The sequence below is a fragment of the Phascolarctos cinereus genome, unplaced genomic scaffold (genome assembly GCF_003287225.1).
Source record: "Phascolarctos cinereus isolate Bilbo 61053 unplaced genomic scaffold, phaCin_HiC Scaffold_7;HRSCAF=346, whole genome shotgun sequence".
NCBI classification, from domain to species: Eukaryota; Metazoa; Chordata; class Mammalia; order Diprotodontia; family Phascolarctidae; genus Phascolarctos; species Phascolarctos cinereus.
The window spans coordinates 89,434,106-89,578,284 of NW_027556180.1; the positions used below are offsets into that span (position 1 = coordinate 89,434,106).

General features: G+C 39.9%; 1 pseudogene; it reads left to right on the forward strand.

Moving 5' to 3' along the window:
* Positions 1–115,828: 115,828 nt before the first annotated feature.
* LOC110195629 (large ribosomal subunit protein eL37-like) lies at positions 115,829–116,118 on the forward strand (annotated as a pseudogene).
* The last annotated feature ends 28,061 nt before the right edge of the window (positions 116,119–144,179 follow it).

A 144,179-nucleotide genomic window follows, 5' to 3' on the forward strand; every position in this document is an offset into this window, starting at 1 on the left:
TGGATCTGTCCTCTGTGCTTTCTTAGTCATGCAACTGAGTAGCTTCTTCTGTAGTATCCTCTTTTACTTGTGTTGATGCTGAGGATTTCAAGGGTCTCGACTTCCTAAGGACTTGATGGAACAGCGAGGCTGCAGGATTAGAATAGCACTGGGATCCATGGGGACTTTGATGCCTTTCTCTTTTACTGTTTTTGAATATGATCCCTGGAGCCATCCCAGCTTTACTCTTGATGTTAGCTAGTCGATTTTTTTTTCTCCTACACAAATGGCTTATTACACTAAAAATAGACTTGCAGGTATTCTGGTACATCTGAAGTTTATTTAGAGCTCCTGCCCAGTGACTTGGATCAGACTTCATGGTTTTGGTTCAGTTCAGTACTGAGATGGATCAATTTCTCTGATCTTTTGAAACATCTTCACCCAAAGCCCTGATAACTTTAAGTTTCTTACTCTTTCTCCTTTACTCAAACAGTCTATAGTTCTCAAACTCTGTCCTTGATTCCTTTTAACTGGTAAATGTACTGAAGAACATTATATGAGCTTCTTGGTCTTTTTGGAAGCTCACATGTCTTATTGCCTAGTGGAAGTGTAACTAAGTTGAGGTGATAGGGGTTCTGCCCCATAGTGCTAAAAATTAGAGGGCACTGAAAGAGCTGTAATCTTTTAGCTTCGTATGGATTATTTGTTCTTGACCTATAGTCAAAGGTCTCAGGTTATTTCTGTTATATGTCTTCCTCCTGATCTTCCCTAGTTTCCATGGTGACATATGAGGGCACATTCCAAGTGTTTACTCTGAGTACAAAAACTACTAGTTACAGTTCTTCCCCATGTTGGTCTGCTCAGCCAGTCAGACATATTATACCTTGACTCCAACATAGTGATGTCATTTTGGTCCTCTTCAAGAGCAAAGGATAATTCCCCAATTGATAAATGGTCAAAGGATATGAACAGGCAGTTCCCAGATGAAGAAATTAAAGCCGTCTATAGTCATATAAATATGCTCTAAATCACTGTTGGTTAGAGAAATGCAAATCAAAACAACTCTGAGGTACCACATCACACCTATCAGATTGGCTAAGATGACAAAACAAGAAAATGATAAATTTTGGAGAAGATGGGGGAAAATTGGAACACTAATGCATTGTTGGTGGAGTTGTGAAATGATCCAACCATTTTGGAGAGCTATTTGGAACTATGCCCAAAGGGCTATAAAAATGTGCATACCCTTTGACCCAGCAATAGCACATCTAGGGCTATATCCAAAGAGATCATACAAAAGGTAAAAGGACCCACATGTAAAAAGATTTATAGCAGTTCTTTTTGTGGTGGCAAATACTGGAAACTGAGAGGATGCCCATCAATTGGGGAATCTGAACAAGTTGTGGTATATGAATGTAATAGAATACTATTGTGCTATAAGAAATGATGAACATGCTGACTTCAGAAAAACCTGGAAAGACTTGTGTGGTCTGATGCTGAGTGAACTGAGCAGAACCAACAGAACGTTGCACACAATAACAGCGATGTTGTGTGATGACTAATATTGATAAACTTAACCCTTCCCAGCAATACAAGGATCTAAGACATCTCCAGAGGCCTTGGGATGGAAAATGCTGTCCACATCCAAAGAAAGAACTACGGAGTTTGAATGAAGATTGAAGCATACTATTTGCTATTCTTTCTCTTCTGTTGAGTTTTGTTTCCTCTTTCTGGTGGTTCCTCCTATTGGTTCTAATTCTTACTTACAACATGACTAATGTGAAAATATGTTTACTAGGAATATATATGTATAGCCTATATCAGATTGTGCGCCGTCTTGGGGAGGATGGGGAGGGAGGGAGAGAAAAATTTTAAACTCGAAAGCATATGGAAATGATTGCTGATAAATCAGAATAAATTAATTAAAAAAAAAGAACAAAGGACAATAACCAACCAACCAACTATTTTCACCAGTAAAAACAAATGAGTTCAACAGTTGCCTTCTGAGAAATAGCACGGTTTGGCAGAAAGAATTGGGGATTTGGAGTCAGAAGAGCTTGATTTGAATTTGGCTTTGCCACTTAGAACCTATGTGGCCACCCAAGTGATCTTTCTTGGACTCAGTTCCTCATCTATAACATGAAGGTGTGGGATTATATCACCTCTAATGTCACTTCGAGCTCTAGATCTATGATTCTGTACAAATAACAAGGCAAAAAAAGAAGCTACCAAATTTCATGTTTTCTCTTCCTCTACTCATGAGTTCTTCCCAGTCCATATTCTATCCTAGGTCTCTGTCTCCTGCCAGGGGGCAATAGCCCTGCTCTGCCATCTGAATTTGTCATAAAATTTTGACTTTTCTACCATTTGTTCTAGGTGTAAGGTACGACTAGTCACAACTCTGTTCTCCAGTAGTCTAGGGTTAACTGGGCAGCTCTTGGCTTACCTCCTCTAGTTTCCTTTCAATTGAAGAAAAATGGCTTACTCTCAAAGTATTCTGAGATTTACCCAGGATTCCTACTTCCCTTAATTTCAGCAGCTTTCATGGCTTATGGGATCTATGGCCCCACCAATCACTTCTTGGACAGGGTGATGTTTATGGTAAGACTTGGATATTATAAGACATCGGTTGGCTGAGCCGCCATATGTGCATTGCTTTTAAGGAGCTAACAATACTGAGGTCATTCATATACGCCATCCTTGACTCTCCTCGCTTCATCCTTTGCATCCTTGCTCTGTTCTAAGACCCTGGCTGGCCATATCTGTCCAGAGCAGTGAGACTGGGGCCAGGAGTTCTGAGAATGGAGGCATGCTATACCTCCCCACAAATATCTGGAGAATGGGTATTGTTCCTTCTTTGTACTTGTCTCCTCAGTGCCTAGCACAGTGCTTAGGATGTAGTAGGTACCTGATAAATGCTGATTAATTGATTCACTCCATCTGCCTGGGCAGTATCAGGGGAGTAATACCTTCCCCCAAGAAGGAAGGAAAGAAACAAGCATTTATTAAGTGCTTACTATACACCAGCATGTTGCTAAGAGCTTTACAAATATCTCATTTGATCTTTACAACAACCCTAGGAGGTCGGTGCTATTACTATCCCCATTTTGTATTTGAGGAAACTGAGGCAGACAAAGGTTAAATGACTTGCTAGTATCTGAGGCTGGATTTGAACTCAAGACTTCCTTACTCTAGGCCCAGAGCTCTATTGACTGGCTCACCAAGTTGACTCCCAGAGCCCATTCACAGAGTAAACTAGGTGTGTCAGACCCTAAGCTCAGCCAGGGACCCTAATTTAAACATTAAATCCAACCTATATAAATACATGACATATTCCACATGCAACAGCATAACTAACCCTTCTTCACCCAGTCCTAGAGAATCCAGAATAAAATATATATTTGTAGTTGCTAAAATAGCTTCATCTGGCTTAAGTTGCTATCTCCTTTTTGGTTTTTTTTGAGTTCCAAGCACTCTCCTCTATCCTTACTTGGAGACTCTTAAGATGTGAGAAGTCCTGATTCTCCACTGATAGATCTGGGCATTCTGTCCATTAGGCTTCTAGTCCCTTGGGTACTTGACTTCAGTGAGTCAAGTCAATGCAGCCTGGTCATATACTACTGGTGAGTGGGAGACAAAACACAGGGGTACTCTGGGATTTTGTCACCCACACTACTGTCTCTGGGGTTTTGTCACAGAGCCAGTGTGAGTAGCGTGCCGTTGGCATGGTGTTAGGCTCCTGCAATCTCTTCTTATAGTCATGATCCTGGTGCTTAATTTAGAAATCTGCTTTTACTTTCTTCTTCTTTGCTGGCATCATTAGGCTGTCTGGCACCAGCAAGGTTTTAAGCTTTTGACCTACAGCAAGAAATTTTTTGGGAAAAGGCCAGCCAGCTTGCTAGTGTGGGGAGGTGGGATCATGTGGCCAGGTGATTTCCATCTGCTTCTGGATACATTTCATCCATCATACCATCCTTCACCAGGAACAGCAAGGAAGAGTGGTCTCAGTATTCTACATCAGACAAGCTAAGTCTCTGAAGAATGGCAGAAGCAAATTGAGCCATGGAATCTGGTTTATGCTGGTCTGCAGACAGAGTGTCTCACCTCAGGAATGCCAATAAATACCAATTCACAGAATGCTTGTGCCTTAGTTTCCCCATCTTTAAAAGGCACGTGATTATGCCTTCCCTCTTTCCCCATGCCTCCCTCCTTCCTTCCTTGGAAGGCGTACAATGAGGAATGAGGCAATACTAAGAAAAATGCTTCAAGCTACTTGGAGAAAGGTACTGACGTAAATAAATAACTAGGTATGGTTATTCATGAGGAACTCTGAGTAAAGTGATTTTTGCAAACACAGAAGCAGCTGCCTGCATGATTAATGTGGCCATGGTGATTCCTCTAGATGGAATTTAATGGGTCCGTGATGAATTTGTTTTCACACTAGCGAAGTGATGTCGATTATTTACCAAAATGCAAGAGACTTCAAAGCTTTGCACCGGAGTATGGGGCATTTGTTGGGCAAGGAATGCAGAGAGTTCCAGCATTTTTGCCCATAATCTAGTATGTCATTTCACCAAGAACCACGGTTGGCATTTAAAAAATTTATTTCATTTATTTGTTTATTTGTCTATCAATCATCTTTCATATATCACCTATTTGTTGCCATTCATTCGTTCCTTCATTTATGTGACTTATCTGAATTATTTTTTCTGGTGAAAAAGTTCTGATAACCTGTACATATGGTCTCCAGGCTGTTCACCTGAGGCAATCTCAGTTTGATCTGACATAGGAGAACTCTATGCTGACAGTTTTTCATGCTTTTGTCTGCTTATTTCTTACAACTAGAAATCTTTTACAGTGTAAAATTAAGACTGGGACATCCTACTTTGTCATGTTGGGCATTATCCCAACCACCCAAAAGCATTTCACAGTTCCAGACTGAACAATTTACCAATAGTCATTGACCTTTCGAAAATTCCAGTCTAAGGCATCCCAAAACATCACTATGGCTAAGCTTATTTTGGGGATACTGTCTATGTCTTAATTTTCATTTGTCTCTATTTTAAGAGTCAAAACTCCAACTAGGCTGGGACACTTAATCTTTGTTCTCGTCACTGACCAATCTTCCCCCCCCTTTTTTTTTTTCTTAAACGGCATTGATTTCTATTTCTCACCCAGTTGTTGTCTTCATATTTCCCATGGAATCTTTCTGAAGTCAAAAGTATTTTGCTTCACTCCTTGAATTAACCTCAAGGTACCAAGGAAAACATCCCCAGTTGGAAAATGCTATTAGAGTCACATGGAGAAAATTATTAGAGTCTTCTTTGCATGAGCCCTCTTGAAATTGATTCGGGAATTTTTATTGGGAGTTATTTCTAGACTTTCTGAGTCAACAGCCTGGACAGCTGCCTCAGTTCTGTGACCATAAGAATGGCTGGGTTTTCTCCATTGGGTCCATTATATGTTACTTTTAGGTTATTCTCTCTGCTTGACAAATACATAGCCAAGCCTACAGACATAGCTAGGAATTCTGGCACCTGGGACCACCTCAGATGAGAAGGGGAAACAATCCTGAAGATGAAATTTCTGATCACAGAACTTGGGGCCCTTTTGAGAGGAGACAAAGGTCCCAAGCTGTCCTGTTGAGAAGAGACCCTAGGACACTGTGGCTGGGGAAGCCACCTGGAAAGGGAACGTTGGGCATGGCAGGGCAGGACCAAGAGAAGCTTGCCTACAGTGTAGAAAGGTCTAAGAATCACACCTCAGCCAGTGAGTAATATGCTTCACCTTAATTGGCTCAGGGATGGCTTTTGAGAAAACATTTGGAGGCTAGGCGGGTCAGAGAAGGGATGGAGTCATGGCCCAGGGCCATGGGGTTCAGGGTGGGGTCTAGCAGAATCTCTCCTCCCTACTCCCCAACAATTTTACATCAGGGCCCTGGATCAAAGTTCCTATGGCCCTATACTGCCTAAACCCCATTAGGGATGCTTTGTAAAAAATAATGTATATGTATATATATATATATATATATATATATATATATATATATATATATATATATATATATATATATATATACACATATATTATATATATATGTATGTATGTATGTATGTATGTATGTATGTATTTAAAATATATTGTTGTTTTATATATATAAAACAGTTGTGTATACATACACATATTCCGAAGACTACAGACTGGGTGGCATTGTGGCTCATTATTCTATTGTGCAATGGACCTGAGACTCCTTGGATTTTGTCACTTTTTCCGACTTTCCTAAATTCTGCCCTGGTTACCTTGAGTCATGCCTTCCACCACTAAGAACAGTAATGTGGGATTGACAAGCATGCCTGGGCCTGGCTGGGAAGGTGGGGTTGGGGCTCCTATGCTCCTTCCTTTGATGAAATCTCCTTGGTCATCATGACATATGATGAGAATAAGCAGCCATCACTCTCACTAGTGTCTTTCCATATTTTGTGGGAAGGCATTAGCTGCACCAGTCATTCATTTGCACATTCATCCAGAGACATGATGTTTGAGGTTCAGACAAACCAGGGGGCAGGAAGGGCCCAGCTTAACACCTGCCTGGGGTAGGGAGGAGCTCTCTTCCAGACTGCCAGATCAGGGCCCACTGAAATGTATTCTGGTGATGGAGCCCAGCCCTGGGGATCAGCATCCTGAAATAACTACAAAGGCATCTCTAAGCATCTGGAGACTAGACACATAGGGTGGTGTGCCCAAATGCTGAGAACAGCTGGATTGTAAATCATAGATTTAGAGCACAAACATAGATTTAGAGGTGGGAGAATTGTGTCAAATGAGATCATATTTGTAAAGCACTTAGCACATGTCTGCCACATAGTAGGCACTTACTAAATGCTTCTTCTCTTCCCTTCCCTTCCCGAGAAAAGACTCTGACCTTTGGCTCAGAACACTTACTGAGGTTCTCATTCCATTTTCATCAAGTGACATTTCCAAAGATCATAGAGTCGGGGCAGCTAGGTGGCATAGTGGATAGAACACCAGCCATGGATTCAGGAGGACCTGAGTTCAAATCTGGCCTCAGACACATAACACTTGCTAGCTGTGTGACCCTGGGCAAGTCATTTAACTCCATTGTATAACCAAAAAAATGAAAACAAAAAACAACAACAAAGATCATAGAGTCTATAGAACTGAACTTCTAACTTCCCTTACTCTGTAGATGATGATATTGAGGCCAGAGTGGTTGTGATTATCCAAGCAATAAATGTATGTGACAGGATTATAATAACAATAACAACAGCAATATTTCCCAAAGTCAGCTTTCTCTGGGCCTCAGTTTCTTCATCTGCTAAAACAACAATAGGAATTAGATTTGATGACCTATAAGATGCCTGCTGGCTCAACATCTATGATTCTATGATGCATCAGTCGGTGATAGAATTGGGACTAAGATCTCAGGAAGTGTTCTGATTCTAAGGCCGGTGAAACACCATTCTGCCCCCAAAAAGGACTTGAGAAAAGTACTGAATCTAATTCTCAAGACTGTGCCTTATGGAGATGGCCAGCGGATAGAAGGAAACATTCGCTGCCCATCTATGTGTTGGCAGTTTGGCACAATATGATATGTTGTTATTGGTTCCTGAGTATCCTTGGGGACACATTGAGCCAAGAAGGTGGGACATAGAGGGTGTGGGAGGTGGTAGAGAGCAGAAAAGGAATACGTGCGTGTATAACTGAGGTGTGTGTTGCTATGGAGATTCTCCTGGTATACTTCCTGAAAGATAATTTCAGAAGAGATAAGTTTAAGACCTACCTTTGATATAAAAGCATGGGATCATATCATCTATAACTCACTTGACCCCTCTGAGACTCACTTTCCTCATCTGCAAAATAGAGTTAATAATACCTACCTCACAGGATTGTTATGAATTACTGTGTCAAGTGTTTGAAAACCTCAAAACTCTACATAAACGTCAGTTATTATTATTCCTGGCTCCTCTCCTCATCCTCATCCTTTATCCCCCATCCCTAAGAGCAGAGAATATACAGAGGATTTCTCTGGTATAGAACCCTTTTCAGAGGCAGAATGTGGTAAGGCATCTCATGTGGGAAATGAATCTAGGATGTAAACGTTGGTAGGTTTTTCCTTTGATGCTCAAGAGGGCATTTGGCTCACTCTTTGATGGATAAGAAAGAGGAGACTGGCTTCAATGTCTTTCAAGAGAATATTAGGCTCAGTCCTAGCTCAGTCACTTACTTCTTTGCTTTGTGACCTGGAAAAATCACTTAACCTCTCTGTGCCTCAGTTTCTTCATCTCTAAAATGAAGGGATTAGACTTCATGGCTTCTAAAGTCCCTTCCAGCTCTAAATCTATGCTTCTTCTAGCCTCTTAAAATGTTTAAACTGTGAGTTTTGTTGTTGTTTTGGTGTTTTTTGGGTATCATATACATGAGGGAACAGATGTGTGGAGGCTGGCTATGGCTAATATACACTCTCGAGTAAAGCAGGCCCCACCTGGCAAGTACTAGCTCCTGGGACATGTGGATAAGATGAAATTTCTGCATTTCTGATGCTTTTCCTTCTCGCTCTTCAGGGAATATCTCTGGTACTAAGCTCCTCAGTTAGAGGCCATCCTTTGGGTGACCTTCAAGCCCCTGGTCACTACAGAGACGAGAGCCAAAGATCTCTAGGGGAAGGCAGGGATTGGGCTCCTGGACTCCCCCGGCAGTCCCCACCCCTTTGTTCCCATGGAGGGTGGCTTCCAAGCGACAACAGATTGGACTTCAAAGCTTCCAGTCACGTGAAAGGAGGCATACGTTCCTAACAAAACATGTGACACACTTCCTTCTCCTTGTGTTCCTTGCTCTCTCATTCTTGACATTTTTAATATGGCAAGTGTACATCAGACTTTGCATCTCTTAGACCGCCTACTTGCCCTGGCTCCTGGTCCCTGCATGGATTAGCATCCCAGCCACGGACATTTTAACAGAAGACACTCTCAATTCTATTTCTTTCTGGACAAGCTTCGGGTCCTCGTTGCTCTGACATTTATGGTCTTGTTGCTTGCTCTAACAAATCAGTGCTGCTCATTATAGTCTACCCAGTAGGTGGTGTTTGGGGGAAGGCAGTTTGGATAAGTGTGTTTTTTTTTTCTCTGCAATTGGTTAAACACACAGACACAAACATTCTTCTCCTTCGCCTTTTTAGGCTTTTTAGCGTAGTATGGTGTTGAGCTTGAAATCTGGATGCCGTTTTTGCCATCTTGTTTGATCTGAGCTGTACAGGACATAGCATGCCTTCTTCCTAAGATCTCATTTTAAACCGGCACCAAGGATGGGCCCTTAGCTGAGTCTCTCATGATTTCTGGCCCAGAGGTCCTGGTTTAATTCATCATTAGGCATCAGGGCATTCAGGCTCAAGTCCTGAATCATTCTCAGACTTGAGAACCCAAGAAGTCAAGAATCAAAAATGGTGGTTCTATGGCTGATTCTGGAGTTGGGTTTATTCTAGGGCAAATGACAGAGCCTAGCCCTAACTTTGCAACGGAGTGATGGCCATATTTATGGTTAGCAAGATTAATGGGTAGGAAAGACAACAGGGGGAAAAGAAGAGAGAGAAAGGAAGTATTAAAGAAAAGTAAAAGGGAAGGGATTAGTTAGTTTTATGAATGAACAAATGAAAAAAGCATTTATTGAGCACTTTTTGCCCCAATATGTGCCAAGCACTGTGCTAAGTGCTGGGGATAGAACTACAAAAGCAAAGACAGTTTTTGCCCCAAAGAAGCTCACATTCTAAAAGGGGAGACAACCCACATAAGGCAGTGTTAGTTTGGAGGGTGCGCTTTGGTCCTGAAAGGTACAGGAATAGTGAATGGTCTATGGATGAGGATATTGACATAATTTTTCCAGGAATAACAGCAGAGTTGATATGATTATGATGTCAGAACAGTTGGTTTGGGGGGGTGGAGTAGGGCAACCTAGGCCTACCCCATAGTAGACCTAAAAAGTGCTGGTATTGAATCAAGCTGCCTCCAAAGTTGACCTGTCTCAAGAATCACTTAAGTATGTGATGCTATGGAAGAATTACTATCCTTTCCTCAAAGCCTTGCTCCCAATTCTTCCCAACTTCCTTCCCCACTTCCTACTTTCAATGCTTTGCCCCAAAAGATAACCAGAAATGTATAGTGCCTGGCACATAATAAAGACTTAATTCCCTTTCGACTTGTTAACTTGACAATGTGCCTAAGAATTAATAATTCCAAATAATACGGCCTAGTTTTAGTCTAGATGTCTAGACCATATCTATCTGTCACTGCTAAATTTCTAGAAATAGTCTATACTCACTGGTACTTCACCACTTCTTAACCATTCACTCTTTCCTTATGTCCCTTCTATCTGAATTTCATCAGGACCTCTCTGCTGAAATTATTCTCTCCAGTGTCACCAGTGCTAGCTTAGTGGCCAAGTCCAATGGTCTTTGTTTTTCCCTCATCCTTTACTGTAACATGTTATCGTGTTGATCACCTCCTCCTTGGTATTCTCTCCTCCTCAAGTATTTCTTAAGTCCCTACTATTTGCAGAACACTGTGTTAGGTGCTCAGAAAGAGATTTAAGAAGTTTATTTAATCTTATTTTAGATGTAGTCCTTGTCCTCTATAAATTTATAATTTCATAGGGGAATGATACCAACACAGAGAGTTGTAATACCATCTGGTAAACAATAGAGAGTTATTTTAGGTGTGAAGAGGAAGGTCATTTCCACATGGGGAGGTTGAGAGACTTCAATGGCTAAGGAGAGGGTGTCTGAGAATGGGATTTGGATTTTTGAACCATGGTTTACAATGTAGGAATCATGGTCTCATGGCTAGAAAGGCAAATCATCTAACTAGGGTCAATAAAACATTTTCCTGGAATCCTGTCACTCTAATTAAAATTTGAACAGAAAAAAGAAGGGAGAAAGGAGAAAAGTGCCTTATATACTTGACAAGATTAGTTGAATTAGAAGGAAGAGTAGGTTGAGGGGAAATAATAATGAACTCAGTTTTAAATATGTTGATTTTTAGAGTGCTGGTGAGACATTCATGTGGAGAAATCTTATAATCAAAGCTGGGAAGCTAGAGCCCAGCAGAGAGGTAATATAGATTAGGGATCATCTTCATGGATAGTAGGAAAAGCCATGGAATTGAACAGAGATGAAGAGAGACTTTTGGAGTAAGGTGAGGCAGCAGGGAACAGAATCAATTGCACATGCCAGAGCTTGACCTTAATGAGTAATAAGGATATCTCTTCTATGACTGGAGAATAAGAGAAACGAAGGACAATTCTGAAAAGCTTTAAAGAACAGTTAAAGGACAAATGAGTATATTCATACAGCATGACTTTGCTTTTCAAAGAAGGAGGAAGTTGGGTCATCTGCTATAAATATGGGTATCAGAGTATCTACAGAATCCCCCCAAAATCAACTAAAAGTAGTAGAAATAATAATTTCAGCAAAGTTTTGCTAAAATAAAAAATAAATCCATACAAGTTGGGGAAAAGAAATTCCATTCAAAATAATTGCAAAATATATAAAGTATTTGGAAACCTATCCTCCAAGACACATACCAGAAATATATAAATATAACTATAAAACGCTTTACAGAAATCAAGATCTAATTAATTGGAGAAATATCAATTGCTTGTGGGTAGACAAGCCAATATAATGTAAATAATAATATTGTCTAAATTAATTAGCTTATTCAATGCTTTACTTATTAAACCATCAAAAAATTACTTTACAGAGCTAGAAAAATAACAACATTCATCCAGAGGGCCAAAAGGTCCAAAATCTCAAGAGAAATATATATTTTTTAAAAAATGGGAAGGAAGGGAGCCTGCCTGTACCAAATCTCAAAATATATTACAAAGCAACAATCAACACAATTATTTGTTTCCAGTTTAAAAATAGAAAGGTTGATCAATGGAATAGATTAGGTATACCACATACAGAAACAAACGTAGTAACATGGTGATAAATCCAAAGACTTTCTGACTCCTGGGGTAAGAACTCATAATTAGGGGGGGGAAATTGTTGGGGGAAACTGGAAAGAAGTCTGTCAGAAATTAGATATGGATTGATATCTCATACCACATACCAAAAATAGCTCCAAATGGATATATGACTTAGGAGAGAAGTGCACTAAAATTCAAGTTTAGAGTGGGAAAGAAAAATATCCTAGATAGGATGGACTGACAAGACACTCTTCCCACATGGAAAAGTGAGACGTGTCACCTCCAGGAACATTGTTTTTGACTTAGCACTGGGTGAAATGGGAAGACATGGGGGTTCTTTCCAAGGAAGTGCCACTGGAAGACAAGCAGAAGAACTCATCAAACAGGTCTTTAGAGCCACATATAGACAGAGGGTACCTTGCTGGGAATTTTATAAATACATCTGTCACAATTGTGTCTGTCATGCTAAGAGATAATTAAAGGCAGATGAAAGGTATTTATGTTCCCCCAAACCTTGTCTCTCACTAGAGTGTTTCCTTGAGAGTGAGATGGTCTTTTAGGCTTTTTAAGCAAGAGACATTTATTTAAATGACAAATAACTATTTAACATCAAACCCAGCTAGTCATCCAACCTGGGCTATTTTCTTGCCATCTACCCTACAGATCTATAGACCACAGGAGCTCTGGAGACTGTGACCTAGTTGATACAATCCTCTCAGCTTTGGAGCTCCTGCCCTTGGGCCCCAACTGCCCTGATTGAACAATATATGAGGCAACTTCACATGGTCCTAACCATGCTTTATATCCCAACCAGTCATCTACCCCAATCATTTCTTGCCATCTGTCCTTCTGCTTCTAGGAAAGTTTCTCAATTGAGAGGGTAAGGAGAAGGGGAACTATGGGTGATTTAAGGAGGGATAAAAAGATTCAGGTGAGTGCAATAATTAAGAAAATGTACAAGGATTGCCATGCAGCAGTGAAGGTCAAGTTGAGATTATGGAAAATTAATTGTAGTGGACTCAGCATGGTTGCATGATTTTCATCACCTTTGTTTAGCAGTACATGCACAGGAGCAAAAGTTGCTATATGGAAATGATCAAAGCTTGGCAGGGCATGATCAGTGATATGATAAGAGGAAAATGGACTAAAGAGGACAATATAAAGTTAAAATGGTTCACTAAGAGATCTAGCTGGGGAAAGGAGAATGTAGCTAGTACAGGGGTGATGGCTTGAGAAAGACCCAAGGGGTCAAGTGATTGGGAAGTCACAATGTACATAAAGAACAGAGTTTCATACTGGAAGGCAGGAAGAGAAAGGGAGGATGCCAAGAGATGGTGATCAGATAAGGAGATTTCAGAGTTCTTGAATATGGAGGTGATACATTTGTAGGTGTTGGCAAGATCAAGGGTATGACCATCTTTTTGTGTAGCTGAAGTGGAGTGGAGGTAGGTCATGGAACATGATAAAGTTGAGGAACTGGGAGGTTAGGATGTTTGAGGGAGTATCACTGTGTATGTTGCAGTCACCTAGTATGAAGGCAGGAGTTGGGGAGGAAAGAAAGATTGTAAGCCAGATGCTAAACTGATTTAGGAGGGAAGAGGTGTATCCTGGAGGTCTATAGACAACAAGTACCAGAATTTAGTTTGGGTAATAGAGATGGATTAAGTGAACCTCAAAAAGGGAGAGGTTTCTAAGTGATTGTGGTAGGGGAGAACCTGGAATTCTCAACTACAAACCCACCTTCTACAGGAAGCCTTCCCTAATCCCTCTTAATACCTGTGCTTTCTCTCTTTTAATTATTTCCTATTTGTCTGGTTTATAGCTTGCTTTGTTTATATTTGTTTGCATGGTGTCAACTCCATTAGATTGTAAGCTTCTTGAAGGCAGGGACTGTCTTTTGCTTCTTTTTGTATCTCCAGTGCTTAGGACAGTGCCTGGTACATAGTAGGCATTTAATTAATGTTTATTGAATTGACTTGAATTGGATGGAGCAATAGAGAGCAAGGAATATTTCAACCTCCCCCCCCCCACCTCAATTCATGAATCAGGGGAATGAATGAAAGTTTGACCAGTGCTAGAAGAGGCAGCCAGGGAAACTGTGTCATGGAGGGTAGGGAGAGAGGTCTCAGTGAGACCCAGAAGATATAAATAGCAGGAGAGGAAAAGGTGGGCACACTTCCTCCCTGGGAGGAGGATATGTTTCAGTCCTTCCTCCCTGCAGTGATCACTGAATCCACATATTGCTTCATGGTCCTCATGTTTCTCTTTCAAAACTCATTGCTATGAAAGCATTTTTTTTCTCTTCCTTGTTGGTTATGGTCCTCAGAAGACCATACTGGGGGCCTGTCTTTCCTCCAAATCCCTGTGGGAGGACAGGACTCAGGACACTCTTGGGTACAGGGCATATCTCTTCTTAGCAGAACTATCCTCTGTTATCCCACTCCAGCACAATTTTAGTTATGGCTCTGATCCCACTATGATGCTAAATAATATCTTTCCACAGACATTCCATTGGTCCTTGAAATAAAGTCAATTTTGCACAAAGGTATAGTAGAGAAATTCCTGGATGGTGTGATTTAAGACCCCCACCTCCCACCCCTGCCAAAATCAGTTTACTTAAAAACATCCCCTTAATAATCAAGCATGATAACTGAAATTGCCACCATTTTAACTGGGTTAAGTCAGTATAGGATTCTGACAATCCTTTGGCATGGATCATTAAATCTAATTACCCATGACCATTGGCTATCACCTCAAAATAGAGAAGGGCCTGACTGAGGAAAGGGTCATAAGGAGTGGGAGGATGGTTGACAAGGTATCACCATGAGAAGTAAGAAAGCCAAAAAGCAGAAAAAGTCCAGTGCAAGAGCCTCCAATCTGAGCAAGATTAGGAGCTAGAATTTCCCAGTGCCACAGAACATTTTGTTTCTCTTTCAAAACTCATTGTTATGAAAACATTCTTTTCTCTTCCTTGTTGGTTAGCACATCTTTACTTGTCTCTACCTTGTAATATCATGTTTAATCTTTCAAAGAGCATACTATTATTGTTAATCACAGCTGCATTACAATTAGTAATGGCAATTTTTTTCTTCATATTTGCGTCATAGGCTGCACAAAAAGCCCTGAGGATTTGCACATGAGTATTTTTACAATGGTATGTTAAAAAAACCCACACACACACACACACACACACACACACACCCTTTAATTATGATCAATCCCAAATATCAGTAACCTAATGACTAATACTGGATTTTCAACAATGCGTTTTCCCCAGAGGTACATTAGGTTTAACACTGATTATTTTGTGAAGGCTAATTAATCAACTTTGTTGTAGAAAATAAGTGTATACAAAGGTCCCTGGATAGATTTTTGACCAAAAAAATCCCATACATGTAGGAAGGATACCTTGACAACAGTTCCTGCATCAAACCCAGGAACTATTTTTTTGTCTCCCAAAAGATCCAACTTCATTGCAGAAAAAGTGAAGAGATTCAGGTCAAAGAGGGAGAAAAATAAACAGAACATGTAGAAAACAAGCATTGAAAAAATGCTTTAAAACAAGAATAAGAGGTTGGTATTGAGAAATTATGGATCAGGTTTACTAACCTCACCCTGCCCCAATTTCCAAGTGAAAAATCAATAGTGTAACACTAACCCTAATGCCAGGGGGAAATGACGCTGTCCAATGTACCATTCTTCTACACAGTTGCTTTTTTATCTCAAGTTTTTTGACTTGAATTATTTATCACTACAATTCCCTTAGTGTATTTCACATAGTAGGGACTTCATCAATGGCTACTGTGGTGGTTAGTCCCCAACTTTGCTTAAGGCCTCTCTACTCCAAAGTGTGCTTGGTGCTAAAGGTCCAGACTAGACCTGAGTCACCTTAAACAAACATGGTCCTTTCCTTGGACCCAAATCCAACCTATCCTAATTATGTTTTAGCTTTGTTCCACCTATGGCACCTTTATCCTGGACAACTCTCCTATGCAGCATAAAATAATTTTTAAAAAATGTTGGACCCAGAATCAGGAGACTTGGGTTTGCTCTCACTCAGGGGTGCTCTGATAAAAGTTTAAAACAGGCTGGGGGGGAGGGGGGAAGGGGGAGATGTATGAATGATATATTTTTAAAATTTAATCTGCATAATTAACATTTTCTCCATAATTTTCTTAAGCCTAGATTGGCAAATAAAGCCTTAATTTGTGTATTTGCCTATTCCTGAGATGTAAATGCTCATGATAAAAGTTTAATAATCAGCTCTTATGATTCAGTAAAAGCAGGCTCCGACATACCACTGGGTCCCAGGTCAGATAGATACAAGTTCTATGAACATCAGAAAGTCACTTAAACTCTTTAGGCCTTGGTTTCTTCATCTGCAAAGTGGGAACAATAATACTTTCAGAGCCTGCTTCACAGAGTGGTGAGGAAAGTGCTTAATAAAATTTAAAAGAAAGCTACAGATGTGAAATGTTAGCAATTAAGCAAAATATTTCCCCCCCGTGTGTTCTGGTGTCCACATCATACCTTAACGGTAGGATGGGGAAAGAAAGGGGTCAGTCATTTAGGGAAATTGTGGGATAACTGATGGACGACCTTTGAGCTCCACCAACTGGGGTAATGTATGCAGAGTACTTTCTCACTGTTCAGTGATATAAACTTGTGAATTATTATTACAACAAACAGATTTATAGTACACTTGGACCAGGGCATAAATCAATACACTCTGCATGGAGTGAATGAATAACCAATCTCTTGCAGGATGGTTGTGAGGAAAATGCTTTGTGTCTTAAAAATCTCTGTGTGAATATGAGTGGGGGTGCTAGAGCTAATGATGCTGATGAGGAATCGCAGAAGAATCTGATGATGAGAATTCATAATAAACCACCAAGCATGTATTAAACATGGATACCCAGATGAACCTGGGTATGACTCTGACCCCTGCCTTCTAGAAGTTTCCTCTCTATGACATAAATGTAGAAAATGGTGTTCAGGGACATAGAGACACACTCACATAACCAAGATGATTGTCATTAAAAGCCAAGTGCTAGACTATGTATAACTTGATGTATGGGTTTTTTAGATTTGAGAATGGGACACCCACACAACAGAACAGATGATTGTCATTAACAGCCAAGTACTTCAATATATGCTACATGTGTATTGAGTTTTTGAGATTTGAGGATAAGTACACTGGAGAGTGATAAAATGTGGACAGCTAGGTCATGCAGTGGATAGAGTACTGGACCTGGAGTCAGGAAGACTCATCTTCCTAAGCTCAAATCTGGCCTGAGACACTTCCTAGCTGGGTGACCCTGGGCAAGTCACTTAACCCTGTTTGCCTCAGTTTTCTCATCTGTAAAATGAACTGAAGAAGGAAATGGTAAAGCACTCCAGTATCTTTGCCAATAAAATCCCAAAAGGGATCATAAAGAGCTGCACATGACTGAAAATGCCTAAACAGTAACAACAAGGCTGGAAAGTGAGAAAATGTGGAAGTTTTCAAAGGGAGGCTAAATATCCTTTATAAGGATGGTAGTAGAGGTCATCAGAGGCTCACAGTCTAGAGCTGGAAGGGGTCTCAGAGACCACCTCCTCAATCTTTCTCATTTTACAGATGAGGAAATGGCAGCCCAAATTCACCCATGGTCACATGGATAGGTGAGGGATTTGAACTCAGGTCCTCAGAATCAAGGGCCAGTGCTCTTTGCACTGTATCAGATTTTTGACCCCATAGAATTAATAAGAACAAATTAATAATAATAACCTGCATTTATATAGTGTCTTAAATATCCTCTGAGGTGCCTTTCAACTCTGAAATTTTGTGATTCTGTGTACTTTTGACAGCCTAGTACAATGGGGAAAGCACTGGTCCTAGAGTCAGAGGGCTTGGGTTCTAATCCCATATTTGCCACTGACTATCTGTGTGACCTTGAGCATGTTACCCTGGGCCTCAGTTTCCTCATCCATCAAATGAGGGGATTGAACTAGATGGCTCACCTCTGAGATCCTTTCAGTTCTAGATGTCTGATCCTAGCATATACTCGTGCAGAGAAGCTGCCATTTTCCCTACCTGGAAGTCCCTCCTTATTTCCCTCCAACTAGCTGAATCCAACCCATCCCTGGAGTCCAGCTCAACTTCCATCTCTTCTTCCCTGAAGCCTTCCTTGGTTGCACCACATGGGCGCAATTTCTCCTTCTCTGAATTCCTAAAGTACTTTCGGTCTAGGCCACATCATGCCATTCATCACGTCCCACTCAATACTGCAAGTCACATTTTCATGTGTATTCAGCCTTATATCACCAACCAGATTAAAAGCTATTTAAGGCCAGCAACAATGTCTTCTTGAGTAGCTAAGATGTACTCCTTGGTACCACAGGGGATACAGAATCTAGCTACCCTGTTCATGCTTGGCTGATAGGGCCTTCTCTCCATCTCAGGCAGTTCCTTGACATATCTTTTCCTCTCAAGGGGTAAACCTATGCCTGAAGACTGAGTTCATTGACTAAGCAAAGGCAGAGAATATCATAATAATAATGTTTCTAATTCCTGTACAAATCATTTAGATGTTATCTCACTGGAGTAGCTCACTGATAAACCCGTAAGGGTAATGCAAAGGGATTCCTTATTCATTGTTTTAAAGATGAGCAAACTGAGACTCAGAGAGGTTAGTGACTTATCCATTGTTGCTGTTGTTGTTTAGTTGTGTCTGACTCTTCATGACCTCATTTTCTTGGCAAAGCTACTGGAGTAGTTTTCCATTTCCTTCTCCAGCTCATTTTACAGATGAGGAAACTGAGGCAAACAGGGTTAAGTGACTTGCCCAAAGTCACACAGCTAGTAAGTGTCTGAGACTGGATTTGAACTCAGGTCTTCCTGACTCTGGGCCCGGGCATAGCAACTAAATGTCAAAGGTAGAGCTGGCAGCTGTATTTTCTGTCCCCAGATCCAATACTGTTTCTAGCACACTGTATCGTGGGTCGGAACATCCTGGGATCCAGACCTGTGAGTGTCCATCAAAAGACAGCCTTTGCCTAAGTTATTTCTATCTTGTCCCATGGAGGGATTGCAGAAATCTAGAATATAAGCTCCTTGAGAGCAGGGACTGTGTCAATTTTTCTCTCTCTAATAATAACAGCTAACACACACACACACACACACACACACACACACACACACACACATATATACACACACACACATATACATATACTTGTATATATATACATATGTGCATATATTCTATATACATACAACATATATGTATGTACACACACATATATATATAAAGGCACACACATGTACTAGATATATATGTATTATACATCACATATATGTGTATGTGTAATGTTATACATATATGTGCATGTGTAATGCTATACACATATGCATATATATGTGTGTTTATGTATATATATATTTATGTAAATTATACACACACGTATTTTAAATTTGTATTTCTATTCCAGCACTTAGCATGGTTTCTTATGCACAGTAGGCACTTAGTAAATGTTTCTTGCATCTAAAATGATTTTTGCTGAGCACGTTGTCCCAGAACCCACCTGTTGGCTCAGCCACCTTTGATCTCAAACCCATAGGGCATCCCTCCTCAGATTGCTGGCAATGTGTTGCTGCTTTTATTCTCTCCAAACAGTGCCTTGAAAGGAGACAAAAGAGTCAGCTTGTGAAGTGAAGCCCAGAGCAGAAATGGTTCCCAGTCCAGGAAGCTGGCTCCTTCTTCTTCAGGGGCCTTCATCACTGGGGTTAGGAGCCAGCCAGCCTGTCCACAAATACTTCTGTGCACCTGCTCCTAGGCCCTGGCCAAGAATGAGTCCAGACTTGGAGACTCAGTAAGAGGCTCCTCTAATCCCTTCAAAGCAACTCTCTGCCAGCTCGTAAAGCATGCTGAGCTGTGTTGTGCAAACCAAGCTCCCTTAAACCGCTCTCCAGCCATGTTGGCACCCAACTACTCAGCAGTGCATAAACAAGCAAGGATAATGCCCCACCCGAAGCAGTTTTCTAGTCCACAAATCTTTGGCAGGAATAGGGAAGCAGCCTCTCCCAAGAGGACACTGCTTACTGTAGAAAAAGTCACATTTCTCTAGACTGGCTTCCAGTCAACAGCCAGGGCTGGGAACCAAGAGATGCGAGCTCTGTCCCATCTCTGCCCTATCACTGTGTAGCCCTGGGCAGGTCAACTTCCATTCATTATGTCAAAATCTATCTACATGCTGAAAGGTGCTATCTATCTCTAGAGAAAGAATTGGTGGAGCCTGAATGCAGATTGAAGATACTTTTTTCTTTACTTTCTTTATTCTGGGGTTGGGTTTTTTTTGGTTTTCTTTCACAGCATGATTTACATGGAAATGTGTTTTATGTGACCACACAAGTATAACTTATGTCAAATTGCTTGCCTTCTCAGTGGGGGCAGGGGAGGGATGGAGGGAAGGAAAGAATTTGGAACTCAAAATTTGAAAAAAAGTTAAAATAGTTTTTACATGTAATTAGGGGGAAAATAAAATATTAAACAAAAAAAGAATTTATCTACACTCTCTATGTAGATAATGCTATGCTAGGTACTCTGGGAGGTACAAAACATACATAAAACACAGTCCTGGGCTCTAGGAGCTTGCAAACCAATGAGGCCAGATGTCAGGGGATAAGTTTCCTCATCTATAAAATGAAGGGGATAGGTCTAGATTTATAAGGCTCCTTCCACCTTTAAATATTACAAGCTCATTATCCAAAGTATGATGATGATGTTTTCACAGGGGCTGGAAAGTAGGAAAATTCAGGTAAAACCAACAATCAGCAAAGGAAGGTGACGAAAGCAGTTGAATTCTCCCAAACTGCATGTGAGTGAATTTTTATCCCACTTTCGTTTTCATTGTGATTTGATGATATCATCAGCACTGACGACAGCCAGAATAAGGAAATGAATTAGGTAACAGAGTACAGTCAGAGGATAATAGATTTGGAGTTGGGCTTCAGCCTCTTAATTTTACAGATAAAGATGCAAAGTGCCAGGGAAATACACTGATTTTTTTCAGGATCACACAGGTAGTAAAAAACAGAGATGGGAATTGAACTCAGGCTGCAGAAGCAGCCCTCTTTCTATCATGCTTCTGGATAATAACCATGCCAAGCCAGAAGGGTACTGGATAGATGAGGAGAAGGCTAATGTCGAGGATTGGATTGCCATGAAAGGATAGTTGACATTTATAAAGCAAATTAAGACTTGCTAAGCACAATCCTCTGAGATAGGTACTACATGCATTAAAGTTTCCATCTTAACCATAACGAAAATGGGGCTCAGAGAGATTTTTGACTTTATGATAACTGTCACTTATAAAGTACTTTGAGGAAGGTTTTATATGCATTGTTCATTAGGGCTTTACAATAATCGCCTTACTAAAAGTTATTCCCATTTTACAGATAAGGAAATAGAAACTGAGAAAGGGGATATGGGACTGCCCAGGGGTCACACAGTTTCAGAAGCAGAATTCAAAGCCAGGTCTTTCTGGCTTCAAGCCCATACTCTAGCCTTAGCACTAAGACTCAAGTGACGAATACATGGCCATCCCAGGAATTGAATCCAAGCCTTCTGACACTCAGCCAGGAACCATTATAACCACACTATCTCTTTTGTCTGCAAGGCTGTTGACCTAAAGATAATTAAATAAAATAGCTCCTTGCTAAAGTTGGAAATCTGAGCCATTGTTCCTAAGGATGAAATGTTCTCAGGAACAATGAGATGCAGGTTGAAGCCAGAACTGTTGCCTAGAGATAGGAAGGATAAAGAGGGGGGGACTTCTTACAAATAACTCTGAGGCTGCAAGCTCCCTCTGCAGCTTTCTCCTACTGAGAGAATGACTTCCTGGGGACCTGCTAAAACAAGATCACTTATTTGAACTACAGGGGCTTATTGCTACCAGCACTCAGGGGGAAAAAGTCAGGCTAGCAGAGATCAAAATGAAAGCCTCTGTCCACGGTGGTGCAAGCCTTTTGTCAGTCTGCCTTGCCTGGTCTTCTTGCTGATTTCACATGCACTCAGTGGCATAGCTAATAATCCTCGGTTTCCCCGCTGCAAAGGTTGGGGGGCACAATTCCACTGTTCAGCTTTCTCCCTGAATCGATGCATCAACGTTGCCAATTTTCCCAGTGCTATTAGTCAGTCTTACTCCTGAAAAACTCAAGGAAGTTATAGAATTAATATGAGGTTAGGAATGTTAATTGTCCTGTGTTGATATTATTGTAGCTGGTGCTAATGTGAAAATAATTACTACCCTGTGTTTTTATGGCCCTTTTCATTGCCCTCTGGTGGATATGGAGTTATATGGGCTATTGACGTAGTGACATAATGCAGGAGGGCTTTTATTGCCTTAGAAATACAAAGCGGGGATGGAATGGTGGGCAGTGGGAGAGGTTGGGGAGGGGCTGGGTTTGGAAACACTGCTTTCTTTGTGATGTTTTTCAAAGAACGTCTAATCAGCTATAACAATAAAGAGGCTGAAAAATCAATATGCCTTCTCCCTAGATGGATTTTAGGATTCAGGCAGAACTGTAAGTAAGGTGGAGCAACTGGGGCTTTGAACCAGGGAACAAAAATTCAGAGGGCATTAGGAATGCTTGTGTTCCCTCAGAGTACAGAAATCACTGCACATGCCACTTAGTTCATAAGAATACTTACTTAGATTCCAAAGAACTCACGATGAAAAATGCCACTTCTGGAGAAATAACCAATGAATTCTGAGTGCAGATTGAAGCATACTTTTTTCTTTATTTATATTCCGAGTGAGTGTGTGTGTGTGTGTGTGTGTGTGTGTGTGTGTGTGTGTGTTTTTTTGCAACATGGCTAATATGGAAATATGTTTTGCATGACTTCACATGTATAATTGAGGTATTATTTGCCTTCTCAAGGGCTAGGGGAACGGCAGGATAAAAGTAGAGAATTTGGAACTCAAAATTTTTAAAAATGAATTTAAATTTTTTACATATAATTGAGAAATATTTAATGAAATAAATTAAAATGTATTTTGAAAGTAATAATTAGAACAGGAAGGTACCAGACACCAGGAAATCATTAGGAGACTATGCCTCTAAGATGAGCTCTTCCTGCTTCTTCCTCTAGGTACTATCCCCGTAGGAGAGACCTTAGAGAATATAGGTCTCCTCTTTCCCTCTCAGAGGACCTTTTGCACAAAGGTTCAAGTGATTTGCTATCCCTAACCTCAATTCATCTTTGAAAGTTTCTTTGAGGGCAGCTTTCGTGCTGGTTGCTCTTAGTGCCAAGACTGCTGTTTTTGATTTCAAGACTCAAGATCATATTCCTATGCAACTCTTTATTGATGAGAAGTTAGGACAAGGGCAGACCCTATTAGGAGCTCCTGGGCTAAGAGAGCGTCTTATAGCTTACTGAGGTCACCTGGGGTGTCCTATATTATTCTATATACAGTACTCAGACATGTCTACTTCTGTTTAGGAGAGATGTTCCCATTGGGAAGTCGTACATTTTGGAACCTGCTCATGCACACAGTTCCAACTTAACTTATAGAATTGATCCCCTCTGTGGAGCATGCTTTGATTGGATATGTTTTGGCTTCAGAATAATTCAAGCCATATTGAAAATTCTACCAATTCATGGTTAGAGTGTAGGGTGAAGAGGGCCAGGCTAAACTGGTAAAAAATTTGAATTATGAAATTTTTTTTCAGAAAAGTAGTCAAGAAAATATAATTTAAACTAGTGTTGCTAAGTAGAGATCTCATTTGGCTTTCTTTAATTAACAGATGAGACTCCCTGGTAATTAGAAGGATCTGGCCAGACAGTTAACATGTTAATTCCGAACAGATTTTTCAATTAAGTATGTTTTAAGACATTATATTTGTAGCACGGAGTAATCAGGGGAAGTTTTAGTCAATTTGGTGAGTTTTGTTGCCCTACAAACTCATTGAGTTGATTGGGGGACCAACAAAACTGATCAAGGCTTCTCCTGATTGGCCCCTGCTTCATACTGGTTGTATTGAAAACTTTATAAGCCTTATAAAGTGAAATCAACAATAATTACGAAGATCACCTGTATGGGAAAAACAAAGTAGATAAAAAAATGCACATTTCTCAGACTATGCTCAACAAATTAGTCAATCAACGTATATTTTGAACAGTTGCTCTAGATGGACAGTGAAGTAAGCTTAGACCTTACAAGACAGGAGAGGATCAGGCTGAATTATATTTGGAAAATTATATAGTATTTATAATGATCCCAAGTTGCAAAAGACCACCACATTAATGCCAATATTCTCCCAGAGATGCTTTGTAGTTGGAAATCATGAAATGCCTCAATCTAAGATTAAAATTACAAATAGCTTGAAGTGAAACAGAAAGATCCATGAAGGGCGCAATGGGCTACCACATGTTACCAGTTAGAATTTGCATTCAAGGAGTGGCATTAGCAATTATTTGTGAAATATATAACCAGAAAGGAAGTGAGACAGGAATGTAATCAGAAGGAGAGCCTGAGTTCCACACTGTATGGAGGCAGTGTGTTATCAAGGATAGAATGCTGTATTTGGAGTGGGGAAGACCCTGAATTTAATACTACCTCACATACTTACCAAGATCAAGTCACTTAACATTTCTGGACCTCATCCACTGGTGAGATAATTGAGTTGGATTTTATGGGTTCTTAGTTCCCTTCTAGCTCTAATGCTATGGTACCCCAAGATACTAAAAGAACAAGTGATGGAATAGAGGATTAATGTGAAAACGTGGGTGAGAATTACACAGGAAAAGATGGCATCTCAGAATTGCAATCTGCCTTGATGGAAGGAGTATCTACACTGATGAGCTTATAAATCCATCAGAGCATTAAAGCAGTCAGTATTTCTACTAATTCCTGCTTACCAAACTAATGATATGAAGGTAAATTGCCATACAGTTCAGCTCCAAATGCCACCAGTTTCAAATAAATGGAAAAGAGATGTTTGAGGTTTTATTAACTCAGATTATATGAGGAGCCCTCTACCCTTATCAGTCTGTTACTAGCTAGGGGAGCCTCTTTGACTGGGTCATTGAGGTGAAGTATGGCTAAGATCCTTCCCAAAGTGGTGGTCTCATGGAGGGAGTCACCAATGAGGAGGGGAGGGCCCCAGGGCATGTAAATCTACAGGGCAAGACTAGTACCACTGGATGATAATTACATGAGGATTACATTTTCCTCCATTTCAGGAAGAACATTCGAGCAATCCCAAAATGGGATGAACTACTTCCTGCAGCAGTGAGTTCTCTGTTACTGGGAGATGTTAAGGCACAGGCTGGACAATCACTTGTTGGAATGTAGAAGGGATTCATGTATGTGGGAGGGTGCCGGGCTACTTGACCTATAAGGTTCTTTTCCAACCTGTGGTTCTATGATGCTGTGATGACGGATAGAGCTCATCCTTCTGCATCTTAACTAATTTAGACCTCTATAGACCATTAAGTTGAAAAACTAAGGATCAGACCCCTGTGGAAAGATCTAATTCCCTTTATCAGCTGAATTGTTTACCTCAGGCAGAGTTGCAGGTTTCTGGTCTGCTCAAGATCTCAATATTCAAAACCACATATTAGAAAGCCAATGTTCAAACGCCATAAAACTTATTTCTGAAATAAAGGAACACATGCATGCTCTGTGTGTGTGTGTGTGTGTGTTAGATACTCAGCTCACTGCTATTACAGGCTTATAAGGTATTTACTGTACCTCATTAGCTGGACTTATCTTTTAATATTCTTTATTCTCTTTGATATAACTACTTAGAAAATGTTGGCTTTAAACAGACTCCATTAGTCTCCTAATGGGCTAGGCAGATCCTGGACAATGTTCTGTCTCCTTTTGAAAAGTGTGAGCAGAGGATTGAACCAGGTGACCAAGAACCCTGCAGGCTGAGCACTGGTGCATGGAGTTTATCATGGTAATCAAATGAAGCCTACAATAAAGACAACCTGGCATATTTAACGGGATGCATAATCATCCTTGTGCTGTGTGGTAATTAGGAACAAATGATAAACACTTCATGTAAACAACTATAAACAGTGTTGTTCTCACACACTCTAAATGGCCTCAGCTAGAGATACGGAAAGGGAGGATTGGCTCTAATAGGAAGTTCCTCTGAGGCCTCTGGAATAATAACTCAAAATAACCCAAATCAGATCATAAATTTAGAGCTGGACATGACCTTTCAGTTCAGTTGTTTCTGACTCTTCATGACCCTATTTGGGGCATTCTTGGCAAAGATATTAGGGTAGTTTGCCATTTCCTTCTCCAGCTCATTTTACAAATGAGAAAACTGAGGCCAACAAGACTAAGGGACTTGTCCAGGGTCATACAGCTAGTAAGTGCCAGAGGTTAGGATTTAAACTCATGAAGAGGACTCTTCCTAACAGCCTGGTGTGCTACCCATTGTACCACCTTGCTGCCTGAAAGGTACTTTAGAAACCATTTAATCCAAACTCTTCATTATACAAATGAAGAACCTGATGGCAAATTGGCTAAGGTCTCACAGGTAATAAGTAGTAGATCTGTATTTGAACCCAGACTCTCCTCACCAAGATCTAGAGCTCTTTCAGCTGTTTCCCAGGGAGGCCCATGGAGTCATGGGCTTATCATCTTCAGCCATAGAGCATGGATGGGCTAAGTGTGCCACTTTGTCCTAGGGTAAGCATCGGTCTTTCCCCTCCATGAGTACTCAGAAGGGTAAGCCCATAGCCCAGGGTCTGTGGGACCTAAACACACAGGTCCTCAAGTTGGGGGAGCCAGAAAGGGTGGCACCCTTTAGGGAAGAGCCATTCTCCTCTTATTTGAAGGCTACAGATCTAAGAAAAATCAGTAGCTTAAATTTTAGGAAGCTAGTGGGAAAGAAGGAAATGAAGCAGTGACCCCTATCCTCCAACAAGTGTAAGACTGGGGTGAGGGGTGGACTGAGCTTTGGAGCAGAAAGAAGAGTCATTGGCTTGTAAAATAGGGTGGGGAATTCTCCCTGAATTCTCCTTTCATTTCCCAGTTCCCAAGGCAAGTCTTAGACAAGGGAGTAGGTTGAATAGCATGGCTTAAGGCAAGGTCTTCTTCCCCAAATTACCCTCCTCCTTGCCTGAAAATCTATTGGGTATTAGAGATTAATTAGATTAAGAAGAAAACACTCCTGGGAGAATTAAGGAGGATTGCCAGCCAGTCATACCATATAATAAATGTATTTAATTAGCTTGTTTTTCTAACATCTGGCTGAAATTTTCTGAGGGAATGAAAGTTTTGAGGGGATCTAGGGAGAGAGGTAATCTAGGAACATGAGAGTACTTTAGGAGAGTCCAGAAATGGATGGAATCACTATTATGAGGGGGTTCTAGAAAGCCATAGGGTAACATGAAAGCTCTGCATACCCAGGGGTGCTAGGAGGAAAGGGGGAAACCCAGGAGGGAAAATGAAATGGCATCAGATATAATACCATCTAAAACCGGGCCTTCCTTCTCTGCTTCTAGTCAAGTTTGTATCAAGTGTTTTTCAGTCATGTTTGACTCTTTGTGACCCCATTTGGGGTTTTCTCAGAAGAGATACTGGAGTAGTTTGCCATGTCCTTCTCCAGCTCATTTTACAGATGAGGAAACTGAGGTAAATAGGGTTAAGCGACTTGCCTAGGGTCACACATCTAAGAAATGTCTGAGGCTAGATTTGAACACTGGAAGATGAGTCTTCCTGATTTCAAGGCCTGGTACTCTATCTACTGCACCACCTAGCTGCTCATTGTCACTTTTGTTTTGCTACCATCTTTCAGTTCACTCCATTCAGATGGAATAGATTAGAAGGTCTTCTGGCTTGACATCTGTGTTCCTACTCCCTGTTCAGATCATGATTGTTGTCAGCTATGGATGGTCACTCTCCTTCTTCCCTTCTAAGTTCAGGCCTTTGATTGCATCTTCTTCTCCATCCCAGCCCCTCTCCCCTTTCATACAGCCTTCCTCACCAAGTCCCTCTTAAGTTCCCCTCACCACTCTCCAACTCCTCAAGGCCTCTGTCTCTTGTCTATGTCAAGACCATTCTTACTTTAGCACCCCTTCCCCCTTGCAATGACTAAACTGAATTTGCTCCAGGTGCCAGAATTCTTCTCTATAACCCTGGCTGTATATGGCTCATTTCTTTGAGATTAGATTTTTTTTTCCTTTTCTTTTTCTGTCTCAGGTTGTACAAAATCCTTGCCCTTTTCTGCCTTTTTTTACTCAGCATCATATGCCCTTTCCCATCCTTTTATCTCTACCACCACCCACCCCTTTTCCCATCCTGTTCTTTCTTCAGTGATATATATATACACACACACACACATATATATATATAGCACCTGTTGTCCAAAACGCACAAGGCCCTCAATCATCGGGCCTCCTCTTGTGTCTGTGAGGTAACTGGATAACATCATCACCTCCTTGGGAGGTTGTAACAGTGAGGATGGAAAGGTAGATGTTTTCCTGTCCCAGTTAAGATAGGAAGATCTCCAAGTTCCATTCAAGTCCTGTTGTTCTGTGATAGGAGACTATTCTTGGCTACCTACTCTTCATAAACTGGGAAAAGGACTCTGAATGTTGTGTAGAATCCCAGTGCCAATGATCTATCCACTGGTCAACATGCAGAATTGGGCTTTTCCTCCCTTTCACATTGTCTTTTTACCATTATGTGGAAGCTTAATAATAATAAAAAGAAAAAAATAGACAACTCTCAGATGAAAACAATTATTTCAGTCACCAGGAAGAATTCCTGTTACTAAGCAGGGGATCCATGGTAAGCAGCCAGACAGCCTTTTCTTCATCATCCTCACAAATTGTTGACCCAAGGTAAGGAGGGCCTATGCCCTAGGGCACTCATGTTTATACAGCCCAAGAGTACCTCCAAGTCCTGGTGAAGGCTACCCTGTGGGATTCTGGGAATGGCAGGTCATTGAGTCAATGAGAGATGCATCCAGGCTTAATGGGAGATGGACAGGCTCCTTGTGGGGAGATCCTGAGGCTGCAAACCTCTGCAGCATTACTTCCACAATCCACAGCCTCCCCCTCCCTCACCTTCGGAGAGGGCACTTACCCATGCCAACTGTTGGACTTTATCAAATAATAAAACATTCACAGTGGGTATTGAGAGGCATGGAATTATTCTAATGAGTTTGGTGAAATCTCATTAGAGTGAACAGCAGGCTATTACAAAATGTACGATCTGTGTGCAAATGGATTCTTTCCCCCCATCTGACTCTGTGTGGCAACTTGGGCTCTTAGAATCAGAGCTGTCAGGGGGACAATTAGTCATTGCGATATAGCCTCTGCATGGAGCTGTTCATTTGGAAGGGTTTCAAATGTATCATGGTTAAGGATGGCAATGACTTGAGACCTGGGGGATGCCCTCGGGGCAAGGCCTTGGTGATTCTCCCTGAATTCAATCAGCAAGTGGGGGAGGTAGGGATGACTAAGAGAGCAGGGAGGGGGAAAGGGAGGCAGCATCAGGGACCAATTTTCCGACTGAAAACAGACATGGTTTTCAGAAAAGGCAATGGCCAATCACTAAAAGAACTGCAGGGACCCCCTGCCCTGGTAGGATCTGTAACTGAAAGAACTTTACCTATTGCTATCACCCCTGGAACTGAATGCTGGGGAGTTCTTTTCCTATACTTATTAGCTTCATTACCATGATAAAACAGACCCTCCTGCATGCCTAGGGTGACAACGAGAAGCCTGAGGCACTCGGTAATAAACCAGGAAGATACTGTTTAGGAAAATGAGCTGGCAACTCGGTTGGAAGGCTAGGACACCTGCGGTCTAGGATGCACCTGCAGTGAATCTCTCCCTCCTTCCCCCACCCTAATTCCTTTGCATGTCTGCTCTCTTGGATTTCAAACATAAACCCAAAAGAAGATCCATCATGGAGCCATTGAATTTGAGAGCTGGAAGGGACCTTTGTAAAGATACTGTCCAACTCCTTCATTTAACAGATGGCCTAGACAGGTGTGATTTGTCCTAGGTCATGCTGTCTGTTAGAAACAGAGCCAGGACCGTAGTGCACATCTCCTGACTCCCTTGCCATCACAGTGCCCTATTAAGCACCGGCATTCTATGGTACATGAATCAAAGTCAACACAGCTAGGTGGTACAGTGGATAGAGTGCTGGACCTGAAGTTATGAAGACCTGAGTTCAAATCCTGATTCACATATTTACTATCTAGGTGAATCATTTAACTTTTTATAGCTTCAGCTTCCTTATCTGTAAGATGGAGATTGTTGGTTGAGAACAAACCTCAAAGCCTAAAAAAAAATAGGTTTTTAGAAAGAATTTTACTAAGTTAGTTTGTCAAAGGAGAGAGCCAGAAAAATGTGTGACTCTCTCCTTGAGCCTCTGTGAAGTTTAAATTATAGAGTATTCAAATAAGGGTACCAGTACACAAACTGCTCAGCGTAGGCAGTTTGCTTGAGTTGTATATCAACAGGTAAGTATAAACATTCAACAAAACTGGGACAAAGCCAAAACACAAGGTATTGAGGACTGCAAAACACAAACTCTGAGTGGGTCTAAAACTTGGGTGGGTGGACCCCAAAACAAGAATCGAGTGGGATGGAAGCACTCCTTACAGCAGTCTTCGGCTTCCAGGGAGGGTTTCTGAGGCCAGCATAACTGCCATAGTAAGTTTGGGGTTAGATAATTTCTAGTCACATAAAACTAGGTTCAAATAATATTATAGATAATAAATGATAATGATAGATATGATAAATAATAGCTAATAAAGTATAACATAAGAAAGTATTTTCCCCACAAGATAATAATATCATCTATCTCACAGGGTTAGTGTGAGGAGCAAATGAAATAATGTAAAGTAAAACATTTTGCAAACCTTAAAGTGCTATATAAATGCTACCTAGCTAGTAGTAGTAGCAGCAACAGCAGCAGCAGCAGCAGCAATAGTAGTAACATCACAGGACACAGTTTTTAGTCCAAGGGGAAGAGACGAACCCAGGTCTGAGGGCTGTTTCTTAGTGAGGATGTCTAAAAAAACCCAAAGTGAAACTAATTAAGGGGGTGAAGTGACTTTCACTTGAGCATGTGTAAGTTGTATTCTTCAGCCCTTCCTTACCCAAATGTAAACTTCCTCGAGAGCAAAACTTGTTTTTCATTTTGTTTTTGTGTCCCTAAAACATAGCATAGTGCCTTGCACATAGAAGCTACTTAATAAATGCTCATAGGATTACTTTGCATTGGAGAAAATAAAAGATTTGCAAAACGAGTCAGGATAGCCAAAGGCTGAGAGGGCGCTTGATTTGTGTTTATAACCATGCTGAAGGGAATAGGATGGATGTGTGTGCATTGAGCTCCCCATGTCCACCTCACTGCCATCTTAACCCCCTATGTGAGTGTGTGTCTTACTCTCCTTTACTCTGTGGTTTTCTTTCTGTGTGATTACATAAGACTATGACAGAAGGAAGAGAAAGAAGATCTCTAGGGAGGCTCACAGGAGCACACGAAACTAGGGATCAGATTAAAGGCAGAGCAGTTAAGCTGTAAGCTTCCCACTTTTAAAAGCAAAATTGCAGGATGGTCATAGGTAAGAAGTACCGTATAAGGAGTCACTCATACTTAACAGTTCTATGCGAAGGTACATCCTATGACTAGGCTGCAATCCCTTTTTTCTAGACCATATGTAACCAGTGTACAACACTCTGATACATGACCACTGTTCTTTATCAAGGGCAAAAAAAAGTACAGAGTGGTAGCAGAATGAGGGCTCTATTTGGTGTTAGAACACATTGGTTTGAACCATAACTCTGTCTCACCTGGGGGCAAGTCAATTAACCTCTCTTGGCTTCAATTCTTCCTCTGTAAATGAGGGGATTGTGTGATATGGACTTTATGGTCCCTTCAAGACCCAAACCTATGACGTTTTGTTATATCAAGGCTTAAAATCACCCCTCAGTTTCCTCAGCAATTACTATATTCGATAGTGGGACAGTGGAAACATAAAGGTGGTGGTTTGATAGAAGGATTTCAAAGGAGCTTGTTCCTAAAAGACCTACAATTGGCTCCATCTTCAGTTAAAGACCCCTAAGTCAACTCTATTTTGTCCATATGTGATGGATGCTTAGGTAGGGGTCACCTTTTTGGCTTCCCTTAATCCCACTTGGTCTTCTTTCACCAGTAGTCCAGCCAAACTAGACCACTTTCTGCCCCACAAACTTGCCCTGTGTATCTCAGAGTGTGTCTTTACCCCTATTGTCTCCTACTCTAAAAATATCTTCTCTTCTCCTCTGTGCCAGTCTTACTGTTCTTTTGAGGTGGGGTTCCCAGGGGTGTGCTTCCATGTCAACCATTGCTGTGATTTGAAAGACAACTCAAATGCTACTTCCTTCAGGAAACTACATAGAACACTTTGGGTTGTAACTTAAATACACTTATTCAATATTTTGTATTATAGGTATCTAGAGTGGTGTCATGCCTTTTGTTGTTCAATTGTTGCAGCTGTATCTGACATTTTCAAGCTTAATTTGCATTATCAGCATTTTCTCCATTATTTTCTTAAGTCTAGACAAGCAACAAAATACTAGATCAAGCTCTGATCTGCACCACTTGCCAATTTTCAAAGTGTAGCTGCTCACGTTGAAGATTTAGCAACTGGCTCTTGTGAGCCCATGGGAGCTGGCTCCAGCATACTGCTGAGGGGGTTGGGATGGAGAGGAGGGAAGTAACAAGAAAAGAAGCTAGAAAGGTAGATGTGATCCAGACTGTTCGGGCACTTACGTGCCAAATGAAGGCATTTATATTTTATCCTAGAAGCAAAAAGTAGTCATTTATTAAAAATAGATATTATTATTATTATATATTATTTAAAATTAATAATAAATGTTTATTGGATTGGATTGCAATCATTGAAGTTTTTGAGCAGGAGAATTACATGGTTGGATCTGGTTTTTTGGAAGATTTCTTTAGCAACTCTATGGGTGAGTAGATTGGAGAGAGAAGAGAAAGGAAGCAGGAGACCAATTAGGAGAGATACAGAAGTGAATGTAGAAAGAATTCTGAAGATGCCCATTGTGTGTACTGTTGAGGTTCTCCTTGGTGTCAAATAGGATTTGACATATGGGTAATGCTTTGCAAAACTATAAAAATGGTAGGTATTACTGTTGTTGTTTCTTAATTTTTTAAAATGGACAGTCTTTGGTATTCATAGCCATCATTTATCACTGCCCTCTAATCTTCCTGGGACCAGGGACTGTGTGTTTTCTTGTTTGCTTGGTTTTTTTTTATTCCCAGAACATAACACAATGCTTGGAACCCAGTTGACTTCAAATAAATGCTTTTTGGTTGGTTGCTGTTCAATTATTCGGATCATTAGTGTCCTAGCTATGTCAACATGGCAGCTGGACACTTTCAAAATGAGCTTAGCTATTTCTCTTCGCTCTAAAGATAGCTGTACTTATGCATAAAGCTGATCAGGAATACTTGCAAACAACAAAATAGCCCCACAGAGTGACCAGTTAGAGCAGAATTTGATGCATCAAAACATATTGGAATCTTTATAGCTGAATTCAGACTTTGTTAAAAAGCTAGCTGAGAAGTGGTTAACATGCAAATGCATCTGTGACAGGAACCATTCACCATCCGCTATTTATGGAGCTGGAATTACATGGCCAATCAGGCTTCAGCCTCTCCTTACACCATAATTGGGTGTGCGGAGGGAGGTGTAGATGACAGAAAATGTGTGGGGAGAGCTGGGGAGGCTACCGGTTGTGAGGTCAGCCTGGCAACCACTGTAAGGATGTTGGCTGTGCTGAGACTCCAGCCCTCTTTTCTGACTAATTCCTCTGACAGGAGCATTTAGTTTGTTAGTGGCCGCCTTATCTAGCTTCTTACATAATCGCCCGTAAGAACAAAGCACTTTTTGCAATTCTGCTTCATCAGTTGTGTTAAATTACCCACAACTGAAATGCAACATGATATACCCTCCCTAAAACCCTGAGCATGACGCCAGTGGCTTCAAAAGGCCTTATGATAAATCAGAATTTCTTGATGAAGCTTCAAGAGTGGTTTCAGTCCAGCTAGATCCTCCCTGGATTCAGAAGGCTGTATTTTTTCTGCTGATGTCTCCTAAATGTAGAAGGATAGTAAATAGCATTGTGGAAATGCAGATGAGTTTGGCCTCCTTGTTTCTGAAAATGGATGTGTTATTAAACTAGACAAAGATACCACTCCTCCTCCCTTACCCCCCAACACACAGTCCAACACCAGTTATCTGTTAACAAAGCTTCCTTCTGAACGGGAGTCATTTATGAGTTATCACTTTATTGTAGCAGAGACTAAGGCCTGGTTGTCTCTTATGTTTGCAGAGGTTGCATCAACCTTTGCCTGAGCATACAGGCACAAAAAAACCTGGCCTACAGATTCAAGTATAAATCAGTCATGGAAAGCTACCTATCCTCTCCTATAGATTCCAAATCAGGCATCTCTAAAGCACACACAGATGCACACATACACACAGACAGACACACACACACACACACACACACACACACACATACACACACATCACAAAAAACAAATGCAATTGAGACAAATGATTGATTAATCAGATGGCCCAGAGGATAGAGTCCTGGCCCTGAAGTCAGGAAGACTTACCTCTCTCTGTTCAAATCTGGCCTCAGATACGTATTAGCTGTGTAACCCTGGGCCAGTCACTTAACCCTATTTGCCTCAAAGGGCAAACCACTGCATTATCTTTGCCAAGAAAACTCCAAATGGGGCCATGAAGAGTTGTACGTGGCTGAAATGACTCAAAAATATCAACAACAAAAGGGTCTAAGCATCCAGAGGAGGGTAATCACCATGATGAGGGAACTTAAAAACCTCCTTGAAACTTGAAATGTAGGGGTCAGTTGAAGGAGCTGAGCATTTTTAGCCTAAAGAGAAGGCATGGAGGTGGCAGTGTGGGAAGAGGGAGTGTGAATTCTGTCTTCATGTATTTGAAGGGATGTTATGCAGAAGATGGAATATTCACATTTGACTCGACATGGGGGTTGGGCAGAGAACTTTCAGATAATTTTGGTTGTCCAAATGGGTTTCGTCCATAGATAATGAGTTTGCTATCACTGGAGGCCTCCAGACAAGGCTGGTGGCCACCCCTTGGGGATGTTGAACAGATTTATAGGTCTAACTCTTCTCACTATTGACATGACTCCATGTTGTCATATGCTTTGTTGCCATTTTAGTTCATACTCTCTAGATCCTAGATCAAAGGGACTGTGGCCTCCTGGCTGTTTCAGTTCCTTCTCTGCTCAGAATATTTTCTCTGGCTGTTCCCCATGCCTGAAATGCTCTCCTGCATTAGCTCTACTTACTGACTTCCCTGACTTCCTGTAAGTCCCAACTAAAATCCCATCTTTTATTGCATGTGTGTGTATATGTGTGTGTGTGTGTGTGTTTCCTTAGTGTTTTTATTTTATTCATTTATTTTTTTAAAATTTTATTAATTTATTTTGATTTATCAATAATCACTTCCATATGCTTTTGGGTTTAAAATTTTTCTCCCCCTTCCTCCCCACCATCCTCCCCAAGATGGCTCAAAATCTGACATAGGCTATACATTTATTTACATTCCTATTAAACATACTTTCACATGAGTGGTGTTGTAAGTACAAATTAAAACCAATAAGAGGAACCATCAGAAAGAGGAAACAAACCTCAACAGAAGAGAAAAAAATAGCAATTCAACTTTCATAGTTCTTTCTTTGGATGTGGATAGCATTTTCCATCATGAGGCCTCTGCAGATGTCTTAGATCCTTGTATTGCTGGGAAGGGTTAAGTTTATCAATATTAGTCATCACACAACGTGGCTGTTATTGTGTACAACATTCTCTTGGTTCTGCTCATTTCACTTAGCATCAGACCATAGAAGTCTTTCCAGGTTTTTCTGAAGTCTGCCTGTTCATCATTTCTTATAGCACACTAGTATTCCATTACATTCATATACCACAGCTTGCTCAGCCATTCCCCAATGGATGGGAATCCTCTCAATTTCCAATTCTTTGCCACCACAAAAAGAGAGCTGCTATGAATATTTTTGTACATGTGGGTCCTTTTCCCATTTGTATGATCTCTTGGGGCAAATCCCATCTTTTACTGGAAGCATTCCCTAATGCGTCCTAATTCTATTGAATTGTCTTCTATACACCTTCTATTTTTTACCCTAATTCTGTCTCGCCTCTGCTAATGATTTCCTATTCATCCTGTATATTGCTTACTTTATATACATTTGTTTGCATGTTGGCTCCCCCCATTAGATTGTAAGCTCCTTGAGGGCAGGGACTATTTTTTGCTTCTTTTTTAGCCCCAGTGTTTAGTGCAGTACCTTGCATATAATGCTTAATAAATATTGATTGACTGATAAATAATGGCGCAAACATAGGAAACTGGAGTTTAATCCTGGTTCTGCCAAAAAATTGCTATGTGACTCAGGGAACCTCTCTTCTCTTTAATTTCTTCATATGTAAAATAAACTATATGGTCTTTAAAGTTCATCCCAGCCCTAACATTCTATGACTCTATCTTAATAAAGTAGAGTCATCCAAGTTATTAAGATTACATATATACTATATTTACTACTGTAATAACAATATATAATATATCCCATTTATACTATATATATTACTATAACAGCTACATATACATATATACAATATATACTACACATATACTATATATACTACTATAACCATCTATCAGTTCTAGTTTAGTTTTAGTCTTATTTGGAAGTTGGGGTTTAAATTGAACAACTATCTGCAGCTGTTTTCTGGGCTAGGATTTTATATTATTCCCATCCTCTGGGCACATTCCCATTCTAGAGGAAACAGGACAGAACAAGATCATGCGTATTACTCAAGGCCACACAGAAGGTTAGTGGCTGACATTTGAAAATACAACTCTTGAATTCTCCATCTCCTGTTTAGTTCCCACAGGCCTGAAGCTTGTGATCTAATATTGGGAAGAATTTGCTGAATCTCACTTTTATGCCAATGACAGAATGAGGTGAGAAGAGAACTTTTGCTCATCCACGCTCTCATTCTCTGATTCCTCTTCTCCTTTATCTGGTCCCCATTTACTTACATAGATGCCAAAGTCAGATGCAACCAGGTCCAGCAGTGAGGATCCCAGGTAGATGCGTTGTGTGAGTCTTCCTTTGAAACCCCTAGTGTTTAGTGGTTAGAGTTATGCTGAATGTGTGCCATATGGTCTGAATAATTGATGACAGCTATGAAGGTTATTTGGAGAGAAAAGGGGAGGGGACATCTCCGTAGGACACTGTATGAGATCTCCTTTCCCACTCCTTCTGGATTTGAAGTGGGTATAATAGGAGCCAAAAAATGCAAAATATCATTAGGACTATGTTTAGATCATTTTTAACCATTAGTTTGTTCACTGTTTGTGGTTTTCCAAAGCAAAGTTGGACATAATAATAATAATAGCTAGAATTTATATAGTGTTTTAAGATTTGCAAAGCATTTAACGTATGTTAATGTGGGAAGACAACAGACAAAAGGATGTGAAAAGAGGGTTAGGGAATGAAGGTTGTTGCTGTTCTGTCTCATGACTCCATTTGGGGTTTTCTTGGCAAAGGTACTAGAGTGGTTTGCCTTCTCCAGATCATTTTACAGATGAGGAAATTGAACTCTTCATGACTCCATTTGGGATTTTCTTGGAAAAAATACTGGAGTGGTTTGTCATTTCCTTCTCCAGATTATTTTACAGATGAGGAAACTGAGGCAAACAGGGTGAAATGACTTGCCTAGGGTCACAGAGCTACTAAGTGTCTGAAACTAGATTTAAACTCAGAAAGATAAGTCTTCCTGACTCCTGGCCTAGTCCTCTATTCACTGTACTACCTAGGAATGAGGGTACTTCATGCAGTACGATGGTTTAGAAGGCCAGGAGGAGAATAAAGACAATCTGAACCTTTCCCCAAAATGGTAGTTCAGGAAGAATTCACCAACGAGAGAAGGAAAGTGGGCCTTGGCGGGGAAGGGTTGTTCAGTATTTCAGGATGAGCATTCAGCAGGGGTGGTAGTCTGTGCTTATGGAAGTTCCAGGATGAGAGAAGGGATGGTTTTGAGGAACAAAGTCAGGAACGTGGTTGAAAGGATCCAGACTTAATTGGTCTAGGCCTTAGTACGTAGTCTTCATGCATTATTATAGTGAAAAATTTACCTTTAAGGCAATCTATTAGTAATGAACCTCTCCATATTTAAAGCTAAACTCGTCCTCAGGTAGTAGAACGTGTTGACTTATCATTGGGCCTATGTAGGAACCGTTTTCTCTTGGTAGACACTTTCAGAGTACATGCTGGATTGGTATTATCTTCCAGAGCTCAGGGTCACCTCTGCATCAGGATGAGAAGACTTTTTTTTTTGATCCCCCTCCCAATTACTCCCTAAAACTATATGTAACCCATTCCTCAGAACTTCAGCTCTGGAACCACAAGGACTAAGTTCAATCTTGAAGAAGTCTTTTATAATAAAAAAAAAATCTCTGCAATAACAGTATGACTCATTTTGCTCCCACCAATGGAAACCCTAGAAACATCTGGACCTGGATAGTTTCAACTTCATTGGTCAACTAGGTGGGCAAGTGAGTAGAAGTTCTGTTGTTATTGTTTAATTGAATAATTGTGTCCAACTCTTCATGACCCCATTTAGTGTTTTCTTGGCAAAAATGTTAGAGTTGTTTGCCATTTCCTTTTCCAGCTCATTTTATAAATGAGGTAACTAAGGCAAATAGGGTCAAATGATTTGCCTAACTTCAAATCCTGCCTCCCACGTCCACTTAATTTCTCTCAATCTGTTTCCTCATATGTAGAATGAGGATAACAATAATGTCATGCCACTGGTGTGGGGATCGGACACGATGATATGTAAAGCGCTTTTCAAATCTTGAAGTGCTATATAAATATTAACTCTTATTTTTATTATTCATTTCCCCTGTAAGCATTCATCTGCCTACCCACCTACAGAACAGGTTTATTCAAAGGCACATGAAGAACAGAAAAGGCAATCTCATTTAAATCATATGAATAATGGAGCATTTAAAACCCACTTTTTTGTGTCATGTTCTTCCCCCTCTCCCCTCACCAGGGGTTGTTAAGTCCTTTCAAAACTTATAGCATCAACTACTCAAGTCTCTCTCTCATGCCCTGCTAGTGTGGTTTACAGGGCCAGTGTAGTATTAGCTGCGGGTTCTGGGGTCTCTTGTTCTGAGCCTTTATCCTGACTCATAGCCACCATCACCACTTTTCAATACAATTTCACAGTCTTTCTGGCTTCTAAACAGCTTCTGAGCTGATTGAGGGATTCTTTAGGACTCAACGGACAGCTACTATCTCTGCTGCCTCTGTCTACACTCTTTTTTGTTTCTCATGGCCCTCGGACACAGCACCCCCTTCTTTCAATCCCTATGTGACCTGTCCCTTGGGCCATCATCTCATGAGAAATGAACTCCATTTAGAACTGCTTGCTTCATGAACATGAAAATATTATGCTTACAAGGAACTGAGTTTCAATAGGTCTATTTTCCATGGTGTGATTTACAATGGATAGTTTAGGCTGGTCAAAGAAGATGAATCTCTTAGTTATGTGAGCTCAGCTTTCCTAAATCATAGTGGCTAGTACAATTTGCTCTGTTAAGGGGGATGAGTTGTTGCCTGGAAGGAAGTGTGTGTGTGTGTGTGTGTGTGTGTACGTGCGTGTGCACACACCCGCTTGCAAAGGTTTCACAATGATGAGCCCACCCAGATGCTTGCTAAGCTGGAGCTCAGACTGTCACTCAATCATAAAGAGTTGGAGTGTGTGTGTATGAGAAACAGAGAGAGAGAGAGAGCGAGCAAGAGCGAGAAAGAGACAGAGAGACAGACACAGAGAGAGAAGTATATGTAAGTGAGAAAGAAGCAAAATCAGAGATAAAGTGGCAGAGACATAGGGACAGAGACAGAGAGAAATGGGACTTTACCAAAATAGAAGAAAGTATGTCTCTTTAATACTTCAAAAAAAATATGTCATTTCACCACCATGAATATTCCTTCCAGTCACGCAGATTGGAACCCCTCCATGTTTAATAGATGGGTTCATGAGTTGCCATGGACGCTGAATCACAGGAGTTCCCTCCAGTGATTCGGGTCAGAGCCCATCCTCACCCACCTCTCTTGGATGTGACTTTTCTCTATATCCTTCCATAAATTCTTCACAGGGGGAACCACAAATACGTTGTCTTCTCCTGACATTACAAGGGTGTTTACCAGAGGAGCGCTCTGGCTGTCCCCCACTCTTCCCACATTCTTGCTATCAACCCAGATTCTCTTCCTTTTATACAATTCCTTGACCGTGGCATCTACTCCTGTTCTTCTAAGGTCCTCATTAGTCTTACACTTGTAGCCTGCTCACAACCACCATGCCCCTTTCCATTGCCTTCAGCATGATAAATGTTTTAAATTAGAGGCAGTGTATTCCATGTCTTGCTGCAATAACAATAGAATATTAGAATTATTGAAAAGATACACTTTTGTTTTCATGGGAAACTTGGAGGAAGGGTACTTTAAAACTTAATGGGCAGTTAGGTGTTGAAGTGGATAAAGTGCTGGGCCTGGAGTCAGGAAGACTCATCTTCTTGAGTTCAAATCTGGCCTAGGACACTTACTAGCTGTGTGAACGCTGGGCAAGTCACTTAATCCTGTTTGCCTCAGTTTCCTCATCTGTAAAATGTAAAAAAAGGAAATGGCAAACCACCCCAGTATCTTTGCCAAGAAAATCCCAAATGAAGTCATAAAGAGTCAATTTCCTTATCATAAAATGATCTGGAGAAGGAAATGGCAAACTCACTTCAGTATCTCTACCAAGAAACCCCCAAATGGAGTCATGAAAAGCAGACACAACTAAAAAATGACAACAACAAACTTCAAGACTTCCTTTTTTGGAAGTTTGCTTTTAAGCAACACCACCCACTCTTCTCTGGGTCCAACTCAATGTCCACCTATGCTGTCTGAACAAATGCTATAGGACCTCTCTCTCTCTCTCTATCTGTCCTTTTAATAAGTATTCTGCTGCCTCTGAGAGCAGCCAAAAGGCAACAGTTACTTTAATCATTCCAATATGTATGTCTTGCCTTTCTTCTCTTCCTTCTCCACGTTTTTCACACTCAGCCTAAGCCAAGACCTTACTTACAGCGATACAGATAGTTCAGACCCAAAATCTGCTTTGGCCTAAATGACCTACATAACTGAAGGAAACAGTTTGTAGGCTATTATTTGTTCTTGTTTTAGCTAGGCAATGGGGTTAAGTGACTTGCCCACGGTCACACAGCTAGTAAGCGTTGTGTGTCTGAGGCTGGATTTGAACTCAGGTCCTCCCGACTTCAGGGCTGGTGCTCTATCCACTACACCACCTAGCTGCCCCTTGTTCTTGTTTTTAAGAAGAGGAAAACGTTTGGAGTCACAGGACCTAGATTTTTAATCCTGGCTCTTCCACCATGAACAAAATATTAAATTTATGCAAGTCTCAGTTTCCTCATCTGTAAAAAGAAAGGGTTGGACTAGATTATCTCTAAAGTCTCTTCCACTTTAAATCTATGATGCCATGATTCTGTGATCTGGGAGTCAAGGAGAAGGGGGATTTTCTTCCATCTCTTCTTCATTCCAGATCTTCCTTCAGATCTAGGAAGTGATTCCAGCCCATTCAGGTGCCTGCAGTTCCAAATCCAACAGCTGGCACCCAGTGGGGCACTTAAGTGCCCACCTCATGGCTTTGATCATCCTCTTGTGCCAGACCTTTCCAGATCTGTGCTCTGGTCCAAGTCCCCTTCCCTTGCTCTTGGCAGCCAGGCATCCTCTGGGGCAACTGTTTAGACGATGTAATACTTTGGCCAACTGCCTGGCAAGCGTTACTGTTGTGCAGGGCTAGGGACCACACTGGGCTGAGTGGGTAAGAATGTTCACCGTCACATTTAGCCTCTGCTGACATCCGGGCTCCAATGTAAAGGATGATGTCAGGAAACCCTGAGCCAAAGGAGGCCGTGCAAACCAGGGGGAAAGTTAGTGTTATTGTACATGTCTGACTGTCACTTCCTAGGGAGAGAAGAAAGGATACCACCCACAAAAATATCTTGGCAAAGAGGCCTCCATAATGCATAGAAAATTAAGGTTGGGGACAGGATTACAAAGTTCTGGCTCTGTAAACTAGAAAGAATAAAATACTCTAAGAAATAACAGCTCAGATCTATATCCTATATGACAGCAGTGCTTTCGTCATGACATCCCTGTAAAATTCATAGATTTTCCAGTAGTTTAGGAATTATCTCTCAGGGTTGAGGGTTGAAGGTCTAGGGAGGGGTTGGTGTGAATCTAGAGCACTGGACTCAAGAGATAGGGTCAATAAGGGAAGGGTCTAATGTTACCCCCACTCTGGGGCCATAACAGACAATTCCATACTAAGTAGACCGCCAAACCCCTTACATTGGGGCTAGGCTTGGAAACTCCAAAGTGGGAATTAGAAAGACAGGGAAAGTATAAAACCAGGAAGACCTTCATGCTCAAAACTCTTCAGGCCACAGAAGGGGAAAAAAATCTACTCTGGCTTAGTCAGAGGCTGCTTCAGAATTTGACAGAGGGTATTAATCTGGGCCCATGCTTCAGATAAGCTCACTGGGTCATGGCAACTCGAAAATAATAGCTAATAATAATAATAATATCTAACATTCATATAGCACTTAATATGAACCAGGCACTTTGCTAAGCATTTTATAATTATTTCTCATGTGGTCTTCATAACAACTCTGGGAGATAGGTGCTATTATTACCCCCATTCTAGAGATGAGGAAACTGAGGAAAACAGAGGTTAAGTGATTTACCTGGGGTCACCCTGCTAGTAAGTGTCTAAAGCAGAATTTGAACTCAATAGTAATAACTAACATTTACATAGCACTTGCTATGTGCTAGGCACTATGCTAAGCATTTTACAATTATTACCTCATTTTGGTCTTTACAACAAGCCTGGGAGATAGGTACTATTATTATCTCCATTTTAGAGATAGGGAAGCTGAGGGGCAGCTAGGTGGCTGCAGTGGATAAAGCACTAGAGCTGGAGTCAGGAGGACCTGAGTTCAAATCCAGCCTCAGACACTTGACACTCCTAGCTGTGTGGCCCTGGGAAAGTCACTTAACCCCAATTGCATCACCAAAAAACAAAACAAAACAAAAAAAAAATGATAAAAAAAACTGAGATAAGGAGATTAAGTGACTTGTCCAGGGTCATTCAGCTAGCAAATATCTGAGGCCTGATTTGACTCAGGTCTTCCTGATTCCAGAGCAGGTGCTCTATCTACTGCACCACATAGTTGCCTGCACCTCAAGGCAGCTCAGGTATTTGATAGGGAGAGGTGAGGTGTCATATTAAGGTAGGAATTGATATCTCACCACTGGAGTCACTGGCAGGGAGACATCAGTAAGCTAGGAAACTGGTAGATTCTAGCTGGGTATAGAAGATTCCAGAGGCATAGGGTTCCAGAAAAGGTTCAGAAAAAAAAGGGGTACAAGTATGAGGAAAGCACATGGACAGGGACCGGACAGGATTGTCAGATAGAGAAAGATAATGAGAAAAATAACCAAAGGTCTTCTCAGCATCCTCAGCATCCCTCTTAGCACCTAGCCTGGTTCCCTCACATTGTAGTCATAGCAACCCTGAAATGTTAGAGACTGAAAGGACCTGAGAGATTATCTAATTCAACCGTCTTCATTTTACATGCGTTCACGGAGGCCCAGAAAAGGGGAGTCATTTGCCTAAGCCCATGTTCCAAGGTAGTGCTGGAGTGGAAACCTTTGCCTGGTTCTCCTAACTCCTACTCAACAAAGAATCATTGAATGAATGAATGAAGAAATTAGGAAATGGTTATTGACCAAATAGGTAGGCTGATAATGCTCAGGAAGGTCCTGAAAGAGAAATAATTTAGGATTGACAAATAAGATCACCTAGGTCAGGAATAAAGAGAAAGTTACAAATTCAGTTTTCACTTAGGAGAGAATAGGTAACAAAATCAATGCAATAATGAAGTCCTAACCCAACCCTAACCCTAACCCTAAGGCACTGGGGATGGTCCTTGGAGTCAATATTATAAAAGCAATGGCCAGCAGTTTCTGGCATAAAAGATAGAACATTGGCCCAGGAGTCAATATTCTTAACATCACTGTGACTTTGGGCAAGTCATTCATCTCTGGGGACCTCAGTTGTAGCCCTAATCTGTAAAATGAAGGTACTGGACTAGATTTCAAGGATTGGAAAATCTGACCAAATAAATCTTTATTTAAAAACTTGAAAACTGTTTTTAGCTCATGGACTGTATAAAAACAGGTTGGATTTGGCCCGTGGGCCATCACATGCTGACCTTGAACTAGGTCTCTACAGTGCCTTCCAGGTCTAACATTCTACATTGCTATAAATATACAACAGCCCACCTTACTTTACCCAACTGTCCAGGTGAATTTATAAGTAAAACCATCCATTCCTTTCATGGAAAGCCTCGCTGGGCTCCGATTAAAGAAAAGACACCAAATCGATATAAGATCCTTGTCTGTCAACAATAATGAGGCCTGAGAGTCAAAGTCACCAGTCACCAGTGAGATACTTTGGGCTGCCAATAGAAGTGGACCAGAATCAGCATCTTTGGGAAAAGGCTGACAGGTTCCAGATAGCTTACAGCTATTCAGGGCTCCCACGTTCTGCTGTCCACTCTGTTACGGATCTCTACCCATGGCACTAAAGAAAGCAGAGAATTACAGCCTGGTTTGGCGGACTTATGAGTAGCTTAGCAGAGATGCTCTGTGTCATGGGTAGATAGAAAGTGATAATTAATTCCTGATGTCTGTTGTCTGATTCTGGCAATAAGCTTTTTTTTACCCATTTTTCTAGCAGTGAACAGAAACATAAAAGCATTCTGTGTCAAGGGCCACAAGAGGTTCCAATCACCCCATCCAGGCATGTGGCAAGGATGCAGGCCTCACTGCTATTTCTCTTCATGTTGGCATGATGATTGCCAGACAGACGTGGGGCAATCTATTCTGAAAAGAGTACCAGGAGCACTTTGCAGCCAAAGAACTATGTAAATCCAAGGTATTATTAGTAACTCCTCCCACCTCAAGGCTGTATTTCCACCCACTGCCTCCATTTCGCCATGCTGGGCATCCTTCAACGGGGCACTGTCTGGTACACACAGATGGAGACAGCTCTTGATTCAGCATCCGAGGCCCTCACGTTGTCTCTTCCACTAGAAGACTGACTTACTGGATCACGCATAGCAGCAGGTGATGGGATGCTACATATTTTCCTTTTCTGAAAAATGGAAACAATGCTATTACCACCCAACATACAGGGATTTTTTGGAGGATTAATTGGGGTCATATGCAAAATGCTGGAAACATTGCATTATCTTATCTGAAAGTTACCAACTTCAGAGTAGAGTAGAAACAAGGAGAAATAAGAGGAGAAACAAGAAACAAATAAGTGGTTATTGTTCCAGGTGACACAAAACCATATTCTTCACCCAAAGTTCAGAAGCAGCATGCATTGTTTCTGTAAGTGTATTCCAGGGATGCCTGGGGATCTCTGAGACCCTTTCAGGGGGTCCATGAGGTCAAAAATATTTTAATAATAATACTGAGATTTCTTACTCCTACTTTACTCCTACTCAACCACCGGTGGCTTCTCATTGTCTCTAGGTTAAAATATAACCTCTTCTATTTTATGTTCAGAGCCTTTACAACCTGGCTCCAGCCCATCATTCCAGCCCTATCTGGCATTCTTCAATCTAGCCCAACTGGCTTTCTCACTGGTCTTCTCTCACCACCTTCCATCTCTCAACTCCTTGGCTTTCCATTGTCTATTCCATCCTTCCTTATCTCTGCTCAGCAGATCTCCTCTCTTCCTATAGGATGAAGTTCAAGCACCATCTTCTGCATGAAGCCATTCTTTCCTAGTGGTCTCCCCTCCAAGCTACCTTGCATTTAACTACTTTGTATTCATGCATATTTATTCCCTTTAAGTGTAGGCCATATATGTATTATATATACTGATTATCTCCCCCATTAGAATGGAAGCTCATTGCAAGTAGGGCTTGTTTTATTCTTTGTACTTGCATCCCCAGTGCCTCACACAGTGTCTGGCATATGATAGACTCTTACTAAATGATTGTTGATGGATGGATTGATTGAACCCTTGAACTTCCTATGTATCCTAGTGTGGCTTTGAGGCTTGGGAGAGGAAGGAAGAGATGCTAATGATGACTATTCATTAGACATATTAACCCAGTTGGAAGAAGTCAGAATTACCAGGGCACCAAAATATTTTGTCAATAAACCCTTTCCTGAGTTACATATCCCTTTTTAATGAGCATCATGATTTTAAAATATGGTTTGAACTCACAATGACTTTCCAGAGGTTTGGGAGCAATATGCAAGTTGAAGGGATCAAATTCTTTATTTTCAATTATATTTTAACTGGCAAGTAACTGAGATCACAAAAATTAATCAGGATCCTTTCTGATGATTTGTTTTGTTTTGATAAAGCCTGTGATTTAATTGCTGTAGGGATCTCCCTCTACCTATATAAGTAGCTACCTTCTTTGCTATTTAGATAGTTGTAGACAGTTTCATGAGTATCTTGGTGAGGCTCACACAGATAGTATGTATAAGAGAGGACTTCAGTACAGATCTTCCTGAAGGTTAATGCTTTATATGTTATAAGGTCAGAAGGCCTTATATGCTATAAGGTCAGAAAATCTTACATGCTACAAAGTCAGAAGGCCTTACATGCTACAAATGCAGAAGGCCTTACGTGCTATAAGGTCAGACGGCCTTACATGCTACAAGGTCGAAAGGCCTTATATGCTACAAGGTCAGAAGGCCTTACGTGTTTTAAGGTCAGAAGGCTTCCTATGTTATAAGGCCAGAAGATTGGATATAAACCTCTTACCCCTTCCTCTACAACCTTCATACCCTCAATGTTGCCTGTTGATGACTTTGGCTGGTCCCTATTGGTTGGATAGCACAGCTCTCTTCTCTTGACTCTTACGTCCTTCCTGGCTGTACATATCACCACTAGTTCCCTGCAATCAATAGAAACTGGTTTCATCCTCTTCCCGTTACCAGTACCTTCTCTTTCCACCCCTACCCCACTTTAGTATGTAACCAAAAGGCCGTTCATATGTAGCTGGGGTTGTGCCCTACTCTTGGAGCATGGGTATAGCTGCCTTGCCTGTTATGGGTGATGACTTAGCACTGAGGAGCTGGGGAGCTTTGAGTTGGAAAAAATAACCCCTTATTAGTCCCTTAACTTGTAAACTGCAGTAGAAAGGGGCTGCATCAGTTTAAAAAGGAGAGACAACTTTCAGTTTCCTTTTTTTCCTTCAACTCTCTTGTGTAGCAAATGGCTATTTCACTAGAGTTCTTTTGAGTGAGGGGAAGACATCATAGTATCTGCCAGTGAATAGCATTTGGCAAGATGAGTCTGCGCCTTAGGGACCCCGGCTGAATTTTTCCATTTGTGTCCTTCCAGTCAAGAGAAGAAAACTTAGTCACCTCTGATCAATAGATGACTGTATAACAATCCCAAAATGAGCTTCTCTAGGCTTGGAGTCAGTTTTGTCATTTCTAAAGGTTGGGACATACTGGGTAGCAAAGTTTCTACATTAGATATCATTGACAAGAAGAGTAATAACAGCCTCTGGCTTGACTTGAAAGAAGATGTGGATCTAGAGGGAATTGTTTACATAGTTTACATACATTTGTTTACACAAAATATTTACTTAGAGCTGAGGTAAAATGTTTAACCAAAAGCTTGATGTTTTAAGTGACAACCTCTCAGAAAATTATAGCAACAGTTACTGTTGTTGCTTGTTTTCTATCAATATTTGTTTTGGGGTCTTTTGTGTATGTCAACCATTTCTTTTGCAAGGAGGAAAGAAATAGCTGTCCCATACCCAATTCATATTGCACACTAAGCACCTTTCTACTCCCTCTTTTTTTGGAAAGATCCTAGATAAAAACCAAACCTAAGCTTTAAGTAATTTTTCCTTAGGGTTCTGGAGTGAAAGGGTTATGTAAATATCCAAAGAATGTGAGAAAAACATGCCAACACTTCTTTTAGGTGGTCAGGCGCCCCCAGAACTAAACCTTATTATCTGAGTCTTGAGCGAGCACAGGAGATCATTAGTGGAGAGGAATAGAGTACCATACCCTATCCCCATGATTCCAACAATATTTCTAATGGTTACATATGAAACTACTTAAGAGAGAATTAAAAATTCAGAGCTATGAGACCTCAGAGATTATCTAATGTTACAGTTAAGGAAACTGAGGCCCAGAGGGGTTAAGTGATATACCCAATATCACAGATGTAGTGACAGAGTCAGGCAAAGGCTGGTGCTTCTATTTTACCACCCTCTACTTTCTGCAAGTTTCTAGTATTGCAACTTAGGGATTTAAAAAAAATTTTTAGAAGCACTAATGTGACATGCCCCCACCTCCCACCCCCTCCCTCAATGTCTTTCTCTGGTATCTCACTGTAATGTAAAGGTGATCTTGAATTGGGTTTGGGTTTATTGTTTGGTTTTTTTTTTGGAATTTTTAAATATTCATTTAAAAAATTTTGAGTTTCAAATTCCCTCCCTCCAGCCCCTCTCCCTGCCATTTAGAAGGCCAGCAATATGATGCCCATTATATGTGTGAAGTCATGCAAAACCTATTTCTGATCCTAGGTTCTTAAAGGTCATGCCAACCAAATGTAAACTCTGACAGTTCCTATTAAAGTGGGAAGGCTTCAGTTACTGTCCTAGATGTCCTGAATGTCGGCCATGCAAGGATCTACCTAAGGCCCAGGAAGCTTACCACTGAAGAGCTGACCAAGGCGAGAATGTTTTGCCCACAGTAACTCATTAAACTATCTCCTAAGGTATGGAGGGTTTACAATATCCATCTGTAAAGGGCTGCATGCTAAATGTCACATGCTAAAAATTAAAAGATTTGAAAATTTGAATGATTGAAATATTAACGTAATATTCTGTGATGATGTCTGCTTGTCTATTTGAATGATTGATTGTCTTTAAATTTCACCCTAAAATGTGACCAATATCATCACAGAAAATGTGGAAACTTCAAGTTCAAATGCCACCTTTGGCTCTGACTCATAAGTTTGTCTTATTTGTGTTAAGCAAAACCTTCCTTTGCTTCCGTTTTCCCATCCACAAAATGAGAAGGATTAGTGAGGTAACCTACAGATTCCCTTCTAGCTCTAAATAAGCTCTCTTTCCATTCAGTGCTGGGGTCTTGGCTTTACATATTTCACACCTCACATTCTGCTTGTCTTTTTTACATCGTTAAAATGCCGAAATTCTTATTGACGACTCCCTGTCCTCCGATAGAATGAATCAATGGAATATATTCCATTTTCCAGGTTGGTTAAGCCTCCTGAATACTCATAGGAGCAGCAAGACTGTTTCTGCTTTTCTTCAGGCTGCCTGGTAACCGTATTCTTGCCTCAGTAAGATCATAGGAGACAATCATGTTTGGGATGCACATCTCAAACCCTGATCTTCAACTCTCAGTCCCAAACTACGCAGACCATTTCCCATGAAATTTCTGACAAGTGCCTATCATTCTCCTTTATACACTGAAATGACAATCTCCACTGGTCTCTTTCTCAGTGTGGCTAAATCATGCTTCTATTCCACCCCACATTGTGTAGAAAATAACTTACTTCCTTCTCCTCCCTTCCTGCCTTTTATGGGAAGGCAACAGTAGGCTGAATCAGGAGGGGATCTAACTGAAGAAGAACTGGAAAGTTCTGCTCTCTGTGCTCCATTGATGTAACAGTAGCAAAGTTTATCTAACAAGCATCATAAAGTGCGACCTGGATATAAGTTAAGGGACTCTGGCAAGGACCTGCTTTGCCTGGAAAATTTTGTTGTTCTGAGTTGTTTCAGTCGTGTCTGATTCTTCATGACCACATTTGGAGTTTTCTTGACAAAGATACTGGAGTGGTTTGCCATTTCCTTCTCCAGCACATTTTACAGATAAAGAAACTGAGGCAAACAAAATTAAGTGACTTGCCCAGGGTCACACAGCTAGTACATGTCTGAGGCTGGATTTTGGACTAAAAAAGCTGAGTCTTCCTGATTCCAAGACCAGTGCTCTATCCACTGCATCACCTAGTAGCTGGAAAATGATGCCCCTTATTTATTCACTGGTATCTGATTTTTTTTTTAAACAGGGGAATAAGTTGTTTTATTTTACAATTAGCAATAAGGCACAGAAAAATATTGATAGCCCTGGAAGTGGAAGTAGATTTATTTGATTTCACTCTCCAATATAAATGACTAATATCACTGAGAGTCAATGAGTCAGAAATACCTGAGTTCAAATCCTACCTTTGACATTTATTCAGCTGGGTGACCATGGACAAGTCACAACCTCTTTGAGCTTCTATTTCTCTATAAAATGAGATGGTTACCAGATTACCTACAAGTTCCCTTCTTTCTCTAAACCCTTTTAAGACCTGTCCTCTTTTCCATTCAGTGGTCAGATTTTATTATTTGGGGTCAAATGTCATTACAAAACTTTCATCTGTTGAGCTCAAAGTTTATGCAGAATCATAGAATAAAGGCTTGATGAAACCAAAGATGGTCCATATGAAATTGTTATTGTTCTTTGAATGCTCTGGGATTATTTTTTTGGTTTCACTTCTTCATTTCTCGGGTTTTATGACATGTGGGTACAAAAGGAATTATTCCCCAGAGCCACCACAGGAAAAACTCAGCCGGATATGATGGGAAGTAGACTGTCAGGACCTAGGGTCTAGACAGAACCAAACACCACCCTCTACCCAGGCTAGAGCAAGTGTTTGGGACAGACAACAGTCTAGACATTTGGGCATTAGGGGTGAGCCTCAGTCTAAATACCATGCTCCAGGAGTTGTGTGGAGAGCAAAACAAGTCAAAATCAAGTCAACAACCATTTATTAATCATCTACTATGTGACAGGGACTGTGCTAAGTAATAGAGAGACAAAAACAGGCAAAAACAAAAGCAAAAGCAAAAAGTCTCTTCTCTCAAAAAGCTCACAGTCTAATGGGCAGGCAGAATTCATCTCCCAGGGGAACTCAATCACCAGGCTGGGAACCCATATCATGACTTCTGCAAGCAGAAAAACAAAACAAAAAAACCCCCAACAACCAAGCATACAGATTTTGTTGGGAAATAGGCTGGGTGGTAAGTAGTAAGAGACTCAATAGCAAAGACCCCGAGGTCATTAGATACTATCTCTCTTCTGTACTCTTGATATTTCCAGTCTCTCCAAAGACTCTGGGAATGCAAATCTTGTAATATGCATCACCAGACTAAAAAGGCTGAATGACTCCCAATGAACAGCGCTTAAGGTTAAAAAAATTAATGAAGGCCTTAGACTGACTTTCTTTTGAAATGGTGGAGACAGAGTAAACAAGGAAAGATTTTGTTTTCCTTTCATCCTGGAAAAATAACATTTCTTCCTTTCTAGCTCTGTACAGTTGACTGAATTGGAGAGGAATCTGTTTTCTCTGGAAAGATTTATTTGCCCAACAGTAGTGTTTTTTTGTGTTGGCAAAAGCCAATAGGTTTTGCAGAACAAGGACGATCTTGTTAGCAGGTTTGAAAGGATCAGTAATTGACTGGGGTCATTGGAAGATGGAAAAGGCTTAGGAGCTGCTTTTCATATTATTTTAGATATGCAATATTGAGCTATTCAAAGTCCCAGCAGTGAAGTAGCAGTAAGTGGTGCGTGGGTACTGAAGATGGGGAGAGGGTAGGGATCATGCAGTGAATTTCCCACGATAGGTACAGTCAGTTGGTCATGCCTAGTTTTTAGTTCAAACATTTTCCAAGAGGATTCCCAAACTCTTTACAATGATTGTCAGGAGACAACTATCAGGATTTCCATGTTTCAGATGGAAAGGTTGTTTGGCTAAGTGGTTATACAACTCACCTAAGGTCACCGGGTGAGTCAATGGGAAAGCTAAAAGTAGAACCCCGCAGACTCCTCACAAGTCTGCATTTCCTCACATCAGGCAGACATTTTCCACGATTAAGTTAAGAATAATATGTGAGGAGCCTTCCTCACCAAATTTGAAAGAAACCTCATGAACATCAAACATTATTTCCCATCTCCACCCCAACATGACACCACAGATCTTGGAAATTGGACAGCACATGTTTTCTATTTTCTGAATAACTATTTTCACTATAACAGCAGTTAGGTGGTACTGTGGATAGAGCGCCAGGCTTGGGGTCAGGAAGACTCATCTTCCTGAGTTCAAATCCAGCCTCAGACACTTAGTAGCTGTGTGAACCCTGGGCAAGTCACTCAACTCTGTTTGCCTCAGTTTCCTCAGCTGTAAAATGAGTTGGAGAAGGAAATGGCAGACTATTCCAATATCTTTGCCAAGAAAATCCCAAAATGGGGTTATGGAGAGTTGGACATGACTGAAAATGACTGAACAACAAAATTTTCACTATAAATAATATCTAGAACCTTAATTTTCTTGCATTATGCAATAGGATTCTTTGTAATAGGAGATTCAATTTAATTGTTTTGAATGTTCTTCCAAAGTTGTTTGTTCCATACAGAGAAATAATTTCTTTTTTTCTTTAAGATATTTTTATTTCTTTTATTTTTTCATTACCTTTATCATGAAATATGTTTCCCCACCCCCCAGGCCCTACCCAAAGAGCTATCATCTGTAACAAAGACCAAGAAACAATAGGGGGAAAAAAACCTCAGCCAGCTTACCTAATGCATCAACTGAATTTGATGCAATGTTCTCTGTCCGTAGCCCCATCATCTACAAAGAAGGAAAGAAAACACATTATCTCATCTCTTCTTGGTCATTATAACTACACGGTGTTCAGTTTTGCTCCTTTTTTTCTTTCTATTCACTTAGTTATTGATTTCTTGGATTCTGCTTTCTTTGACTCTGCATCAGCTCATAAAAGTCTTCTTGTTTTTCTGAATTCTTCATCATTCCTGAGGGGGCAGCAGAATTCTATTGCATTTGGGCACAACAATTCCTTTAGCCATTCCCAACTGATGGGCCATCTACTTTGTCTCTAAAAAATTAAAATGCAGCATAGGCATTTTTTCCCCAAACAAAAAGCACAGCAAGTTTTGTGAGTTTCAAGGCCAGGATTTTACCTCCTGCTTTTCCTAAGTACCAGAGCATCACATTCTTTTCCAATTCACCTGTTGCCCAGCTCACAGGTCAAAAAAGTTGGAATCTACACAGGTGACTTTTCAGTCAGCCACTTTTGGCCTTGCCAGGTAGTATCAGCCAAAATAAAGGAAGGGAAAGGTGTTTTTCCCCTCAGCGGAAGCTTTAAATCTTTTACTTTATTTTTCCCACCACCCAATATCTGTTTTTATGGAAGTCCACACTGGCAGAAAGCAGGTCAGACTGGGAGCACGCCTTTGTAGCTGTTGGCTCCCAGTACCTGGGTCCATTTAATTTGGCAAAACACAAATAATTAAATGAAGGGAAAAAAAGAAGTTTTGCTTGATGGACAAAATGATTTCCAGAAGGAGAAACTGTCTGTGAAATTCTAGGCTATGGGGTTATGTGGAGGAGTTCCATAGCCAATCGGGCCTGCTTTCATAGTCTCCACATTCTTGAAGCATTAGGAAGGCTGAATGTTCTTCTAGCTCACAAACCACTCTCATCTTTTTTTTAAATTTTCAATGCAACTTTATTTTTGTAATCCAAAAGGTATAGCAATTATACTTAGAAGTACAAAAATATGCAAGTTATACAAGATGCAAAAGTATACATAAGGTTTACTTATGTGCCTTTTGCACTCCAAATTTCATTTACTCAGTGTGGACCAAAATATTTTATTCTTATTGACAATGATAATTATTACACTGAATACAGTGAGAGGTGTCTGGGAAAAATCTATTTCACTGTTTCTTTGAAGGACACGTCTCTACAATACTTGGAAGGACCAATGAGGATGCTCTGGATATATCCTGAAGGGTTTTCTAGGGCAGGACCATACCTTTGCAAAACGCCTGCCCTTTCAGGATATGGAGATGTTCAGTACATTGGAGATATCAATCATTTAGACAATTAACAATGTCAATAATCTCTTTTTTTTTTCATTTTTAAAGTGTTTTTACAAGTAGCCCAGAAACAGAAATAATCATCCACAAGGTATTTGGGTAGGCAGCATTGGTACATTGGAGAAGTCATTGGAGCGCTAGTTAAAGAGTTTTGACTGGCACTGATTTCCTTGCATAGCCTTGGATACACAAGTTTGTACCTCTGAACCTCAATCTCTTCATCTAAAAGAACACTCATTCATTCAATCATTATTTATTAAGTGCTGACTATGTGGCCGGCACTGTGCTAACTGCTGGGAACATGGAGTCCTAGATCCAAAGCTAGATGGGATATAACAACTCATCTAGCCCAACTCTTTCATTTTACAAATGAGGAAATTGAGACTTAGAGAAATTAGATGACTTGAAAAAGTCCACACAAATAGTAAGCAATGGAGTCAGGATTTGAACTCAGGTCTTATCACTCCAAGTTCCATGCTATTTTTTCCAGTGACTCACATTGTAAAATGAAAAGGTTAAATGATAGGATCTAAGAACTGGAGTGTGGGGACCTCCATAATATCCCCAACATGTGGCCATTCAGTTATTTTTTTTGAGGACCTCTAGCAACAATGAATCACCTCCCTCACAATACTTTGGATGGCTCTAATTATTAGCATGACAGACAGCTAGGTGGTGCAATAGATAGAGCTCCAGACCCAGAGTCAGGAAGACTCATTTTCCTGAGTTCAAATCCGACCTCAGACACTTATTAGCTGTGTGAGCCTGGGTAAATCACTTAACCCTGTTTGCCTCAGCTTCCTCATCTATAAAAACGAGCAGGAGAAGGAAATGACAAACCATTCCAGTATCTTTGCCAAGAAAACCCCAAATGGGGTCATGGATGGTTGGACATGACTGAAAAATGACGCAACAACAGCTAAATTGGGGATAAAGAATTGAACTGGCTCTTTAAAAATTCTTTTCAACTCTTAGATTCCGAGATCTAGGGCTGGGAATTCTGAGGCCATCTAATCTAATCTCCCTTTCATTTTACAGATGAGGAAACTGAGGCCCAGTAAAGTTAAGAGATTTGTCCAAGGCCACACACTTAGTAAACAGTGAGTCAGGATTTAAACATAGATCTTTGGATTCCAAATCTCAGATGTTTTCAACTGCACCACTGGGATAAGAATGGCCCTTGGCTGGCTTTCACAAAAATCTCTTGAATCGTTTTCACATCAAATGGCTCAAAAATGCCAATATCCCAGCATTAATATCTTTCTCCAGGGGCATAAAGGCAAGTGAAACCTAACATTCACCAGGAGGCAGATTCATATGGTGACAGAGAAAAGCGATTGATCACAGGACCTATTGGCTCTCCACCCCATTAGAACTAGATATGTGTATAATCTATCAAATTGCTTTCTCAAGGAGGGAAGAGAGGAGGGAGAGAGAGAATTTGGAACTCAAAATTTTAAAAAATGAATGTTAAAATTTTTTTATATGTAATTGAAAAATAAAAGCAAGAGAAAAAAGGAAGAAGAAAGAAAGAAAAAGAACGGAAGAAGAAAGAGAAAGAAAGAAAGAAAGAAAGAAAGAAAGAAAGAAAGAAAGAAAGAAAGAAAGAAAGAAAGAAAGAAAGAAAGAAAGAAAGAAAGAAGAAAGAAGAAAGAAGAAAGAAAAGAAGAGGAAGGAAGGAAGGAAGGAAGGAAGGAAGGAAGGAAGGAAGGAAGGAAGGAAGGAAGGAAGGAAGGAAGGAAGGAAGGAAGGAAGGAAGAAAGAAAAAGAAAGAAAGAAAGAAAGAAAGAGAAAGAAAGAAACTATATATATGCTGTCAGGTGGAAATGGAAACTCAAACACTTCAAAAGTCAGGAAATTGCCAGGTAGGCACATTAGCTCAGCCACATGACACATATATACATTTTCTGGTTTTCCTTTTAATATGAAAAGTGTGAGTGAAATGTTACCATCAGAGTTAAGCACTGACCATAAAGTACACAGGATATGCAGGTAATGCGGCCAAGCTAATGGTCCTGGAGAAGGCTTGATTTCTCAATTTCCTGGTCTAGAGCCACCTGATTTTTTTAAACCTGAATACTGCATTAAGGTATTTTCTCAACCATCCAATTGAGTCATATTATATGGAAGACAAGATACAAGGCTGTTTTTACTAATAACCTATTATTAAAGGTAAAGAAAATTCAGACTCACAGAATGCAGGAGCTGGAAGGGCCCTTTGGGATCATTTAGGCCTGCTTTTCCATTTTAAAGATGAGTAATCTATGGCTCAGAGAATACACATGTCTTAACATAATAATTTTTTTTTGGACCAATGGTTTCATTGGGTGCAGGGAAATCCATCTAGGTAAGGAATTCCTTCTTCCAATGCAGCCCAGAACCTTCTCTGAAACTTACATTCTTAGTGAGTAGAGCACTGAGTGGTTAAGTGATATGGTCAGGATCCCACAGACAATGTGTGTCAGAGATGGAACTTGAACTCATGTCTTCCTGGCTTTGAGGCCAGTTGGCTATTCCCTGCATCAAGCTACCTCTTAGTTAATAATCACAACAAAGACAGACATTTCCATAGTGCTTTAAAATGTAATGTTTACAAGTGTTTTTACATGTATCATCTCATTTAACACCCGCAAAAACCCTGTGAGGTAGTGCTACTATTCTCCCATATTACAAATGAGAAAACTGAGACCCAGAAAGGGGATTTGCCCATGGTCACATAGCTCGTAAGCAGCAAGTCCAATGGTCATTCCACTACCCAACGCTACCTGATTGAAAACCTTGGGCTTTCAAAAACAGTAGGAGAATGCCCACACTCCTCACGATGCGTTCTGGTTTGCAATTTTCTACATTATTTTCATAACTCACATTTGTTTTTCAGGACTTTAAAGATTACAAAGTAACCCTTCCTCATAATAACCCAGGGACTCAGAATGATTAGGTAGGTAAAAAACGCTGGACTCAATCAAAAGGGAATGGAACAAGCATTTATTAAATGCCTACTGTACGCTCACTGTGTTATGCAAATATGATCTTATTTGATCCCTACTACAATTCTGGGAGGTAGGTGCTGGTATTATCCTCATTTTACAGATGAGGAAACTGAGGCAAACAGGTTAAGTGACTTGCTCAGGGTTAAACAGCTAGTGAGTGTCTGAAGCTGGATTTGAATTCAGGTCCTCTTGACTCTAGACTCAACACTCTACCTTCTGCACCATCTAGCTGCCTCTAGAATCAAAGACCCCAAGTTTGAATACTAGCTCTGTCATTTGTTAGCTGGATAAACTTAGGGAAGTCCCTTAATGTCTCTGAACCTGTTTCCTCATCTGCAAAGATAATGATTCTTTTTTGTTTGCTTCTTTTAAAAAAATATGTATTTAATATTTTATTTTTTCCTCAATTACATAAAAAATAGTTTTTAAAAATTTTGAGTTCCAAATTCTCTCTCTTCCCTCCTCCCTCATTGAGAGAGAATGATTCTTTAATTACTATTGAGCTAATTCAAGCAAAGAATGTTGTGATCATAAAGATCTGTGTATATATTAGCTCTTATTATAGAGCTGGGCTTTGCCCTGAGGCCATCTGAGGATTCCATACTGAAGGCCTCTTTTGTAGATAGGGCCATAGAGAATGAGATCCAAAAATGAAAGCCCTCTGGATGTAATGTAAGCTAAAAGAAAAAAAAACTGCATTACCACTCACAGCTCTAAGTTTAGCAAGTCCTGTTATAGCGAGGCTCTAGTTATGTTCAATTTCTTCTTGTTTATATACACAGTTCATGGTATCTGTGTGATTTTGGGTCAGCTTCGCTTTGGGGAAGAGGTGGCGATAGAAGGCCGGTGAAGTCAAAGGAATTACCAGGCAGACAAAATGGAACATAAAGGCTCCTTAGGCCCCTAGAGTCTGCAATAAGGGGCCTCCAATAAGAGATAAACGAGGGTCGGTTTGCTTCCCCACTGCTAACGTTTCCGTGATCAGATTATTATTCTTTTTCTACCATTGTTTATTTGGCCCTGAATGTAAAACTGTGAGCTATGACCCTGCGTAGGTCTAAATATACAACCAGATTAGGGAAGGCCTGTCTAAACAGGAGTTCTTTAACCTGAGTCCATGTACCCTTTTCTGTGGGATAGATTTCAAGGGCTCTATGAACTTTGATGGGAGGAAAAATGACATCTTTATTTTTGTTAACTTCTAACTAATATTGAGCATTATCTTCAGTTATGAATGGAGACAACAAATATTTTTCTGTGAAGGGATCTGTAGGCTTCACCAGACTGTCAAAAGGGCCCATGACACAACAAAGGTTAATCCAGGGTAAATGCTACAGCAAAATGGCACTGTGGATAGATTTCTGGGCTTAGAGTCATGAAGACTCCTCTTCGTGAGCTCAAATCTGGCCTCAGACACTTATCAGCTGTGTGACCTTGAGCAAGCCATTGAACACTGTGTACCTCAATTCCTTCATCTGTAAATTGAGCTGGAAAAGAAAATGGCAAACTATTCAAGTACCTTTGTCAAGAAGATTTGGACAAAACTGAAAACAACTAAAAGACAAACAATAAACAGTACTAGGTCTGTATCCCAAAGAGATTTTTAAAAAAGGGAAAAAAGATCTCTATGTACAAAAAAATATTTCTAGCAGCTCTCTTTGCGGCAGCAAAGAACTGGAAGTTAAGAGGATGCTCATTAATTGGGGAATGGCTGAACAAGTTGTGATATAGGATTGTGATGAGATACTATTGTGATATAAGAAATGATGGGGATGGTTTCAGAAAACCATGGAAAGACATATTAACTGATGCAAAGTGAAGTGAGCAGAACCAGCAGAACATTGTACAGACACAGTAACAGCAATATTATTAATGATGATCAACTGTGAAAGTCTTAGTTACTCTAATCAATACAATGATCAAAGACAATTCATGATAAAACATGCTATCCACCTCCAGAATGAGAACTGAAGAACTGAGGGCAAATTGAAGTATACTTTTTTCACTTTATTTTTTTTTTTTTTGCAATGGCTAATATGGAAAGGTTTTGTATGACTTCACACTTGTGATGGTATCATACTGTTTGCCTTCTCAATGAGTTGGGGAGGAGTTAGAGGGAGAAAATTTGGAACTCAAAAGAAAAAAAGTTAAAAAAGAAATAATTTATTGCTCCTTTAAAAAAAAGAATCCATGGAAAAAAGACAAAGAAATGGGGTCATTTAAGAGGTGAGAGATTGCTCATTAATTTTTCTCTCTTCTTGTTAATCAAATTCAAGAAGCATTCATTATATACCTGCTATGTGCTGGGCAGAGAGAGGCGATACAGTATAGTGGATTGAGATCTGACCGGGGAGTCAGGAAGATAGGAACTAAAGTCTTTCCTCTGACACCCATTGGCAAATCATTTAACCTCTCAGTTACCCTATGCAACTCTCTAAAACTACAGTGCGAAGGAAAAGTACAATCTGCATTGGCAGAAGGCATTTCATCACTGAAAGTTCCGTGTGTCAATGACATCTTCTATATTCATGGCACTGTGCTGGGTACACCTCTGCTCTCATCTTCACGGACTGTGATTTCTTTTCAATCAGAATACCATCAATTTCATTGGTGTGTGTGTGACATCACTGGGTACTTGCCATCTTCAGGCCCTTCCAACTCTCCTCATGAAGAAGCTGTTCGTGATGTGTTAATAAGAGACTTCTGAGTGGTCTGCAAGCTGGCAGCTTATGATTTTGAAATCTTAATTTGGATTTTCTCCTTCCTTTCCTGTATTGACCATCATATTAAAGTCACTGAGTATCATGGCATGGCATATCAATTAATTTGGAGGGTCGTGTCAAGTTTTTAATAGATTCCCTCCTCACCCCTCCATTATTCCATCCTCTGAGCCATTGCTGACTATACGACCTTGGACAAATCACCTACAATTCAACTTGGGTCTCTGTAAAAAGGTGATAGTAATACTTGAACCGCTACCTACCTCACAGTTATTTTGTCCCTAGTTCTTTGAAAAACACAAACTGCTATGTAAATATTAGCTATTTTTATTACTTTGTTATTACTATTAATAATAATAGCTGACATTTATGTGGTGCTTTGAGGTTTGCAAAGTGCTTTACAGATGCGATCTCGTATTATCCTTAGAACAACGCTGGGTGGTAGGTATTATTATTACCCCCATTTTGTGGACAAGGAAACTGAGGCATGTAGAAGTTAAGTGACTTGTCCAGGGTCACATAGTTAGCATATGAGCTCCCCTTCTAACCCAGGTGTATTCTGTCTGTAGGTCAGGTGATCTCTCCACTGTGCTGCCTTGCATTTTAATAATTTAGTTGGGAGATGATTTTGATGCTGTTCAGTAGTTTCAGTCACAACTGACTCTTCATGATCCCATTTGGGGTTTTCTTGGCAAAGATACTGGAGTGGTTTGCCATTTCCTTCTCCAACTTTTTTTTTTCCTGGGGCCATTGGGGTTAAGTGACTTGCTCAGAGTCACACAGCTAGTGAGTGTTACACATTTGAGGCCAGATTAGAATTCAAGTCCTCCTAGCACCGGCTCGGTACACTGTGCACCTAGCTGCCCCTTTTCCAGCTCATTTGACAGATGACAAACTGAGGCAGCTTGTAAGTGTCTGAGGCTGGATTTGAACTCACAATAATGAGTCTTCGTGACTCCAAGCCCAGGTCTCTATCCGCCGTGCCACCTGAACTAAGGCGATGATTGTATGAGTGGAGATGAGGGGACAGAGAGGAAAATGTTATGAAGGAAGAATGGACAGGATTTAGTAACGTATCATATATAGTGCAAATAAGAGTGAGGAGCTGAGGAAGACGTGAAATAGTGGAGGAGATTGGGAGGATGGTGGCACCCTTGATGGTAATGATTGTGTCCCTTAAATTTATGCTTCCCTTGTTTTTGGATACTCAAAATAAGCAACTTTCTTATGTTTGATAGCCATGGGCTATTATTTTGGTTAGCTGTAACTCTTTAGGTCTTCTGGCTTCACTGAGAACAAGAATATCAGGGGGGCCATCTTGAGTCGTCCCGATCTGTATCTTGCCACTGGACCCAGATGGCTCCAGGGGAGAGATTGAGGCTGGTGATTTTGCACAGCCCTCCATCACTTAAAACTGGTTCACTTGCAAATCATAGAACCACCTTCCTGATGTCACCGTCCTCTTTGAGAATAAAGACAAACAGCAATCAGTGTGGCTAATATTTCCTTCAACAATGTGTCATTAAGTTGGTCAGGGAGCTTATGTTAAGAGCATCAACTATTTTTTTATTAATTTATTTTAAATTTAAATGTTAAAACTTAAATACACAATAAGAAAAGAAAAAACATTATAAACTAAAATGCTAAAATTTAAATTTTTATTGATTTATTTTAAAATTAAATATATAATAAGAAAAGAAAAATAAACATATTATAAACTTGAATAAATACAAAAGAAAAAAGGGGGGAAAAAGCACTGCCATGGGCACAGCAGAATGTTAAGAGAGGATTCAAAATATACAGAAACAAATTTCCATTTCAAGAAAGTCTATATAATAAATACTACACATTGTGGTTAAGAGCTGTCCATCTTTTCTTTGCTTCCTTATGAGTTTTCTTTTGTTCTCTGCTGTGCACTTTTTCTTTGTTTTTTTTCCCCTCTTCCTCCTCCCCTTCCCCAAGAAGGCTATAATTTAAAATGGATATATATGTAAACACATGCATGCATATACATGTGTATATGTCTCTATGTTTAAATGTATATACACATATACGCATGTATATGCATACTTATGCAATACGTACATATGCACACATAAATGTTCATGCTCATATACATAATTAGATATCTATAACCATATTCATATATAGACAGACATTCATATACATCTACGTAAGACTGTACTGTACTTGAATCATGCTCTGTTTCTGAGGGTGGGTAACATCTTCCTTTATAAGTCCAAGTCTTTCCACATTTTTCTAAGACCACCAACTCATTTCCTACACCTCAGCAATATTCCAACCTTACACTGCCTAGTTATTTTAAATAATCTAAAATAATATTGATTAATATGGCTGACATATAGTGTAGTTTTCCTATTTTTCTCTTTTGATTAAATCTATTCTAGCTTTGTCTTTGTCAGAGATCATGATTGCTACCCCAAGAGTACCAACTATTAAATGGTCTCAATACTGTGATTCCTAGAACCACCACCCCCTTTTTAAAATCATTCTGTCACTGTGTGAGTGCAGGCTGTTGGTGTGATTTGTCCATTTTTAAATTTCAAGGCTAGCACTCTATCTACTCTGCCACATTGCCTCTTGTCTAATGTATTGAATGGGCATCCACCTGGTGCAACAGGGGTGTCCTAGATATGTACACAATATAAGAATGGAGGACCTGGCAGCTGTAAGCCCAGCTGAATAATGCTCATAGCAGCTCCACAGTGTGAGTAATAGATCTTTGCCCCTTTATCATGCACACATGTATGGGTAGTAAACCAGCTACTCCCTCGTGCTGATTATCAGGAGTTGGGACGAATGCAACACGGGACGCTTGATCACCTCACCTTGTGCTATTCACACTGAGTATAATAAGCAGGCAGGATCATAGATGTTGAGTTGGAATGGACTTCAGAGGTATTAGCGTCCAGCCCTTACAAATAAGGAAACACAGACTTGGAGAGATAATGCCTCACCTAGGATAACTATCTGAAATGGGATTCAAAACTAGATCTGCCTGATTTCAAGTTCAGCACTCTACCCACTGCACTATCTTGCCCCTTTCAATATAACCATGATGACCATTGCAAACAATAGCAATGAAATAATAATAATATTATAATTTACATAGAATGTGTTTTTCTTTTTTTTAATATTTTTTATTAATTTATTTTGACTTGTCAACAATTACTTCCATATGCTTTTGAGTTGAAAATTTTTCTCCCCTTCTCTCCCCACCCTCCCAAGATGGTACAATCTGATATAGGCTTACATTTACATTCCTATTAAACATATTTTCACATTAGTGAAGTTGTAAGTAAAAATTAAAACCAATATGAGGAACCATCAGAAAGATGACATAAAACTCAACAGAAGGTAAAAATAAGTGATAGCGATTCAACTTCCATAGTTCTTTCTTTGGATGTGGACAGCATTTTCCATCCTGAGGTCTCTGGAAATGTCTTAGATCCTTGTAATGCTGAGAAGGGTTCAGTTTAACATTCTTAGTCATTGCATAACGTGGCTGTTATTGTGTACAAACTCTTCTTGGTTCTGCTCACTTCACTCAGCATCAGACCATACAAGCCTTTCCAGGTTTTTCTGAAGTCAGCCTGTTCATCATTTCTCATAGCACAATAGTATTCCATTACATTCATATACCACAACTTGCTCAGATTCCCCAATTGATGGGCATCCTCTCAATTTCCAATTCTTTGCCACCACAAAAAGAGCTGCTATGAATATTTTTGTACATGTGGGTCCTTTTCCCATTTGTTTGATCTCTTTGGGATATAGCCCTAGAAGTGCTATTGCTGGATCAAAGGGTATGCACATTTTTGTAGCCCTTTGGGCATAGTTCCAAATTGTTCTCCAAAATGGTTGGATCATTTCACAACTCCACCAACAATGTATTAGTGTTCCAATTTTCCCACATCTTCTCCAACATTTATCATTTTCCTGTTTTGTCATGTTGGCCAATCTGATAGGTGTGATGTGGTACCTCAGAGTTGTTTTGATTTGCATTTCTCTAATCAATAACGATTTAGAGCATTTTTTCATATGACTATAGATGGCTTTAATTTCTTCATCTGAGAACTGTCTGTTCATATCCTTTGACCATTTATCAATTGGGGAATGGCTTGTGTTCTTATAAATTTGTCTTAATTCTCTATATTTTAGAAATGAGGCCTTTATCAGAGAGACTGGTTGTAAAAATTCTTTCCCAATTTTCTACCTTCCTTCTAATCTTAGTTGCATTGGCTTTGTTTGTGCAAAAACTTTTCAATTTAATGTAATCAAAATTATCCATTTTGCTTTTCATAATGTTCTCTATCTCCTGTTTGGTCATGAATTCTTCTGTTCTCCATAGATCTGATAGGTAAACTATTCCTTGTTCTCCCAGTTTACTTATGGTATCAGCCTTTATATCTAAGTCATGAACCCATTTTGACTTTATTTTGGTATATGGTGTGAGATTTGGGTCTATGCCTAGTTTCTGCCATACTCTTTTCCAGTTTTCCCAGCAGTTTTTTTCAAAGAGTGGGTTCTTATCCCAGAAGCTGGGGTCTTTGGGTTTATCAAATAATAGATTACTATAGTCATTGACTACTGTGTCTTGCATATTTAACCTATTCCACTGATCCACCTCCCTATTTCTTAGCCAGTACCAAGCAGTTTTGATGATTGCTGCTTTATAATACAATTTAAGATCTGGAATTGCTAGGCCACCTTCCCCTGCATTTCTTTTCATTAGTTCCTTTGATATTCTGGACCTTTTGTTTTTCCAAATGAATCTTGTTATTATTTTTTCTAACTCTATAAAATAATTTTTTGGTAGTTTGATTGGTATGGCACTGAATAAGTAAATTAGCTTAGGTAGGATTGTCATTTTTATTATATTAGCTTGGCCTACCCATGAGCAACTGATGTTTTTCCAATTATTTAGATCTGATTTTATTTGTGTGAAAAGTGTTTTGTAATTGTGTTCATAGAGTTCCTGGGTTTGTTTCGGAGGTAGACTCCTAAATATTTTATAATGTCTACAGTAAGTTTAAATGGGATTTCTCTTTCTATCTCTTGCTGTTGGGCTTTGTTGGTAATATATAGAAATGCTGATGATTTATGTGGGTTTATTTTATAGCCTGCAACTTTGCTAAAGTTGTTTATTATTTCAAGTAGTTTTTTACTTGATTCTCTAGGATTCTCTAAGTATATCATCATGTCATCTGCAAAGAGTGATAGCTTTGTTTCTTCTTTGCCTATTCTAATGCCTTCAATTTCTTTTTCTTCTCTTATTGCTAAAGCTAATTTCCAGTACAATATTGAATAACAGTGGTGATAATGGACATCCTTGTTTCACCCCATCTTATTGGAAATGCTTCTAGCCTGTCCCCATTACATATAATGCTTGCTGAAGGTTTTAGATATGCTATTTATTATTTTAAGGAAGACTCCATTTATACCTATGCTTTCTAGTGTTTTTAATAGGAATGGGTGTTGTATTTTATCAAAAGCTTTTTCTGCATCTATTGAGATGATCATGTGGTTTCTGTTGGTTTTGGTGTTGATATGCTCAATGATGCTGATAGTTTTCCTAATATTGAACCAACCCTGCATTCCTGGTATAAATCCTACCTGGTCATAGTGTATTATTCTTGTGATAAGTTGCTGCAATCTATTTGCTAGTATTTTGTTTAAAATTTTTGCATCTATATTCATTAGAGAAATTGGTCTATAATTTTCTTTCTCTATTTTGACTCTTCCTGGTTTAGGTATCAACACCATATTTGTATCATAAAAAGAATTTGGTAAGACTCCTTCTTCACCTATTTTCCCAAATAGTCTATATAGTATTGGAATTAATTGTTCTTTAAATGTTTGATAGAATTCATGTAAATCCATCTGGCCCTGGAGATTTTTTCCTAGGGAGTTCATCAATGGCTTGTTCAATTTCTTTTTCTGAGATGGGGTTATTTAAGTATTTTACTTCCTCTTCGGTTAATCTGGGCAATTTATATTTTTGTAAATATGTATCCATTTCACTAAGATTGTCAAATTTGTTGGCATATAGTTGGGCAAAATAATTCCTAATTATTGTTTTAATTTCCTCTTCCTTGGTGGTAGCTTCACCCTTTTCATTCTTGATACTAGTAATTTGGTTTTCTTCTTTTTTTTTTTAATTAAATTAACCAAAGGTTTATCTATTTTATTGGTTTTTTCATAAAACCAGCTCTTAGTTTTATTTATTAGTTCAATAGTTTTCTTAATTTCAATTTTATTAATTTTTCCTTTGGTTTTCAATATTTCTAATTTGGTGTTTAGTTGAGGATTTTTAATTGTTCTTTTTCTAGTTTTTTTAGTTGTATGCCCAATTCATTAATCTCCTCTTTTTCTATTTATTTATGTAAGCATTTAGAGATATAAAACTTCCCCTAAGAACTGCTTTCGCTGCATCCCATAGGTTTTGGTATGTTGTCTCATTATTGTCATTCTCTTGAATGAAATTATTGATTGTTTCTATGATTTGTTGTTTGACCCAATCATTTTTTAGGATTAGATTATTTAGTTTCCAATTATTTTTTAGTCTATCTTTCCATGGCCCTTTATTACATATAATTTTTATTGCATCATGATCTGAAAAGGATGCATTTAATATTTCTGCCTTTCTGCATTGGATTGTGAGGTTTTTATGCCCTAGTACATGGTCAATTTTTGTGTATGTGCCATGTACTGCTGAGAAAAAAGTATATTCCTTTCTATCCCCATTCAGTTTTCTCCAGAGGTCTATCATACCTAACTTTTCTAATGTTCTATTCACCTCCTTAACTTCTTTCTTGTTTATTTTGTGGTTAGATTTATCTAGTGCGAGAGGGGGAGGTTCAGGTCCCCCACTAGTATAGTTTTGCTGTCTATTTCTTCCTGTAACTCCCTGAACTTCTCCTCTAAGAATTTGGATGCTATACCATTTGGTGCATATATGTTTAGTAATGATATTACTTCATTGTCTATGGTGCCTTTTAGCAGGATGTAGTTTCCTTCCTTATCTCTTTTGATTAGATCTATTTTTGCTTTTGCTTTGTCTGAGATCAGGATTGCTTCCCCTGTGTTCTTTTTTTACTTCAGCTGAACATAATATATTCTGCTCCAGCCTTTACCTTTGCCCTGTATGTGTCACTCTTTTTCAAATGTGTTTCCTGTAAACAACATATTGTAGGATTATGGTTTTTAATCCATTCTGCAATCCATTTCTGTTTTATGGGAGAGTTCATCCCATTCACATTCACAGTTATGATTACTATCTGTGTCTTTTTCTCCATCCTTTTCCCCCATTTATGCTTTTCTTTCTCCTTTTTCCTTTCCCCCTTCACTAGTGTTTTGCTTTTGACCACGCCTCCTTCAGTCCCTCCTCCCTTTTATTATCCCTTTCCCTTTTCTTCCCTTTCTTACTGCTTCTTCCCTCCCTTCCCCCCCTTTTCTTTCCCCCTCCCTTTTCTTTCCCCTTTTCCCTCCTACTGCCTATAGGGCAAGTTAGATTTCTATACCTAACTGATTATGTTATGCCCTTCTTGAGCCAAATCTGATGAGAGTAAGGTTCAAACAATGCTCCCCCCTCCTTCTTTCCCTCTGCTAATAGGATTTTGTGTCTTTTCCTGTAATGTAATTTACCCTTGTCTGCCTCCTCCTTTCTCAGTACATTTTCTAAGATCAGATTGATCCACTTATTTGGATCCATTTAACCCACTTGATTAGATTTTTTTTTATCATTACATCAAAGTCAACTAATATCCACCCTCTTTATGTATACTCCTTTAACATGGTGTAATAACAATACAGTTCTCAAGGGTTGCAAGTGTCATATTCCCTTGTAGGGGTTAAACAGCCCCCCCCTTATTAACAACATATTGTATCTTTCTGTCCCATTTACCTTTTTATGTCCTTCTTGAGTCCTGTACTTGAAGATCAAATTTTTTGTTGAGCTCTGGTCTTTTTATCAGGAAAGTTTGGAAGTCTCCTATTTCATTGAATATCCATCTCCTCCCTTGAAAAATGATGCTCATTTTTGCTGGGTAATTGATCCTTGGCTGCATTCCAAGCTCCTTTGCCTTAGGAATATCATGTTCCATGCCCTGTGGTCTTTTAATGTAGAAGCTGCAAGGTCCTGTGTAATCCTGACTGTGGTTCCATGATATTTAAATTGTTTCTTTCTGGCTGCTTGCAGCACCTTCTCTTTCATCTGGTAATTTTGGAATTTTGCTATTATATTCCTTGGTGTTGTCAATTTGGGATCTCTTTCAGGTGGTGATCGGTGGATTCTTTCTATGGTTATTTTCCTTCTGGTTCTAGGACTTCGGGCAGTTTTCCTTTATGATTTCCTGAAAGATACTGTCCAGGCTCTTTTTTCATCATGATTTTCAGGTAGTCCAATAATTTTTAAATTGTCTCTCCTGAGTCGATTTTCCAGGTCGGTTGTTTTACTGATGAGGTATTTTACGTTTTCATCTATTTTTTCATTTTTTTGTTTCTGTTTGACTGATTCTTGCTCTCTCATAGAGACATTAGTTTCCATTTGTCCAATTCTAGTTTTTAACAGATTGTTTTCTTCTGTTAGTTTTTGTACTTCCTTCTTCAATTGGCCAATTGTGTTTTTTAGGGACTTGTTTTCTTCAGTGTATTTTTTTTCCAATTGGCCAATTGTATTTTTGAAGGACTCTTCTACCTCTCTCATTTGACTATTAAAATCCTTCTTGAGCTCTTCTAAGAAGGCTTTTTGGGCTTCAGACCAGTTCATATTCCCTTTTGTTGTTGCAGATGTGGGTTTGTTGACAATGTTGTCCTCTTCAGAATTTCTGTCTTGATCTTCACTCTTCTCATAATATGAATCTATGGTATGTTTCTTTTTACTCATGGTGTTTCTTTATTCCCTGGCCTTTAAAGAGATTGAGCTCTCCTGCTGGGGAACAGAGGGCACTGACCCAAGCTTCTTGTGTTGGGTCACTGGCTTTGTGTGCTGGGGCCTCTTATGTTGGCAATTGGAGGCTGTAGGTTTCTGGCAGCTTACCTTGTGTTGGGCTGGAATCAGCAAGGCTGGAACTTTCAGGCAATTCTAGGTTGCCTGCTTTTCCTTTCCTTTAGCTTTCTTCAGCTCCTTTTAGATGGGTGCTGCAGGGTGTTTATCTGCCTGGGGCCCCTTGTAGTGCTCCCTTGTTTCTGCTAATGCACTGGGAGATTCCTTTGTGATAGAGTGCTGAGGCACCTGGTAGTTTTCTGAGCTGGTTTCCCCCAGTTCCCTCGCCCCTCACTGAGGCACTCAGGGGTCCAGGTGTTGGTGTTTGCCTGCTCTACCACCTGGGCTTCAGGATCTCTTCCTGGGGTTCTTACCTGGTGTTGGGGTGGAATCAGCAAGGCTGAGGCTTTATGAAGACTTTAGGTTGCTTTCTTTGGCTCCTTTCAGATGAATGCTGCAGGGTGCTTATGCGCCTGGGGCCCTTGTAGTTGCTCCCTTATTTTTGCTGAGGCGCTGGGAGACCCATTTGCTGGACTGCTGCACTGCTGCTCGCTGTCTTTCGTCTAGTTCAGCTGTTCCAGGGTTTTTTTCTGGTGTGATATTTTCTGAGTTTTCAGAGGTTGATAGGTGAGAGTGAAAATGACTACCTTTTCACTCTGCCATCTTGGCTCCCGGAAGTGGAGACAAATTTCAAAAAATTTGTCTCAAAATAACTCAGTGAGGCAATATTAATTATTAGTAATATTAATTAGTATGCATGAGGATTAATAGTATTAATAAGGATTACTTACATATATTGTCACCAATTTACAGAGTAAGAAACTGAGTCTCAGGTGACTTGTCTAAGCTGGCCTCCCAAAGCAGCTATGGTGGGACCATAGAGAATGAGAGAACAGAGGGCCATTGTGTGAGTCTAGGTGTGTGTAGTACTAGGTATGACTGAATACAGTGTTGATTACCAAGCATGGGTGTAGCAGGAAGTGCTTCTGCATACAGACCCTCAGAGCCAACTCTGCCTTGGGAGTAGAAGTTAGGAAGGTTGGCTTCTGACTGGGGACTTTTGGAGCCTTTTCTGCATTGGTTTGCTGGTCTGAGACTAGAGAGGGTAGAGAGAAAATGAGGAAGTTAGAATTATATATATCTGCAGAGCAGGTGGGAAGATAAAGAAAATCCTTGGGGTATGGAGCCCTTGAGACGCTTCTGTATCTCATGAGCAATTAAAAAACAACTCTTTAATCTTGTAAGAGTGTTTTCCCCACTGTTCTATAATTATAAAATTACTCGGACTGCAGAATCAAGGCTCCTACAGGGCAGGAGCTGTTTCATTTCTGACCCTGTATCTCTAGGGCCTCACACATTGGAGGCATTTTAATAAATTATCCCTGGAGTCGGTTAAATTGGTTGAAGGATCAAGTGGGCAGTTGGGAGTTGGGATGAGATGTGAACCTTTTCTTTTAATATTTTGAAAACTATATTTCAAAAAGGTTTGTCTCCTTTGCAATTCTATGTATTTTATTTTGTGCATTACAAAACGTTTTTCTGAGAAGGGGTCCAAAAGCTTCTCCACAGTACCCAAAGTGTCCATGACACAAAACAATTAAGAGCCCCTTGTCTGAAGGAGATCATCAATTTGTCAGAAGGCAGGACTCAGACAGGTTCAATCAACATTTCCCTTTGCAATAGGGGGCTGGAGAACAGGCAGCAATAAGTGTTCTTGGCTGATGCAATCCCCCATGTGGGAGAGGAGAGGAACCTATTGTAATGGAAGTGCCTTGGAGATAGTTGGAGCATGCTCAGACATTCCAGAACTGGCTCTGTGATTGGCTGCATACCTGCAGCTGGGAGAATTCAAAAGGCACCAGTTGACCAGAACATGTCCCTTCTTTTGCTATGACTTCTTCCTGCCTGGTGGGGAACACATTGAATAGGGGGTTCTAGCCCAGGGGTGTAGAACTTTGATGGCTGCGTCAGGCAATGAGCTGCACTTGAGGACTTAAAGGGCCATATGTGGCCTCAAGGCCATAGGTTCCCCACCCCTGTTCTAGCCAATATAGAGACACCACAATCCCTAGAACCCTGAGGGAGAGATGCAACCAGCTTTGCTCTGAGAGAATAAGGCTAGTATAATCAATACAACCTCTATCCGGCCCCAGCCGCCAGGGCTGCCCACCTTTCCTAAGGTGCTGGTCACTTATCCCCTGGGGCAGTCTCCACTAATAGTGAGAGAAAGGCCACTAATCACACCCTCCTCTGGACATATTCAGCTTTTCCATCCTCAGACAGGAATAGCAGAACTTGTTTTCTCCCATTATATATAAAGGATGAGAAGGTCTAATTACTTCAAAGTTAACCACCATAAAAATCTCATAAGTACTTCATGCCATAGAAACATATCCATCCATGAACTCAAGAATGACTTGTCTTACCTTATGAATAATAATAATAGTTATAGCTGATATTTATTGTACTTTACATATATTATTTCATTTTATCCTCAAAACAGCTTGGGACGTAGATACTGTTATCATTCCTATTTTGGTTCAGTCATGTCCAACTCTTTATAACCCCATTTGTGGTTTTCTTGGCAAGATACTGGAGCGATTTGCCATTTCTTTCTCCAGCTCATTTTACAATAAGGAAACTAAGGCAAGTAGGTTAAGTGACTTGCCCAGGTTGCTAGTATCTGAGGCTAGATTTGAACTCTGGAAGATGAGTTGTCCTGACTCTAGGCTCAGCCTCTATCCACTGAGTTACCTAGCTACCATTTTACAGATGCAGAAACTTAATGGAAGTTAAATGACTTATGAGGGTCACACAGCTGAAGTATCTGAGGTAGGATTTGAACTCATTTCCTCCTGATCCTAAATCCGGCATCCTATCTACTACACTGCTTAGATAGCCTCCTTAGGAACCTACAACCCTTGGGCCAGATTTCCCTGTGAACTCCTTTCTCTTATTCTGACCTAGGCATAGCCATCTTTCTACTTATAAAATTGATTAGGAATTCAAAAATTCCCTTCCTCCTGAGATGTCAAGATGTGGCCTTTCCCTCATGGCCGATTTATTGAGTCACTAGGGACAATCAAGATAATTTATATTTTACCCCCATTTTTTCCCTAAAGGCCAAACACCACTTAATGGCCAATCCAGCTACGTCTACCTGCCTGTTGAGAAGGGCCAGGCAATTAGGGAAGTGGTCACTTCAACATTTTCAAGACTGGTCATTTGGGAAGCAGCCAGAATCACTCTGGCTGATTAACAGTATTAATCTGAATGTCTTTGTAACAGAACAAGACTCTATGTCAGAGGTGGGAAACCTGAGGCCTCAAGTCCACATGTAGCCTCACAAGTTTGGATTCAGTCAAAGGGTCTCACTTGAGGACCTAGAGGGCCACACGTGGCCTTGGGGCCACAGGTTTCCTATCCTGCTCTAAGCTCTCCATCTTTCCATTTTTTCCCATTAATGCTCAAAAAATCTGAAAGCCCACAGACTTACAGAATCATTTCATCATCTTCCAGTGAACTATATGTAACTTATTGAAAAAAGGAGGGGCAAAAAAAGCCCTTTCAGAAGTCTGCCAACATCAGAGTGGATGGGACTGTGGAGGAAAGTGTGTGAGGAGGGGATGGGGGGGTGAGGGAATTCAGCCTTCCTTGAGGAACATGGAATTCTTTCCTTTTTTCCATGGAAAAGAAAGTTAGTCTCTCCCAGTGCTGGAAGAGAAAAAAGGAATGGATGTTTGGGGCAGACTCCCTGTCCCATCCTATTCAGATTCAAATCCTTATGAACCTGAAAGGTATTTCTGTTCTGTTGGGGCTTAGGCAAGGTGGGTAGCAAAGGAGAGATGCCCATTTCTTAAGGGGGATCACTTCAGTTTGAAAGAGGCAAGAAAGCTATGTCTCCACCTTCTGCTCCTTCAGAACCCTTCCTACTTTCATTTCTTCTATTCTGTCTTATTTTCATTTGTTTATTTGTCTTGTCTCCCCTACTAGCCCCAAAACTCCAAAACGTCCTGGTCTGTCACTTCTTCTTCTTATCTCCAAGAGTGCCTAGCAGTTGGATATAGAAAGCACTTAAGAAATATTGGTTGAATGAATACACACCCTCATATATAAAAAAATATATAAATTCCCATTATGGTGTAATTTCCATTTCAATATATGACATAAAATATTAGGGTACTGAATAACCAAATTATTTATGTTTCCTAAGGGATGGCTCATAGTAACAATGCTTTGCTGATATGATTATAGGAGGTGCTGTAGTTCAATTAGCCATGTACAAATCTTTTTACTATAATTCCTATCCATATAATTCCTAACAACTGGAGTTGTCCCAAAGCAGAACGAGTCTTCTCAGGAGGTACCTCCTGACTGTTCCTAGAGATTTTCAAGCAGAGACTAGATGACAAGTGATGAGGGGTGGGGATTAATGGTTGAGTTAGGTGACTTCTGGGGAGAGGAAAGGAGAAGGGAAAAAAGAGAGAAGATGGAAGAGGGGGAGGGAAACCCTTCATGTCATGAGAGTCACTGGTACAAAAGTTACTTTATGCTGACAATTACTATTATGTTTAATTCTATCACTAATAGGACTGTTTGGAGGGAAAGAATAAGAGATCACACTAAAGTTGTACACTTTGGGGTGAATGTCAGAACGTCACTGAAACTCAGGTTTTCTGAACCTTTATCAGTCTCCTCTTTTCAAGGAAATCTCTTTACTTAAGAAACTCCCACACTCTAGGGTTTCTAATATCTCAATAAAATAATAGATTTAAAGTTGGAAGATGCCTTAGAAATGACCTAGTTCAACCCCCTCATTTTATAGATGAGAAAACTGAGGCCCTGACAAGTCAAGTGACTTATCCCCAACCCAAATAACTTGAAAGTGACTTAGGTGGGATTCTGACCTGGGACCTGTGATGCCAAATCCAGTATTCTTTCCATAACTCCAGACAATGCTTCATGGGTACTGAGCAACATTTTGGAATTTGGGATGGGGGTGGGGGTGGGTAGTTTGCATATTTGTTCCCCTGAGAAAGAAAATACTGTCAAAGTTGATGTGGAAGTGGAAATTCTTAGTTTTGTTATAATCTGAACAGACTGAATCCAATTCAGGGTTATGAGGTTTCTCTTTTGTAAGTGAAGAGATTCAGGCTCTTAGAATATTGGGCAAAATAGCTTGGTTTTTAATTTTTTATCTTTATTGTATTTTTTACAGATAGGAAAAGTAAACAAAATGGGAAATGTGTCGTGTCTTTGTGGCCAGTGAACCAACAACTTAGGTTCCAAGGAATTGGGAGAGAGTTCATTGTTTCTTGCCAACTCTCCAACAGGTACCTCTTCTCCCAAAGCAAAATCTGGGGCTTAAAAAACTGAGGGCACTGGTGGAAGTCAGCATTTTCCTCCCCTTCCCCCATTCCCCCCCAGGTCAGAGAATGCAGAGCTCGAGTGAGCTTACGAATCAATAATAATAATACTGATTTTAAACAGCTGCCGTTCTCAAGGCTAACAACTCTGCTCTGTGGACCCAGGCTAATGAAGTGAGTGGCGCTGCTTATTCAAACCTAAGAAAAACAAGCAGATTCCCCTCTGATGAAATTTAATCAGGGTGGAAAGGCTTGAAATAACGTCCTCCTTCTCTGCTGTGCTTAGAGTAAACAAGTCAGTGGTGTCACATAAAATTGCCTGAGCTGAAGCAGCGGGGCTGGAGAAGGTTCCTATTTCACTATTGTGGAGCATCTTACCCTCCTCATAGGCTCAGAGCATGCCCTTTTTGGGGAGATTCCCCAGCACAAGGATGCCCCCTCCCTCAAAAGCCTGCTTACCTTTGCAGGTCACTCAAGGGGAAGCCACCAATAGCTTAAGGCCACTGTGAGGCAGCTAGTTGATGCAATGAACCCTCCCCTGCCTTGGAGTCAGTAAAACCTGAGTTCTAATCAAAGCATTTACTAGCTGTGTGACCCTGGGCAAATCGCTTGAGTTCTATTTGCCTCAGTTTCCTCAACTATAAAATGAGGTTCATCATAGCATCTACCTCCCAGGAGAGTGGTTGTAAGAATCAAATGAGATAATGTTTATAAAGCATTTAGCATAGTACTTGACTCGTAGTAGGTGCCTTATAAATGCTGCCTATTATCATTAAAATGGTGTGTTTCCGTCCTAGAGCGCAGGGTTCTTCGGGCACAGATAAGCGGAAAGCCTTCAGAAGTAATTAGGGAGCTCAGTAAGTAGACACAATAGCACTGCTAAACACTCCCCAGCCACGGGACCTAAGAGGTTAACCATAGCTTCCCCTTTTCCCTCAGGAAATGTCTAGGTTTCTCACAAAAGAGAAGCTTCACATTTTGGAGTGCTTTGGACAATTAAACTCAATATTTACTCCCCTTCCCTTCTATTACTTTGGCTTTGGTTTCCTTTGGCTCATTCCTCCCAGATGACAAAGGGGAAAGACTTGTACATTTGGAGTCAGTGCCTCAAGTTTGGATTCCCTGCTGGTCTCTTCTCTGAAGAGTAGGGAGCTAGGTGGCTCAGTGGCTAGAGGGCCAAGCCTGGAGCCAGGAAGATCTGAGCTCATATCTGGCCTCAGATACTTACTAGCTGTGTGACCCTGGGCAAGTCACTTCACTATGTTTGCCTCAGTTTCCTCATCCGTAAAATAAGCTGGAGAAGGAAATGGCAAACTACTGTAGCTTCTCTGCCGAGGAAACCCCAAATGAGGTCACGAGAAGTCAGACACAAGTCAAACAACTGACTAAGCACGTTCTGTGTGACATCGGGTAAATCACAACCTCTCTGGGTTTCTCTTCTAAAGAGGGTTGGAATCCACATCCACCAAGGTCCCTTCAAGCTCTAAATCATTGCTATATGAGATTTAGATCTCAGAGAGCTCTAAAAGGCCCTCTTTATCATGTGAAAGACTCAAAAATACTTTTAAAAGGTCACACTAGCCCCACCAAAAAGACATTTTTCTTATACAAAGCTGACCAGGGTAGGTAAGCCTTGGTAGGGAAAGCTTATCTACCCTGTTTATTCTTGGTGGGTAAAGACTTGCCAGTTGGATTCTATGTCAGGTAAGGGTGTGTTATCTGCACCTAGGACACCTTCTTCCTTCTTTGTGACTAGGTTATCTATGCCCCAAGATTTTACAGCTGAAGAAACCAAGGGCCAAAGAGTTAAACCAGATTGCTCAAGGTCACACTGGCAGTAAACAGAGATGGAACTTGAACCCAAATCTAATTACAGATTGAGGGCTGTGATCACATGAGTAGTAAGTGATCCAACTAGGATTTGAACTCAGGTCTTCTGATATCAGATTCTCTTTCTGCTGTATCACACTATAAGTAAATTAGTATAACGTGAGCATTCCCCCAGGGTGCCCATGAAAACCAACCAGGGAGAAAAGAAAAAAGCAGACATCTCTAGTGTTCATTTGGTCCTTTCTACAGCACCACCCATAAAGAAGATTTGGTGAGGCAAGGGCTGGAGGTGAATTACTCACACAAAAGTCAGAACCTCTGTATAGATTTTAACAATCTGTGCCAACCTCCCTGACCCACTATCATAGATAACATAGGACTATTTGTCCTCTGGTTCAACATAATTATGCTTATCTCTCTGTCCATAAAGCAGCCAGAAATAACAGCACCAGTCCTTTAAGCCAAATAATTAACAAGTAAAAATAACTTGGCGTTGTGTCAAACCTAACTTTATGGTGTCCTTAGAATCACCCAACCCAGCACATTGTCTGAAGTGCCTGAGTAACCAGCCAGCGGCCCCGCTGCCTAGGACCGGTCACTGGCTAACCTTGGGGATGAACCGTGACTCACCTGTTTACTGCAGAGTAAAGGTAACCTGGGATGCTGTAACTGACAATTGCTTCCCAGGAGGCGACCAGTAGCTGGAAATGAGGAGCGTGAGTTCCTACTGGGCATGTTTCCATGGAACAGGCCCAGCCTGGATGCTCTTGTTCCCAAACACGTCTATGGGACATTTCTTTAGAAGCTCCCCATGGAGGGGCATGTATGATGGCATGTCCTTTAACTGACTGACATAGCCACTGCTAATGAGCATCACTGAAAGCGTGACTCCTTCTCATGAAGCTGGTTGGTGGCGTCTTTAAGGCTATATTTAATCGACTCTCATTGGTGAACTCCTGGGCCGAACATCATGGTGGTTAGTCACCATCAGTTACCAGGCTCCATGGTCTTTCCAATGGCCCCTTCAGGCTCCTGGGCTAAGCTCCCTAGCTTTGGCAGAGGAAGATGAAGGGTCAGCTCTGCTAATAGGCAGTGACTCCCTGCCTCAAGGATCTCTTTGGGGAGAGGCAGCGTGATTCAGTCTTTGGAGTAGATGACACCTGGGTTCAACTCTTGTGTCTAAAAATTACTGCATATGTGGCAAGTCATTTTATCTCCTTGGACCTAGCGTCTTCATCTATAAAATGAGAGCTGACCTCTACCTTTTAGCTCTGAGTCTCTGATCCTATGATTCTCTAATCCAACATCCACATAGCTGACAAATGGACATTTCTAAAGCATATGTCTGATTAACTAGGTGGTGTAGTGGATAGAGTGCCAGGCCTGGAGTCAGGAAGTCCCACTTTCAAATCCTGCCTCAGATACTCACTAGCTGTGTGACCCCAGACAAAGTCATGTAACCTCTCTCTGCCTCAGTTTCTTCATCTGTAAAATGGGGATAATAATTACACCTCCCTCCCAGAGTTGTGAAGATTAAATGAGATAATAATTGTAAGGCACTTAGCACAGTGCCTGGCACATAGTATGTGCTATATAAATATCAGATATTATTATTATTTTTTTTAGTTGTGTGACCCTGGACAAAGTCATTTAACTTCTCTCTGTTTCAGTTTCTTCATCTGTAAAATGGGGATAATACCTCCTTCCCAGAGTTGTGGGGATCAAATGAGGTAATAATTGTAAAGCACTTAGCACTGGTGCAAAGCAAACGCTATATAAATGTTAGCTATTATTATTATTATTAAAATGGGAATATTAATATTATTATGGCCTGGGGCCAAAGGTTGAAAAATGAGATGACAGCATCTTTTTAGGGCTCCTTGGACTGTTGGAAACATCTCTGTCCCCAACCCCTCCACCTGCTCCTTTACCCTCCCCTTCTTGCCAGCTGGACCAAGATAAAAGCTTGGTTCAGCCTGGTGGGGAACAGGAAGGGAGAAGAGCAAGAGTCAGCAACAATTGGTTTTGTTTCACCGATTGCAGTAACTGCTGGACTGCGTCCAGGTCCTCAGGGCGGAGGGGGTGTGGAACCACAGGAACAGGACACAGAGGGCACAGCTGGGCTGGACCCAGGCAGTTCAGCGCTAAGACTGTGCCCTCTGCCCTGGTCTTCATTTCTGGGGAAGCAGGGGATGAGCCAGATCTTCTTCCTCTCTCCCTCCCACTTGCGATCTCTAGGGCTTAGGTCAGTTCAGTACTGAGCCTGAGCTCTCTAGGGTTTCTATAAACAAGAAGGAGTGAACTCCTTTGAACTTTCTTAAAATCCCAGGCGACGGGGAATCTGACAACATGCATTTTCTGTCATGGCTTTGAACAGCTGTGAGAGGTCACTGATTCTCCTCTGCCACCCCATTGCCCTTTGTCCAAAGGATGATAAAGACCACTTTGGAAAGCTGTAGGAAGGGAGGTGCCCTTCTTAGGGAGTAATGAGCTTGGGGAGTTGACTCTGCATCTTGTGGAAGAGTAGGAAAACCACTTAAAGCAGGGGAAAAAACAGGCAGTCTTTTAGTGGGGGGAAGGTGGCACAGAATGTATGGATAATCTTCCCCTTGACTTGGCTTTCAGAGTCTGGATTCCCTTCACCTTTTCCCTGGACAAAATGCAGAGTCAGGGCTGCTTCCCAACCTCCAGGTGAGCCTTTCAAGCAGAGAAGATATATTCAGAAGGCCTGTCTCCCACCCCAAAGATCCACTGCAGAGCTGGCATTGGCTGGGCAGGGCAAGCTATAGACTAGGAAGAAATGGGCTCCCTTGGGTCCAGAAATATGGCTAATAAAGAAACAAAAAATGAGAAGGACACTCAGGATTTTTTTTCCATTCATGCTTTCTAGAATTTAGCTATTTAAATGTCATTACAGCTCTAAAATTATATCTCTTTTCCTCAGGAACTGGTTTTTGAGTCTAAAGTGGTTGTTAATGATGGGGGAAAAATCAAGGTCATTGGTTCATTTTTGCATAGGATTTAGAGCTGGAAGGGACCTTAACAGATACCTAGTCTGCCCTTTTGCCCTTTCCCCACACACATAATTTTATTTTATTTTTGGTTTTTTTGTTTCATTTTTTGTTTTTCACATATTATTTTATTTTATTTTTGTTTTTTGTTTTTCACATATTGTTTTATTTTTGTTTTATTTTTTGTACATTATTTTATTTTTGTCTTTGTTTTATTTTTTGTTTTTCACATGTTATTTTATTTTCTCACATAATTTTATAAGTGAGAAAATTGAGCACATAGAGATTAAGTGACTTTTCCAAGGTCAAACAGGACCAAAGATGGAATTAGAGCCTTCTGACTGTAAAATCAATGGTTTTTTCCTTTCATGTCAAATTGGTTCTTGTGTATGAACATCAAATGTTTATTAAGTACCTACTATGTGCTTAAGATAGCCCATTTTGCCAGATAGAGGGCTGGCCTCAGATTCAGAGAGAGCTGGGATCACATCACTCTCTGAGATACACCAGCTGTGTGACCTTGGGGAGAGGTTGATCTACGTTGGTAGGTACATTTCCTCTCCAGTAGCATCCTGGACTGATTAGTTCTCCTCCCCATCTTCCCCCTCCCCCACTACATCCACCTCCCCCAAATGTGAAAGGTGCTGGAGAGAAAAGCAACTTAAAATGTTTGTTCTCAAGCTTACATTTTATTAGACCTTGGTGGATGGATAGGAGGAAGGGGAGGATGGGACACAGAAGACATCCAGACAAAGTTCTCCAGGAAAATTTGAGGAGAGAAAAAAACCCTTTCATCTGGGAGAGTGAGAAAAAGAATGATAGCACCTGAGCTGAGCCTTGGAAAAGGAGAAGACTTTTATCAGGGAAAGATGAGAAGGGATGGAGGTAAGCCTGAGCAAACATACACAAGCAGGAGCAAGTATGTTGAGTTTGGGGAACCCTCCAGGTTGATGAGAACAGTGCTTGCCAATGTTTTTTGTTCCTCATATCCCTTTCAAAAGCAATAACAACAACAACAAACATGTATTATGAACCCCCAGGGTAATTTGACATACCACTCATAATATTGCTTACAATCATTTACTACTTAAGGCACCATTAAATAATTTTTATGTGAATCCCGCTAAATGGGAACTATTAGGCTAGAATACAGAGGACATGAAGGAAATCAAGTGGGGAAAAATGTTGAAAAATAGATTGGAGCCAAATTTTGGAGGGCTTTAAATGCCAGGATAAGCAATTATTTTATCCTACAGGTCATAGCAAGCCCCCAATGTCATTTAAGCAGAGGAAAGAGGCACTCAAGATTTATATGAGGGAATCTGTAAGTCTGTGAAGGATGGGTTGGAGAAGGTAGAGGCCAGTGGCAGAGAATTCAGGTAAGAGAGCTATTTCATTAGTATAGACCAGAGTGATGAGGGATGAAACTAGGGTGGTGATAGTATAAACGGAGGGTTTGGACAGATGGGAAGATAACATGGAAGCCGAATCTACTGACTGACTATAAAAGGTGTGAGAGAGGGAAGAATTAAAGACAACCCTGATATTTTAACCCTGGATGGCTCCATAAATAGAAAGAGGGAAATTGAGGGAAGGGCAGGCTTAGTGGGAGAGGAAGATGAGTTCATTTTGGATATATCTAGATTAAAGTGTTGGAAGGACATCAAGTCGATATCCAAAAGATAGTTAAAAACATGGCGCCAGAGCTTAGATGAGATACTCAAACTGGGTATACAGCTTTGGGAGCCATCTGCCTAGAGGTAATAATGGAACCCATGGGAGCAGACGAAATCACCAGAAGAGAACATTGAAAGAGGGGTTAGCAAACTTCTGCCTATGGCCCAAGTCCAGCCCTCCTGTATTTAAAAATGTAAAACCCATTCTTAGCTTGAAGGCCCTATGAAAACAGGCTGCAGTCTGGATTTGGCCCTCAGTTATAGACAAAGAAAAGAAAGTCGAGGACAGAAGCTTGGGGGTGGAGGGTACCCACATTTAGCTGTCATTATCATTCCTGACTAGCTCAGAATAAGTTGAATGGTCTGTTACTGGAGGCCTAATTATTGTCCCAGCAGTTTGGGGTACATATATTATGAGGAATCTTAAGAGTTCAACTCAGATGTCAACAAAGAGTGTAATAGAGAACTTTAAAGCTTACATGACCCTCAAAACACCTATTTCAACAATCTCTTACTTGCTGAAGATTAGTTGTATAGGTTTTCAGTGGCTTATGACTAGAGCGTATGGCTCTAGTCTACCTGGGAAAAGGGTAAAATGATAAAGGAGAGGCAACCTGAGTCACAGGGCCAGGGATACTGACATTGATGATTACCTCCCTTCCCCATCCTCATTCATTTGGAAAGGAAATTCTGGATTGCTGGTGTCTGAACATCTCAGGGGTGGTTGAAAGAACGTGAGACTTGAGATCAGTAGACTTGGTTTGAATTCTGCCTCAGTTACTCATTAGCTGTGTAGCAATGGATAAGTTAATTAATTGCTCAGAGTCCTAGTTTCTGCATATGAAAATGAGGCTATTAATTCTCATACTGTCTACCACACAGGGTTGTTGTGGGAAATGGACACATTTCACAAAGCTGAGAATGCTGTGCAAATGTGAGTTATTATTTGCTTCTCTGGCAATTAACACAGGACAAAGGGCCTTTTTAGCTCTGAGGCCACATTTTGTCCCTAACCTCCCTTTCCAGCTTCAGTGTCTGCTTTTCCCCTAAATAAATCATTGCCCTAAGCTAGACTAGAAGTCTATTCACTGTTCCTGAGTGGGTCTTGTAAGAAATCACCTTCACCCATTGGCTATTCAGCTTCCCAATGAAAATGTCCTCTTTACTTTTCTCTCTTATATACTCTGGGTCAAACAAACATTTATTAAGTGCTTAAGATATGCCAAGTACTGCACTAAGTGCTTGGGGATAGTTCCTGCCCCCAAGGAGCTTACATTCTGACCTCCTTCCAAGCCCAGCTCAAATCTCACCTCCTTGGTGAAGCCTTCCTGGATTACTCCAGCTGGAAGACTAGCACCCATGGAAGCTTTCCATACCCCTCCACTTGTAGGATGTAAAATGCTGTTGCATTCAGCTTTCATTTGTCCACATCAAGACGAAGGTATGCAAGGCAGGCTTCAGGAAAAATCCCAAGTCTGGGATTTGTCAAGGAAGGCTTCTTGGAAGAAATGGGGCCTGAACTAGGCCTTGAAGGAAATTCAGGCAGAGAGGAGGGAGCAATGCAGAATAGGAAATATTTCAGCCCCGTGGCTATAAAAGGCAGCAAGTTACGATCTATAGAAAATTGTACTGAGCTCCTTTTAGAAGGCAGTTTTACAGTTAATTGCTGCTCTTTCAATAAGCAAACACTAAGCTGTTCCAAAAAGATCAAAGTTCAGTGATAAGTGGACTTTACTGGGTCAGAGTAAGAACAGAATAAATGCTGAAAAAGAACCCAGGGACATTTGTTGTTTATTTTATTTGTTTGATTATAACTTGGGGCCAAAAGAAGACTATCCCACCAGTCTAGTCGAAATTGGGCAAACAGAAAATTCTGTCTCAGTCCATATGGATGCAGGTAGGTTTCACACTCAGGAATAAAAATCAATGGTCTCAGCTCCCTCCACCACTTACAAAGGGATGCCCATAGGAGCTGATGGGGCACAAAGGTTACCTTCGTCCTTGTGTACAGAATCTCAACCTTGCAAATCTTGGCTTCCCTCCCTTTTATTTTCTCCAGTTCACTGGGAAAGATGCTCATGAATACTGAAGCGCTAGAGAAGAAGGAGGCTATAGAGAAGTAGCAGCTAAGAAAAAAAAAAAGACCAGTAAGTCTCAGGTTAATTGAGAGGGTGTGGAATTCCTGAAGCAGGATAGTATAACAGAGAGCCTGGCTCATGAGTCAGGTCCAAATTCTGCCACATACTGACTGTACAACCCTGGTTGTCTAAATCTCTCAGTGCTCCAAGCTACTCCCTAAGACTATACATGGATAGACCAGGTTGCTGATATGCCATTGCTTTTACTCAAAAAATAATTACAGCTAGCATTTATGTAGCATGATTTGAAGTCTGCAAAGTGCAGTGCAGACACTAACTCACTTGATTTTCACAACTACCTTGTGATGTAGGGGTTATTATTAAAATATCCATTTTTACAGATGAGTAAACCGAGGCTGAGAAAGATTCAACCACTGTCACTCCCATATACTTTAAAGAACAGGATGTCAGATAGGATCTTAGATTTAGGGCTGGAAGAGATCTCAGAGGCATCTTAGTTACTACTTTCATTTTATAGATAAGGAAACTGAGGCTGAGTTTCTGAGAGGTTAAGCGACTTGCCCAGGGTCACATAATCACATTAAGTGTCTGAGGTAGAATTTGAATGCTCCAAGTCCAGCACTCTCACTCAATGCATTTCTTGTTTTCACTCCAAAAGCTATAGGAGAAAGGGCATTCCAGTTGTGAGGAGCCAAATAGGAAATTCTGCAGGAGTCAAGCAATCTAGTACCAGTTATGACTAACAGACAATTATATTTGCTCCCTTTTATAATGCAATTTTAAACTTATATGATCTTTTTTTTAGAAGAAAGCTAATGATGAATAAACTGCAGGTGATGCAATAAAACAGGGCAATAGAAAGAACACAGACTTGGAAGTCAGAGGGGGCAGGTTCAGATCTCACTTCTGTTGCTTGTTACTTGCGTGACCTTAGGCAGGTTACATAATCTCTCTGGCACTCAGTTAACACTCATCTGTTAAATGAAGGAATTAGATTAGATGGTGTCTAATGTCCCTTCCAGCTCTGTATCTATGACCTCGTGACTTAATATTTCATCTATTTCTTTGCCCTTTTTGTGCTAAAATGTACATTGCCACAATTTCAGAAAATTCAATGTACAGGGTGTTGAAAATCCTAGTACACTTTTAATCTTAAGTAGCTTTGGAACAGCCTGTATAACTTGTGGAAATCTGAACTTCAAAAGAAAAAATATCAGGTGATTTTATGTAACTCATAAAAGGACTCTCTACTTTCTAGGAGGGTCCTTACCTGGGTGAGTGTCCTAGTACTCTAAGTTGTTGGTATAGATCTACCAGACAGAGGTTAGATCAGAAAGGTGTGTACCTTTCCCTTACTTCATTCCACTGCCCTTTGTTCATTCACCCTCTATTGACTGAAATCAAACTGGACCATTAGATGTTTTGCCATCTAGACTTGCACCCTATGACCTCTAGATAAGTGTGAAGGTTACACATGCATCCATGAATGAATGAAATGAACAAAAAAAGTAATTATTAAGCATTTTTCACTCTCCAAATGCTGTGCTAATTGATAGGAATACAAACCCAGAAAAAGAGACAGTCTCTGCCCTCAAGGAGCTTACATTCTAATAGAAGGAGACAACATATATAGACCAGAGGTGGCCAATGAAGGGTCAAGCCATGAGGATAGTGAATGAGGTCACAGGGCATCCCCTTTCCAGAATTTGTGACTATCCGTCCCTTATATGTGAAATGGACTTCCTCTTCATCTCCACTTTCCAGGATCATAAGCTCATACATTTAGAGATAGAAAAGCCATTTGAGGAAACTGAGGCCCAGAGAAATTAAGTTCCATGCCCAGGTCACAGAGGTTGTAAGGAACGCAACATGGTATGTACTCCAAACCTAGCATCCATTCCACTATGCCAAACATCTCTTCCTTCAAGGCGCACTTAGGAGAGAAGTCTTTTAGATGGTTTTGTCTGAGTTCTCTCTGCCCTCCAACCTTTGCTAAAGCCATAACTCCATCTTCAAATTTTCTACAAGGACTCTGCAATTCCCCTTTGCCTCTGTCATATTCAGCTCTACAAACCTACTTATTTGTATTCATGCCATACTCCCCCATTAGACTGCAATCTTCCTGAGAGACCGGAGCTGGGTTACAGTTTACCATCTTTCTATCCCTGGTTCCTAACACAAGTAACTTGCTCATGGAAGGCACTTAATAACTAATCACTGAATTTAATTAATAATATTGATTTGAATTGACAGAAAACCTTATAAATTAAATGTTAGTGACTAATATGGAAGCATGCAGGATTTGCATGATTTCACATATAATTGATATCATATTGCTTGGTTTCTGAATGGGTGGGGGAGGGGTAAGAGGGAGAGAAAAATTTGGAATTAAATTTTTTAAATGAGTGTTAATTTTTTTTAAATTGGGAATTAATGCAATAAATAAAATATGTAATTAAAATAAATTAAACATTAGGAACTTCTGCCAGTGGTGTCATCTGAATCATCAGATGTTCACAAGAGGAATGTCTTTTTTTTTTTTTTGGCTAGGCAATGGGGTTAAGTGACTTGCCCAGGGTCACACAGCTAGTAAGTGTCAAGTGTCTGAGGCCAGATTTGAACTTGGGTTCTCCTGACTCCAGGGCTGGTACTCTATCCACTGTGCCACCTAGCTACTCTGAAGCATCTGTTAAATTATAATGTTAGTCAGTAGAAAAATTTCAAATTACAAAAATTCTATTCACAAACAACTTTTCTGGAAGACACCTGTTGCTTCAAGTATACCATAAACTTGTGTTTAAGGGTCACATTCTACTAAATTTCTAAATATTATCCACTTGCTGAAGCCTAAATTATTCAAGTGTTAAGGGTTAATTACTTACAGCTGGCTCTGTCTGGCATTGATTGGTGGGAATTGGGGGAGCTCTATCAGGATATAGCTCAGAAAGCCACTCATTTCCAGGCTTCTGGCTTAATTTAACTGTGACAGGGGGTGTCCTGTGTAGGCAGTGGTTGGCACAGTCTCCCCAGCACCTCCCAGCCTAGATTCTAGTCCCTCTCCCACTGGCAAAGGGTTTGTACCAATGATCTTGCCTGGAGAGCTGCCCAGAGTAGACCTCCAGACTGAAAATACTGATGATGACATTAGCAAGTTCTTCAGGATGCCCCAAACTCACTCACATACTGTATTATTGTCTCTTAGACCTTTGGCTGTTTATTTCTCCAGAAGGACCCAGTCCATTTTGGGGTGAAGAGACAAGAGATAGACTTTGGTGGAGTACCCAAGTGCCCTAAAATGGCTTCAACTTCACCGAAGACCCTAAATGGTCTCTTAGAGAAACCAGCTCTTTCCAAGCTGGGAAGCTCTAGATTCAGTGAGTCACCCCATAGCATCTGTTTCATTTGAAGGATGGCTTCTTTTTGCTTTACTGTTTATTTATCTATTCCTTTTATTTTTATTCATTAATCCATTTATTTGTTTATTTTTACTGGCCGCCTGATGTTTGATTTTTCCTAAACTGGGCTTGGGTTGCAAGGAAGGATGGTATCTTGCAGATTTGAAAGCCTTCGAGAGCTTTTAGGGTTGGGTGGGGCCCCCAAAATCCTTTGCGTGCAGCTATGATTTCTCTCTGCTGGAGCCTGTCTTCACAGGTCTCAGAGCTGATTTTTTTTTCTTTGTGTGTGTGTGTGTGTGTGCATTTTGTGTGTTCCATTTATTTGCTTTACCACCTCTAGTCTGTATTGCAAAAGTGCCCCAGCAAACATTGACTCTAGAGATGTGCCATGGCAGCATATCAAAATATTGACACTTGCCCCATCTGAAGGCTCACAGTGAGCCATGCAAACAAGCAGAAGAGAAAAAGGATGCCTACTGCAGGCCTGGTCTCAGAAGACTGAGTCAAGCCAGAGTGCTAATGTATCCAAGGGGGTAACCAAGGTAGATGCTGGTGTAAGAATAGTCAGGCCTCTTCTTAGAGGGAACGGTTGCCAAGTCTCACATGGGGTTCTCTAGAAAGATGGCTAGATCTGGAATCAAGAAATCTCCGTTCAAATTCCAGCTTTGCCACGGATTACCTGGGAGACCTAGGGCTAATCAGCTCCTTCTAGGCTTCAGGTGTCTTATCCAGAAAATGAGGGGATTGGACTAGATTAATCAATCGACAAGTATTTGTTTAGCAAATGTACGAAGGTGAAGGCTTCAAAGAGCATCAAGGTGATAATGTGTACATACAAAAGAATATGCAAAACCAATAGAAGGTAATTTGGGGGCATAGAGGAGTGGGGATGGGAGTAGAAGGTGGAGCTTGAGCTGATTTTTGAAGGAAACTAGGGATCTGAAGAGGTAGAAATCAAGAAACAGTGCATTTCAGTGATGGGAGAAAGCCTATGCAAAGGCATAGAAGTGGAAATGTGTGATGGATGACAATACAACCACATAGAGCAGGTGGTGCAAGGGATAGAACGTCAGGCCTGAAGTCAGGAAGAGCCCTTCCTGAGTTCAAATCTGACCTCAAACACTTACAAGCTGTGTGACCCTGGGCAAGTCACTTAACTCTGTTTGCTTCAATTTCTTCATCTGCAAAATGAGCTGGAGAAGGAAATGGCAAACCACTCCAGTACCTCTGCCAAGAAAACCTCAAGTGGGGGTCAAGAACAGTCAGACAAAATGGAAATGACTAAATAACAACAACAGAGTAGATGAAAGAGGCAGTGTATAAGGCTGCAAAGGTAGGTTGGAGCCAGGTTGTGAAGGGTTTTAAGTGCCAAAAAGAACAGTTTTTATTTGAACCCAGAGTTAGCAGATGACCTTTTAAAGTCCTTCCCAGCTCCAAATATAGGATCTTATGATCCCAGTTCCTGTACTCTGTCCCCAGAGCTCCCTGTGAAGGAGGCATCAGACATCAGAAGGTGTAAAGAATCAGAAGAGGTCATGGCTTAAAGGCCAAAGGATCCCTCTGTCTGCTTCCTTGTGTCTCGACTCAGAGGATGCTGGGAATGAGGGAGTTGATGACCCTACCTTGAGACCTTGAGAACAGACTTTGTGAACCCACTGGACGTAGGGTTCTTTTAAATCTAGGGCAACTTACACATATTAGGTGAGGTTGACTCCACAGCAGTCCTGGTAAAATCCAGATTGCCCAAGAAGAGGCTATTGGGCTATCCTGGAATATTTGATGGAGCTCTTCTCCTGACCTTGTCACAGAGACACAGCCCCTATGTCCAACTCTCTGACCTGAACAACTGGGATCCCTTTTTTGCCTGCTGTGCTGGTCTCTGCTCTATACTCTGATTTAGGCTGGTTTAGACCAAGCATTGGCTACTTCTGCATTCTGGCTGTAATTTTTCAGGCAGCTTAAGCTGTACTTTTGCCTAATCCTCTCCCATAATCCTGATTCAGCCTGGCCTTGGACCTCACTTCTGGCTGTCAGCCAAATGAATAACTACAGTTCCTCTCTAGTCACCTTCTGCCCTCTGTCTGGAAAGTTCTGGAAAGGAATTACAATTGACCACACTTTTGGTGTTTCTTGACTCAGTGTTAGAGCTGGAAGTGACATTAGAAACCATATAGGCCAACCTCCCTATTTTACAAATAAACTAAGGTTCAGAGAAGCTATTAAGTGACTTCCCCAAGGTGAAGGTGGGGTTGGTAATAAGTAGGAAAGTCAGAATTAAAATCTTGCCTGCTTTGTCCTGCAACCTCTTCAGCCTTGTTCAAAATCAATAAAATGCCTATTTAGGAGACATATTGGTCAGTTTTTACTTCCTTGCTTTTTTTTTAAGGCAATCCAGGTTCAGTGGCTTGCCGAGGGTCACACAGCTAGTAAGTATCTGAGTCTGGATTTGACTCCAGGGTCAATACTCTAACCACCGCACCACCTAGCTGCCCCCTTCTTTTAAAATGCATACACACACTATTGATGGTTTGATAGGAATGAGAATCTAGCATCACACTAGACAAGAAAAGAGAGACCAACCTATGTCAGTTTAGAACAGAAGATGATCTGGGGCAGGCTTTTGAGAACTGTTGGCCGATCATTTTGAACTACCCCTGGAAAGCACATTGGAAAGATGGCAGCTAGGTGGTATAGAGGCTAGAGGGCTAGAGATGGAATCAGGATGACCTGAGCTTCCCCTTATATCATAGTTTACCACCTGGGTGACCCTGGTCATATCACTTAACTCTCCACAGCCTCAGTTTCCCCATCTGTGAAATAGGGATAATAATAGCACCTACCTAAAAGGGTTGCTTTGAGGATCAAATGAAATAATATATACAAAGCATTTTGCAAACCTTAGAGTGCTATATAAATACTAGTTATTATTTTCCAAATAAAGCCATGTCAATTAGAACCAGAGTTTCCATGAGATTTATCTCTCAACTTGAAATCATCCTGTTTTGCTTTTGTCTTTGTGTCTTCAGAACCTAGGACAGGTCCCGGCATAGAATAAGTGCTTAATAAATACACAAGAATTGATTATTCTATTATTTTAAAAAATACAATCATTCCAGTGATATCTTTTTACAATTGTGTCACTAATATATTATAACCACACTCTGAACCAACCAATGTTTGCTTCTCAAGTACCTAGTCTGCAAGGCATTCTGTCAGTCATGGGGGGAACAAAGACAAAAATATTCTACCCTAAGATATGTTTTACGTGATTGCACAGGTATAACCTATATCAGATTGCTTGCTGTCTTGGGGAAGGGAGAGGGGAGGGAGGGAGAAAAATTTGGCACTCAAAAGCTGTCAAAAAATGAATGTTGAAAATTGACTTTACATGTAATTGGAAAAAATGAAATGCTATTAAAAAAATTCTACCCTAAAAGCTTATGTTTACAGAGAAATATGATGTAAACAACCAAATATGCCCATGATCATTTGAAGAAGTAGTGAAGAGTAACCATGTTGCTATGATGTCATTGAGCCAATCAGCTGAGAATAACTCAGATGCTTAGTGATGGAAGACTACCTCCAGCAGCCCAGCGAGCTTCAGCCATCTTTATTGAAGCTAAATTCCTTACTGCGTGTGCATAAATTACCCATCCCCCACCTCCAATGTTGTTTCATCTGACATCACATCTTCTGGGAAACAATAAATGACATTTGGTGGGAAACAGTCTCTACATGCGTGTTCTACAAGAATTAACGGAACTTAGCTTTCCCACAGTTTGGGCTGGATCCCAGGTGCTTCTGTCAAATACGTAGCCCTCATGGAGATCTATTAGCCCTTAATTTACATAGTCAGCTCTTGTGGTTTAATCGGACCACTTGTTCATTTCCTTTTTCCTTCCCCCACACTGCCTGCCTTGTGGCTATTTCATGGATTGTTAACAACTCTATCAGAGTGTGAGCAGAAACCCAGAGTGGAGATGAAATTCATATCTATCAATTTTGTCACATTGATAAAATGTCTTGGGGGGAGGAGGTTTGGGGGTGGGGGAGGAGAAAAGCCTGGCCAAATGAGGTTTAGAGATTATCTGTGGATTCCAATTATTTCTCCTCCTTTCTACCTTCAATTCTCACAGTTAATTGGAAATTTGTTAGCAATTGACAGAAGAGAGAAGGCTTGAATTTTAAGATTTCACCCAGAATCGTTTTTTGTCACTATCGCCTGAGGTTTAGACAGATGGAGGAACAGAGGGAAGGCATGCACCCTTGGTTGAAGCCACGTCATTAGTTTAGTAACCATGGGGAGAGGGGAAAAGGAGAGAGTTTCCAAAGATTTCATAAGCTATTAACAGAAATGTACTTGTCAGAGGAGGAGAGATAGTGGGTGTTCAGTGACTTGTATTGTGTGGCTGGGTTGATTTCTGAGTTACTTTGTGGACCCTTATTAGGTTTTAATAATCATCAGACTATGTTCTTGCAGGACTTAGTGGTCTGATGGATCATGATTCCTCTTAGGGAAAGAACTGCTTCACTAATAAGGGAAGAAATCATGGAATGATAGAATTACAGGGTTTGGGAATTTCTGTTGTTGGTGGTGGTGTTTTTTTGTTGTTGGGTTTTTTTTGGTTTTTGTTGGGTTTTTTTTTTTTGTAAAATGGATCCCTTTAGCAGTCTGGAGCCTATGCATACTTTTAAAGGGAATGTTTGTTTTTTAGCACAATGCCTGGAACATAGTAGGTACCAGGCTACTATGCTTATTTCTTTCCTTCCTTTTTAAAATTCACAATTGAAGGAAATGCTAAATTTAAGTTAGAGGTTAATTAAAATAAAAATGTAATTTTTTTCCATCCAAGTTCTTACGAATCTCAAATCTATCCACTGACCCCAACCCCAGATTAAGATCCAGTCCGACCCTTTCCTTATACAGACAAGGAAACAAAGGCCCACCCAGACTGGTGAAATAGCTTGTCCAAAGTCTCATAGCTAACTAGGGAGTTCATCTTGCTATAGGGCAGCTAGGTGGTGAGAGCAGCCAGGTTTCACAGTGGATAGCTTGCCAGACCAGGAGTCAGGAGGATCTAAGTTCAAATCTGACCTCAAATATTTACTAGCTGTGTGACCCTGGACAAGTCACTTACCCCTGTTTGCCTCAGTTCCTCATCTGTAAAATGAGCTGGAGAAGGAAATGGCAAACAATCCAGTATCTCTGCCAAGAAAAGCCATAAGTCAGATACAAGTAATTGACCCAAAACAAACAAAACAAAAACCTCGCTATGAATTTTCACCAGGAAAATATACTATCTCAAGGAATTTTCCATCATCGGACACACCACCATCAAAGAGCAAATGCTAAGAAAGGTATAGTTTTCATTTAGGCATGACCCCTTGACCTTAAAGTCAGGATGATTCAGGTTCAAATACTGCCTCTGACATAGACTAACTGTATGACCCTGGGTAAATCACTTAAATTCCCAATGTTCTTGGCAAACCTCTGGAACTAATCTGCAGAGAAGGGACTGGGTAAAATTTGGAGAGTGAGTTCCATCCTTTGAGAGTCAGAACCTGTCCTTGGATTGTAAAAGCAAAGACTCAGCTGGTAAACCTGAAGAGAAACAAATCTTTTGGCAAAATCCCTTCCTTAGTATCTATCTTACAAATAAGAGGATTAAGTCCATTGTACCACTAGAGGGGAAATCCCTGAAGCCCACTGCTACTATTAAGGAAAGTCATTGACTTTCTAGGCAAATGTTTAATGTAGTAGAAGTCAGAATTTCCTAAACTAATTTGTCCATGTAATTCTTTTTGGCTTAAAATATATTGAATTAACTCATCTATGCTACATTGGGTAATGAGGCAATATGGAATACCAGCAGGATAACGAGAAATTTGGCAAAAAATATAAAGAAATATAAGCCTATGTTCATGCCCCCAAACTGCCATGTATGATGTTATATTTGAAATGTATAATTTTAAATAGAATTTATATTTAACATTTTTTTTGTTGGGAAATAGCACAAGCATTGGCAGGGTTCTGTAGAAAATCTATCTGGGAACCAGTAGGATCCACCTTGTTGCAGAGCGAAATATTGCTGTCACAGCCGCACCGTGGGACCAGAGAGATTAAAACAAGGTGGGCATATGCCAAGGGGAGAGAATGGATCCCGGAAGCCCAGTTTAACTTGCTCACTGCCTAGGTTCATTCCAGAGCACTAGACATCTTCATCAGAGACGGATGACGATGGGCTTAAAAGCACTCTCCTTCTGGGTTCTCAAGCTCTTGGTCTGGCTCTTTCCTCTTTGAGAGCATTTGTTTATTCCCTAAGTGGCCACCACACCACATATTCAGAGCATTATCATTGTGCAAGATCTACCTTTGAATAATTTAGTATATTATTGCCAGTTGCTGTGGCCACTGGATGGACCAAATGGCCTGCCATGTTTGATTAATAGTGAACCCTTCACTCCGTTTCTTCCCTTTGGTTAATGTTAGCCAATGATTTCTAACTACCCCTTAGAGTACCCCTTAGAGTAACCCCCATTCTCATGACTGGTTCTAGAAGTTTTAGTTCAAGCTTGGACTTGAAGAGCCTTCTGTAAACCCAATTGTACTGTTTTGATTCTACCTAAGGCAATGTAGCCTGTAAAGTGGACACAATCAATCCTACTCCCCTAAGAGCAAAGTGACTTTCTAAGAGTTCTATAGTATTTGTAGTATTACTTAGAGCTGTGGAGTCAAACTCAAATAGAAATGGATCCCTGCAGGCATATATTGACTTAGAAAAAGCCACAAATTAATGTCATCTATGCTTTATTTGTATTTTTATTAATTTGGTAAAACCTTTCCCAATCACATTTTATTCTGGGCCAGATGCACTCAGAAGTATTGCAGGCAGCCTACACTTAGTGGGCCTTGAGTTGGATATCCCTGACTTAGAGCATCTTTACATCCTGAGACTTCTTGACTACCAAAGAGAGGAGAGACATCAGCTGCCCATGGCCTGGCTGATAATGTATTATTAATGTTTTCTAAAAACCCCAGCATCACAGGAAGTTTCAAGCATCATTACTGCATTGCTTCTTCTTACTGTGTTAATGGATTTCTATTTTTCACTGTCACCCTCGTAGGTAGCAAAAAGTCCAAATGAGCAGTTAAGTTCTGGCCTTTGTTTATATGTAAGGGGAGACATGCTCCACCTTCACTGCTTACCACTGGGGAGTTGAATAGATTCATTTCTACAAACACCAAGAATTTCCTAGAGACACAATTGCATCACTGGGGATCTCTGGGTGCCTTCCCTATCCATTCACTTACCATGTTGTTGTTGTGTTGTTGTCTGTCCTTCGTTCTTGAAGAGGACCATGACGTCAGGGAGGTGACACCATGACGTGCAAATGCATTGGGTTTAAGTGAGGGAGGGCTGTGCAAACTACCAGCCTCACTTTCTCCTCCAGAGCCATCTGGATCCAGTGGCCAGATATAAATCAGGACAACTGAAGATGGCCCCGGAAGATCTTGTCTTAGAGGACAGAGTAACAAAAAGCTACATACATTTAGTTTACAATTTCATGGCTGAAGGATGAAAACAAAGAGAGAAGAGATTGGATAAAGAAGAGCATGAACAAAGATACAAAAGCTAAAACATGCAAGGTTAAGGACAGAAAAAAGTGAGGTCTCAGGACAGGGAAGAGAAAAGAAAAGGGAATGTTGGAAATGTACGTGGGAGCTAGACTGTGAAGGACTTTGAATACCAGGATAAGGAATGTAGAATTTGTCTTGAAGGCAGTAGGGAGCCATAGAAAGATTTTGATCAAAGGGAAGGGAAGGAAAAGGAAGAGAAAAGAAAGGGAAGGAAAGGTATTGATCAGGGGGGTAATATAAAGTTATATCTTTAATTTAATCTTTTTCATGGTTCACCCTGCCATGAAAGATTCCTAAGAAAATGCTAGCAAAATTAAATAAAAATTTTGTTGGCTTAATTGTTGGAGTGAGTTGGACATGATGCCTTGTTGGAATTTGGTTTTATAGAGGTTGTGTGTTTTGGAAGATCTTCTTTCAGCTACTTAATATCTGTATGACCTTGGGGTGGACAATGGCAAACATTTATTAAACATTAGATTTCATTTATAAGGTCTCTTTCAGGTCTAAATCTTATGATCTAATGACCTCTGGACCTCAATTCCTTAATCTCTACAATCAGGGAATCTATCTAGAGATGATCTGTAAGAATCCTCTCAGCTTATCTGTGACTCTCTAAGCATCCAGAATACATTGTTTACATTATGCCTCAAATAGAATCTTAGAATTTCCAACAATTTAAGAATTGAAGGATAATTCTGCATACAACAAGGGATGACCATAAAAATTAGGATGAGAAAGTCTCCATACAGCTTTGAAGATAATTTTTGAAGCTTTTAGGATATGAAAGAAATATCTTTATACCATCTAATGCCTCTTAATTCAAATGGAGCACAAGGGGAGTTTCCAATTTTTCCTCTGGAATCAAGTTGGGACAATTAGTGAAATTAGCATGAATGAAGGCTTTCAGTGGTGAAGGGAACTTATATAGCTCCAGTTAGTACCAGAATTTTGGGCTTTCCTACAAAAAGGAGGTGTTAATCCAAGTGGGGAAGGTACCTATTCAGAAAGGAAATCGTTAACTCTGCTTGGGAGCTGACTGTGAGATCACCCCCTCAAAGTCTAGGCCTAGCCAAGAGACTATGAGGTAATGGAGAGCCAATCAAAATCAAAGAAGATATTTAAAGAGAGGGAAAGGGCTATGAAAGGAATAGGGATATGTGTGGTGGTGGGGGGAGGGTCTTGTTTTTACTTGAGGAAAAAGAAGCAGGGGGTTCCATCATGGTGAAGTCAGGAAAGCCCAGAAAAGAAGTCCTGGGATACATATTATGCATTTGTCATTATTGAATTAAGAGGTTTGCTATAGGTGCTCCTTGTTGTGGGGACAAGGTCTTTTCTAGTCAAGTTATTGATAAAAGCAATTCTCTATGTGTGTGACAGAGGTTTGTCTAGTATAATAAATGGCTATACATTAATAGGTGTAAATTAGAGTGGTCTGGAGGCCAGTCACTTAGGATCATAGATCTAGAATTGGAAGGGACCTTAGAGGTTCTTTATTTCGAGCCACTTGTTTTACAGATGAATAAACTGAGGCCCAGAGAAGTTCAGTAAATTGGCTGTGTTAGGTAATAAGCAGTGGAGATGGCTTTCAGACGCAGGTCTTAGGACTTCAGATTTTTATTGTACCATGCTTCGTGCTTCTGGGGCATTTTCTCCTCTGGATTTCCACATTGCTAGGATCTGAGTTTTGAATATGGAAATAAGTTTGATAGTAGAAAGAGGGCCAAATTTGGGATCTAGATCTGCTTAAGAACCAGTACAGTGGAGTGTGGTGTGCTGAAAGCAGTATATACTATAGCATAATGTAGAAAGTGTGCTGAGCTGGGAGTTAGGAGAGACCTGGTTTTGAATCTTCTCCCCAACTCTTGCTTAAATGTGTGACCATGGGCAATTCAATTAATCTACACAATCCTCAGTTTCTTCATCTGTAAAATGGGGATACTAATACCTGCTTACACTACAAAGTTGTAAAGATCAAATGAGAGACTGCATAAGCAAGCCTTGAAATACTATATAAATATCAGCTATTGTCTTTTACTATCTAATACTAACTAGCTTATGTGACTTGGACTGTATACAAGCAGGGCACAGCGTTCGGCCTTTCCCATTCAACTACATTTCCCTAATGCCTGAAGATCAGGAAGCTCTCTGCAAATGATTCTCAGATTTGTTTATCCAGCCCTAATGTCTCTCTACTGCCTTCCAGTCTCAAATCTCCAACAACTCAAAGTGGATGTCTTATAAACACCTCAACCTCAACATGTTCAAAAATTAAACTTATCTTTTTCCCTTTTATTATCTCTCCCCTTTCTCAGACTTCCCTATTACTCTCAAGGCCACCATCATCCTCCTAGTCACCCAGGCTTGCAAACTAACTGTCATCCTTGCCTCCTCATTCTTTCTGACCTTGTACCCCAACCCATATATTCTTCTTTTTTTTTTTTTTAGTGAGGCAATTGGGGTTAAGTGACTTGTCCAGAGTCACACAGCTAGGCAGTATTATGTGTCTGAGGCCGGATTTGAACTTAGGTCCTCCTGACTCCAGGGCCAGTGCTCTGTCCACTGAGCCACTTAGCTGCCCCTCCATACATTCTTTTGTAAAGTCCTATCAATTTTACTTCCAAATCATCTGTTATATACGCCTCCTTCTTTCTTCTGATATTGAACCACTGTAGTTAAGGCTCTTGTCACTTTATGTCTGGACTATTGCAATGACCAACTGGGGTCATCTTCCTGCCACAAGTCTCTCCTCACCCCAGTCCATCCTCCATTCAGGTGTCAAATTATATATAATATAAAAGAGAAATTGAAAGAATGCACCAATCACCTCCTGAAAGAGATCCCAAAATGAGAATTCTCAGTAATACTATAGCCAAGTTCCAGAGCATCCATATCAAAGAGAAAATACTGCAATCATCCATAAAGAAACAATTCAAATATCATGGAGTCATAGTCAGGATCACAGAAGATTTAGCAGCTTCCACATTAAAGGAATAGAGGGCTTGAAATATTATATTCCAGAAAGCAAAAGAGTTTAGGATTACAACCAAGAATAACCTACTCAGCAAAACTGAATAGAATTCTTCAGGGGAGAAAAAAAAATGGATATCTAACAAAATACAGGACTTTTAAGCATTCCTGACTGAAACTGAATAGAAAATTTAACAGTCAAAAAGAAGACTCAAGAGAAGTATAAAAAGGTAAATATGAAAGAGAGATCATAAAAGATTCAGTAAGGTTAAACTTTTTAAATTCCCATATAAGGAGATGATATTTGTAACTCCTAAGAACTTTATCATTATCAGGACAGTTAGAAGGAATCAACATAGAGAGCATGGGTGTGAGTTGACTATGATGGGATGATTTTTAAAAAAATAAAATTAAGAGGTGAGAGAGATGCACTGGAGAGAAGGGAGAGGAAGAATGGGGGAAATTATCCCACATAAAAGAAGCATAAAAGGAAAGGCTTTTATAGAGGTGGGTAAAATGGGAAGGAGTGTGAGACATTGCTTGAACCTTATTCTCATAGGAATTGGCTCAAATAGGGAATAAAATACACACTCAATTGGGTATAGAAATCTCTCTCACCCAATAGGGAAGTAAGAAAGAAGGGGGATAAGAGAGAGTGGGGGAGGAGGCTGATAGAAGAGGCATTGAATTAAAGGAGGCAGTGCTCAGAAGCAAAATAGACTTTTGAAGAGAGATGGAAAAATAGGAAAAAAGTTAGGATAGAGGGAAATACACAGTAATCATAACTGTGAATGTGAATGGGATGAAGTCACCCACAAAATGGAAGTGGGTAACAGAATATATTAGAAACCAGAATCCAACAACATAATGTTTATAAGAAACACACTTGAGACACAGAGAGTTAAAATTAGGGGCTAGAGCAGAATCTATTATACATCAACTGAAGCAAAAAAAAAAAAGAGGGGGTAGCAATCATGATGTCAGAAAAAGCAAAAGCAAAAATAGACCTAATTAAAAGCTAAAAGGTACCATAGACAATAGAGTAATATCTATACTAAGCATATATGTATCAAATGGTGTAGTATCCAAATCCTTTAAGGAAAAGTTAAATGAATTATGGGAGAAGACACACAATAAGACTACATTAGTAGGGGGCCTCAAACAATCCCCTCTCAGAACCAGACAAATCTAACCATAAAATAAGTAAGAAAGAAGTTAAAGAGATTAATAGAATTTTAGAAAACTTAGATATGAAAATATATTGATATAGAAAAGATACAGAAAACTTGGAAAACTCCAGATACCTCTAGCGAAAATTAAATGGGAATAGAAATGAGTATGCCTTGTCTTAGCTGTACGTGGAACCTTCACAAAAATTGTCCCTGTATTAGGGCATAAAAGCTCAAAAAACAAATTCAGAAAAGCAGAAATAGAAAATGCATCCTTTTTGGACCATAACACACAAAAAAATTTCATTCAATAAAAGGCTATGGAAAAGACTAAAAATTAATTGGAAACTAAATTATCTAATCCTAAAGAACAAGTGGATCAAAGAACAAATCATAGAAATAATCAATAGTTTCATTTTTAAAAAATGACAACAATGTGACAACATACCAAAATATATGGGATGCAGCAAAAGTAGTACTTAGGGAAAAATTTGTATCTTATATCAATAAATATAATATCAATAAAATATCAATATCAAAATATCAGTAAATATCAATAAAAGAAATAAAGAGCACATTAATGAATTGGACATGCAACTAAAAAGACTAGAAAAGGAACAAATTAAAAATCTCCAATTAAACACCAAATTGGAAATCCTGAAAAATCAAAGGAGAGATTAATAAAATTGGAAATAAGAAAACTATTGAATTAATAAATAAAACCAGGAGCTGGTTTTATGAAAAGCCAATAAAATAGATAAAGTGTTGGTCAATTTAATTAAAAAGCAAAAAAACAAATTACTAGCATCAAGAAAAGAAAAAGGTGAATGTACCACCAATGAAGATGAATTATTAGGAGTTTTTTTTGCCCATTTATATGACAATAAATCTAACAATCTAATTGCAATGGATGAATGTTAACAAAAATATAAATTACCCAGATTTAACAGAAGAATAAATAGAATGCTTAAATAACACTATTTTAGAAAAAGAAATTTAATAAACCATCAATGAGTTCCCTAAGAAAAAATATCCAGGACCAGATTAACAAATGAATTCTACTAAACATTTAAAAAACAACTAATTCCAATATCATATAAACAATTTGGGAAAATAGGCAAAGAAGGAGTACTATCAACTTCCTTTTACAACAAAAATATGGTACTGATACCTAAATCAGGAAGACAAAAATAGAGTAAGAAAACTATAGATTAGTTTTACTAATGAATAGTGATACAAAAATTTTAAATAAAACTCTAGCAAAGATATTATAGCAATATATCACAAAGATCATACATTATGACCAAGTGGGATTCATACCAGGAATGCAGAGCTGGTTCAATATTAGGAAAACTATTAGCATAATTGACCATATCAATGACAAAAGTAACAAAAATCAAATTATTATCTTAATAGATGGAGAAAAAGCTTTTTTATTTTTTGTTTTATTTTATTTTTTGAGAAAAAAGCTTTTGACAAAATACAACACTCATTCCTATTGAAATCACTAAAGAGCATAAGAATAAGCAGAGCTTTCCCTAAAATGGTAAGTAGTGTCTATCTAAAACCATTTAACAAACATTATTTGTAATAGGGATAAATTAGAAGCCTTTCCATAAAATCAGGGGTGGAGCAAGGATGCCAGTTATCACCACTATTATTCAGTATTGTACTAGAAATGCTACCTATAGCAATAAGAGAAGAAAAACAAATCAAAGGATTTAGAATAGGCACTGAGGGAATAAAATTATCACTCTTAGCAGACAAATATGATGGTGCACTTAAAGAATCCTAGAGAATCAACTAAAAAAAATTAATTGAAAGAATTAGCCATTTCATTAAAGTTGCAGAATATAAAATAAATCGAAATAAATCATCAGCATTTGTATATTTTACCAACGAAGTTCAACAGGAAGAGACAGAAAGAGAAATTCCATTTAAAATAACTACAGATAACATGAAATCCTAAGGAGTTTACTTGCCAAGACAAACCCAGGAACTATATGAACACAATTACAAAAACTTTTTATACAAATAAAGACAGATCTAAGCAATTGGAGAAATATTAATTGCCCATGGGTAGGCTGAGCCAATATAATAAAAATGACAATTCTAACTAAATTAATTTTTTATTCAGTGTCATACCAATTAAACTACCAAAAATTTATTTTTTAGCGCTAGAAAAAAATAACTAAATTTGTCTGGAAGAGCAAAAGGTGAAGGATCAATGAGAAAAAAAAATAAATCAATGAAAAAAGTGTGAAGGAAGGTAACTTAGCAGCACTAGACCTCTGTATTGCAAAGTAGTAATCATCCAAATAATGTGGTACTGGTTAAGAAATAGAGTGGTGGATCAGTGGAATAGGCTAGGTACACAATACACAGTAAATGACCATAGTAATCTAGTGTCTGATAAATCCAAAGATCCAAGTTTTGGGGTAAGAACTGAGCATTTGACAAAAATTTCTGGGAAAACTGGAAAGCAGGTTGGCAGAAATTAGGTATAGACCAACATCTCACACTGTATACCAAGATAAGGTCAAAATGGATAAATGGTTTAGACATAAAAAGTGATATCATAAGTGAATTAGGAAAACATGGGAGAATGTACCTGTCAAATCTAATAAAGGAAGAGTTTATAACCAAACGAGAGAGAGGATCAAGGGAAATAAAATGGATAATTCTGATTACATGAAACAAAAGTAGTTTTTGCACAAATATAACTAATGTAGACAAATTTGAAAAAAAAACAGGAAACTGGGAGGGGAAAAGTTACTGCAAACTTCTCTGACATAGGCCTAATTTCTCAAATATATAGAAAACTGAGTCAAATTTATAAAAAATAAGAGCCATTTCCTAATTGATAAGTGGTTAAAGGATATGAACAGGAAGTTTTAAGAAGAAGAAATCAAAGTTATCTATAGGCTTATGAAAAAATGGTCTAAATAACTATTAATTAAAGAAATGCAAATTAAAACAATTCTGAAGTACTACCTCACATCTATCAGATTGGCTAATATGACAAAAAAGGAAAATGATAACTGTTGGAGGGAATGTGGAAAAATTGAAACATTAAAGCACTATTGGTGGAGTTATGGAATGATCAATCCATTCTGGAGAACAACTTGGAACTATGTCCAAAGGACTATAAAACTGTGACCCTTTGACCCAGCAATACCACTGCTAGGTCTGCATCCCAAAGATATCAAAGGAAAAGGACCTACACACACACACACACACACACACACACACACACACACACACACACACACACACACACGATAGAATGCCAGGCCTAGAGTCAAGAAGACTCCTCTTCATGAATTCAAATTCCAGCCTCAGACACTTATTAGCTGTGTGACCCTGGGCAAGTCTCTTAACCTTGTTTACCTCATTTTCTTCATCTTAAAATGAGCTGGAGATGGAAATGGCAAAGCACTCCAGTATCTCTGCCAAGAAGATTCCAAATGGGGTCATGAAGAATGAGTCAGATACAACTAAAAAAATGACTGAAAACCAGAGAAAAAAAAGACAGGACACACATTTAAGTTTAATTTTTATTATTATCATTTTCTCCATCACTTTCTTAAATCTAGACAATTAACCAAACATTGAATCAAGCCCTGACTTGTAGCCTTGCTGATTTCCAAGGTGTAAATACCCATATTCAAAATTTAACAATCAGCTCAGGCACACCCATGAATTATATCCATTAGACCCTTTTTGATAGGAGGTGGTGAGGGAAGGAGATTAACCTTTGCAGGTCACCTGTGTGCTATTTAATATATTAACATAAAGTATACTAAACCCCTCAGGGGCCTAAGTGCCTAAGGTAGTATAACAGAAGGAAGTGGTATAAGTATTGGGAGACTGGCTAGCCAAATATTACTTGATAATAATAAACCACATCATCACCCTTCCTGAAGAATTCACCTGTATTTTAAAATGAGTATGTCAAAGGGAATGGGAAACTGTCCAATGGGAAAATGTCCAATTTACTCAAATGACTTTGAGTAAAAGGATTTTAAATATTTAAATAATATGGAATATTAGGATTGAATATCAGTATTTCCAGGTCAAGACATCTTTTCATCCTTGTTTAAGCTTACAATCCAATTCATTGTTGTTAAATACAGGTGATATAAAAAAAATTGCATTGCTAAAAGGTAGTAACCATTCCAGAACTCAGCTGTATGTAGCCTGAAGCAAGATAGTAGGACCAAATTCATTTTGCACGTGGGTAAACATTAGAGCAGATCATAAAGGTCTTGTTAAGTGTCAATCAACATTCACAGAGGGTGAAAAAGAATCTAGGATATTGATTCACAGTCTAATGATCTGCTGTAGTTGAGTTGTTTCAGTCCTGTCAGACTCTTCATGACTCCATGGACCTCTGTCCATGGCTTTTTCTTGGCAAAGACACTGGGCTGGTTTGACATTTCCTTTTCCAGTGGCAAACAGAGTTTTAGTGACTTGCCCAAGGTCACACAGCTAGGAAATTTCTGAGGCTAGATTTGAACTCAAGTCTTTCTGACTCCAAAGCCAGGGTTTTGGTTCTGTGCTCATTGGAGGAAAGTTAAAAAAAAAAAACTTAAGAAACGTCAGACTTGTAGTGGTGGTTAAGGATTCCTTATGAAACAGACACTCAATTATAAGCTGGGGAAGAAATGGATTTTTCATTACTGTGCCTAGAAGGGGAGGATTGGATTTTCCTTTCCCTGTCAGGAGCAAGGTCATTAGGAATACATACAGAACAGAAAGCAGAAACATCCTCTGTTGATTCCATACAGAGGCCAGGGACTCAGAGGCAAGTCTGGCACAACTGGAACATGATCACGCAATGGAGCCATTCACTCTGAGGCTGTACATTTAAACAGGAAAAGACGGGATAAATACAGAAAAAGTTTACAGATTTTTGGTTGAATGTTCTGAGCAGTGTGGCCTGACAGTGGAGCCTGTAATGCCCTGAGAAAGTCTGCTGAAATCATGCAAGGACTGAAAAGCTAAGTGCCCGGGGTATAAATAACTTACATTTATGTAAGCACTTTACAGCTGATGAAATACTTTTCTCACAATAACCCTGTGAGGCAGGTAGGCAGGGCAAGCATTATTATCCTTATTTTACAGATGAGGAAACTGGGGTTTGGTGTCCCAGGCAACTCTCTTAAGACTATAAGCTACAGAGCAGTGCTGATATGCTTTGGTGGGGGGCAAGGAGTTCACTAGAATTTCCCTATGCCAGTGGAGTCACAGGTTTGGTAAATACAGATGTGTGTGTGTGCACACACACATATATACATCAAACATATATACATGCTCACATATATAAGCATAAATAATTCAGACTTATTGCAGAAATATAGATGGAGAAGGAAAAAGGGAAATTTTTGGTTTCATTTTTTATTTATTAAATGTCAACTGCAAACCTAGCATTGTCCTGGGTGCTATTCAAGATTCCTGCACCCTAAGACCTTTGGGCCTCGCTATTCACACCACAGCCGGACAGTAAGGATCACAGGGTCTTTCCACTTGTTCCTGTAGCTTCACCTTCCCATATCTGTCTATTCCAATTAAAATGGGAGAGCTTTGAGAGCAGGGACTATTTGTATGTCTGGCACATGTTGTTATTTATTTATTTCAGTCGTGTCCGACTCTTCCTGACCCCATTTGGGGTTTTCTTGGCAAAAGTACTGGATTTGGTTTGCCATTTCCTTCTCCAGACATGTAAAGGAAACTGAGGCAAACAGGGTTAAGTGACCTGCCCAAGGGTCCCACAGCAAGTATCTGAGGCCAGATTTGAATTTAGGTCTTCCTGACTCCAGATGCTGCACTCTAACCCCTGTGCCGTCTAACTGCCTTTGCCCCATAGTAAGGATTTAATAAATGCTTTCTTTGTTTCTCTTCCTTTTTGCTTTCTTCCTTTCTTTCCTCCTTCCTTTCTTCCTTCCTCCCTCCTTTGCCATTATTTTTTCCCTCCTTCCTTCCTTCTTTCTTTTCTTCCTTCTCCCTGCCCTCAAGGAGTTTGGGAGATAAGACTGAAAAAAGGAAACAATTCAAAGACCATTAAGGGATGAACCTTGAGGGTTAGCCTAAGTACACTAAGTGGGATCTTCCAACAGCTTGAGTCCCCATCTACTCCCTGGCCTTTATTTGCAAGAAAAGGCAGTGGTTCAATATTGACTTTGGTGGAGGCATCCATTGTCATGCAAAGGGCACCTGAAGTGGAGGATACACTTTGCAATTACCCGCATGACCATGAGTAAATCTAGGAAAGTCTGTAGCCCTAGGTTTCTTCAAGTTTCTTATCACAGGTGGGGAAGGAGGTCATTGAACTGGAGTTTTATGGTTTGCATAGACTAGGTGGAGTTGAATTTCATTATTCTGCAAGGCTATTTTTAAGTTTTCATGCCCAGTCACCTACGAGGGAGTCAACTGGGGGCAATTCTCTTAACCTTTATGCTCTATAACTTTCTCAGCTGTAGAAAGGTTGTTCTGGGTGACTTTTAAGGGATTTTCCAACACATTCTACCAGTCTGTCTCTGGTACCTAGACTTTTAAACAATCAATCAATCAACATTCATTAACTGCCTACTTCATGTCAGGTACTAAAGACGCAAATACCATGACTGAAACAATCCCAATTCCCAAACAGTTTACACTCTAAAAGGGGAGACAACAAGGTTATATCTAAGTATATGTATGTATAGAAGACATATAAAGACAATAAATAGGAAATTAAGTACATAATAATTTAATATATGTTTGAAAGGTAGAGCAAGTTAAAGGGATTGAGAAAGGTGGTGCTTAAGGTATGTCTTGAAGGAAGAGATGGATTCTATGGAGTAGAATGAAGAGGGAGTGCATCTTAGGCATGTAAAACAGCCATAAAGATGGGCAATGGAATGTCTTTAGTGAGGAAGAGAGACATTAGTTTGGCTAGATTGCAAAACTCCAGAAGAGCAGTAATGCGCAAGGAAGCTAGAAAGATAGGCTGGGGTCAAGTTATAAAGGGCCCTAAAAGCTAAACAAAGGTGTTTGCGTTGAGGAAGCCAAAGGAAGCCACTGGAGTGGATTAAGTCAGGGAGGGAAAAGGAAGGAAGTTTTTGGCAGCTGTGTGGAGGATGAACTGATGAGGCTTGAGGTAGGACCTCTAATTAGGAGGCCATTGCAGTAATCTAGGTGAAAGGTGATGAGGGCCTGAACTACGGTGATTGCTCTGTACTGTAAAAGAAAAAGGATCAGATATGAGAGATGGAAGTTAAAATCTTGCTTAAGCAAGATTTACCAGTTGATTGGATTATGTGAAGTTAGCTAAAGTTGGGAGCAGAGGATAATGCTCACGTAAGGAACCTGGAAGAGTAGAAGTATAGTGGTACCTTTGGCAGTGTAGAAAGCCTAAAGCAACTTCTTTTTGTGCATCCCTGGCTATGCCCTGTTTGCAATTGCTCTCTCTTTGTGCTGAAACAGCAAGTAAGCCAGAACAGTCCCACCTACTGGGGTGGGGTTAGGAGAAATAATTAACCTAAAGAAAAGCCTTTCCTGTTACAGGTCCCCAATCCTATCTCCAAGCTCCGCCCTGTCCAATCAAGAGGTGTCCTGTTGCCAAACTACCTCTTTGATTCTTGGGAAGCCTCTGCCCATGAGTGTAGGGTTCCCTTGCTGGAAAACTCAATAAACTTTCACTGGTTCCAAAACATTCTCATTCTGGTATAGGTATGTTTGGCACTGACAATTTCATCCTCAGCAGAAATGGGAATTTTGGAAGAGAGGTGGATTTTGGGAGAAAGATGATGAGTTCAATTTTGTATATGTTGAGTTTAAGATGTCTATGGGACATTCAGATTGAGATGTCTAAAAGGCAACTGGTTATTTGGGGATGGAAGCCTGGGTTGGGTATTTAGACCTGGGAGTCACAGTCAGAGAGATGATGATTAAACCTATGAGAGCTCGTGAAATTAGATAAAAGTGAAGAGAGAGAAGAAAACATGGTCTAAGACAGAACTTTGGAAAATATCTATAGCTGAGGGAGTGTGATCTAACTGATGAATCAGCAAAGGAGACCAAGGAGTAGTTAGAAAGATAGGAGGAGAAATAGAAGAAAATAAAAATAAAAGAAAGAAAGAAAGAAAGAAAGAAAGAAAGAAAGAAAGAACAAAAATTTTAAAAATAGAAGAAAATAAAACCCAGAGAGAACAGAGGAGAATGAACAGCAATAAATATAACAGATGGGTTCAGAGGATGAGGACTGAAAAAATACCATCAGATTTGGCCATTAAGAAATCATTGGTAACTTTAGAATGAGATCAGCCAAATTTCAAAGGATTTAAGAGTGAGAGGAGAAGTATAGTCAGGGAATTGCTTTTTCTAGGAGCTTCTCTGAAAAAAGGAAAAGAGATATGTAAGGTGACTATGGGGGGTGGGTGTAGGTTCTAGTGAAGATTTTTTTTTTTAATGGCAGAAAGCATGTCTGAAGACAGTAGGGATAGAAACAATAGACAGGGAGAGGTTGAAGATTAGAGAGAAAGTGGTCATTGAAGTTGTGACCAGCTGGAGAAAATGAGAGAGGATAGGAGATTCAGAATAAAATCCATTACAATATTATTAAAGATATTTAGAAGGGTTTTTTTTTGTTTGCTTGTTTGTTTGTTACTGAGTCAGTTTTTCGGTCCTGTCCAACTTCCCATGACCCCATTTGGAGTTTTCTTGGCAAAGATACTGGAATGGTTTGCCATTTCCTTCTCTAATTCATTTTACAGATAAGGAAACTGAGGCAAACATGGTTAAGTGACTTGCCCAGGATCACACAGCTAGTGTGTGGGGCCAGATTTGAACTGAGGAAGGTGAGTCTTCCTGACTCTAAATCCAGCACTCTATCCACTGCACTACTAAGTTCAAATCAGACTTCTGCTACTTACTGACTGCATGACCTTGGGCCAGTCACTGAAGCTTGCTGAGTTTCCGTTTCCTAATCTGTACAATGCATGGGTTGGACTAGATAAACTACGGGATCACTTCCAGCTTTAAGTCTGTGATCCTATGTGATTCTGTGATACTCGTTCTCAAATAAACATAATACTCCCAACCATACTTCAAATTCAAGAAGAAAATTAAGTCATATGGCATTGGATAGGCAAAGCAATTAGGCATTCATTTCTGAATCTGATATGGATTCACCATGTGATTTTGAACAAGGCAATCTCTATGCTTGCTTTTTTTTTAATCTGTGAATTAATAGTAGTATTCACCTAAATTATCCTAAGGATTTAGGTAACAAGTGCTTAAAGAATATCCTGAGTGTATAAATGCTAAATAAATATGTGCAGAAAGGGAATATTTTTCCTTAAGCTCCTCAGCCCAGCAAATAAAGCCCTCTGCAACCTCGATCCCCACCTACCTTTATGGTCTCATATAATATTTCTCATCTTCCCACACCCTGGGTTCCACTTAAACTACCTGCTGATTGTACTCCATTCATAACTTTCAATCTCCAGTCTCTGCTTCTTTGTACAAGTGGTCCCTATGCCTGGAATGCACTCCCCCTCCTGGAATTTCTACCTTCCTTCAAAGCACAGCTCAAGTGCTATCTCCTACATGATGTCTCTTCTTCCTCTGTGTCTGCTTTGTATTTACTTTCTTTTTTGGTACATACAACCTCTGTACCTCCAGTAGAATGTAAGCTCCTTGAGGACAGGAAAGGGATCCATGTTTGTCTCCACCCTCCCCCCCATCTAGAATAGTGCCTTGAAACAGCGGGTACTTAAGAGATGTTTGCTGAACTGAATTGAATTGAATTAGGAAAGCAACTAACTCCACATATTGGATAGCAAAGCTAAAGGTTTGCTTAATAGATGTAACTAACAATAAATATGCATGTGAAGTGGCATATGACTTTCCCCAGTATCTAGAATAGTGCTTTGAACAGAGCAGGTACATAAAAGATGTTTATTGAACTGAACTGAATTGAATTGGATTAGAAAAGGATTTACTCCACATGTTGGCTGGTGAAACTCACGGTTTGCTTAATAGATATAACTCATACTAAATATGCATAGGAAATGGCTGTATTTTTAAAAATCAATATGACTTTCTGCAAGAGAAGAAGAAACAGTTGACTTAATAAGAGCTCCTTAGACGAATACTGGCATTAATTGGGTATGAAAATGATCCTTCTTGCAGCTGAACACACTTGCTGAGTCAGGCATCACTGGCAATATTGGAGGGAGTTTAAAAGGATTGTAGATCACATCAAGGGCTTCATACTAAATCTTTAAGGTTGGCTTTATCCAGGGGAAGATTTAAGAATAAAAAAAAAAACAGAGGCAGCCATGAAGGGATAGGACAGCAGCTGCCTCCTCCTCAAATGAAGACTCAAGTACACATTCCTGGATTTGACTTTTGCCTATTAGCTGCCACACAGCTTAACATAAGATCATGACATGGGCACTCCGACTTAGCAACAGCCAACTTCAAAGCATCTTGTACATAAGACCAGTAATGGGACAACAGGTGGTGGCTTCACCAAAGTCCCAGGAATTATCCTCAGAACTACAGCTTACTGAGAGTAAGAACTGTCCATCACCATTGTCTCTCTTCACTTGGCATCAGAAAAGATTTTTTTTTAATGAGGCAATTGGGGTTAAATGACTTGCCTAGGGTCACACAGCTAGTATTATGTATCTGAGGTTGGATTTGAACTCAGGTCCTCCTGATTTCAGGACCAGTGCTCTATCCACTGCGCCACCTAGCTGCCCCTCTCAGAAAAGATTTACTTGCCCTAGGGCACAAGTGTGGAGTTTAGGATTCTTCATCCATTGCCCCCCTCCCCTCACCTCAGTTCCAGCTACTAAAACAGATGAAAGCCATAGTGATTAGAAATCCCGGTCCAGCAAGTCTCAGAATGCTGGCTATGGCCATTCTCCATCTTCACTGGGAGTTATTTACAGAGCCATTCCTCTTGGTGAGATACCATTAATGAGATTATATTGGATGTGTTTTGCTGACTGCTTGATGTGTGTGTGTGTGTGTGTGTGTGTGTGTGTGTGTGTGTGTGTGTGTGTGTGTGTGTAAGGTACAAAAACCTGTGTATTTCTATAAGGGAAGGAAAAGTTGAATCCAAGCTGGTTCACCTGCTGGTTATGGTGTACATTGATAAGAATTCGCTACTAGATAGTCCAGATAGACTCAAACCTAAGAGTATGAAACTTGAGACCCCAACAGTGCCTAGCCATAGAGGGAGCTGCTGGGAAAAAGACAGTATATTTACAACCACACTGCTATTTCATAGACACAGTAGCTGTAGGATGGGGGTAATTTTCTTGCTGGGTGGCCGATGGGAGATGGAGATGTGTTCAGATTTGGATCACAATTTTTCTTACAAACAATGCTAAAAATGCTGGTTTGGTCCTTACGCTAGCCCACAAAAGCCAAATTTCGGTTGAGTTAAACGGTTATAGTCTGCTTGGACTTAGGGATGAATTAAATAATAATTGATAACAGTTAAAGGCTAGTGAGAAAGGTATCTAAATTCTATCCATGTTGTTTACTTTCTTCAACTCTGTAAATGATTGCCTTTTAAAATACAGCGTTGTCACTTTTTTCTGTATAGTTATTTATTTCTATTAGGCATAGCTGAGTAGAAAAGAATGCTAATCTTTTCACCAGCTTTGAAAGACTTAGTAACTCTAATCAATAACACAATTGTCGACCACAACTCCAAAGGACTCAATATAAAATGTGCTCCCCACCCATAGTTAGAGAGCTGATTGACTCAGTGTTCAGACATAAGCATATTTTCTTCTTTTTTTTCTTTCTTTTTGGGTTGTTTTTTTTTTTGGACAAGGCTAAAGCAGGGGATTTATTTTGCGTGACTATTACATATTTGTGATGGATTTTGTGTTTCTTACCTTCTCAATGGGTGAGGAGAGGGAGGAGGAGGGAGAAATTTCAGAACTGAAAATAAAATAAAATTGAATAAAAAAAATGAATGCTACTCTTTGTTTCTCAGTTAACCTTCCTGAGGGAAGCCATGAAACCATAACCCTGATTCCTCTAGCTCACATGAAGCTCATGTAAGCTACCCTAAATAGGCACAGAACCTAAGAGTAATAAAACAGCTTTTGAAGTGCTACCAAGCCTTGCAAACATAAATTTATAAAGTGATGGCAAATGTCACAGGGTCCATATCTTGGAATTAGTTTATCAGTAAAATGGCCTTAGAATAAGTTAACTTGAATAAAATATTCTGATAATTAAATCACCCTGGATGAGATCCAAAATAGATCTATCCTAGTCAAGAGTTGCCTCTGCTCTCTCCCCCCACATGCTTCAAGCCAGACAGTTCTTTCCAGTTACCTTCCTTTTTGAAGGCCCTAGGGCCTTACCACTCAGGTATTAACCCCCATTCCGGCAACAGAGAAGCACAGAGCACAGCCTCAGCTAACCCATTTTGATTCTGATACCATGTGTCAGTTATTCCTAGCATATTCTCTGGCTTTGCCATTCTTACTCATGTACCTGATGCTAACCCTAGGTCCTAGAGGGTACATAATTTGCCAGCCAATTAAAGAATTCCTTTTACAATATGCCTAGCTATCAGCCACCTCTGTTTGAATATTTCCATGGGTGGGGAGCTCACTGTTTTATGGGATGATGAATTCTTATGGCTGTCAGCTTTAATTGTCAGGATTCTTCTTTACACTGATTTAATATCCATCTCCTTTAAACTTGGCCCTACTTCCATGCTGGAACCACGCTGAATGTGTCTAGCCTCTCTTTCACATGGCAGCCATTCTAGTGTCTGAACAAGTCTTCCTCCACTGTATCCTTCTTTTTGCCAGGATCAATCTCTGTAGTTTTCCAACAGTTTCTCTGATTTCTGAATGCTATGATATGTTTCATTCCCTCCCTACCCCCAACACTTTACTTATCTACTCCCAGTCTATATATTTGGCTCTGATCCACATTTTATCTGACCTTGACACATATGTGTACCTTGGCTCATTTAGAGCTGCCTGGTCCTAATGTCTGGCCTGATACTGATCTAGGATACGCATTGTCTCTATTTGTCCTGTGCTTACAATCTATACCCCACTTTCCTATGGCATCCTCATACTGGATTCTGCTTTAAAGTGGGGAGTAACATCAAGTTTTTCAAAATGTTAACAAATATGAATTTTACTTACATGATTTTGAGTATAGAGTGATGGAAAATTCAATTTAACTTGTTTATCAAAGGAAAATTACACTTAGTTACATGAAGGTGCCAGGAGGATTAGGAATATTATAGTGGTAAATTGATATAGGTGATTGACAGTTATCACGCTCTATGGGAGTTATGGCTATATGGCAAAGAAAGCAAATTATGGGGCAGTGTGGTGGCACAGTGGATAGAGCACCAGCCCTGGATTCAGGAGGACCTGAGTTCAAATCTGGACTCAGACACATAATACTAGCTGTGTGACCCTAGGCAAGTCAGTTAACCTAGCCAAAAAACCCAAAAAAGCAAATTGATCATGGGTATATGGGACATTTAGCCTTTGATCTGTGGTAAGGGTTGAATGGGGGAAGGAAGAGCCTAAGAATAGTAAGAAAACTGGAAAGCAGGAAAGGCTCAAAGAAAACCAGGGAAGCAGGTAAGGATGGTCTTTGCAGTTGCCCCATTTCCCAGCTGTAGTGCATGCCAAGACGTACCAACATTTTGTAGCCCAGGCACCTATCAAGTCAAATCAAACAGCATTTATTAAGCACTTACCATATGCTAGGTACTGTGCTCATTGCTGGGTATACAAATAAAAGCAAAAAGAAAGCCAGTCCCCATCTTCAAAGTATTGTAGTGGGGATATTCTAATAATGGTATTCTAATGGGGGGAGACAAAGGAGCTAAAAAGGGGGAGGTGGGGAGATGGGGAAGAGAAGGTGCTAGGAGTATTAGGAATATTATAGCTATTATACAATAGAATAGAGTAGAATATGTCATAATGTAATATATTATTATATATAATTAATATTATATCATAATATATAATATATTATAATTAATACATGGAGTTTATATTATATTATATCTGTATTATATAGTGCCCATGCATGAGCATGGTGGCAGTCCAGAGAGTCAGAATTAGAGTTAGGAGAGGAATAAAGGGTAGCTGGCCTTGACCCTTCCCCAAAATCTTCCAGGAGGAACCTACCAATGGGATAAGGGGGCCACAGAGGCAGAGGGATATTCTAGGATGGAAGGCCATGGGGAATGAGGGAATTTCCAAGGTGAGAAGGTAGCTAAGGGTTAATGGTGAAGTCCAGAGAGTCAGAAGCAGAGACAGGAGAGGAATTTCACATAAAAAATGCACTTTAAGTTTTTGGGTTGAAGGGATCAGGTCAACTAATGTCTGAACATATATATCTTTACTTCCCAGGGGTATGCATCTGTTAATAATGATGTCTCGGGCATTTCCAATAGATGAGTGAGAGAAACAGGATCATAGGATCATAAATTGAGAGGTGAAGGAAACATCAGAGGTAATCTAGTTCAATCTTCTTCATTTTACAGATGAGGGAACCAAGGCCCTTTTCATTATGCTCCTAATCCCATTGTGTGTGCAATGGTGGTTTGGCCAATGGAGTTTCATCTCCAGAGCATGAGTAACGTGCTATTCCTCGTGGAAGAGGCTGGGGAACCCGATTCTGAAAAGCCATGAAAACAGATCGTAGAAGAGCCCTATTTCCTGATTTGGAGCATGCATAGACATTCTTTAATTGATCTTCTAGCTAGTGATACAGAGATGGACTATTGCTGATTACCTGCTGAGCTAGAAATGGGGTGCATTTTAAAGGACTAAATGGTAAAAACCAGTCTTCTTTTCTGTCTGGGTACATTCAGGTAATGAGGGAAGCTTTCAGCCTTTATCTACAGCACCCCCATCCCCATTGTAGCTCATGAACATATGGTCCTGCTATTGCTTCTGTCTCTTCCTGGTTTTAGGGGAAAGAGTATTAGAGATGGCTTTGAAAGGTCAGACTTAACAAGCATCGAAATTCCAAGAGCTGGAGTCTACACTGTTATTTGCTGTAGATAGAGCACAGGTGAAGCAGGAGTCAGGAAGAGTGAACCACTTGACCCAGACCAGTAGTAGCAGAGATACAGACTCATTTATTGGCCATGCTACATTTATTTGGAAAGGAACTTGGTGGTGTGAATTCTATGTAGAAAATACTTTAAGGGACTGAGGTGGTATAAGGGAGAGTTTACTACCGGGTATTGGGAGAAATGTTTTGTAGTTTCTGTTCTTGCCTTATCTTTGCAGTAAATATCCTCTTATCAAAGCTAATTTATGATACTTGTTTAAACAAAACTGAGTTGCTAATCACTGTCGGTTAACATTGGAAAGAACAGATCAGAAAGGAGACTCAATCTAACATTATTAGAAAAAGCTACCCCCAATCCCTCAAGGATATCCCTAGAATCCTGAAAGGGAATAGTAGCTTAGCTCCTGGAACCTGACTTGGTTGTGTGAATATGGACTGAAAAAGTAAGTTCAAGTTCTTATATCTATACATCTCTATGGCCCCTTATTCCACCTGGGTATAAGGAAAGCCCAATTCTTCCTATTTAATCCCTTGCTATTCCATCCCGAAGTCATCCAAGTTTTATATCCCTTACCTTTCCAAGCTGTATTTACCATGCAGCAAAAGAGAAATCCTTTAATCTTGTGTTTCTGGTCCTATGTTTGAAATGGATTAAAAAGCCAAGCCAAATTAGGTTTAAAACCTTCAATTTTCTAGGCCTTAGGCACCCTCTTTCCCTCTCCCAAAAAACGGTGGCTCGAAGCCATCTGCTACTTCCTGTAAAACATTTCCCCTGGATGTCACTTTTGATTGTTGTACCTTTTTTTGAGAGGAAAAAAGAGTGAAAAAGAAAAAACAAAGATCAGCTGATGGCCACCCGTGTGTTTGGCTTTGTTTACTGATCCTCCCGCTTCCTTGGGAGATCCTGCCAAGGAGAAGCTCCATTTAGCTGACAACAGACTTTTCTCATTAAATCCCCTATTTCAACAAGGCCCAGAGTGAAAAAAAAATTGCAAAACAGGAAGCCTGTAAATTGAATCAAAGCTTTGTTATTAGACATTGGAGTGAAAGACTTCTTTCTTATGCAGTAGCAAAAGAGCAATGGGTTTGGAATCAAGAAAATCTGGATGCAAATCTGGATTCTGCTACTTAGTAGATTTGGGACCTAGATCTATTCAGTTAACTATTCTGTGTCTCCTTTCTTCACTTGCAAAATGGGTATAATAGTATCCAGACTCTCTCACCCACAGAATTGTTGTGAGATCAAATAATACAAAGAACATTAAAAAGGTGACATAACCCATGAAGAGCTATATAAATGTCAGCCGCCATCATCATCATCATCATCATCATCATCATCATCATCATCATCATCTCCTTGGATGCTCATCTGTAACTTTGAGCAAGTAATTTAACTTTCATAAGCCTCAGTTTCCTTTTCTGTAAAATGAGTAAGTTGGGGTAAATGGACTTTGAGATCCCTTCCAACTCTAGTTCAATGATATTATGGAGAAGAAAAAGAGCTTTACTCTTTAATCTTTTAAATCTCTTTCGGAGATTTAAGGATTTATGTTCAGCACACCCAATGGGCTCAAGATGGGTAGATTGTAATCAGCATTGTTGGGACCTTCCACATTGAGAGCAAATACCTAACATTAAATGCTCCTTTTAGTCTGATTGATACATAGCTCATTGAAACACTACTCTACATTACTGACAACCCGCGTCTTTCCAGGAGCTGGAAGACAATGATTAAGGAATAGGTCAAGACCCTGACTTAATCAGAGACTTACTTTATGACCTTCAGCAATTCATTCTAATCTCCCTGTTTCAGTGGAGAGGCAAGGCACTGAAGAAACTAAGAGAAAAATAAAACTGTTCTTGCCTTTGAGGAGATGGCATTCTACTGATAACCAAGGAAGAGTGTTTCTAAATTTGCAACATAGAAAGGCTTACTAAACATAGACACAGAATCGCTGAATATTAAATCAGGAAGAGAACTTTAAGATCATCTAGTCCAAGCCCTTAATTTAACAGATGAGGAAACTGAGGCCAAGAAAGGTCAAGTGACTTGCCTCTGATCACAATAAAATAATGGCAGGGCCAACATTAGAACCCAGGTCTCCTGAGCCTCTCCCCCCTAGTGTTCTTTCTCACTGCATCTCACCAGTCTTTTCAGGAACAGTTTTTAGGTAGCTCTCATCTATATAATTGTGCCATTCTATTCATGGCGTCCTTTCTAAAGGACTATTATGTGTGACTTTACACATTGTTTCCATAGGTCTTTGAAATTCAGGAGGAGGAGGAGGAGGAGGAACTGTTAGTATGAAATAGACGTTCTCCAGGGATTTGGGTGAAGTCTCAGGAAATTAAGATTATAAATGGGATTTGTCTATAGATACTTCAGTTTTGGTTTCCATATAGAAGCTGCTTTCCCAGAAAGGTATTTTGTTGAGCTTCAGAAGAAGTATAATCACAATTCTAGAGTAGGAAGGAATCTTAGAAGTCATCCTCTGGTATCCCCAATCTTTCCCATATTTTCAATCTCTCCCTCTCTACTGGATCCTTTCCTACTGTCTACAAAGATGCCCATGTTTCCTTATCCTGAAAAAAAAATTACCTGATCCTTCCATCTCTGATAACAATTGTCCCATTTCTCTTCTACTTTTTGTATCTAAACTACTTGAAAATGCCATCTACAGGTTCTAATTGGTTCTGGTGGCAGGAGGAAGATGATGAAGGGGATTTCCTCATGTGGTAAGTACCAGAATAAGACATATACTTTGTGCCATCGTGGTTCTAAGGCATACTATCTTCAAAAGTCAATACGTGGCAAATGTGGATATCCTACTAAGTGCAAGAGAAAGTATAATTGGAGTACAAAGGCTAATGGAGGTAACACCACTGGACTGAGCCAATGAGGCACCTAAAAATTGTCTACCACTGATTCAGGAATAGATTCCATAAAGGAACAACACCTAAACCCAAAGGAGCAGCTGTTGCAGCATCTAGTTCATCTTGAGGATTCAACTGTTTGTTAAAATAAAGGCTCTGAATCAAAAGTTAAAAAAAAAGAACATGCCATCTACAATAAGTGTCTCCACTTTCTCTCTTATCATTTTTTTAACCCCTTAAAATCTGGGTTTTGGCCTTATTATTCCACTGAAGATCTCTGCAAAGTTACTAATGATCTCCAAGATTCCCCATCCAATGGCCCTTTCTCAATCCTCATGCTCTGTGGCCTTTCTGCAGCCCTTGACACTGATGATCACTCTCTCCTCCTTGACTCTTCTCTCTAAGTTTTTGGGATACCATTTTATTCTGGTTTTCCTCCTACCGATCTGTTCACTTCTTTGCAGTCTCCTTTGCTAGTGCCTTAGGCATATACTCTTCAATTCAGTGGAGCTGGCCTCCTGGCTATTCCACTAACAAGACATTTCCATTTCTCAGCTCCAGGCATTTCTTTGGATCTCCTCCATGCCCATAACTCTCTCCTTTCCCTGCTCTGATACTGACCTCTCTTTAAGGGAGGCTTTAAAGGCTTCCTTTAAGTCCTAACTAAAATCCTACCTTCTACAGGAAGTCTTCCCCAAACCCTCTTAATTCCAACCTCTTCCCTCTATTAAATATTTCCTATTTATCCTGCATATATAGCTTGCTTTGTATTTATTTGTTTGCATTGGATTGGTAGTCCCTTGAGGGCAGAAGCTGCTATTTGCCTCTTTTTTGTCTCCCCAGTATTTAGCACAGTCACTGGCACATAGTAGGCATTTAATAAATATTTATTGAGAGACAACTGTAAAATGAGCTAGAGAAGGAAACAGCAAACCACTCTAATATCTTTGCCAAGAAAACCCCAAAACGGGGTCATGGATACAACTGAACAACAACAAAAAATGTTTATTGAATGAACAAATGAATGAATGAATCTAGATCAGAAGTGTCAAACACAAAGGCTGCCTGCACTACTGAGTGCAGGCCTAAACCAAATTAAAATATAACTGAGAAATATTTAACAGAATAAATAAAAATATAATAAGACATAGATAATATTACATTTTAAAACTAAGTCAATATTTGGCCCACTAGGATTCTTATGTGCAGTATAGTGGACTCTGTTTCTGAGTGTGACAGCACTAATCTAGATCAATGTGCTCATTTTACAGATCAGAAACTGAGACCCAGAGAGATTAAATGATTTGCTTTAGCTCACTCAATAAATGGCAGAGGCTAGATGGTCCAGCAAAAAGCAGTGGAGGGGAGAATGAGAATGATCAGCTAAGGCAGATCATAGTGGAAAGTTTTAGAATTGATTCAAACCCCAGCTTTGCCACTTATTGTATCTGTGAGACCTTTGATAAGTCAATTAACTCCGATAAGTCATTCTTCTGATCCTCAGCTTCTTCCTCTATAAACTAACAAGGTTGAATTAGATGTGCTATCAGGTCCCTTGCTAGCTCTTAATCTATAATCTGTGATTCATTTAGACATGATCAGAATATGTTGGGAGTAAAAGACATTGAAACTTTACTCCCCCTTCCCCCCAATACTAAGACAATTTTCAACTCATGAAATTTGATTGTGTGTGTGTGTGTGTGTGTGTGTGTGTGTGTGTGTGTGTGTGTGTGTGTAGCTAGTCCTTCGTTGGCAAGGAGGGCTGATTAGAACTATTCTTTATCCCAACTGGAAGGAGGACTAAAAGAGGTAGAAGCTCTTTAGTGCAAGGTAAGCCCAGGAATTTTTTCTTTCTGGGGAGAAGGGAAAGGCCCTGGGCAAACCAGAGTTTGTCTCGAAGCAATGGCAAGGCAGGGCATTGCTACCCCCGACAATATAATCATGAACTGTGAGAGCCTTGTCTGGCTCAATGACCCACTGAAGGAGTGATGTGCATTTGCCTGCACAGAATTGGCTATTTGCTGGGATGTACCTGGTTACCATGCTGAAGGATTGAAGGACATGGTAAAGTTATCCCCTCCCTGCTCCCCCTTTTCTCATTACTATCTGGTCACTGGCCATCACTCCTCTGAGGAGTTTCCTGTCCTATTTTAACCTTATTAAATTGGCTGTCTGAACATCTCTAAGAGGTTTAGTCTCTAGATAAAGATAAGCTGATTTACAGTGCATTCTGCAGGAGTATTTGCTATAAAGGAAGGAACCATGCAAGGGAGGGAAGGTCAAAAAAGAACCTGAGACCAACTGCCTTAATCTTAACCAAGATTCTTATTAAGCTCCCTTGCTGATATGCAGAGGGGCTTCATACAAATATACGGAAGAAACATAAAGAGAAGAAATACAAAGTAAATAAGTACATATTTATTGTATCTAGAAGAAGCCTTTCCCAATCCTCTTTAATCTTAATGCCTTCTAGTTAAGATTTTCTCCAATTTATCCTTATTTATATACAGTCTGTTTGCATGATGTTTCTCCCATTAGACTGTCAGCTCCTTGAAAAAAGGGACCATTTTTTTTCTGCTTTTCTTTGTATCCTTAGTCTTAGCCCTGTACCTGGCATACAGTAGGTGCTTAATAAATGCTTGTTGACAATAAAACTGGATATTATTCCCATATTCTTTCCCATAGGATGGTCACGTGATAATCAAATGAAAATGTAGTCAGGGTGTTCTGTAAATTGTAAAGAACCATATAGACATAGCATAGTTTGAGACGCTGTCCAAGCTCTACTTTCTTGATGAAGTCTTTCATGTATACGGAACTATTTTCCTTAAGTAAATGTCTGACCACATCACCCCCCAACTGAATAAACTCCGATGGCTTCCTATCTCCTCCAGAATAGCACAGACACTTTTAAAACCTTTCACAATCTGGCCCCAGTGAAACTATCCAGCATCTCCACACATTATTCCCCTTTTACATTCTGCAGTCCAACCAAAATACCCATCTTGCTGTCTCCTACCTCCATACCTTTGCACTGGCTGGCCCTCATGCCTAGATTGCTCTCTCTCTTTTCATCTCCGCCTTACTTCCTTTAGGACTCAGCTCACAGAGTACCATCTACATACAACCTTTCTTGGCCCCCTTCAACTGCAAGCTCGCTTCCTCCCTAAACTCCCTTGTATTTATCTTACATGCATTTTGCATAAACCTATGTGTGCACATGGCATTTCCCTGGTAGACTCCAAACTCCTTGAGAGCAGGGGCTATTTCTGTGTATCCATACTGCTTAGCACAGTCTGGCATACAGCAGGCAGTTAGATGTCTTTTTTTGCCAAGCTTGTTGATATGTATCCTCAATGACGTCTTTTACGTAATTTTTGCATGAAAGTATGGTTAGTAACACATTGAGACCTACACCATGTGTCTCGCCATCACCCTTTGGGTTAAAAGCAATCTGCGTGCTTCAGAGATTATGTGTATACCATGACTTATAGCTCTATAACATCACTGGGTGAATAGTGGTCTTGAAAACAGGTGTTTTCATATGTGGGGACAACCTGAGATCATCAAAAATACTGTGCTGTCTCTGGCTGTCATTGAGATGCACCGTAGAATTCTGGGACTTAATCCAGGAGTGTCTGGGGTTGGGGGGCTCACCATCTATGGGGTCTCTGCATAGGACATCTGCTGTGACAGTCACAAACAGCTTTGGCCAGTACATCTCCTTTAATATTGATAAACAAATGATTAATAAACAAATGATTATCTCTATGGCTGCATGATCAAGGAATCTTTTATTATCTTTACATATGCATGGAAGATCCCTCCTTTGGGGAAAAAAAAGAGCTGTTAAACCTATATTTTTCTCTTTATGATCAAAAGCTCTTTTATAACCCACAAAGAGTAGACACAGTGGGATCTTGTATTCCCTAGACATCTCTGTCTATGACATCATCGAGACTTGATATTATCAAGACAAAAAACCTGTAGTCTGCTATAAAAAACCATCTGTGAATGTCTGCCTGTTCCCTTCTCCTATTTTCATCAAGGGTTCATTTGATGTGTAGTTAATCCTCAGAAACACATTACAGATATAAATAAAGGCATACACAGAAGTAGCTGCTGATGCCTGTTGGTTCATTTTGTTTTGTTTTGTTTTGTTTTAATTTTTGTATTATCATGATTTTTTCCCCTTCTTTGACAATATTTCACTCTTTGAGCTTTCATGAAAAACGATCTCCGGGGCAGAGCCAAGATGGCAGAGCAAAGGCTGGGAACTCTCCCAATTTTCCCCTGCAAACAATTTAAAAATAATGCCTCAAATCAAATTCTGGAGTGGCAGAGCTAACAAAAGGTCAGAGGGAGCCACTTTTCCAGTCTAAGACAACTTAGGAGGTCTGAAAGAGAGGTCTATAGCACCAGGTTGGGGACAGGCCCAGAGCTCATGAGGAGCACCAGCAGTAGGTTAAGACAGCAACAGCAGCAGCAACTTCAGAAACGCTCAGCCCAGAGTCAGTAAGGGGGTCAGATAACTGGTCAGAAAGAAATTATAGGGGACCCTTTACTGGCACTGGGTACAACTGGCACTGATTGGCAATTCTATTGTCCCTAAGCAGTTCTGGATCACAATTCCAGGGTGGAGAGGAGTATTTGTGATCAGTTACAAGGGAGCAAGGGCCCTGGTCACAGTTCCAGGGTCAAGAGCAGCACTTTCAGCTACAGGAGAGCAGGGGCCCTTCCTAGGTAAAGACCACAGTGCAGACCAGGAGAGCAGTGACCACACCTCTCTCAGGATAATACCAACTTGGAAGCACTGAAAACCACCATACTCCCAGAAATAACTCCGAAAACAGCAGCACAAAAGCCTGAAGCTTGGCACAATGTGTGCCCACCACCAGATAAGCAGAGCCCAACTTTAACATAAAGTTGGAAGTGAGGTGGTATTGCTTCTGTACTTCTATCATCCTTCTGCATAGTGTTCTGAAGATGAGATTGAGATTTTGCAGTTGTACATTATACTGGGGTTGTGCTTATTTTCCATGCCTTTCTATTTGTCAAGGAGATCCAGTTGTTGGTTGGATTGGTTTGGGTATGTTTTTGGCTCTGTTTTGGTGACTGCTTCACATCGATTAAATTTCTCCTAAGAGATGGTGATAAACAAGGTCAATATTTTTCATTTTATCCTTTTCCCATATTTCAGCCAACAGGTTATTTAAAGACAGCCTAGCTATTCATATTTCTATTTTTTTTCTAACTTGATGCTAACTTTCACCTTTGCTCTATGAAGATGATGAATCTGATTATAAACAGATGATTCTGAAATGACTCCTATATGTTTGTTACCTATTAAGATATATTAGTTTCTATTTTCATATTGCTCAGTGCTCATGTAGAAGCTATCTTTGGGAGTAACCTGATCAACTTTACAAGGTTTAATGTTGAGACCTTAATTCTGATTTTATTCTAACTTGAAATATATCTCCCTATGGAAAGTAAGTTCATCGTCATTAACAAAAACAAAACACACACACACACACACACACACACAAACCAACTGAGATTGAGCTGATTGATGACACCTCCTTGATAGGGCATGGGGAATACCATTGGCATGGGGAATACCATTGGCCTGGGTCAGGGGTGGGGAACCCGTGGTCTTGAGGCCACGTGTGGCTCTCTAGGTCCTCAAGTGCAGCCCTTTGGCTGATTCCAAACTTCACAGAACAAATCCCCTTAATAAAAGGATTTGTTCTGTGAAGTTTGGATTCCATTGTTGATCCATTGACATTTCAGTGAAGATATCTGATTGAGTGATGGCTAGGGTGGGTCTGGGCAACATTCCAGTTTTCCAGCCTATAAAATGGGGCAAAGCAGTCTGGAAGAGGAATAGTATATGTTGGTAGGTGTATGTATGCATACTTATAGATATATGTCTCTTGCAGTTTTCATTTATGGTTTCTTGAAATATAGCTCTGGTAAACCATGCTTTGATAAAGCCGTCGGGATTCAAGCAGAGATACTTGACTGTATCTTTAAGCCCAAATCACTCTGGCTCTCACTAATTTGCCAATAATAGGTCTCAGCCCAAGCCTCACTTGCTCCTTGTTTGGGTTTTGATGACTCAGAGTGACTGTAAAAAGCAATTATTTCTGTTGCGGCCAGAAACTCTGAGGGTCTTTCCCTCCCAGACGGATTCTTTTGGGAAATCAAACTATATCATCTTTTGCCTCAATTCTTACCTAGCCTTTAATCTCTGAATGGGTGTAGCCTTGGAAAAACTGAGACCTGCAAAAGACCATAGCTTAAAACAGCATCCTACTGCATCTGGGGGTATCACCAATCAGTCTGACCTAAGTCTTGCCACTGGACTTCAATGGCTCTGGAGGAGAGAGAGTGGGTTGACGATTTGCACAGCCCTGCCTCACTTAAATCCAATTCACTTGCAAGTCAAGACATCATGCCCCTCCCCGATGTCATTGGTCCTCTTTAAGAATGAAGGACCAACATTCCTATATGTATGTACTTACTACACATATATGTGTGTATATGTGTGTATATAATATACTTACACTTACATCTACTTAAATTATATATATATATATATGTGTGTATATATATATATATATACATATATATATATATATTATGTTTCTTACATTATATCTCAAGGATGGAATTCTCTCTGAAGGGGATTTTTTATTTGAAGTTATTAGAAAACCAACCACCTTCCCAGTAGACTTTCATAGTTCGTATAACTCATGGTAGTGGAGGAGGATGTTCAGATTTATTCTTCCACATTGTGACTCCATAGTTTTCTGTTACTGAAGTTCTGTCCTCTCCAGGAGATTGCTCAGTAGCTCAGGTAGAACTCCTTTTCTCTACCAAAGACTGTGTCCAGCAACTCAACATTGTTCAGAAAATGCCCTTGTTCTAAGAGGCTTTGTCTGAGTCCTTGCCACTCCAATGCTGCCTCCAACTGCTGCCATCTTTGGGCCTATGTAGTTCTATAGGGAGGCTTCCTTCTCCTCTGGAATCTAAACCCATTCTCTAGTCACTGTTTGACTCTATTCATCTCTCTCTCTCTCTCTCTCTCTCTCTCTCTCTCTCTCTCTCTCTCCTCTCTCTCTCTCTCTCTCTCTCCTCCCCCCATATATATATGGAGAGCAGGGGAATTTCCTGGACAACATTCAGTTCTTGGATACATTCTTCCTCTGCTACCATGAGCCATATGAACGTCCTGGGAAGAAAGTTGGTTTTCTAATTACCTCAAATGAAAAAGTTCCCTTCGGAAAGAACCTTATTCTTAGAATTTCATGCAAGTCTAGAAAACTGTACAGGTCCCTGGGTATAAGTGAGGCTCACCAGATGACGAGGGGTCATCTCTTCATCAGTCTCAAGAATGATTCCCTTCCAGCATAGGCAATAATAGGATGAAACATCTTTTTTCTCCAGAAACCTGGTGACAACTCAGCATCGTCTAAGAAATTCCCTTCTTCCCTACAAGAGGATTGACCCAGGGCTTCTTGCCACCCCTTCTGCTGCCATCCATGAGGCCAAGAAGTCCTTGAGGAAGGGGTAGTGAAGGCTGTTCAAAGAAGCAGGCTTTCCCCCTCCACAGGGATGCAAAACCATTCCTATGTCTGCTACCTGCATTCAGCTCTCCCTGTATCTCTATTCTATTTTGTTGTATGTGCCTACCCCCTTTTACAGTCTGGAGTCCTATAAAGCACAGGATATGGCTTAGATTTACAACAGCCATGACTCAAAGAATCATCCTCAACAGGTTATCAATTCCTAGGAGTACTCTCCATACTCCAGTCAAGAAGAGGTCATCTATCAACTCCATGTTTTGTAAATGAGAAATTACAGAATCAGAGAGCTCGGAAGGGATATTAGAAGCCATCTAGTCCAACCTAATCATTTTACAGGAAAGGAATTGGGCAGGGGCACAGGGAGACCAAACCTGAGACCCAAGGAAGTTAAGTTACTTACCCAATGCCAAACAGATAGTGTCATAGGTGAGATTTGAACCCAGGTCCTGGGACTTCAGAGTCATTACTCTTTCTACTGTGCCTTGCTCCCTCCAGGAGGAGATTCCCATTTTGCATTGACTAAAACAAAAACCTGATGTTTAGCCTTATTAAGTTGGTCAGGCATGGTCAGCAACCCCCTCCCCATGCCTGTTAAATCCAGCATCTTCTGATAGAGTTTTTTGTTTGTTTGTTTGCTTTTTGGTGAGGCAATCGGGGTTAAATGACTTGCCCAGAGTCACACAGCTAGTAAGTGTTAAGTGTCTGAGGCTGGATTTGAACTCACGTCCTCCTAACTCCAAGCCAGAGGTCAGTCCACTGCACCACCTAGCTGCCCCCAGTAGACTTTTTAAAGAAGATTTTCATTATATATAAGTGTAAGATTTATGTATAATCTGTATGTCTTTGAATGTTATAATTTCTTAAACCTGAACTGTTAGTTTTCAAAAATAATTTTCCCCATGTTCCCCTGGGCCCATCTTTGTACTGAAGTAATTGAGCTTTGTGGTATATAATGAATTGGTTTGGAGGATCTTGTCAAATTGTTCATATATTTTCTCTCCTTCACCCCCTGAAGCAGATGTTAGCAGACAAATAGCAGCTATCTTCATCGTCATCTTTTGTCTTGTATACCTCTTGAGCACTTCCAGGTGAGATGACCAAGTGCCCATATAATAATGCTTTGTGTTTTCTCCAGAAAACATAATGAAAGCAGCTTCACCAAACCTTCATTTGTCTCTCTGTGGAAAACCTGTGAGGATTTTGTTTACTTTACTGTAACATCTTTATTTCTTCAGATTTCATTTATATAAATATTCCTGTGGCTCGGTTCTTATGGATATCACCTCATTGGTCCTGTGTTTGTATGTATGTGTTTGCATGCCTTCTCTCCCATTAGATTGAAAGCTCCCCGAGGGAAGGAACTGTCTTTTGCCTTTTTTGTATCCTCAGTGTTTAGCACAGTGCCTGGCACATAGAAGGCACTTAATAAATGTGCCTATCCTGTCACATAACAGATGCTTACTAAATGTTTATTGATTGGCCATTAGATAAAGATATAAGACCCATGACTGCTTTGGTATAGAGAACTCACTTAACTGAAAACACATTTTCCCAATTGGTATCCATACCATCTCAGTAATTTGTAGTTTGATAGAGTGGCTTTTAGCCCTGAGAGGTTAAATTACTTATCCAAGACATACATACAGCCAGTATATGTTATAGGTAGGACCTGAACACAATCACAATTTGCAATGGACACCATATTTTCGTAACATGTACACCATGTTTTATCATCATAGCCTAAGATTAAATTAGCTTGCCTTTGCCTTCCACACGACAGCACCAATTCATATTGCGTTTAAGTCTACTGAGACTTCATATTTTCCATATGAAGTGCTTTCTTGTTTTATTTGTTTCAGTAGCTGATAGTATGTAAGTGAAAGATTTTATATTTATCCCTGTGAAATTTCCTTTTATTTACTTCATCTCACCCTTCCAGTACTTTGAGATTGTTTTTGAATCCCAATTCTACCATATGATGTGTTGGATAAACTTCCCAGTTTGATAAGTATACCCTCTATTCTTTCATTAAACTTATTGATCAAAATGTTGGAGGAGAACACATCCCAGAAAAGTTGCCTGGACGGCTCCATTAGAGACCTTTCCACAAGCTGGAATCTTCACTCTTTGGGGGTCAGGTTGGTTAGCTATTTTGAAGTTCATCTAATGGTACCACCCTTGAGTCTTCAGTTTACCATTTTGACCGCAAAGATATTGAAATTGATTTGGTCAGATGCCTTGCTGACAAATTGTTCCCACTACATTCTCATGATCTACAAGTTGGTCAAAATAATAAAATGAAGTCACTTTGGAATGATTTGCTCTTAATAGATCCATACTGGCTCCTAATAATCACTATTTCCATTTCTGTGTTCTCAAATCATTCCTTTAAAAATCCATTACAGGGTTTTCATTATTTGGGATTGCCGTTATTCAGGTTAGATGATTTGAATCCACTGAAGACAGCAAGGTGCTATCACCCTTAATTGACTATTTTTTAATACTTTCTAGTGTTTCATGGTACTATGGAAAGAACATCAGTTCTAGAGTCAAAGGACTTGAGTACAAATCCTACCTCTGACATATATTACCTGTGTGGTGTTGGGAAAGTCATTTAACCTCCTGCGGCCTCAGTTTCCTCCCTATAAAATAAAGAGACTGGGTTTGATCTCTCAGATACCTTTTAATGGAATGATCAGAGTATTTTCCTCAGGAGAGAAAATGGAAGCAAAATGAATCAAATAGTTCTGCCTATTCCCCATTATTCACAATTATCTTCCCAATCCCTCCAACGAATTCGTCTTCCCTTATTCCCTATATACCTCTTTTTGAAAGCTCATTTTTTTGTCACTTTTAGCATTATTCTCCAGCCTTAATTCACACTGTCCTTTCATTCCTACAGGATCATACCTTCTATAATTGCCACCACTTACTTGCCCTTCCTTCTATCTTGCATATTCATCTTTTAGAGATGATTAGTTAGTTGATGAATTCCCTATGAAGCTATGTTGGTCTCTTTAGACATTGCCCTCCTTTTATTATTCTTTAGAAGAATGATTTTTGACTTTGTCTCCAGGATTTCATTATGAAAAACAGAGCCATAACTGGGAATTCTGGAGCCCTGGGAAAATTCAGTTAAGTAAGAGATAAGTGATAATGAGAGATTTGTATTCTAGCATACGCTGAGGCTGGAATGCACCACCACTGTCACTGATTGTGGGTCCTGTGTGGCATGGGCCCCCAGGACAGATAGTACATGAGCAGTCTGTCTTGTTTGGGTGCACAGGAAAGAGAACTGGAGAGCGGGGCATGGTGGCAACTGAATCCTTAAGAAGTGGAGGCGTAGGGCCAAACAACAAAGGGGGTGGCATGCTTCCCCTGTAGGGAAGAAATGTGTCTCTTTCCTCTCAATGTTCTGGGGCAAGCTCTGTGCTAATTACCTGAAAGATCTACCTGAAAACCACCCATCTCTCTTGAGCTTATTGATAAACAATGCAACCCCCTCATTGCTTTAATTGTTCCTTTTGAACTCACAATGGCTTTTCATTGCTTAATTCCATTCATAATTCATGTCCCACTGAGTCTTCATATCTGTAAAGTAATTTTTATCTTTTAGAAATTAAAATAATTTTAAAAAACCCCTTTAAATGTTTTTTTAAACCCATTTACATATAGACATCTTAGGTAATGAGCATCACTTTTACCTTTCTCCCCCCCTAACTTTTTTTTTTTTTTGCCTCTTGTGACTACTAATCACCTTCATGGCTATTTCTCTCACGTTATACCTTCTGCTCCCTGTGGTATCTAGCCTAACAGCTGTGTCGGAACACTGTTCTTCTTCTTCCTGCTTTTTCAATTTAAGGCCTTCTTAATCAGATCATATATTCTCCAGACAAATACTCCAGTTTTCCCTGGTCACCATTTGATTCACTCTGCCCCTGACTAAAAGTCCATTATTTCTGCATTTTAATCTGTGGTCCAGACAGGCAAATTCCATTATTCACTCCCTGCTTCTGAGTTAGCTGTTCATTTCCCCTATTCTAGTTGATTTTCTAAAGTCCCTGCCTTCTGTTGTTTCCTGACCAGTCTTCACAGTCCTTAGACATTCTTCCTAGGCTTCTTCTAGGTAGTATAACTTGTTCCATTATCAATCACCAGAAGTCAATAGCATTCTGCCTGTTTGCCAAGCCCCGGGAGGCTCTCTGTCATGTCTTGAATATATGTTCCTATAAGACAGCCCACCTCTGGATAAACACATGCATTTATTTATGTTCCACTCTGTATTACTTGAAACACAATCACAGGTTGTTAGCTAATCATTGGATCATAGATCCCTTCAGCGTGGGACTATTTATGAATGCTCTGGCTGTTGATGGTCCAGATGAATGCTCCTTATCCTTCCATGGAGCATGAGAAACTGCTTCTTCCTCAGAATTTCCTGAAACAGCTTCTGTGGGAAAGCATCTCATACTTTCTTGGGATGTCATGGAGTACATGCTATAGTGCCACTATTTTTTTCCATCTATGCCAAATCACCAGTGCTGCTTCCTTTATTGGATTTAGAGAGGGGTCTTAGAGACTATAGAGTCTAGTTCCCTCATTGTGGAGATGAGGAAACCAAGGGACATAGGGTTAAATAACTTGTCCAGGGTCTCACAAATAGGCATGTATTGAACCAAGGACTTTTGACTCTAAGTCCTAAGTCCTTATCTCCTACGCTAATTAGCTGCCTTCAGGTTTCACATTGCATCCATATCTTGCTTACTGCACGAACCCAAGGCAATGAGGCAAAGAGAGAAAGGACGAATATATACAAGAATATTTATATGAGTATCATAGCTGGTTTTTCTCTCTCAGGGCACTGCTGAAGCATTATCACCTCCTCTGTCTTCCTCCTTAGCCTGAACCTTTCTTCTTGTCTTAGCTTAAAAAGGACAAGGTCTCCCACTACATCTGGAGTCATCTCTAGTCATCCTGACCTGTGTCTTTCCACTGGACTTAGATGACTCTGGAGGAGTGAGACTGATGACTTTGCCAATTCACTTGCAAGTCAAGACATCACCCTCCTGATATCATTGGTCCTATTTGAGAATGAAGGACAAAGAACTATCTGGAAGTAGTCCAAGCTGCCCCACTGGGGGTCCAACTGGCCAGTTCCAGTTGGGCAACTCAGCCCCTTCCTCTCCTCTTCTCTCTCCTCCCCTTCCTTCTTTCCTTCCTCTCCCTCTGTCCACGTGGGGTATCATACTCTTACCTGTGGGTGCTCTGCCCAAAGGAATGTAAATTTTGGTGGCTAAAACCTAGCAAGATATCTTTGGGTTTATTGTCTAGATTTCTTTCTTAAAGACCATGCCTTGAACCAAATTCACTCTTGCTCTCACTGATATGGAAAATAAATTAAGAAGAGAAGGCTCTAGCACCTGAGAGTTAGTAATGGTCCTATGCAATTCAATCTTGATGAAAACACAAGGCATGTGCCATGAATCAAACCATGAGTATTTATATGGACCAGGATCATGGAGCAAATAACAAGAGAAAGTAAAGCATTAGAATCATTTTCAGTCTTCCATACAGGGATAGGTATTATTTTTCATGGAATACTGTGTCAGTAGGAAAGGAAATTGTGCAAAATCTCCAAGGCATTTTCACAGAGAAGAAGAAGGTAAGAAGAATCGTTTCTATATCTTCTGCTTTTTGCCATCCCAGTGTAGTGAGTGTGCTCTGGGCACACAACCCCAGAACCAGGCTGGCTACATATCCCCTCAGGCTTCTTGGGGTACCCCTGAGGGGCTAGGGTGTCTTTCTCTAATACTATGGGCTTGAACCCTCATTCCAGGCATGTTCCCCCTATTATTAACCAACAGTGACTTATATTCCAGCTCCATTTAACCCATTCATATCAATTAGCTTCTGCAAAGGGATATTTATTTCAAAGATAGAACAAGAACAAAAGTACCAATATTTCTCTTCAACACTTTGGGAGCATACTCTTACCTACATGACCTCAGTATCTGAGGTTAATATGCTAAGACTAAATGTAGTTTCTACACAGTATCGGTCCCAGCAAACTTTATGTTCAAATGTGGGAGTATTGTTGGATGGGTCATCCTGTCAACTATCACTAGGCTAGGTCTACCGGGGTGGGGAACCTGCAGCCTCGAGGTCACATGTGGCCCTCTAAGTTCTCAAGTGTGGCTCTTTGACTGAATCCAAACTTTGTTCTGTGAAGTTTGGATTCAGTCAAAGGGCCACTCTAATAGACTAATACCCACTAATGTCAATATAATTATCATTCATAATAAAACATATTCTTTAGATGCAGAAGTGATTTTCCAAAGTGAAAGAGACAAAATGGTACAGTGGATAGAGGGCCAGCTTCAGTATCGAGGAGACGTGGGTTCAAATCCTGCCTCAGACATTGGCTAACTGCAATCCTACACATGTCACACAATGTGTCTCAGACTCAGCTTCCTCATCTGCAAAGTGGGATCCATGGCCTCTAAGGTCCCTTCCAGCTCTAAATCTCTGATTCTGTAGTCCTATGATCCTTCCAATGCCCTTAGGGAATTCTCTAAGATTAAATCATGAAACAGTTGTTCTGTAGATCTATATTGGTTTGGTTATGGGTGGGGTGGTTTCCTGATTGGGAGTTCCCCATGAAAATGAAATAATAGGTCTAGAACATTAACAACAACAAAAACCATCGCAACCCCAACTAGGCATATGGGCAAAGGTTATTTCTGACATTTAGCCAAAATGTTGCCCACTCATTGTTCCCTTATGAGTCAAGTAGACAGCAGGTCCCAAATGACCTCTCCTTTATGAATCTTTAGGCCAACTTAAATAATGAACCATATCTGCCACACACGTAGTAAACTGAGTATACAACATTTCATCCTACTCTCCCCCACCCCCACAAAAAATCAGTCAGCTACTACACACACAATCTGTGGATGGTGCTGTGGGGGATTCAGGAGTCCAAGATTTGGCCCTTGCCCTCCTGGAGCTTACAGCCTCAAAGGGGAGGCATGAGTAACATACATGAATGTTATACAGCTACAGAACGCCACAACATTGTACACAACAGTGCACAATAGAGCACGCAGCTCAGAAACAGCACATGCAACAGCAGCTCTGAGAAAAGGGTGGGCAATGAGAATGAAAACCATCAGGGACGGTCTACCTGCTTATCTGTGAACTCCTATGCTTTTCAAGTGTCTCCGGAGGAAATTCTATTTTGAGTACAGAATGATGGAAAAACAACAATATGCTGTCTGGCTACAATTCAGTACAAAATTAGCCCGAAACCTTCCATTTACTGACAGTCTTTAAGGAGACAGCATATTTGCCCAGTTTCCTTTGTTGCCCTTTCATGGCTGTAAGTTCACGTCACGGTGATCATTCCTGGTTTCTTCCTTGTTGGAAACAAACCAAGGAGCCATTAATGAAGCAGACAGCAATAGAAAGAGAAATCTACACGGGGGTGGAAAAAATCAGGCATTTCTTTTTTAAACTTGGAGAAGCAAACTGTTTGGATTGAATCCAAAGGTATTTGTGGTTCTGTTTTCACACATGTCTCAGAAATATCCAAGAATGGTCCCATTCTTCTTCTGTTTTATAGACTCACTGGAAGAAATGATTCTACCATGATCCAGTATTGGTAACTTTGAGCTTGGAGGCTCATGGGCCACTCTGTATTTGATTGATCTAGCACAGTAGCTAGCCATACATGGCTCAGTTAAGGCCACAGACACTGATGATCTTTGCTGATCCCTGACTTTCACCTGCCCTTAATATCAACTCCATGTTCATTGCTCTGGGGTTGTCTATCTTCTTACTAGAGTAATAGGCTTCCCAGTACTTGGATTCCACCCCTACCTTGGATTTCCAAAGAACAATTCTGTTTTGGGCTCTAATATAAGGTTATTGTTGTTCAGTCATTTTTCAGTTGTGTCTGATTTTTCATAACTCTATATAGGTTTTGCTTGGCAAAGATACTGGAGTGGTTTGCCATTTCCTGCTCCAGTTCATTAAGGAAACTGAGGCCAACAGAGTTAAATGATTTTCCCAGGGTCCCATAGCCAGCAAGTGTCTGAGGCCAGATTTGAACTCAGGAAGAAGAGTCTTCCTGACTTCAGATCTGGCACTCTATCCACTGTGCCATCTAGCTGCCCTGATATAAAGGCTTTTCCAAAGAAGATGGAAAAGTATGACAATACTGATAATATTACTATAAATCAGGTATGAAACAGGTATTTTTATTCCCACCCAAAAAAAGAGAATGGTAGGCAATAAAAATAACACCTTAAAAAACAGAATCAGTCAAATGAAAAAAGAAGTACAAAAGTTCACTGAAGAAAATAATTCCTTAAAAATTAGGATTGGGCAAATGGAAGCTAATGATTCCATGAGATAGCAAGAAACAATCAAAGTCAAAAAAATGAAAAAAAAATAGACAAAAATATGAAATACCTCATTGGAAAAACAACTAACCTCGAAAATAGATTGAGGAGAGATAATTTAAGAATTATTGGCTTACCTGAAAGCCATTATTTAAAAAAAAAAAAGAGCCTACAAATCATGTTTCAAGAAATTATCCAGGAAAATTGCCCAGATAGCTTAGATCCAGAGGGGAAAATAGAAATTGAAAAAAATCCACTGATCACCTCCCAAAATAGATTTTAAAATGAAACTCCCAGGAATGTTATAGTTAAATTCCATAACTCCTAGGTCAAAAAGGAAAATACTTCAAGCAGCTAGAAAAAAAAAATCATTCAAATGCTGCAGAGAAACAGTCACTCTCACTTAAGATTTAGCAGCTACCACATTAAAGGAGCAGAAGGCTTGAAATATTATACTCCATAAGGAAAAAGAGCTAGAATTACCACCAAGAATAACCTACACAGCAAAATTGAGTATAATCCTTCAAGGGAAAAAATAGATATTTAATGAAGTAGAGGACTTTCAAGCCTTTGTGATGAAAAGACCAGAGCTGAACATAAAGTTTGACTTTCAAATTCATGACTAAAGAGAAGTATAAAAAGGGTAAAGATAAAAAATAAATAAATAATAAGGGACCCAATAAAGTTAAACTGCTTACATTTCTATATGAGAAGATGATCATATAACTTCTAAGAACTTCATCATTATTAGGGCAGCTAGAAGGGTTCTACATAGAAAGAGGATGTGGAAGTTAGTCAATTAGGTTGGAATGATATTAAAAAAAAAAAGAATGCATGAGAAAGAGAGTTGACCTGGGAGAAAGGGAAAGGGAGAGGAATAATGGGGAAAATTGTCTTGCATAAAAAATGCACAGGAAGAAGAGCTTTTACAGTGGAGGGGAAAATGGGGGGGGCAAGTAATGCTTGAATCTCATTCACATCTAAATTGGTTGTGTGTGTATGTATATTATATATATATATATATATTATGTGTGTGTGTGTGTGTGTGTGTGTGTGTATACACATCCATACCCAATTAGTAATACAAATCTATCTTTCCCAATGGGGTGTAGGAGGAAGAAGATAAAGAAAATGGGAGGATGATAAAAGGGAGAATGAATTAAAGAAGACAGTAATAAGAAGCAAAACAGATTTTAGAGGAGGAACAGGATAAAAAGAGAGAGAGAAGGATAAATAGAAGAAAATAAGATCGAGAGAAATGCATAGTTAGTAAGTATAACTGTGAATATGAATAGAATGAACTCATCTATAAAATGGAAGGGAGTACTAGAATGGATTAGAAACCAGAATCCAAAATGTAAAGCCTATATCAGATTGTGCACCGTCTTGGGCAGGGTGGGGGGGAGGAAAAGGAAGAAAACTTTTCAGCTCAAAAGCATATGGAAAAAAGAAAAAAGAAATTAAAAAAAAAAAAGAAACCAGAATCCAACAGTATGTTGTTTATAAGAAACACACTTGGAGCAGAATCTATTATGCTTCAGCTAAGGTAAAAAAGGTGGGGGTAGCAATCATCTCAGATAATGCAAACCACTTCTTGCTAAAAGGCACCACAAATAATAAAGAAATATCAATTATAAACATATATACACCAAATGGCATTCAAATTCTTACAGAAAAAATTAAATGAATTAAAGGAGGAAATAGACAGTAAAACTATACTAGTTGGGATCTCAATTCTTTCCTCTCAGAGTTAGATAAATATAACTGTAAAATAAATAAAGAAGGAGTTAAGGAGATGAATAGAATCTTAGAAAAGTTAGGTATGATAGACCTCTGGGGGAAAATGAATGGGAATAGAAAAGAATATACCTTTTTCTACCTTTACAAAAATTGGCTACATATTAGGGCATAAAAAACCTCACAACCAAATGCAGAATATCAGAAATATTAAATGCATCTTTTCAGATCATAATGCAAATAAAAATTACGTTCAGTAAAGGGCCATGGAAGCATAGATTAAAAATTAATTGGAAACTAAATAATCTAATCCTAAAGAATGAGTGGGTCAAAGAATAAATCATAGAAACAATAAATTATTTCATTAAAGAGAATGACAATGATACAATATACCAAAATTTGTGGGATGTGGCCAAAGTAGTACTTAGGGAAATTTTTAAGTCTCTAAACATGTAAATTAACAAAAGAGAAAAAGAGCAGATTAATGAATTGAGCATTCAACTAAAAGAAAAGGCTAGAAAAAGAACGAATCTTAAATCCCCAATTTCAACATCAAAATGGAAATCCTGAAAATCAAAGGAGAGATTAATAAAACTGAAATTTTTAAAAATGAGCTAATAAATAATACTAGGGGTTGGTTTTTAATTTTGTAAGAAAAAAAGATAAATCATTGGTTAATTTGATTTTAAAAAGATAAAGAAGAAAACCAAATTACCAATATGAAAAAAGAAGAGTGCACCACCAATGAAGATGAAATTAAAGCAATTATTACGACTTATTTTGCCCAATCATGTGCCATTAAAACTAACAATTTAAGTGAAATGGATAAATATTTACAAAAATGTAAACTGTACAGATTAACAGAAGAGGATATAGAAAATTAAATACTCTATCTTAGAAAAAGAAATTAAACAAGCCATCATCCCTAATTAAAGATCCCCAGAATCAGATCGATTTACAAGTGAATTCTATCATATATTTAAGGAATAATTAATTTTAATACTATACAAACCATTTGAAAAAATAGGTAAAGAAGGAGTCCTACCAAATTCTTTTTATGACATATAGTTTTGATGCTTAATCTAGGAAGAGAAAAAACAGAGAAAAAAAAACTATAGACCAATTTCCTTAATGAATATCAATGCAAAAATTTTTAAATAAAATACTAACAAGGAGATTATATTGGGGAAACTATCAGGATAATTGGTCATATTGATAATATTAATAATTAATAATTAATTAATAAATAATACTATTAACAAAATTCATGAATTTATCAATAAATACAAAAAAAGATTTTGACAAAATACAGCACCCATTCCTATTAAAAGCATTAGAAAACGTAGGAATAACTGGAGCCTTTCTCGAAATTTAAGTGTTATTTATCTAAAGGGGCATCTAGGTAGAGCAATAGATAGAGTGCCAGGCCTGGAGTCAATGGACCTGAATTCAAATGTAACTTGCTAGCTGGGTGATCCTGGGCAAATAGGGTTAAGTGACTTGCTCAGGGTCATACAGCTAATAAGTGAGACTGGATTTGAACTCAGGAAGATGAGTCTTCCTGACACCAGGCATAGTGCTGTATCTATTGAACCACCTAGCTGTCTTTCGGTTAGGTGGATACCTGCAATCAAGGATCCAAAAGGTCTTGACATATCATCTTAGTCTGAGAGCTGCTTAAAGCAGGAATCCCCTTTATAAAAACAAATATCAATAGCTTACTTCTATATCATAGCTTTAGATCTAGAAGGGACCTCAGAGGTTCTTTATTTTGCATGAAATGAAATGTTATTTAGTGGATAGGAACACTAGACTTATAATTGGGAAATGGCCTCAAACCTCCCCTTAGGTACTAGTTGTGAGACCCTGGTGCCTCAGTTTCCTTATCTGTAAAATGGAAAGGTGGTATTCTGTGGCCTCTAAGGTCTCTTCCAGCTCTAAATCTATGATCCTAGGAAACCGAAACCTTAGAGAACTTAGATGATTTGCCAAAGGATGTAGGCAATACACAACAGAATCTAGATTCAAAACTAGATCCTCCGACTCTAACTGTACCATTCTATGTCTCATACTTCACATTTGCTAAATATTTTATGTAGTTTCTCACTTGTTCTGTCCCTGGAAGGCTTCAAGTAGAGACTAGATGATCTTGTATCAAAGATAGGGTAGAGGAAATTGCCACTGAAGTACAGGTTGGACTATGTACTCCCTGAGGATCTTTCTAAGCTCAAGAGTCTATGATCCTCCCAAGGTAGTAGTGCAGCTTTCCCATTTTACAGATGAAGAAATCGATACAGATTTTGAACCTGGAGAAAAAAAAAAGTTCAGTTGTTGTGGAACCCTTGCATGGCATTCAGTGGACCAAAAAGCATATTCATTATTATGGAGATTATTCAAGAACTCTTTGATATATTTCACCGGGGCGAAAAGACCCAGATTCATTTAGAGTTACTAGACCAAGGATTATCAAACTTTTTTTGGTTCATTACACATTAAATTATTGTTAACATGAAGAATGTCTACATACCAGAAAGGAGACTTGGTTGTGCACCTGTGATCACAAATTTAAGTTCCATACAATTTGGGACACATTCAAGAGTATGCTGGAGCCGGCTGAAACCAGAGTCAACTGGCAAATTTCTTAGAAATTAGCAAATAGTACCATCAAAGGCTTGATTCATTGTTTTGTTGATTGTCTAGAGAAGAATTAAGAAAGTGATGGAGAAAATTTTAATAATGCCGATTAAACTTAAAAGTGTGTTGTGAATACATTTTTCCCCTTGAGGACTGGTTGTTGAATGTTTACCATTTCCACTCATCTATCACCTCTGTAACTTTCCAAACCAAAACATCCCTCCCTGGCTATCACTCCCTATGTAAGTTGTCTCCTCCTGTTAGAATGTAATCTGCTTGAGGGCCGAGACTGTCTTCACATTTTGTAAATGTATCCCCAGTACACAAAGCAGGATTTGGCAACAATTAGCACTGCATAAATACTTGTTTGTTTTCAGTTTAGTTTTTAACATTCACTTCTTTAAGATTTTGAGTTCTAAACTTCCTCCACCTCCCTCGTATCCCCTTCCCCAAGATACAGGTTATACATGTACAATCATATTGAACATATTTCTACATCGGTCATGTTGTAAAGAAGATTTAGAAGCAAAGGGAAACTCCACGAGAAAGAAGAAAAAGAGAGGGGAGAGAAGGAGAGAGAGAGAGAGAGAGAGAGAGAGAGAGAGAGAGAGAGAGAGAGAGAGAGAGAGAGAGAGAGACACAGAGAGAGAGAGAGAGAGAGAGAGAGAGAGAGAGAGAGAGAGAGAGAATAGTATGCTTCAATCTGCATTCAGACTCCGTAGTTCTTTCTCTGGATGTGGATAGCATTTTCTATCATGAGTCTTTTGGAAATGTTTTAGATCCTTGTATTGCTGAGAAGAGTTAAGTCTATCAAAGCTGGTCATTGTACAATGTTGCTGTTACTGTGTAATAAATACTTGTTTATTCATCTACTCAAAAAACAAAGGAATATGGAAAAATCTCAAGGGCCAGGACAGCTTCATTTTTGTCTTTATAAGAACAGAGTCTAGCACAGAGTCTGGGACACAGTAGGTGCTTAATAAATATTAATTAAATTTATTTATTATATTATGTTAACAATAAATTAAATAATTAAAAAATGATTGTTGAATGAATGTCAGTAGACATTAATTAAGTGCCTATTATGGGCTAAGCATTGTGTTAAAAAAATCATAATACACAACAGAAATACTAACCTAGGGCTTAACCAATGGGCTCACCCAATATGTAAGCATCGCCCTTTTCATGGACTAACCCAGCTGCACTGAGGTTTGCATGTTTCATTTGGAAAACCCACTCCTTAATATAGGCTGATGGTTTTGAGCATTTGGTACTCATTCTTTTTATTTTATTTTTAATTTATGGAATAAAATAAGCATTTCCATAATATAATAAAAAGATGATTGCACATGAAACTGCAAATCTATTAGATTTGCTATTCATTTCCAGTACTCATTCTTATTTTCATATTTTCTTTCCCCTTCTTCTTAACTCCTTCCTTTCCTTTTCCTATCTCTTTCCCTTCTCCCTTTCCTTTTCTTATTAATTCCCTCTTCTCTCTTTGCTTCCCCTCCAAGGACAAAGAGTTGAATTCAAGTTAAATGAGCTTATGCTTGAATTTCCTTGTTCCAGCCTACATGTCTCTCTGCCCTCCCCCAAATCTCTCTACAACCCTGACAATTGAATTTACTTAGCTCTCACCTGAAATCTCAGCCCAACACTTGAGTCTAGAAACCAATCCCAGCCATAGGCAGGGGAGATAAAAGGAGTAACGAAAGCAGTTTCTTACTGTCCCATCCCAGTCCTCCATGAAGTGATCTCCTATGGACAGGGACAGGTATTTCAGATTTCCCAGACATTTCCTAACTCTGAACTACACAGCTCATTACAGACCACTCCCAAAGTATCATGTCTTCGGTTCTGGAGTGATGAAACATCAGATTAAAACACTGCTCAGATAATTATATAATAAAGACTGCTCACACCCCCTAAGTGTCATTCCTTCAGAGCGGGGTGATCTTGAGAGCACACAGACACAGACAAAAGGAACATCCTCAAAAAATCCAGCTGCACCACTCAGCCATGCCTGATAATCAGGCCGAGATCTTCCTTATCCATCACTAATCGCCCATAATCTTCCTGCAACCGCAGATTTACATCATTCAGGCTTACACTAGCAATGTCTGCACCGTTTCCTTCCCCTAAGTATCATATAGCTAAGATGGCCGTGCACAGAGATGAAACGTATCAATCGCTTAGGACCTCACCCCAGCTCTTGTTGTCCTATCTTCATGGCCTCACTGCCATTGCCTTTGCTGCGATGCTAGCATTTACCAGGTAGGTGGTCCAAAAAAGGGCAAGTACATGGCACAGCGGTTACAGGCCTGGGCCTGGAGTCAAGAAGACTCATCTTCCTGAGTTCAAATCCAGCTTCAGACACTTACTAGCTGTGGGACCCTGGGCTGGTCACTTAACCCTGTTTGCCTCAGTTTCCTCATCTGTGAAATGAGCTGGAGAAGAAAATGGCAGGCCACTCCAGCGTCTCTTCCAAGAAAACCCCAGATGGGGTCACAATGAGTCAGACATGGCTGAAATGGCTGAACAACAGTCAGAAAGACCTAGGTTCAAAATTTGTTTCGGTATGACTCTGGGCAAGTCACTTTACCTCCTCTGCCTCAGTTTCCCCATCTGTAAAGTGGGAATATTAATAGCATTTTTTACTTCATGGGCTGCTATGAGGATCAAACGAGATAATGTATATAACAGTGTTTTAAGAACCCTAAAGAGTTACATAAATGTTAACTATTATCATCAGCACAGAGGTCAACTTTGCAGACCTCTGGTCTGACCTTGGTTTCCCTGTTTTATAGTAACAGGGTTTATACTTTGTCTCCAAGTTTCATGGTGACCGACTTCTCTGCCTTGTACTTTAGTTATCCAGTGCCAGGATATCCTGACTTGTATCTCTCTCCCCAATGGCTAAGTTACCTATCTTTGACCCCACGTCTGTTCCCGGGTCCCTGATAATTGTTGCTTTCCTGCAGTGAGCACTTGAGCACCAACTTACGTCCGTCCTGTTCCTATTTGGATACCCGCCTTGGATCTTAGGTTTTGCTGGACATTGGCCAACGATATTCACATCCTATTTGTCTTTTTCTTAATGGAATGTCCTCTCAGTCCCAGATCTTTAGATTCACATCCTCACTACGACACGAATAATCTAAAATGAGTACTCTCTGGCCTTCCTGTGACGACTAAAACCCAGGTCATCACATTGCTCTGAGTTCTGGCTAGGCTCCCAGGCTTCCTATATCTGGCCTTTCCTCAGTGGCAGGAAGGTTCAACCCAGATACAACAAAACACATACAAAATTAGATATGGTAGCTCAGTAGATAGAATGCCAGGCTTGGCATCAGAAAGATCTGATTTCAAACCTGAAGGCCTTCAAGATACTTAGCAGTTGTATAACACTGCTATCGTCTCTCAGCCTCAGCACTCTCATCTGTAAAATGAGGGGGTTAGAATGGATGGCCTTTGAGGTCCCTACTAGCTCTAAATCTGTGATTATATATGCCTACCAGCTTTAAATCTATGGTCCTATGAAACCTGTGTTTCCCTTTCTGTATATGTACCCCACATCAAGGCAGAAATTAAATAATGGCCTTGAAGATACAAAGGGAGCCTGTCTGGGAGGGGAGGTTGAAGATTCCTGTCTTCTCTGAAGATATCCTTCCTCCCCCATCCCCAAAAGACCTTTATGGCATGGGACCTGGTCACTTAAATCCTCAGGCAGCTGGCCTTCACCATTGGATTGATATCAGGACAATTTGCTTCTCTTTTCAGAGTTCATTTTTGCTCCTGACCTTATTATCACTCTACCTTATCACTCCAGGCTATCTGATGTGACTGACTTTGGACTCCACCCTTGTCTGCTTCCATTTGTACCAGGACTGTCCATTCTTCTGATTAGGACTGGCTTTGACCTTTGCTCTGTTCTACTAACTACCATTATTCTACCCCTTCCCCCTCTTTATCTGAACCTATTTGACTTTGCACTTTACTCTGGTCCATTGCCACCGGGACCATTACTCCCTGAGTTTAACCAAGACTGGCCCCTATCTGACTCTATCAAGTTGCTAGCCAATTCTGTGTGTACACAGCCAGATAGCAGTCTCCCTTCTTTCCTACCCCCCACCCCCACCTCTTTTCCTTGGAAAGATGAACGATAATCAGCATGACCAGTGGAGGTTATCCCTGGCATACTACTAGATTTCCAGCCTTTTTCTAGCTTAACAAAAATGAAGTAAGAAACTATTATTGTTCTCTCTGGCACTGACCCTTTGTAACAGGGTTAAAAAAATCAACATTTTTGTAAGAAACAAGGGTGAGGATGGATACACATATAGATGAAAAGTTGATGACTAGCAGGACAGAGAAGGCAAGGGAAGATTTAGATGCAAGAGAGCTTCCACATTGGTTATCATTGTTCATTCCATTTGTTAAAACAGATTCTGTAAAGCACAATAAACCCCAATAGGATGTACATTCCTACATAGTAAAGATTGTTTCATTCTTTGTATACTCAGAACCTACCACAGTGCATTGTACATAGGCTCATGATAAATGTTTATTGGTAGACTGACAAGTTACTATATATAAAAATAGAGAAGCAGCATTGAACAGCAGGGAGACCGTTGACTTTGGAGTCTGAGGACATGAGTTTGAGTTCTGCCTTTGTCACATATTACCCATGTGATCTTGGGGAAGTCATTTTACTTCTGGGGCTTCAGTTATCCAATCTGTAAAATTAAGGGGTTGGACTACATGGTCTCTAAATTCACTCCCAGCTCTAAATCTGCCATCCTATAAATTCTTACCATTCCAAAACTTCCACTGAAGTCCTCCTTTAGTAGATATGGTACAAAGCTGACTCTGGGTCATTAAAAGCTGTTCCTAAGGAGCACAATCTCTGGCAGGCCCTGCTAGGCTGGAAAGGCTCCGAAAGTTGGTCTAGGGATGCACTGAGTGCCTCGTGTGATGGAGACCTAGCCTCAACAAATTCAGAGGGAGTTGTCATCTGATGATTTTTTTTTGGGCGTAGTAACTCTCAACCACAATGTTATACAATGGTTGTTATCTACATCAGTGAACAGAGTCCTCATGTCAATTAAACAGGGACCTTTGAAGTGTTGGAATGTTATTCTGGAAGAGCTTAACAAATGAAGTGAGAAACCATGATTTTTCTCTCTGGTATTGTCAGACAGAATTCCCAGGAAGTGGTGATTCTTGGCCAGTAGGCAGTTAAATTCATTTTGAAAATGAATAGAAAGTATGTGCCTGGGCAAAAGTGTGCACAGGGGTCTGTCTAACCCTTAGCTACTCCTCATTGATGCACAAATAGCTCCTATCCTCCTATGAACAGACATCCCATTTGCCCTTCAAGGTCAAGAGCAAATGTGGCCAGAAGTCTTCCTCCATCCTTTCCACTGGTAAGGATCACAAAGTATCTGATATAAGAGCATATTTTACTCTTCTTACGTATTTATCAGATTCTATTTTGTGTGTTATTTAATTGTGTGGATGCCATATCCCCTACTAGATTTCAAAGACGTTGAGGGCAGAACTGTACATTACTTATCTCAGTAGAACCAGTAGATCCCCTACTTCTTATTTCATTCCCCACATTCCAAACCATTTCTTCTTTCCTCTCATCCTGAACCACAGCCCAAACTGCATACTACATATTTACGGCAGGTCGTACTTTACTGAGAAAACCAGCACCATCCAACATGGACTGCCTAAGCCTCCCTCTTCTGTTGCTTAAAAATTTCGGCACCATCACCTTCTATCTCCCTCTTCCTTCCTTGTCTTTGTATAACAGTTGACTTTTCCCATTGCTCCCCAGTCCCATGCCATTGATTTGGTATAATGGAATGGATTTGGGTTTGGACTTGGAGGGCCTGGGTTTAAATTGTGATTTTGCCATTTATTACTAGTATGACCTTGGCCAATAGGTTAGTCCTGGTGGTTTCTATTATCCCATCTGAAAAATCAGAGGGGTTGGACTAGATTCTTCTAAGCTCTGTAGTTCCCCTAGTTCTGATCTGATGCTCTCATTCACTACCTTCTGTTGATCATTTCCAGGACCTCGATTTAGTATGCATCTCTGTGCACACTTAAGCCTCTTATTCAATTTGAGGGCTCCTACAGCTTTTTGTGAGCAAGGATGGTGATCTGTCATCTATGAAAAGCAGACACCAGCACATTGTTCTGCACAAAGTATATACTTAATTTTTTACTTGCATTTATTAGGTGCTTAATAATAAATGTTTATTGAATTAAATTCTATAGGGAAAGATTCCAAGTTTTCTCCACCTTAACTCTGTTCTAATGATTCTAATTTTTTTTAAAGTAACCATCTTTCCATGAATACCTCCAGCTGCTTGCCTATAACCTCTCCTCCCACCACAAGCCCAAATGATGGAGAGTAAAGACTGTGCAATCAATCAATCAACAGACGAGCAAATGTAGACCTACATGTGGGTATATGCAAAATTGAAGCCATGAAATTTTATTGCTACCAAGCTATCAGTTGAAACAGAAGGAAAAAGGAATGGGAAGCTTGATTCTGAAATGTAGATATGGGTGTGGGGGGTGTGTGAGAGAGAATGAGAACTGTTAATATCCTCATTTATTTTTAGAGAGCAGCTCTGTCACTTCATCAGGTAACATGACGATCTGGCAATGTGGCTTCATGGATGGAGAAGCTGACTTCGAGTCAGGAAATGGGGAGCAACAAGTCATTCTTCCTCATTTTGCAAGCCTGGAGGGTGGAGGAACAAGCCAGGGTCTCCTTCCCCCGTCATCACCCTGAGTCTCAGCCCCATAACATTTCTGAGTAATTCTGGGTTGGTCAAGTCAGGGTATAGGGTGATGGAGAATGTGGCTAAGGATGTCGGAGTGTTAGGATAGATTTTAGGGTGCCTCACACAAAGCAAGAGCTTGGTAAATGTATGGTGAATGAGTAAATGAATGAATGAACAAATAGTCATTATACTTTCACAACCTCTGTATCAAGTTCCAATTCTACAGCAGATCACCAAAGTCTCCTGTCCACCAAGACCTTGTATGGAATCAGCCCTCTCCCAAGATGGCACAATGTAGAGTCCTGGGCTTGGAGCCCTCAGTTGAAATCCTGCCTCAGGCATTTACTAAGTGTGTGACCTTGGGCAAATAACTTATCCTCCCTTCCATTTTTTTGATTTGTAAAATGATGGGGTTGGACTCAATGACCTTCCAATTCTAAACCTATGATGTTCTTCCTCAGGTCCTTCAGGGACATTTAATCATCCCATGCTCATACTTAGGTGAGCCAGAGGTCCTTGCTATCATATCAACACCTCCCTGAACAAGAGTAAGTAGCAGTCTACTTCAGGATTGCTTCCAGAATAGACTCTTACTATTGGAAGAGCCATGTGAATGCAGCAAAGAGATTAGGTAATGACTTGTTTTGGGTGAGAGAGAACAAAACTAAACCATGTCCACACCAAAGAACTATTAGTAACCCTTCATGAGAGAAGGCCATCAGGCTTGGGAAGGATGGATTCAACTCAGTCTGGCCTCTGAAATGTATTCTTTGCTTCCTGTTTATAACTAGAACACAATGAGTCTTGAAACCAAGCCCAGCCCTTTGGAATTAGTGATAATAAGCACAACAACAGATTTGTGCCATGGGGGCCAAGACCCTGAAAGAGGCATATTTCTGACGCCAAGGACACAAATGTGCTTCAGTCAGTGTTTTGACTTGAGGGATGTGACTTTCTCAGGTAGACACTCATGGACCAGATTCAGAACCACTCTCCCTCCTTCCACCATTAAATGTT